The 144,179-nt window shown below is 48.6% G+C and overlaps 3 protein-coding genes across 8 annotated transcripts in view; 1 reads left to right on the top strand and 2 right to left on the bottom strand.

Moving 5' to 3' along the window:
- Positions 1-14,656, bottom strand: part of LOC134983134 (zinc finger protein 271-like) — a 260,373-nt gene extending 245,717 nt beyond the window's left edge. The window contains exon 1 of the mRNA XM_063948866.1: positions 14,580-14,656. The gene's annotated coding sequence lies outside the window, so the exon portion shown is untranslated. The remainder of the gene's footprint in view (positions 1-14,579) is intronic.
- Positions 14,657-74,385: 59,729 nt separating this feature from the next.
- Positions 74,386-91,754, bottom strand: LOC134983095 (gastrula zinc finger protein XlCGF17.1-like). 3 transcript variants are annotated; one of them, XM_063948793.1, is made up of 7 exons: positions 91,711-91,754; positions 90,625-90,727; positions 88,372-88,541; positions 87,305-87,426; positions 87,098-87,195; positions 81,255-81,363; positions 74,386-77,440 (listed from the first exon to the last, which is right to left on the bottom strand). In XM_063948793.1, exons 4-7 carry the CDS (start codon positions 87,336-87,338, stop codon positions 76,614-76,616), a joined length of 1,068 nt encoding a protein of 355 aa, XP_063804863.1. In that variant the 5' UTR covers positions 87,339-87,426; positions 88,372-88,541; positions 90,625-90,727; positions 91,711-91,754; the 3' UTR covers positions 74,386-76,613. The 3 variants fall into 3 exon arrangements, with proteins under 3 accessions (XP_063804863.1, XP_063804865.1, XP_063804864.1); XM_063948795.1 differs by having other exon boundaries at positions 74,386-77,437; XM_063948794.1 differs by lacking the exon at positions 91,711-91,754 and adding an exon at positions 91,571-91,673.
- A 104-nt stretch (positions 91,755-91,858) lies between these two features.
- Positions 91,859-143,792, top strand: LOC134983089 (oocyte zinc finger protein XlCOF6-like). Of its 4 annotated transcripts, none has more exons than XM_063948785.1 (7): positions 91,859-91,947; positions 128,936-129,056; positions 129,960-130,142; positions 130,354-130,477; positions 130,593-130,690; positions 130,808-130,916; positions 140,802-143,792. In XM_063948785.1, exons 2-7 carry the CDS (start codon positions 128,979-128,981, stop codon positions 142,301-142,303), a joined length of 2,094 nt encoding a protein of 697 aa, XP_063804855.1. In that variant the 5' UTR covers positions 91,859-91,947; positions 128,936-128,978; the 3' UTR covers positions 142,304-143,792. The 4 variants fall into 4 exon arrangements, with proteins under 4 accessions (XP_063804855.1, XP_063804856.1, XP_063804854.1 ...); XM_063948786.1 differs by having other exon boundaries at positions 91,861-91,989; positions 140,805-143,792; XM_063948784.1 differs by having other exon boundaries at positions 91,862-91,983.
- Positions 143,793-144,179: the final 387 nt, after the last annotated feature.

Here is a 144,179-nt window from a genome sequence, read left to right as displayed (position 1 = left end):
AAAGCCGAGACCCCTCGGGCAGCCGCCCAAGATGAGCCCACCTTCCTTGTGGAGTGGGCATTTACAGATTTTTGGCTGTGGCAGGCCTGCCACAGAATGTGCAAGCTGAATTGTACTACAAATCCAACGAGCAATAGTCTGCTTAGAAGCAGGAGCACCCAGCTTGTTGGGTGCATACAGGATAAACAGCGAGTCAGATTTTCTGACTCCAGCCGTCCTGGAAACATATATTTTCAGGGCCCTGACAACGTCTAGCAACTTGGAGTCCTCCAAGTCCCTAGTAGCCGCAGGCACCACAATAGGTTGGTTCAGGTGAAACGCTGAAACCACCTTAGGGAGAAACTGAGGACGAGTCCTCAATTCCGCCCTATCCGAATGAAAATCAGATAAGGGCTTTTACAGGATAAAGCCGCCAATTCTGACACGCGCCTGGCCCAGGCCAGGGCCAACAGCATGACCACTTTCCATGTGAGATATTTTAACTCCACAGATTTAAGTGGTTCAAACCAATGTGACTTTTGGAACCCAAAAACTACATTGAGATCCCAAGGTGCCACTGGAGGCACAAAAGGAGGCTGTATATACAGTGCCCCTTTTACAAACGTCTGAACTTCAGGGACTGAAGCTAGTTCTTTTTGGAAGAAAATTGACAGGGCCAAAATTTGAACCTTAATGGACCCCAATTTCAGGCCCATAGACACTCCTGTTTGCAGGAAATGTAGGAATCGACCCAGTTGAAATTCCTCCGTCGGGCCTTACTGGCCTCGCACCACGCAACATATTTTCGCCAAATGCGGTGATAATGTTTTGCGGTTACATCCTTCCTGGCTTTGATCAGGATAGGGATGACTTCATCCGGAATGCCTTTTTCCTTCAGGATCCGGCGTTCAACCGCCATGCCGTCAAACGCAGCCGCGGTAAGTCTTGGAACAGACAGGGTCCTTGCTGGAGCAGGTCCCTTCTTAGAGGTAGAGGCCACGGATCCTCCGTGAGCATCTCTTGAAGTTCCGGTTACCAAGTCCTTCTTGGCCAATCCGGAGCCACGAATATAGTGCTTACTCCTCTCCATCTTATAATTCTCAGTACCTTGGGTATGAGAGGCAGAGGATGGAACACATACACTGACCGGTACACCCGCGGTGTTACCAGAGCGTCTACAGCTATTGCCTGAGGGTCCCTTGACCTGGCGCAATACCTGTCGAGTTTTTCCCAACGGTTTATAATCATGTGGAAGACTTCTGGGTGAAGTCCCCACTCTCCCGGGTGGAGGTCGTGTCTGCTGAGGAAGTCTGCTTCCCAGTTGTCCACTCCCGGAATGAATACTGCTGACAGTGCTATCACATGATTTTCCGCCCAGCGAAGAATCCTTGCAGCTTCTGCCATTGCCCTCCTGCTTCTTGTGCCACCCTGTCTGTTTACGTGGGTGACTGCCGTGATGTTGTCCGACTGGATCAACACCGGCTGACCTTGAAGCAGAGGTCTTGCTAAGCTTAGAGCATTGTAAATGGCCCTTAGCTTCAGGATATTTATGTGAAGTGATGTCTCCAGGCTTGACCATAAGCCCTAGAAATTCCTTCCCTGTGTGACTGCTCCCCAGCCTCGCAGGCTGGCATCCGTGGTCACCAGGACCCAGTCCTGAATGCCGAATCTGCGGCCCTCTAGAAGATGAGCACTCTGCAACCACCACAGGAGGGACACCCTTGTCCTTGGTGACAGGGTTACCCGCTGATGCATCTGAAGATGCGACCCGGACCATTTGTCCAGCAGGTCCCACTGGAAAGTTCTTGCGTGGAATCTGCCGAATGGGATTGCTTCGTAGGAAGCCACCATTTTTCCCAGAACCCTTGTGCATTGATGCACTGAGACTTGGCTCGGTTTTAGGAGGTTCCTGACTAGCTCGGATAACTCCCTGGCTTTCTCCTCCGGGAGAAACACCTTTTTCTGGACTGTGTCCAGGATCATCCCTAGGAACAGAAGACGAGTCGTCGGAACCAGCTGCGATTTTGGAATATTGAGAATCCAACCGTGCTGCCGCAACACTACCTGAGATAGTGCTACACCGACCTCCAACTGTTCTCTGGATCTTACCCTTATCAGGAGATCGTCCAAGTAAGGGATAACTACAACTCCCTTCCTTCGAAGGAATATCATCATTTCGGCCATTACCTTGGTAAAGACCCGGGGTGCCGTGGACCATCCAAACGGCAGCGTCTGAAACTGATAGTGACAGTTCTGTACCACAAACCTGAGGTACCCTTGGTGAGAAGGGTAAATTGGGACATGAAGGTAAGCATCCTTGATGTCCAGAGACACCATGTAGTCCACTTCTTCCAGGTTCGCAATCACTGCTCTGAGTGACTCCATCTTGAATTTGAACTTCTGTATGTAAGTGTTCAAAGATTTTAGATTTAAAATCGGTCTCACCGAGCCGTCCGGCTTCGGTACCACAACAGTGTGGAATAATACCCCTTTCCCTGTTGCAGGAGGGGTACCTTGATTATCACCTGAAGGATCCAGGGGTCTACTTGCGAGTGAGCCCACTGCGCGCTGAAATTCTTGAGACGGGCCCCCACCGTGCCTGAGTCCGATTGTAAAGCCCCAGCGTCATGCTGAGGGCTTGGCAGAGGCGGGAGAGGGCTTCTGTTCCTGGGAACTGGCTGATTTCTGCAGCCTTTTTCCTCTTCCTCTGTCACGGGGCAGAAATGAGGAACCTTTTGCCCGCTTGCCCTTATGGAAACGAAAGGACTGCGCCTGATAATACGGCGTCTTCTTATGTTGAGAGGCGACCTGGCGTAAAAACGTGGATTTCCCAGCTGTTGCCGTGGCCACCAGGTCTGAAAGACCGACCCCAAATAACTCCTCCCCTTTATAAGGCAATATTTCCATATGCCGTTTGGAATCCGCATCACCTGACCACTGTCGTGTCGATAACTCTCTTCTGGCAGAAATGGACAACGCACTTACTCTTGATGCCAGTCGGCAAATATTCCGCTGTGCATCACGCATATATAGAAATTTTCAACAGTACATCCACTCAGGTGTCGACCCCCTAGGTGGTGACATCACTGTTACAGACACTCTGCTCCGCCTCCACATCATTTTCCTCCTCATACATGTCGACACAAACGTACCGACACACAGCACACACACAGGGAATGCTCTGATAGAGGACAGGACCCCACTAGCCCTTTGGGGAGACAGAGGGAGAGTTTGCCAGCACACACCAGAACGCTATATATATACAGGGATAACCTTATATAAGTGTTTTTCCCCTTATAGCTGCTGTATTGTTAATACTGCGCCTAATTAGTGCCCCCCTCTCTTTTTTAACCCTTTCTGTAGTGTAGTGACTGCAGGGGAGAGCCAGGGAGCTTCCCTCCAACGGAGCTGTGAGGGAAAATGGCGCCAATGTGCTGAGGAGATAGGCTCCGCCCCTTTTTCGCGGACTTTTCTCCTGCTTTTTTATGGATTCTGGCAGGGGTTAAAATTCATCCATATAGCCCTGGGGGCTATATGTGATGTATTTTCGCCAGCCAAGGTGTTTTTATTGCTGCTCAGGGCGCCCCCCCCCTAGCGCCCTGCACCCTCAGTGACCGAAGTGTGAAGTGTGCTGAGGAGCAATGGCGCACAGCTGCAGTGCTGTGCGCTACCTTGGTGAAGACAGGATGTCTTCTGCCGCCGATTTTCCGGACCTCTTCTTGCTTCTGGCTCTGTAAGGGGGCCGGCGGCGCGGCTCTGGGACCGGACTCCATGGCTGGGCCTGTGTTCGATCCCTCTGGAGCTAATGGTGTCCAGTAGCCTAAGAAGCCCAATCCACTCTGCACGCAGGTGAGTTCGCTTCTTCTCCCCTTAGTCCCTCGATGCAGTGAGCCTGTTGCCAGCAGGTCTCACTGAAAATAAAAAACCTAAAACTAAACTTTTCACTAAGCAGCTCAGGAGAGCCACCTAGTGTGCACCCTTCTCGTTCGGGCACAAAAATCTAACTGAGGCTTGGAGGAGGGTCATAGGGGGAGGAGCCAGTGCACACCAGGTAGTCCTAAAGCTTTACTTTTGTGCCCAGTCTCCTGCGGAGCCGCTATTCCCCATGGTCCTTACGGAGTCCCCAGCATCCACTAGGACGTCAGAGAAAAACTATTAACACTTCTATTTTTGAAAGCATTCTTACTTTGCAGCATTTTTTCCACACCTTCCAAAAAAGTTTGCACAGTATTGTATATCTATAGTAATACAGTGACGTGACTGGGGAGGTGAGGGGATCTGGGATTGTCACAGTGATCTCACTTATATCTATAGTAATAACACAGGGACATGACTGGGGAGGTGAGGGGGCAGTCAGCTGACATGCAGGGGGCAACAAGAGACAGGCTGCAGCAGATGAGGGGTGGCAGTCAGGAGACAGAGGCAGCAGGCGAGGGGACAGGCAGGGGGCAGCAGGCGAGGGGACAGGCATGAGACAAGCAGGGGGCGGCAGATGAGGGGGCAGTCAGGAGACAGGCATGGGGCAGCAGGTGAGAGGGGCAGTCAGGAGACAGTAAGGGGCAGTCAGGTAGCAGCAGGTGAGAGGGGCAGTCAGGAGACAGACAGGGGCCAGCAGGTGAGGGGGTAGTTAGGAGACAGGCAGATGGCAGCAGGTGAGGGGGCAGTCAGGAGACAGGCAGGGGCCAGCAGGTGAGGGGGGCAGTTAGGAGACAGGCAGGTGGCAGCAGGTGAGGGGGGCAGTCAGGAGACAGGCAGGGGGGCAGTCAGAAGACAGGCAGAGGGAAGCAGGGCAGGGGGCAGTCAGGAGACAGGCAGGTGGGGGGGGTGGCGGCAGTCAGGAGACAGGCAGGGGGCAGTCAGATGACAGGCAGGGGGCAATCAGATGACAGGCAGGGGGCAGTCAGATGACAGGCAGGGGGCAGTCAGATGACAGGCAGGGGGCAGTCAGATGACAGGCAGGGGGCAGTCAGATGACAGGCAGGGGGCAGTCAGATGACAGGCAGGGGGCAGTCAGACATGCAGGGGGCAGTCAGACAGGCAGGGGGGAGACAGGCAGGGGGCAGGGTGGAGACAGGCAGGGGGGAGACAGGCAGGGGGCAGTCAGATGACAGGCGGGGGGCAGTCAGGAGACAGGCGGGGGGCAGCAGGTGAGGGGGCAGTCAGGAGACAGGCAGGGGGCAGCCAGGAGACAGGCAGGGGGCAGTCAGGAGACAGGCAGGGGGCAGTCAGGAGACAGGCAGGGGGCAGTCAGGAGACAGGCAGGGGGGCAGTCAGGAGACAGGCAGGGGGGCAGTCAGGAGACAGGCAGGGGGGCAGTCAGGAGACAGGCAGGGGGGCAGTCAGGAGACAGGCAGGGGGGCAGTCAGGAGACAGGCAGGGGGGCAGTCAGGAGAAGCAGGTGAGGGGGCAGTCAGGAGACAGGCAGGGGAAGCAGGTGAGGGGGGCAGTCTGGAGACAGGCAGGGGCAACAGGTGAGGGGGCAGTCAGGAGAGAGACGTGGGGCAGTCAGGTAAGAGGCAGGTGGCAGCAGGTGAGGGGGGCAGTCTGGAGACAGGCAGGGGAAGCAGGTGAGGGGTGCAGTCAGGAGAGAGACGTGGGGCAGTCAGGTAAGAGGCAGGTGGCAGCAGGTGAGGGGGGGCAGTCAGAAGACAGGCAGGGGGAAGCAGGTGAGGGGGGCAGTCAGCAGACAGGCAGAGGGAAGCAGGTCAGGGGAGCAGTCAGCAGACAGGCAGAGGGAAGCAGGTCAGGGGAGCAGTCAGGAGACAGGCAGAGGGAAGCAGGTCAGGGGGGCGGTCAGGAGACAGGCAGGGGACAGTCAGGAGACAGGCAGGGGACAGTCAGGAGACAGGCAGGGGACAGTCAGGAGACAGGCAGGGGACAGTCAGGAGACAGGCAGGGGACAGTCAGGAGACAGGCAGGGGACAGTCAGGAGACAGGCAGGGGACAGTCAGGAGACAGGCAGGGGACAGTCAGGAGACAGGCAGGGGACAGTCAGGAGACAGGCAGGGGACAGTCAGGAGACAGGCAGGGGACAGTCAGGAGACAGGCAGGGGACAGTCAGGAGACAGGCAGGGGACAGTCAGGAGACAGGCAGGGGACAGTCAGGAGACAGGCAGGGGACAGTCAGGAGACAGGCAGGGGACAGTCAGGAGACAGGCAGGGGACAGTCAGGAGACAGGCAGGGGACAGTCAGGAGACAGGCAGGGGACAGTCAGGAGACAGGCAGGGGACAGTCAGGAGACAGGCAGGGGACAGTCAGGAGACAGGCAGGGGACAGTCAGGAGACAGGCAGGGGACAGTCAGGAGACAGGCAGGGGACAGTCAGGAGACAGGCAGGGGACAGTCAGGAGACAGGCAGGGGACAGTCAGGAGACAGGCAGGGGACAGTCAGGAGACAGGCAGGGGACAGTCAGGAGACAGGCAGGGGACAGTCAGGAGACAGGCAGGGGACAGTCAGGAGACAGGCAGGGGACAGTCAGGAGACAGGCAGGGGACAGTCAGGAGACAGGCAGGGGACAGTCAGGGGACAGGCAGGGGACAGTCAGGGGACAGGCAGGGGACAGTCAGGGGACAGGCAGGGGACAGGCCGGGGACAGGCAGGGGACAGGCCGGGGACAGGCCGGGGACAGGCCGGGGACAGGCCGGGGACAGGCCGGGGACAGGCAGGGGACAGGCCGGGGACAGTCCGGTGACAGGCAGGGGACAGTCCGGTGACAGGCAGGGGACAGTCCGGTGACAGGCAGGGGACAGTCCGGTGACAGGCAGGGGACAGTCCGGTGACAGGCAGGGGGCAGTCCGGTGACAGGCAGGGGGCAGTCCGGTGACAGGCAGGGGGCAGTCCGGTGACAGGCAGGGGGCAGTCCGGTGACAGGCAGGGGGCAGTCCGGTGACAGGCAGGGGGCAGTCCGGTGACAGGCAGGGGGCAGTCCGGTGACAGGCAGGGGGCAGTCCGGTGACAGGCAGGGGGCAGTCCGGTGACAGGCAGGGGGCAGTCCGGTGACAGGCAGGGGGCAGTCCGGTGACAGGCAGGGGGCAGTCCGGTGACAGGCAGGGGGCAGTCCGGGGACAGGCAGGGGGCAGTCCGGGGACAGGCAGGGGGCAGTCCGGGGACAGTCCGGTGACAGGCAGGGGACAGTCCGGTGACAGGCAGGGGACAGTCCGGTGACAGGCAGGGGACAGTCCGGTGACAGGCAGGGGACAGTCCGGTGACAGGCAGGGGACAGTCCGGTGACAGGCAGGGGACAGTCCGGTGACAGGCAGGGGACAGTCCGGTGACAGGCAGGGGACAGTCCGGTGACAGGCAGGGGACAGTCCGGTGACAGGCAGGGGACAGTCCGGTGACAGGCAGGGGACAGTCCGGTGACAGGCAGGGGACAGTCCGGTGACAGGCAGGGGACAGTCCGGTGACAGGCAGGGGCAGTGGGTGTGTGGTGCTGCAGGAGAGAGGCAGTCAGGTGAAAGGCAGGGTGCAGCAGGTGAGGGGGCAGTCAGGAGACTGGCAGGGGCAGAAGGTGAGGGGGGCAGTCAGGTGACAGGCAGTGGCCAGCAGGTGCGGGACAGTCAGGAGCCATGAAGGTGGCAGCAGGTGAGGGGGGCAGTCAGGAGACAGGCAGGGGCCAGCAGGTGAGGAGGGTAGTCAGGAGACAGGAAGGGACAGGCAGGTGGCAGCAGGTGAGGGGGGCAGTCAGGACACAGGCAGGGGGGGCAGTCAGAAGACAGGCAGGGGGGGCAGTCAGGAGACAGGCAGGGGAAGCAGATGAGGGGTGCAGTCAGGTAAGAGGCAGGGGGCAGTCAGAAGACAGGCAGAGGGAAGCAGGTCAGGGGGCAGTCAGAAGACAGGCAGGGGGAAGCAGGTGAGGGGGGCAGTCAGCAGACAGGCTGATGGAAGCAGGTCAGGGGAGCAGTCAGGAGACAGGCAGAGGGAAGCAGGTCAGGGGGGCGGTCAGGAGCCAGGCAGGGGGCAGTCAGGAGCCAGGCAGGGGGGGGGAGCAGTCAGGTGAGAGGCAGGTGGTAGCAGGTGAGGGGGGCAGTTTGGAGACAGGCAGGGGCAACAGGTGAGGGGGCAGTCAGGAGAGAGACGTGGGGCAGTCAGGTAAGAGGCAGGTGGCAGCAGGTGAGGGGGGCAGTCTGGAGACAGGCAGGGGAAGCAGGTGAGGGTTGCAGTCAGGAGAGACGTGGGGCAGTCAGGTAAGAGGCAGGGGGCAGCAGGTTAGGGGGGCAGTCAGAAGACAGGCAGGGGGAAGCAGGTGATGGGGCAGTCAGCAGACAAGCTGGGGGAAGCAGGTCAGGGGAGCAGTCAGGAGACAGGCAGAGGGAAGCATGTCAGGGGAGCAATCAGGAGACAGGTAGAAGGAAGGTCAGGGGGGCAGTCAGGAGACAGGCAGGGGGCAGCAGGTGAGGGGGTTAGTCAGGAGACAGGCAGGGGCAGGTGTGTGGTGCTGCAGGAGAGAGGCAGTCAGGTGAAAGGCAGGGTGCAGCAGGTGAGGGGGGCAGTCAGGAGACAGGAAGGGACAGGCAGGTGGCAGCAGGTGAGGGGGGAAGTCAGGAGACAGGCAGGGGCCAGCAGGTGAGGGGGGTAGTCAGGAGACAGGAAGGGACAGGCAGGTGGCAGCAGGTGAGGGGGGCAGTCAGGAGACAGGCAGGGGGGCAGTCAGAAGACAGGCAGGGGAAGCAGATGAGGGGTGCAGTCAGGTAAGAGGCAGGGGGCAGTCAGAAGACAGGCAGAGGGAAGCAGGTCAGGAGACAGGCAGGTGGCAGCAGGTGAGGGGGGTAGTCAGGAGACAGGAAGGGACAGGCAGGTGGCAGCAGGTGAGGGGGGCAGTCAGGAGACAGGCGGGGGGGCAGTCAGGAGACAGGCGGGGGGGCAGTCAGGAGACAGGCGGGGGGGCAGTCAGGAGACAGGCGGGGGACAGTCAGGTGAGGGGGTTAGTCAGGAGACAGGCAGGGGCAGTAGGTGTGTGGTGCTGCAGGAGAGAGGCAGTCAGGTGAAAGGCAGGGTGCAGCAGGTGAGGGGGGTAGTCAGGAGACAGGAAGGGGCAGGCAGGTGACAGCAGGTGAGGGGGGCAGTCAGGAGACAGGCAGGGGCCAGCAGGTGAGGGGGGTAGTCAGGAGACAGGAAGGGACAGGCAGGTGGCAGCTGGTGAGGGGGGCAGTCAGAAGACAGGCAGGGGGGCAGTCAGAAGACAGGCAGGGGGGCAGTCAGAAGACAGGCAGGGGAAGCAGATGAGGGGTGCAGTCAGGTAAGAGGCAGGGGGCAGTCAGAAAACAGGCAGAGGGAAGCAGGTCAGGGGGCAGTCAGGAGACAGGCAGGTGGCAGCAGGTGGGGGGGGTGGCGGCAGTCAGGAGACTGGCAGGGGGCAGTCAGATGACAGGCGGGGGGGGCAGTCAGGAGACAGGCGGGGGGGGGGGGGCAGTCAGGAGACAGGCGGGGGGGCAGTCAGGAGACAGGCGGGGGGGCAGTCAGGAGACAGGCGGGGGGGCAGTCAGGAGACAGGCGGGGGGGCAGTCAGGAGACAGGCAGGGGACAGTCAGGTGAGGGGGTTAGTCAGGAGACAGCCAGGGGCAGGTGTGTGGTGCTGCAGGAGAGAGGCAGTCAGGTGAAAGGCAGGGTGCAGCAGGTGAGGGGGGTAGTCAGGAGACAGGAAGGGACAGGCAGGTGGCAGCAGGTGAGGAGGGCAGTCAGAAGACAGGCGAGGGGGCAGTCAGAAGACAGGCGGGGGGGCAGTCAGAAGACAGGCGGGGGGGGCAGTCAGAAGACAGGCGGGGGGGGGCAGTCAGAAGACAGGCGGGGGGGGGCAGTCAGAAGACAGGCGGGGGGGGGCAGTCAGAAGACAGGCGGGGGGGGCAGTCAGAAGACAGGCGGGGGGGGGCAGTCAGAAGACAGGCGGGGGGGGCAGTCAGAAGACAGGCGGGGGGGGCAGTCAGAAGACAGGCAGGGGGGCAGTCAGAAGACAGGCAGGGGGGCAGTCAGAAGACAGGCAGGGGGCAGTCAGAAGACAGGCAGGGGGGCAGTCAGAAGACAGGCAGGGGAAGCAGATGAGGGGTGCAGTCAGGTAAGAGGCAGAAAACAGGCAGAGGGAAGCAGGTCAGGGGGCAGTCAGGAGACAGGCAGGGGCAGCAGGTGAGGGGGCAGTCAGGAGACAGGCAGGGGAAGCAGGTGAGGGGTGCAGTCAGGAGAGAGACGTGGGGCAGTCAGGTAAGAGGCAGGTGGCAGCAGGTGAGGGGGGCAGTCAGAAGACAGGCAGGGGGAAGCAGGTGAGGGGGCAGTCAGCAGACAGGCTGAGGGAAGCAGGTCAGGGGAGCAGTCAGGAGACAGTCAGAGGGAAGCAGGTCAGGGGGGCGGTCAGGAGACAGGCAGGGGGCAATCAGGAGACAGGCAGGGGACAGTCAGGTGAGGGGGTTAGTCAGGAGACAGGCAGGGGCAGTAGGTGTGTGGTGCTGCAGGAGAGAGGCAGTCAGGTGAAAGGCAGGGTGCAGCAGGTGAGGGGGCAGTCAGGAGACTGGCAGGGGCAGCAGGTGAGGGGGCAGTCAGGTGACAGGCAGTGGCCAGCAAGTGCGGGACAGTCAGGAGCCATGAAGGTGGCAGCAGGTGAGGGGGGCAGTCAGGAGACAGGCAGGGGCCAGCAGGCGAGGGGGGTAGTCAGGAGACAGGCAGGTGGGAGCAGGTGAGGGGGGCAGTCAGGAGACAGGCAGGGGGGCAGTCAGGAGACAGGCAGGGGGGCAGTCAGGAGACAGGCAGGGGGGCGGGCAGAAGACAGGCAGGGGGGCGGGCAGAAGACAGGCAGGGGGGCAGTCAGAAGACAGGCAGGGGAAGCAGATGAGGGGTGCAGTCAGGTAAGAGGCAGGGGGCAGTCAGAAGACAGGCAGAGGGAAGCAGGTCAGGGGGCAGTCAGGAGACAGGCAGGTGGCAGCAGGTGGGGGGGTGGCGGCAGTCAGGAGACTGGCAGGGGGCAGTCAGATGACAGGCGGGGGGGCAGTCAGATGACAGGCGGGGGGGCAGTCAGATGACAGGCGGGGGGGCAGTCAGATGACAGGCGGGGGGGCAGTCAGATGACAGGCGGGGGGGCAGTCAGATGACAGGCAGGGGGGCAGTCAGATGACAGGCAGGGGGGCAGTCAGGAGACAGGCAGGGGCAGCAGGTGAGGGGGCAGTCAGGAGACAGGCAGGGGAAGCAGGTGAGGGGTGCAGTCAGGAAAGAGACGTGGGGCAGTCAGGTAAGAGGCAGGTGGCAGCAGGTGAGGGGGGCAATCAGAACACAGGCAGGGGGAAGCAGGTGAGGGGGGCAGTCAGCAGACAGGCTGAGGGAAGCAGGTCAGGGGAGCAGTCAGGAGACAGGCAGAGGGAAGCAGGTCAGGGGGGCGGTCAGGAGACAGGCAGGGGGCAGTCACGTGACAGGCAGGGGACAGTCAGGTGAGGGGGTTAGTCAGGAGACAGGCAGGGGCAGTAGGTGTGTGGTGCTGCAGGAGAGAGGCAGTCAGGTGAAAGGCAGGGTTCAGCAGGTGAGGGGGCAGTCAGGAGACTGGCAGGGGCAGCAGGTGAGGGGGCAGTCAGGTGACAGGCAGTGGCCAGCAGGTGCGGGACAGTCAGGAGCCATGAAGGTGGCAGTAGGTGAGGGGGCAGTCAGGAGACAGGCAGGCGCCAGCAGGTGAGGGGGGTAGTCAGGAGACAGGAAGGGACAGGCAGGTGGCAGCAGGTGAGGGGGGCAGTCAGAAGACAGGCAGGGGGGCAGTCAGAAGACAGGCAGGGGGCAGTCAGAAGACAGGCAGGGGAAGCAGATGAGGGGTGCAGTCAGGTAAGAGGCAGGGGGCAGTCAGAAGACAGGCAGAGGGAAGCAGGTCAGGAGACAGGCAGGTGGCAGCAGGTGGGGGGGGGTGGCGGCAGTCAAGAGACTGGCAGGGGGCAGTCAGATGAGAGGCGGGGGGGCAGTCAGATGACAGGCGGTGGGGGCAGTCAGGAGACAGGCGGGGGGGGCAGTCAGGAGACAGGCGGGGGGGGCAGTCAGGAGACAGGCGGGGGGGCAGTCAGGAGACAGGCGGGGGGGGGCAGTCAGGAGACAGGCGGGGGGGGCAGTCAGGAGACAGGCGGGGGGGGGCAGTCAGGAGACAGGCGGGGGGGGCAGTCAGGAGACAGGCGGGGGGGGGCAGTCAGGAGACAGGCGGGGGGGCAGTCAGGAGACAGGCGGGGGGGCAGTCAGGAGACAGGCGGGGGGCAGTCAGGAGACAGGCGGGGGGGCAGTCAGGAGACAGGCGGGGGGGCAGTCAGGAGACAGGCGGGGGGCAGTCAGGAGACAGGCAGGGGGCAGTCAGGAGACAGGCAGGGGGCAGTCAGGAGACAGGCAGGGGGCAGTCAGGAGACAGGCAGGGGCAGCAGGTGGGGGGGCAGTCAGGAGACAGGCAGGGGAAGCAGGTGAGGGGTGCAGTCAGGAGAGAGACGTGGGGCAGTCAGGTAAGAGGCAGGTGGCAGCAGGTGAGGGGGGCAGTCAGAAGACAGGCAGGGGGAAGCAGGTGAGGGGGGCAGTCAGCAGACAGGCTGAGGGAAGCAGGTCAGGGGAGCAGTCAGGAGACAGGCAGAGGGAAGCAGGTCAGGGGGCAGTAAGGAGACAGGCAGGTGGAAGCAGGTGGGGGGGTGGCGGCAGTCAGGAGACTGGCAGGGGGCAGTCAGATGACAGGCGGCAGTCAGGAGACAATCAGGAGACAGGCAGGGGACAGTCAGGTGAGGGGGTTAGTCAGGAGACAGGCAGGGGCAGTAGGTGTGTGGTGCTGCAGGAGAGAGGCAGTCAGGTGAAAGGCAGGGTGCAGCAGGTGAGGGGGCAGTCAGGAGACTGGCAGGGGCAGCAGGTGAGGGGGCAGTCAGGTGACAGGCAGTGGCCAGCAAGTGCGGGACAGTCAGGAGCCATGAAGGTGGCAGCAGGTGAGGGGGGCAGTCAGGAGACAGGCAGGGGCCAGCAGGTGAGGGGGGTAGTCAGGAGACAGGAAGGGACAGGCAGGTGGCAGCAGGTGAGGGGGGCAGTCAGGAGACTGGCAGGGGGCAGTCAGATGACAGGCGGGGGGCAGTCAGATGACAGGGGGGGGCAGTCAGGAGACAGGCAGGGGGGCAGTCAGGAGACAGGCAGGGGGGCAGTCAGGAGACAGGCAGGGGGGCAGTCAGGAGACAGGCAGGGGCAGCAGGTGAGGGGGCAGTCAGGAGACAGGCAGGGGAAGCAGGTGAGGGGTGCAGTCAGGAGAGAGACGTGGGGCAGTCAGGTAAGAGGCAGGTGGCAGCAGGTGAGGGGGGCAATCAGAACACAGGCAGGGGGAAGCAGGTGAGGGGGGCAGTCAGCAGACAGGCTGAGGGAAGCAGGTCAGGGGAGCAGTCAGGAGACAGGCAGAGGGAAGCAGGTCAGGGGGGCGGTCAGGAGACAGGCAGGGGACAGTCAGGTGAGGGGGTTAGTCAGGAGACAGGCAGGGGCAGTAGGTGTGTGGTGCTGCAGGAGAGAGGCAGTCAGGTGAAAGGCAGGGTTCAGCAGGTGAGGGGGCAGTCAGGAGACTTGCAGGGGCAGCAGGTGAGGGGGCAGTCAGGTGACAGGCAGTGGCCAGCAGGTGCGGGACAGTCAGGAGCCATGAAGGTGGCAGCAGGTGAGGGGGGCAGTCAGGAGACAGGCAGGGGCCAGCAGGTGAGGGGGGTAGTCAGGAGACAGGAAGGGACAGGCAGGTGGCAGCAGGTGAGGGGGGCAGTCAGGAGACAGGCAGGGGGGCAGTCAGAAGACAGGCAGGGGGGCAGTCAGAAGACAGGCAGGGGAAGCAGATGAGGGGTGCAGTCAGGTAAGAGGCAGGGGGCAGTCAGAAGACAGGCAGAGGGGAGCAGGTCAGGGGGCAGTCAGGAGACAGGCAGGTGGCAGCAGGTGGGGGGGTGGCGGCAGTCAAGAGACTGGCAGGGGGCAGTCAGATGACAGGCGGGGGGGCAGTCAGATGACAGGCGGGGGGCAGTCAGATAACAGGCGGGGGGCAGTCAGGAGACAGGCAGGGGGCAGTCAGGAGACAGGCAGGGGGCAGTCAGGAGACAGGAAGGGGCAGCAGGTGAGGGGGCAGTCAGGAGACAGGCAGGGGAAGCAGGTGAGGGGTGCAGTCAGGAGAGAGACGTGGGGCAGTCAGGTAAGAGGCAGGTGGCAGCAGGTGAGGGGGGCAGTCAGAAGACAGGCAGGGGGAAGCAGGTGAGGGGGGCAGTCAGCAGACAGGCTGAGGGAAGCAGGTCAGGGGAGCAGTCAGGAGACAGGCAGAGGGAAGCAGGTCAGGAGGCAGTAAGGAGACAGGCAGGTGGCAGCAGGTGGGGGGGTGGCGGCAGTCAGGAGACTGGCAGGGGGCAGTCAGATGACAGGCGGCAGTCAGGAGACAGTCAGGGGGCAATCAGGAGACAGGCAGGGGACAGTCAGGTGAGGGGGTTAGTCAGGAGACAGGCAGGGGCAGTAGGTGTGTGGTGCTGCAAGAGAGAGGCAGTCAGGTGAAAGGCAGGGTGCAGCAGGTGAGGGGGGTAGTCAGGAGACAGGAAGGGGCAGGCAGGTGGCAGCAGGTGAGGGCAGTCAGAAAACAGGCAGGGGCAGCAGGTGGCAGGCAGGGAAGCATTACCTCGAGGAAGAGGCGGCAGTTGCACACACACAGGACGTAGGACTGTGTACAGGAAGGGGGCGGGACAGCATATTACATTGCGCATGGGATTATGGGTAGGGACTGCCGCAATCTCTCAGCGGCTCCAAGCAACGCTATATCCCGCCTGTAGCCCACAGCATCCCGTTACTCAGCAACTCTAGCCCCGCCTTTTAATCCACCTATAGGCTGCGGCGTTCCGTCATTCCCACTCTAAGTCACGCCCACTCACGCTTCAATAGGCCGCAACGTTCCGTCACTCAGAACCCCGATCCCCAGTCCCGTCCTCTCTCCCCTCCGGTCACTGCCTCTACATCATTATCTGCAGCTCACAGAGACTAAAACAACATGGCGCCTGCCGTGTGTCTCTATTCTGTCATTCAGCAGCCCCAGCTCTGTGGCCTACCATACTACAGCCACCTCCTGTATATTCCCGGGTGTAAGCGTAGGGTCTGTCACTCATAGTATGGTTTGTTCTAAATCCAATTTGGGTAAGGGACCTCTACCGTCACCAGGGGAAAAGCTACGTCACCAGGGGGAGGAGCCATATCCGAACAGGGTACCCAAAACGTACGGTAGATGCTAGAATCAAGTAGGCTAAGGGACCTTTTCCATAAGGGGGAGGGGTCAGGACACAAGGGGGAGGAGTCAGGACACAAGGGGGAGGAGCTAGGCCAGCGGGATAGTTCCGCTACTGTCCACGCCACCAACTATTACCTTTAGTAATCAGGTGGAGAGCGGAGCTTTCGGGTTTGCTTCGTTCGCCGTGCTTCGCTCACTTTCGGGTTACACTGGCCTAGCTCCTCCCCCTGTTGACATGGCTCCTCCTCCGTTGTCATAGGTCCTTTAGGCCACTTGATTCTAGCATCTACCCTCTCAGTACTGCCAGATGGACGCAAGTTTTTAGTGTTTCCTTAGTGGAAGCCTTCCCAGGAAAGATGGACCTTCCCGGAGGGGGGGAGGAGGAAAGTACCCCCGGAGTGTGCCCTGATCCAGGTCCTGACATCTCCAGGCTTAGGGCATCCATAGAGTACCCAGCCCCAAAGAGGAGGTGGACCAGGAGGATGACTCACCTGGAGGAAATGGAAACAGATTTGCAGCCGCAGAGTATTATGGTGGCAAATGCAAGCAACTGTGACCAGCCCTGTGGAACGGTGGACAGTACTGCGGCCAATGTCCCTGTGCAGGAACGTGGTCATCCTCAGGAGAATGTCTCCCACTGGATGCTCCCATGACTAGCAGCAGAGTACATAGGATCTGCGGAACAAAGCAAAGAAGGAAAAGAAACTCCTGCCGCACTAGGAACGCTCACCTGCCTATATGCCCCTCACTGCCCGCTGTGGATGGCCATCGCTGCGTTACCTGTGTAAAGCCCCGCGCCCTGTCTCCCCCCTCTCACCTGCTTATATGCCCCTGACTGACTGCTAGGGATGGCCATCAGTGTGGTTGCCATTGATGGTTACCATCGATGGTGATATGGAAAGTAACCATCAATGGCTGCCAACTATGCAGTGGTTAACCATCGATGGTTCCCACTATCGATCCCTGGTTTTTCACTGACTGGCCCATGGGCTCTTCAGAATACAGGGGTCGGGCTTCACGTGTCGGGAGTAGGAGCAAGGGAACATGGTTTTGCCCCAACTGTTAAAAAATGGCCTGCTGCGATCAACTTGGAATTACCCCCAATGTTCCTTGTTCCGGCGCCACATTAAAAAAAAAATAACATTTGGTTATACCTTTCCATCAATGGAGGGAATCCATCTGGTTCTCCCTCATCAATGGCAAAAGTATTCTACATCAGCCATAAACTAGGGATCGTCATCGCTGCATTACCTACATAATGCCCCTCAGAGAGAAGTGCGTGGATAGAGCCAGAGGAGAAGAGTGGGTAGAACAATGCCAGCACACGCGTTACACAGACTCCAATTCTCGGGGACCCTGACAGTGCACATATTACATAGACTCCAGTCCTCGGGGACCCTGACAGTGCACATATTACATAGACTCCAGTCCTCGGGGACCCTGACAGTGCACATATTACATAGACTCCAGTCCTCGGGGACCCTGACAGTGCACATATTACATAGACTCCAGTCCTCAGGGACCCTGACAGTGCACATATTACATAGACCCCAGTCCTCGGGGACCCTGACAGTGCACATATTACATAGACTCCAGTCCTCGGGGACCCTGACAGTGCACATATTACATAGACTCCAGTCCTCGGGGACCCTGACAGTGCACATATTACATAGACTCCAGTCCTCGGGGACCCTGACAGTGCACATATTACATAGACTCCAGTCCTCGGGGACCCTGACAGTGCACATATTACATAGACTCCAGTCCTCGGGGACCCTGACAGTGCACATATTACATAGACCCCAGTCCTCGGGGACCCTGACAGTGCACATATTACATAGACTCCAGTCCTCGGGGACCCTGACAGTGCACATATTACATAGACCCCAGTCCTCGGGGACCCTGACAGTGCACATATTACATAGACTCCAGTCCTCGGGGTCCTGACAGTGCACATATTACATAGACTCCAGTCCTCAGGGACCCTGACAGTGCACATATTACATAGACCCCAGTCCTCGGGGACCCTGACAGTGCACATATTACATAGACTCCAGTCCTCGGGGACCCTGACAGTGCACATATTACATAGACCCCAGTCCTCGGGGACCCTGACAGTGCACATATTACATAGACTCCAGTCCTCGGGGACCCTGACAGTGCACATATTACATAGACCCCAGTCCTCGGGGACCCTGACAGTGCACATATTACATAGACTCCAGTCCTCGGGGACCCTGACAGTGCACATATTACATAGACTCCAGTCCTCGGGGACCCTGACAGTGCACATATTACATAGACTCCAGTCCTCAGGGACCCTGACAGTGCACATATTACATAGACCCCAGTCCTCGGGGACCCTGACAGTGCACATATTACATAGACTCCAGTCCTCGGGGACCCTGACAGCGCACGTGTTACACAGACTCCAGTCCTCGGGGTCCTGACAGTGCACGCATCACACAGACTCCAGTCCTCGGGGACCCTGACAGTGCACGCATCACACAGACTCCAGTCCTCGGGGACCCTGACAATGCACGCGTCACACAGACTCCAGTCCTCGGGGTCCTGACAGTGCACGCGTCACACAGACTCCAGTCCTCGGGGACCCTGACAGTGCACGTGTCACACAGACTCCAGTCCTCGGGGACCCTGACAGTGCACGTGTCACACAGACTCCAGTCCTCGGGGACCCTGACAGTGCACATATTACACAGACTCCAGTCCTCGGGGACCCTGACAGTGCACGCGTCACACAGACTCCAGTCCTCGGGGTCCTGACAGTGCACGTGTCACACAGACTCCAGTCCTCGGGGTCCTGACAGTGCACGCGTCACACAGACTCCAGTCCTCGGGGACCCTGACAGTGCACATATTACACAGACTCCAGTCCTCGGGGACCCTGACAGTGCACGCGTTACACAGACTCCAGTCCTCGGGGACCCTGACAGTGCACGTGTCACACAGACTCCAGTCCTCGGGGACCCTGACAGCACACGCCTCACACAGACTCCAGTCCTCGGGGTCCTGACAGTGCATGCGTTACACAGACTCCAGTCCTCGGGGACCCTGACAGTGCATGCGTTATACTTACCTCCTTGTTTCTACTCAGATGTTTCAATTACTGACTGTAAAAGATGCAAAGCTGAAGATAAGTATTTACATTGTGATACTGAGGAGATCTGGAAAACATGCACTGTTAGGGTCCCTGAGGACTGGAGTAAGATAACCAGAATTGTAGACAAGTTGGTTAGATGAGGCATATTATGCCTCATACAACCAGCCTCAATACACTATGCAGCGTGAGATGCATTATACATCCAGCCTCAGTACACCATGCAGCGCGAGATGCCTCATACATCCAGCCTCAATACGCTATGCAGTGTGAGATGCCTCATACATCCAGCCTCAGTATGTCATGCAGCGTGAGATGCCTCATACATCTAGCCTCAGTACACCATGCAGCAGGAGATGCCTCATACATCCTGCCTCAATACGCCATGCAGCAGGAGATGCCTCATACATCCAGCCTTAATATGCTATGCAGCATGAGATGCCTCATACAGCCAGCCTCAGTACACCATGTAGTGGGAGGTGCCTCATACATCCAGCCTCAGTACGCCATGCAGCACAAGGTGCCTCATACATCCAGCCTCAGTATGCCATGCAGCGCGAGATGCCTCATACATCCAGCCTCAATACGCTATGCAGCGTGAGATGCCTCATACATCCAGCCTCAGTACGCCATGCAGCGTGAGATGCCTCATACATACATACATCCAGCAGGAGATGCCTCATACATCCAGCCTAAATACTGCAGTTGGTCCCAGACACTTCTCAGTTCTCCTGGATAAAGGACCCATTTCCAGTACACACTAAATGCATGTAGTGGGTCCTCCTGTTGCTCATACACCCATGGAATAAGGGTGCGGTGTGAGCGGCCTTCGGTGGGGGTGCTGTGTCGTAGCTTCCATTCTGCACTTAAGTCCTCTAGACTCATTCTTTGTGTCTGATCATCTGTAACTTTCTCTCCTCATAGCCAGATTAAGAGGGGGATGCAGGGTATACTGTACCCCAAGCCCCGTCTGTCAGGGGGTCCCCCGGCCAGAGCACTCTGATATCACTAGCTTTCCCTCTTATGCAGCAGCAGAACCAGATAGCCAGAATGCGAGCACGACAGTATAGTCAGAGACACAGGAGTTTCAGATTTCATGAACTATCAATGGCGTTTCCCAACCAGAGGAGAGATAGAAGGGTAAGATGGGATCACCACACCTTACAGCTCTCTCCACACCTCGGTGTCTGAGTCCTGTGGGTCTAGAGAGAGACAGAAACACACACAAAGTCCTCCTGAGTCCTGTCCCAGTGTGTAAGTAGTACAGAGGCTGCTGCTATTTTTGTATGTGACAAGATAAACTATATATATGTTATTTTTCTATGTGCATTTCTCATAGGTCCTAGAGGATGCTGGGGTCCACTTCAGTACCATGGGGTATAGACGGTTCCGCAGGAGCCTTGGGCACTTTAAGACTTTTTCAGAGTGTGAACTGGCTCCTCCCTCTATGCCCCTCCTCCAGACCTCAGTTTAGAAAATGTGCCCAGGCAGACTAGTTGCACTCTAGTGGAGCTCTACTGAGTTTCACTAAAAGTACTTTATTTAGGTTTTTTATTTTCAGGGAGACTGCTGGCAACAGTCTCCCTGCTTCGTGGGACTTAAGGGGAAGAAGTAGGAACCAACTTCCTAAATAGTTTCATGGCTCTGCTTCTGCTGACAGGACACCATTAGCTCCTGAAGAGTACTGAACACTAGCTGCAGCTATGCGCTCACTTCCAAAGCATGCCGTCACCCCCCTAACAGAGCCAGAAGTCAGAAGACTGGTGAGTAATGTTACCAGAGATCTACAGAGAGGGACCTGCGGTCATCGTGACGGCTTAAGGTTCCGCGCAGCGAGCGGGAATGCTGCGTGAGCATGCTATCCATAACACAGGACCCAGCAGGGTACAGGGCGGGGGCGCACCCTAGGCAGCATGAAACCTACTCTCACTGGCAAAAGTAGCATATGATGTTGTGGCATAGTACTACACTCCCGCCAGTATAAATATCTATTCTAAAAGCGGAGGAAAAACGCACCATTACATGGGGCGTGGCTTCTTCCTCAGGCAGCCAGCACACTGTTCAGCGCCATTTTCTCCCAGCAGTTGCAGGGCAAGAAACGCTGATCCTCCTCTCCACTTCTGAATCAAGTATCAGGGTGCAAAAAAAAAAGGGGGGGGGGGGTGAGTGTAATATCATTCGTAATATAAAGCGCTTGAAAGTCTCTGTGTACAAAGTACACGACACAGGGATTTTTTCTTTGGGCGCTGAGTTGGGGACTGGCGATTCCTTTCTGTGTCCCTAAGACAGATTTTACTGTGGGTCTGTCCCCTATGAGCCCCGGAGTGTCTGTGGTGTGATTGTGCACGTGTGTGACATGTCTGAGGCAGGGAGCTCTTCCCCTGAGGGAGCCATTTTAGGGACACAGAGTTGTAATGTGGTGGCGCTGCCGTCGCACCACGAGCCTGAATGGGTGAAAGAATTACGCGATAGTGTGAATCATATCAGTAAGAGATTGGATAAGTCTGAGTCTCATGCAGAAAACTGGAGAAAATCCGTGGAAGATGTGATTTTTCATAGTTCTGCCTTTTCATCCACAGGAGACAACTCTGGGTCACATAAGAGACCATTTGCACAAATAATACAAACTGACACCGACACGGACTCCGATTCCTGTGTCAACACTAGTGATTCCAGGGGAATAGATCCTAAATTGGCAAAAAGCATTCAATACATGATTGTTGCTATAAAGGAGGTGTTAGAAGTTACAGAGCCCCCTCCTTTACCACAGGAGAAGACTTACTTTAATAAAGAAAAGAAAATTAATGTAACTTTCTCTCCATCTCATGGGCTGAATAGTCTCTTTGAGGGAGTCTGGACAACCCCTGAAAATAAATTTCAGATTCCAAAATGAATTCAGGCAGCTTACCCTTTTCCCTGCAGAGGACAGGAAAAGGTGGGAGTCACCCCCCTCCCATTCTAGACAGTGCCCTGTCACGGTTAACAAAAAAAGGTGATTCTCCCTGCGCCTGGAACGGCTGCACTAAAGGAGTCGGCAGACCGCAAGTTAGAGACTACGTTGAAATCTATCTATGTGGCCAATGGGACACTACTCAGGCCTACCATTGCCTGTGCTTGGGTAAGTAGTGCTATTGAAAAGTGGTCAGAAAACTTGTTATCAGACATTGACACGATAGATAAAGACGAGATACTCCTAACGCTAGGTCATATCAAAGACGCTGCAGCGTACATGCTTGAAGCCATGAAAAATATTGGTCTCTTGGGATCAAGAGCCGCTACCATGGCGATCTCAGTACGTAGGGCGTTGTGGATTCGCCAATGGAATGGTGACGCAGATTCCAAAAGAAATATGGAGGCTCTCCCGTATAAAGGAGAGGCCTTGTTTGGAGATGGGCTGGATGCCTTAGTTTCTGCGGCTACCACAGGTAAATCGACATTTTCGCCTAATGCTCCTGCGCCGGCTAAAAAGACACATCACTGTCAGATGCAGTCCTTTCGGCCCAATAAATACAAGAAGGGCAAAGGTTCCCCTTTCTTTATGGGTAAAGGAAGAGGAAAAGGAAATACAGTCCACAGTGTCTCCAGAACACAGGAGCAGAAATCAACCTCTGCTTCTGCCAAATCTTCAGCATGACGCCGGGACTCCCTTGCGGGAGTCCGCTCAGGTGGGGGCACGTCTGAAGCTCTTCAGTCAGATTCGGGTTCATTCTGGCCTGGGTTTTACAAATTGTGTCCCACGGATACAAGTTGGAGTTTCAAGACATTCCCCCATGCCGATTTTTCAAATCGCCCTTACCAGCTTCTATCCCAGACAGGGTAGTGGTATCAGCAGCAATACAAAAATTGTGTCAGGATCAAGTGATTGTCCTGGTTCCCTTGTCACAACAAGGAGAAGGGTTTTATTCAAGCCTTTTCGTAGTTCCGAAACCGGACGGCTCGGTCAGACCGATTCTAAATCTGAAAACACTGAATCTCTACCTGCAAAGGTTCAAGTTCATTATGGAATCTGTGAGGGCAGCGATTTCCAGTCTGGAAGAAAGGGACTTCATGGTGTTGGTAGACATAAAGGATGCTTATCTATCCTCCACATCAAGCTTATCTGAGATTTGGGGTGCAGGATTGTCATTACCAATTTCAGACGTTGCCGTTCGGACTCTCCACGGCACAGAGGGTGTTCACCAAGGTTATGGCAGAGATGATGGTCCTCCTTCGACAGCAAGTAGTCAATATAATTCCTTACCTGGACGATCTCCTGATAAAAGCGAGGTCCAGGGAAAAATTGGTGCAGAACATTGCACTCTTCCTGACGGTACTTCAACAACATGGTTGGATCATACATTTTTCAAAGTCACAGTTGGAACTGACGACAAGGTTGTCCTTTCTGGGGATGATACTGGGCACAGAAGTACAGAGGGTATTTCTTCCAGTAGAAAAGGCTCTGGAAATCCAGAGAATGTTCAAACAAATTCTGAAACCAACAAGGGTGTTGATTCATCAATGCATTCTGTTGTTGGGGAAGATGGTAGCGGCCTACGAGGCCATACAGTTTGGCCGATTCCATGCCAGAGTATTCCAGTGGGACCTATTGGACAAGTGGTCCGGATCCCATCTACACATGCATCAGAGGATAATCCTGTCATCCAAAGCCAGAATTTCGCTCCTGTGGTGGCTACACAGTTCTCACCTCCTAGAGGGACGCAGGTTCGGGATTCAGGCCTGGGTCCTAGTGACCACGGATGCAAGTCTCCGAGGCTGGGGATCAGTCACACAGGGGGAAAGCTTCCAAGGAAAATGGTCAAGTCAAGAGACTTCTCCTCGCATAAACGTTCTGGAGTTGAGAGCCATTTACAACGGCCTTCTACAAGCAGTGTATCTTCTTCAAGATCAACCCATACAGATCCAGTCGGACAATGTAACAGCAGTCGCGTACATAAATAGTCAGGGCGGAACGAAAAACAGAGCGGCTATCGCAGAGGTGTCAAAGATCCTCCTCTGGGCAGAAAGACATGCAAGAGCTCTGTCGGCAATTTTCATTCCGGGAGTGGACAACTGGGAAGCAGACTTCCTCAGCAGACACGATCTCCATCCAGGAGAATGGGGCCTCCACCAAGAAGTCTTAGCAGAGGTGACAGGTCTTTGGGGAGTTCCTCAAGTAGACATGATGGCATCTCGTCTCAACAAGAAGCTTCAGAGATATTGTTCCAGGTCGAGAGACCCTCAAGCAATAGCAGTGGATGCACTAGTGACCCAGTGGGTATTTCTCTGACGTCCTAGTGGATGCTGGGAACTCCGTAAGGACCATGGGGAATAGCGGCTCCGCAGGAGACTGGGCACAAAAGTAAAAGCTTTAGGACTACCTGGTGTGCACTGGCTCCTCCCCCTATGACCCTCCTCCAAGCCTCAGTTAGATTTTTGTGCGCCCGAACGAGAAGGGTGCATACTAGGTGGCTCTCCTGAGCTGCTTAGAGTAAAAGTTTACATTAGGTTTTTTATTTTCAGTGAGTCCTGCTGGCAACAGGCTCACTGCACCGAGGGACTAAGGGGAGAAGAAGCGAACTCACCTGCGTGCAGAGTGGATTGGGCTTCTTAGGCTACTGGACATTAGCTCCAGAGGGACGATCACAGGCCCAGCCATGGATGGGTCCCAGAGCCGCGCCACCGGCCCCCTTACAGAGCCAGAAGACTGAAGAGGTCCGGAAAATCGGCGGCAGAAGACGTCCTGTCTTCAATAAGGTAGCGCACAGCACCGCAGCTGTGCGCCATTGCTCTCAGCACACTTCACACTCCGGTCACTGAGGGTGCAGGGCGCTGGGGGGGGCGCCCTGAGACGCAATAAAAACACTTTAGATGGCTAAAAATACATCACATATAGCTCCTGGGCTATATGGATGCATTTAAAGCCGAGAAGGGGGCGGAGCCTATCTCCTCAGCACACAAGCGCCATTTTGCCTCACAGCTCCGCTGGAAGGACGTCTCCCTGACTCTCCCCTGCAGTCCTGCACTACAGAAACAGGGTAAAACAAGCGAGGGGGGGCACTAATTTGGCAGATAAATCAATACAGCAGCTATATAAGGGAAAAACACTTATATAAGGTTATCCCTGTATATATATATAGCGCTCTGGTGTGTGCTGGCAAACTCTCCCTCTGTCTCCCCAAAGGGCTAGTGGGGTCCTGTCCTCTATCAGAGCATTCCCTGTGTGTGTGCTGTGTGTCGGTACGTTGTGTCGACATGTATGAGGAGGAAAATGGTATGGAGGCGGAGCAATTGCCTGTAATAGTGATGTCACCCCCTAGGGAGTCGACACCTGACTGGATGGTCTTATGGAAAGAATTACGTGATAGCGTCAGCACTTTACAAAAGACTGTTGACGACATGAGACAGCCGGCAAATCAGTTAATACCTGTACAGGCGTCTCAAACACCGTCAGGGGCTCTAAAGCGCCCGTTACCTCAGATGGTCGACACAGACCCAGACACGGACACTGACTCCAGTGTCGACGGTGAGGAAACAAACGTGTTTTCCAGTAGGGCCACACGTTACATGATCACGGCAATGAAGGAGGTTTTGAACATTTCTGATACTACAAGTACCACAAAAAAGGGTATTATGTGGGGTGTGAAAAAACTACCCGTAGTTTTTCCTGAATCAGATGAATTAAATGAGGTGTGTGATGAAGCGTGGGTTTCCCCCGATAAAAAACTGCTAATTTCTAAAAAATTATTGGCATTATACCCTTTCCCGCCAGAGGTTAGGGCGCGTTGGGAAACACCCCCTAGGGTAGATAAGGCGCTCACACGCTTATCAAAACAAGTGGCGTTACCGTCTCCGGATACGGCCGCCCTCAAGGAGCCAGCTGATAGAAAGCTGGAAAATATCCTAAAAAGTATATACACACATACTGGTGTTATACTGAGACCAGCAATCGCCTCAGCCTGGATGTGCAGTGCTGGGGTGGCTTGGTCGGATTCCCTGACTGAAAATATTGATACCCTGGACAGGGACAGTATATTATTGACTATAGAGCATTTAAAGGATGCATTTCTATATATGCGAGATGCACAGAGGGATATTTGCACTCTGGCATCAAGAGTAAGTGCGCTGTCCATTTCTGCCAGAAGAGGGTTATGGACGCGACAGTGGTCAGGTGATGCGGATTCCAAACGGCATATGGAAGTATTGCCGTATAAAGGGGAGGAGTTATTTGGGGTCGGTCTATCGGACCTGGTGGCCACGGCAACGGCTGGAAAATCCACCTTTTTACCCCAGGTCACCTCTCAGCAGAAAAAGACACCGTCTTTTCAGGCTCAGTCCTTTCGTCCCCATAAGGGCAAGCGGGCAAAAGGCCACTCAAATCTGCCCCGGGGCAGAGGAAGGGGAAAAAGACTGCAGCAGGCAGCCTCTACCCAGGAACAGAAGCCCTCCCCCGCTTCTGCCAAGTCCTCAGCATGACGCTGGGGCCTTACAAACGGACTCAGGTACGGTGGGGGGTCGTCTCAAGAATTTCAGCGCGCAGTGGGCTCACTCACAAGAGGACCCCTGGATCATGCAGGTAGTATCTCAGGGGTACAAATTGGAATTCGAGACGTCTCCCCCTCGCCGGTTCCTGAAGTCTGCTTTACCAACGTCTCCCTCCGACAGGGAGGCGGTATTGGAAGCCATTCACAAGCTGTATTCCCAGCAGGTGATAATCAAGGTACCCCTCCTACAACAGGGAAAGGGGTATTATTCCACACTGTTTGTGGTACCGAAGCCGGACGGCTCGGTGAGACCTATTTTAAATCTGAAATCCTTGAACACTTACATACAAAGGTTCAAATTCAAGATGGAGTCACTCAGAGCAGTGATAGCGAACCTGGAAGAAGGGGACTATATGGTGTCTCTGGACATCAAGGATGCTTACCTCCATGTCCCAATTTGCCCTTCTCACCAAGGGTACCTTAGGTTTGTGGTACAGAACTGTCACTATCAGTTTCAGACGCTGCCGTTTGGATTGTCCACGGCACCCCGGGTCTTTACCAAGGTAATGGCCGAAATGATGATTCTTCTTCGAAGAAAAGGCGTCTTAATTATCCCTTACTTGGACGATCTCCTCATAAGGGCAAGGTCCAGGGAACAGTTAGAGGTCGGAGTAGCACTATCTCAAGTAGTACTACGACAGCACGGGTGGATTCTAAATATTCCAAAATCGCAGCTGATTCCGACGACACGTCTGCTGTTCCTAGGGATGATTCTGGACACAGTCCAGAAAAAGGTGTTTCTCCCGGAGGAGAAAGCCAGGGAGTTATCCGAGCTAGTCAGGAACCTCCTAAAACCAGGCCAAGTGTCAGTGCATCAGTGCACAAGGGTCCTGGGAAAAATGGTGGCTTCTTACGAAGCGATTCCATTCGGCAGATTCCACGCAAGAACTTTTCAGTGGGATCTGCTGGACAAATGGTCCGGATCGCATCTTCAGATGCATCAGCGGATAACCCTGTCTCCAAGGACAAGGGTGTCTCTCCTGTGGTGGTTGCAGAGTGCTCATCTTCTAGAGGGCCGCAGATTCGGCATTCAGGACTGGGTCCTGGTGACCACGGATGCCAGCCTGAGAGGCTGGGGAGCAGTCACACAGGGAAGAAATTTCCAGGGCTTGTGGTCAAGCATGGAAACGTCATTTCACATAAATATCCTGGAACTAAGGGCCATTTACAATGCCCTAAGTCAAGCAAGGCCTCTGCTTCAGGGTCAGCCGGTGTTGATCCAGTCGGACAACATCACGGCAGTCGCCCACGTAAACAGACAGGGCGGCACAAGAAGCAGGAGGGCAATGGCAGAAGTTGCAAGGATTCTTCGCTGGGCGGAAAATCATGTGATAGCACTGTCAGCAGTGTTCATTCCGGGAGTGGACAACTGGAAAGCAGACTTCCTCAGCAGACACGACCTCCACCCGGGGGAGTGGGGACTTCACCCAGAAGTCTTCCACATGATTGTGAACCGTTGGGAAAAACCAAAGGTGGACATGATGGCGTCCCGCCTCAACAAAAAACTAGATAGATATTGCGCCAGGTCAAGGGACCCTCAGGCAATAGCTGTGGACGCTCTGGTAACACCGTGGGTGTACCAGTCAGTGTATGTGTTCCCTCCTCTGCCTCTCATACCCAAGGTACTGAGAATCATAAGAAGGAGAGGAGTAAGGACTATACTCGTGGCTCCGGATTGGCCAAGAAGGACTTGGTACCCAGAACTTCAAGAGATGCTCACGGAGGACCCGTGGCCTCTACCTCTAAGAAAGGACCTGCTCCAGCAGGGACCCTGTCTGTTCCAAGACTTACCGCGGCTGCGTTTGACGGCATGGCGGTTGAACGCCGGATCCTGAAGGAAAAAGGCATTCCGGATGAAGTCATCCCTACCCTGATCAAAGCCAGGAAGGATGTAACCGTGCAACATTATCACCGTATTTGGCGTGAATATGTTGCGTGGTGTGAGGCCAGGAAGGCCCCTACAGAGGAATTTCAACTGGGTCGTTTTCTGCATTTCCTGCAAACAGGACTGTCTATGGGCCTAAAATTAGGGTCCATTAAGGTTCAAATTTCGGCCCTGTCGATTTTCTTCCAGAAAGAACTGGCTTCAGTTCCTGAAGTTCAGACGTTTGTCAAGGGGGTACTGCATATACAGCCTCCTTTTGTGCCTCCAGTGGCACCTTGGGATCTCAATGTAGTTTTGGGGTTCCTAAAATCACATTGGTTTGAACCACTCACCACTGTGGACTTAAAATATCTCACATGGAAAGTGGTAATGCTGTTAGCCCTGGCTTCAGCCAGGCGTGTCTCAGAATTGGCGGCTTTATCCTATAAAAGCCCTTACCTAATTTTTCATACGGACAGGGCAGAATTGAGGACTCGTCCTCAATTTCTCCCTAAGGTGGTTTCAGCGTTTCACTTGAACCAGCCTATTGTGGTACCTGCGGCTACTAGGGACTTGGAGGACTCCAAGTTGCTGGACGTAGTCAGGGCCCTGAAAATATATGTTTCCAGGACGGCTGGAGTCAGAAAATCTGACTCGCTGTTTATCCTGTATGCACCCAACAAGCTGGGTGCTCCTGCTTCTAAGCAGACTATTGCTCGTTGGATTTGTAGTACAATTCAGCTTGCACATTCTGTGGCAGGCCTGCCACAGCCAAAATCTGTAAAAGCCCATTCCACAAGGAAAGTGGGCTCATCTTGGGCGGCTGCCCGAGGGGTCTCGGCTTTACAACTTTGCCGAGCAGCTACTTGGTCAGGGGCAAACACGTTTGCTAAATTCTACAAATTTGATACCCTGGCTGAGGAGGACCTGGAGTTCTCTCATTCGGTGCTGCAGAGTCATCCGCACTCTCCCGCCCGTTTGGGAGCTTTGGTATAATCCCCATGGTCCTTACGGAGTTCCCAGCATCCACTAGGACGTCAGAGAAAATAAGAATTTACTTACCGATAATTCTATTTCTCGTAGTCCGTAGTGGATGCTGGGCGCCCATCCCAAGTGCGGATTGTCTGCAATACTTGTACATAGTTATTGTTACAAAAATCGGGTTATTATTGTTGTGAGCCATCTTTTCAGAGGCTCCTCTGTTATCATGCTGTTAACTGGGTTCAGATCACAGGTTGTACGGTGTGATTGGTGTGGCTGGTATGAGTCTTACCCGGGATTCAAAATCCTTCCTTATTGTGTACGCTCGTCCGGGCACAGTATCCTAACTGAGGCTTGGAGGAGGGTTATAGGGGGAGGAGCCAGTGCACACCAGGTAGTCCTAAAGCTTTTACTTTTGTGCCCAGTCTCCTGCGGAGCCGCTATTCCCCATGGTCCTTACGGAGTTCCCAGCATCCACTACGGACTACGAGAAATAGAATTATCGGTAAGTAAATTCTTATTTTCGGTCGGTGTATGTCTTCCCTGCACTTCCTCTGATACCAAAAGTTCTCAAAATCATAAGAAGAACAGGGGTTCGAGTGATCCTCATTGTCCCGGACTGGCCAAGGAGGGCTTGGTATCCAGATATTCAGGAGTGGCTCATAGAAGATCCTCGGCCTCTTCCTCTTCGCGAGGACCTGCTGCAGCAGGGGCCATGCGTGTATCAAGACTTACCGCGGCTACGTTTGACGGCATGGCTGTTGAGCGCCGGATCCTAGCCTGAAAGGGTATTCCCAAAGAAGTCATTCCCACTCTTATTCAGGCCAGGAAGGGAGTAACGTCTAGACATTACCACCGTATTTGGAGAAAATATATGTCTTGGTGTGAAACCAAGAAGGCTCCATCGGGAGAGTTTCGGTTAGGACGTTTTCTCCATTTTCTTCAGGCGGCTGTGGATGCTGGCCTACGATTGGGTTCAATCAAGGTTCAGATTTCGGCCTTGTCCGTTTTCTTTCAGAAACAATTGGCCTCCCTTCCAGAAGTTCAGACGTTCGTGAAAGGGGTTCTGCACATCCAACCTCCATTTGTGCCTCCTGCGGCACCGTGGGATCTTAATGTGGTGTTGCAGTTCCTTCAATCAGATTGGTTTGAACCTCTCCAGGAGGTAGAGTTAAAGTTTCTCACTTGGAAAGTGGTCATGCTGTTTGGCTTGGCATCCGCAAGGAGGGTATCTGAGTTAGGGGCCTTGTCTCACAAGAGCCCTTACTTGATCTTCCATGAAGATAGGGCTGAGTTAAGAACTCGTCAGCAATTTCTTCCAAAGGTGGTTTCTTCTTTCCATATAAACCAACCTATTGTGGTGCCAGTGGCTACTGACACTTTTGCTGGTTCGAAGTCTCTGGATGTGGTCAGAGCTTTGAGAATTTATGTCGCAAGAACAGCTCGGATACGGAAAACAGAGGCTGTTTGTCCTGTATGCTCCCAACAAGATTGGGTGTCCTGCTTCTAAGCAGACGATTGTGCGTTGGGTCAGAGGTACAATTCAGAACGCTCATTCCACGGCAGGATTGCCGATGCCGAATTCGGTGAATACCCATTGTACAAGAAAGGTGGGCTCATCCTGGGCGGCTGCCCGGGGGGTCTCAGCATTACAACTTTGCAGAGCAGCTACTTGGTCAGGGACAAACACGTTTGCTAAGTTTTACAAGTTTTACACCTTGGCTGTTGATGACCTGAAATTTGGTCAATCGGTGCTGCAGGAACATCTGCACTCTCCCGCCCGTACTGGAGCTTTGGTATAACCCCATGGTACTGAAGTGGACCCCAGCATCCTCTAGGACGTATAAGAAAACAGGATTTTAATACCTACCGGTAAATCCTTTTCTCCTAGTCCGTAGAGGATGCTGGGCACCCAGCCCAGTGCGTACTTTACCTGCAGTTGTTAATTTGTTAAAATTGTTTCAGCACGTTTGCTGTAATGTTCATGCTCGTTGGCATGTGTTTTGTTGAATGCCATGTTGTGCGGCATAGTTGAAGTGTGAGCTGGTATGAATCTCACCATTAACTTAAAAGTAAATCCTTTTCTCAAATTGTCCGTCTCCCTGGGCACAGTTCCTATACTGAGGTCTTTAGGAGGGGCATAGAGGGAGGAGCCAGTTCACACTCTGAAAAGGTCTTAAAGTGCCCAAGGCTCCTGCGGAACCGTCTATACCCCATGGTGCTGAAGTGGACCCTTGCACCCTCTACGGACTAGGAGAAAAGGATTTACCGGTAGGTATTAAAATCCTGTTTTTAAGGTTATTTAAGATGTCTTTGTTCCACTACAAGCACATTTTATAAATCATTGTCTTTCAATTAGGTGGAGCTATAAACAGGCATTATTAAACTATTAGTTAAAATCTAATATACACAATTGGGCTAAATTTAATATACACAATCAATATCTCCCAACATGACCCATTCCAGGAGGGACAAAATGCTCTCTACCTGGACTTCCTTCTTAAATTAAGATTGCAATCACCTGTGTTGAAACACCTTTCTTATCAATTAAAAAGTTCAACACAGGTGATGCCTATCATATATTAAGAGGGAAGTCCATGTAAAGAGCATTTTATCTCTCCTGGAATGGGTTATGTTAGGAGGTATGCACAATCTCATATACAGCCCCTCCCCCCCCCCTCCCCATTGGGACCCCCCCTGTCTAAAGTTCCCCGGACTCCCCCAAGGCTTAATCCAGCCCTGCCTTTACTTACCCCCTACACCTCTCACTCCCTGTGCCTTACTCCCCCATCTCACCCCCTGCACCTCTCGCCCCCTTCCCCATCTCACCCGCTGTTCCTCTCACTCCCCCCATCTCACCCTGGCACCTCTCACTCCCCCATCTCACCCTCTGTTCCTCTCACTCCCCCATCTCAACCTCTGTTCCTCTCACCCCCCCCCCCATCTCAACCTGGCGCCTCTTACTCATCCCTTGCTCCTCTAACCCCCTCCCCATCTCACCCCCTGTTCCTCTCACTCCCCCATCTCAACCTCTGTTCCTCTCACCCCGCCACATCTCAACCTGGCGCCTCTTACTCATCCCTTGCTCCTCTAACCCCCTGTTCCTCTCACTCCACCATCTCACCCTGGCGCTTCTCACTCCCCCATAGCACCCTCTGCACCTCTCACTCACTCCCCAATCTCACCCCCTGCTCCTCACTCCCCATATCACCCCCTGCTCCTCGCACTGCATCTCACCCTCTGCTCCTCTCACCCCCTGCTCCTCTCACTCCATCTCAACCTCTGCACATCTCATCACCTGCTTCTCTCACCCCCTGCTCCTCCCACTCCATCTCACCCCCTGCTTCTTTTACAACCCCCCTCCCCCCCATCTCACCCCTTGCATCCTGGAGCATCGGGTCACGGCTGCAGCGTAGTTAAGCTGGCAGCGAGCGCCAGACAGGACTCGCGGACTGGCTGCTATTTAAAAGAAGGGGCCGTCCAGCCGCACTTTGAAACTGGTGCCGACTGTGCACAAATCACGGTTCGCGAGCCGCCAACCAATGAGAAGCTGACACTTGCCAGCTTTGCATTAGGTGGTGGTTCGCAAGCCGTGATTGGCTTGCGTCACATTTTGAAATAGCTCTGCCTTCTTTTCTCTGGCAATGCAGCTTGGAAACTAGATAAAGGGAAGGGAAAGGTGGGGGAAGGAGAAGGAAACCAGAGCACAGGTCCAATAAGCAAAGTTTATGGTTAAAATAACCAGCAAATAAACGTACCACTATAATGTAACGTGAATATCCCGATGGTGGATAGGCAATTATCTCATGTGGAGGTGCACCCCTGAGAGTTGATAAACATTTGGAAGCAAAAGAAAAAAAAGAACTCATTTTTTGGGGGGCACTCATTGAACAATATCATTTAAAATATTACTTTTAATTCATCTTTAAAATATGATGCCACTGTTAGGGTATGTTAACCTATTCAGATCTGGTCTATAAACTCTCTGCAGTCATCAGTCAGAATTCTGATTTTCCTTAGCAACCGGTTGGAGGTCAATGAATGATAAGATGACACAAATTCATATGTAACCGAAGCAAATCATAAGTGACCCGCTCGGGGGCCTTCATGGCTTTATTATTTATAGCTTTAAGACAAAGGAACCATGTTTGCCAATACATTTAGCCAATCAGAATACACCATGTATGTCTGTCTCAGAACTTGAAATACATCAATTGTCATACAATGTTCCAAGTGGCAACTAGAACAGCCTTGAAAATGGTTATTGTTTCGTTTATCAGTCTTTCGGACATAAACTCAAAAGATTTCTTTCTTTATTCTTCTCAATTAGCCTTGGATATATCTGGTGTTGCTTTGTCCATCTTGGATACATTTCATACAATGTTGCATTTGTCTTGTACAAGTCATGCCTTAAAACAAGATTATTCAGCAAATATAGTATTCTGACCAACTCAGCAATATTTTTCTTAAGGACACATGAATTCATTTTGTGATTAACAGTAAATATCTTAATACATGCGAAAAAGCGTGAATCAATATATATTTGCTATACTGCGGAAGCTCCTACACTATCATTTCCCCTCTTTTTGATTCCACTTTTTCTCCCTATTCTACCTACATTACACTACCTAGGCCTGAACTATTCCCTTTCAGTAAACCAGTCCCCTGGACTTATAGTCCAAACCTTGGGGATTACCCCTAACAACAAGCAAAGGATAAGCAACTTCATTCTTCTGGTTGGAGAGTCACTGTCAACTTCTTCGAGTGGGATGCATGTAATCAGGTATCACGACTTTTCACCTTAATTTAAGGTAGACATGGTTAGCAGCACTTGATATGGACCATCATATCTTGGTTCAAAGGTCTTTCTCACATGTCTCTTTAAATAGACCCAATCTCCTGGATTTAGCTTATGCGTAGCTGATCCTTCTGGGTCTGGAATGGAAGAAAACACTCGGCAATGGAGGTTAGTCAATGTTTTACAGACCTCCTGTACATAACCTGTTAAATCACCATGATTATGTTGTAATTGTTGTGGATAATAACAACCTGTTCTTAGAGCTGACCCAAACAATATTTCATATGGAGTCAGTTTACTAGGTTTCATGGGTGTGGTCCTAATATTAAACAAGACTATAGGTAGGCATTCTGGCCAAGTTCTTTTGGTTTCTGTCATTTTCTGTAGTTTTAGCTTAAGGTCAAAGTTCAGATGTCCCCCCTCCCACTCGCCTGGGGGCGGTAAGGCACGTGGAAGGCCTGCTGTACCCCCAAATCTTTCATTATATGCTGCATGACTTCTCCTGTGAAATGTGTACCTCTATCTGATTCTATAACCTCAGGTATCCCAAATCTACATACTACTTCTGCTATCAGTTTCTTTGCAGTGGTTTTTGCTGTGGCTTTGCTTACTGGCCAGGCTTCGGCCCAGTGCCTAAACATGTCCGTTGTTACTAGTACATATTCATATGGACCGCTTCGTGGCAACTGTATATAGTTGATTTTGTAGTCTTTGAAATGGGTAAGAGGCTTTGGGTATAGTTCCTAGAGGTGTCTTGGTTCTTTGTCCTGGATTGCTGATTCCACAGATCCAGCCTCCTGCTACAAAGTGTGGCAGCTTTATTGAAGCCAGGAGCTATCCAATGCTCTTGTACTCTATTCACCATGGCTTCCTTTGAATGATATACTTGTCCATGAGCTACTTGTAACATAGGTGGAAATAGAGCTGCTGGTAGACAGTACTTTAATTCTCTTGTCTTCCAAAGTCCATGTTCATCTTCTTCTGCCCCCAATCATCTCCATTTCTCCTTTTCTCCTTGTGATGCTTGTTGTTGAATGTTGATCAGCTCCTCTTCACATCTTGAGCTACTAAGACTTGCTCAAGTTCTTTTAATTGTAAGGCAATTCTCTTGGCTTCTGCATCTGCAAATGCATTTCCTTTAGCTTCCATGGTTTGGCTCTTAGTATGTGCTTGTACCTTGATTATGCCAATCCTTTTAGGTAGTTCCAATGCTCTGAAGAGTTCCATAATCAAACTGGCATGTTTGATAGGTTTTCCATTTGCACCTTTGAAGTCCCTACTTTTCCAAATAACAGCGTAATCCTGGGACTAGATATTAGCTGTCATGTTTTCAGCATGTATGCAGGCTCTGGTCATTGCTATGAGTTCTGCTTCTTGTGCTGTCATTCTTGGTAGCAATGGTCCAGAGTCTATGACTTCAGTTTCAGTTGTTACTGCATTATCATAATATCTTGATATCTTGATCCATCGACGAACAGGTTCATGTCTGGATTGTCCAGTGTGTAGCTGGGTTTAGTTCAGTGCATCTTGTGATGGTGACATGGAAGGCGCTTAATATTGCTACTTCATATTTGGCAAGTATGGCTGCAGAAAGATGCTTGCTTTTTTCTTGACTTAGTATTTCTGTTACAGCGTGCGGTACTTGTATACACAGTGGATGATCAAGCACAATGTCTGTCACCTTTTCCTTCAGTATCGCTGCTGCTGCCACTGCTCGGACACAGGATGCTGCTTCCTCTGATAATCGGATCCAGCTGGGCTGAACAGTATGCCACTGGTCTTTGTTTTGGTCTGTATTTCTGGGTGAGCACCCCTAAAGAATGCCCTCTGTTTTCATGGCAGAATAGGTTAAAAGGCTTTTTGTAATCAGGCAATCCCAATGCTGGGGCTGTTATTATGGCTTGCTTTAGTTTTCTTACTGCTTCTTCAATGGTGTCCCTGTTTTCTGATGGACGCCTCCTTTTTTGTTAATTCATATAGGGGATGCATCAGTGAGGCTGAGGGTATCCATTCTCTGCAATAACCAATAAGGCCCAGAAAAGCTCTGATTTCATTTAATGTTCTTGGGGTTTTTGCTTGAGTTATTGCTTTTGTTCTTTCATCAGTAAGATGCCTTGTTCCTTGGGATATGCAGTGTCCTAAAAAGATAACTCTTTCCTGTACTAGCTATAGTTTGGCTTTTGACACTCTGCAATCTTCTTCTGCCAAAAAGATGAGTAGTGATGCTGTTTCCTTATTTTCACTTCTCTTCTGTCTGTGCAGCAATAAGCAGATCATTGACATATTGAACTAACTGGGTGTCTGTAAAGTGCGGTCTCCATTTCTACAGGATTAATGCCATTGCCTCTGAGAAATCTGATGGACTGGTTGCTCCCCCTTGGGGTAATTGTGTCCAACAATATTGTTTACCTTCGTGAGTGAATGTTAGAAACTTCTGGCTTTCCCATTCATCAGTAGATAATCTGTTTTTCCCTCCTTTTGAATCTTGAGATTCAACACCTTTATTGATTAATGTTGGAAAAGGGTTGCTGCGTTGAGGGTAATACATCTTCTGATGGTTACTTGTCGCACTTTGGCAGTGCTACTTCATACATGGTCAGCCTTGCCACTGACAGGTGTTTGGTTCTTGTTTGTTGAAGCTTCTCTGTACCTGCATGTGGACCCTGGATGATAAGTTCATGATTCAGCACTATGCCTGTGCTCTTGTCCTCTTCTAGGACTTCTGATTCATCACTGTGTCTGTGCTCTTATACTCTTCTAGGACTGTTGCTGCTATCACTGCTCTGATGCCGGTAGGTGCTCTTTGATTACCGCTGTCAAGTTTGCTTAAGTTGTAGGCCACTGGTTTTCACCTCAGTCCATGATTTTGCATAAGGACTTCTATGTATGGCCTCCTTCTTTAATAGTCAGGTAGTTCTAGGGCTTGAGATGAGGCAACTGCTGTTTCCAATTGTTCAATAGCTGAATTCATCTGTTGCTGTATGTAGGATGCGGACCCTCCTCCCTTTCAGTGTTGTCATACAATGCTTGCATGTAGACTGGTGCTAGAGGTATCCGTGTTCTGTAGTGTCCTACTAGGCCCAGGAATGATCATCTGACTTGCTTGACACTAGTTGGCATCTTAGCTTGCAGTCTGAATCTTTTCCTTCTCACTTTTGTCAGATGTCTGGTACCTTGAGTGTCCTAGGAAGATTAACTCTTGCTTGACTAGCTGCAATTTCTCCTTCTGAGGCTCTGCAGTCTTGGTCTTCCAGAAACTTCACTAAGGACACTGCCCCTTCTTGGTACTTCTTTTAGTGGTGGTGGCAATCAACAGTTCATTCACATCCTGTATTTAGCTGTGTGTTTTGTGGATAAATCACTTAGTGATATAGCCCCTCCACAGGGCTATCCTGGTCCAGTAGTATTGCTTCCTTTCTTCTACAACTGGTACTGCGGGAATGAGCCAATACTGAACTTCTGTTTTAACTTGCTTCTAAATGGCTTTTTGTTCTTTCCTTTGATAAGTTACTGGAAAGTTAAACTTCTGCTGGTGTGTACTGTATTCTCCTTGGATAAGCTTTAGTACATTGTGCTTCAGCAAAGTCACTGGACATGTACTCCAAGGTCAAGAACTGGGCTGGTATTGGTGACTGTATTTCTTTCATCTCCTGTCCTTTTAAGAATTTCTGATATCATCAGTTCTTGTGGTATCTCCCTCTGCTGTCTTCTGCGTGTGCTGGCTCCAGTATTCATTAGGCACAAACGTATTTCTCCAGTGGGCAAGGTGACTGTAATCATACCTTCTGCTGTTTCTTCTGGAGACATTATGTTCACTGGGGAGTACCTGAAGAAGCTTGTACTTCATATTGGCAGAAGAAGCATCATTCATTTGTCTTCTGGAACTTTTTCTGTCTTGTTCCTTATTATTTGCTTTAAACCCCGGAGCTTCTGTTGCTTTAAATCATGGCATTATCTCTGTAATCTTGCCATGTAGTACTGACCACTTGTCAGATGTCTTTCTTTGTCCTTCTTAAAGCAGACTTCCTTTAGTCTCCAAACTTTCATGCGACCTTCATATTGTTTCTCAACTTTTCTTTTTCCAGTCACCTCTCTTTATGATTCATTCATTATTCTTCATACTTTGTCCTTTCTTCACTTGCATATTCTTTCTCACTGCTGCTGGCATGTCATCTTCTTAGTCCAAGTCCACCCAGGCTGCTGTTCAACATAATGATGTTCATGCTGGGAGTTGTTGTTCCTCTTTGTCTTACTTTTACTGTGAGAGATAGACTTGTATAGCAGCTTGTATTTCAGGTTACATCTTTGCTTTCTTGCGGGGGTAGGGCTTAACCTCCCAATCCAGTCGTTGCAATGGCCTGATCTGTAAGTAAATGTAGAGGAATCTGGTTGTGCATAAAAACAGCTCTTGAAACCCTTGTGTCTCCTGTGGGTAAAGTCACTTTGATCGAACTGCCAGTGGTGACTGAGTACACTGTTGTCGACACGGGAGTTGCACACCCTCATATTCTATCATCTTGTGTGTCGTATAGTGACTTTATCATAGTAAGTTCTGATGGACTCAGTCTTCTCCTGTTTCAAGTCTGGGGCTGCTGGTGCCCTGAGTGTCTGTGCATGACACCATCTCTTAAGTCTTGTCATGTACATCTTTCCACTTTCAAACGTTGTTCTATTTTCCTGTTCTTCTCTTTTCAATTTCACTGTTAGTGAGCTTGCAGATGATTCAATTCTGTTCATACTAGGGGTACCTTGGTGTGCATGCATGTCTGGGTATAGGGGTGGGGTATAGTGTGGAGGTGCTGTTGCTGAAATTACAGGCAGTGAGTTTAACGCTGGTTGTGGTGCTATTGGGTACTCTGGTACAATGGGGAAATCATTCTCCTTATCTCTTCTTCTATTCTCTGCTCCTAATTCTTGTGCTACAGTGATCCAGATGGATACTTGATCTCTATAATTATGCTTAATTATCCAACTCTTGTTACAGGAGGCAAATTTTTCCCATTTCTCTAAGTCTAGTGTCCCTTCTGACGGAAAACCTGCTCTTTTGAAAATTTTACTTATTCCTTTCAGAGTTTCCTGCCCTCCCTGTTACTAACAATATCCACGGGTTTGTCGGGCCCTGACATCTTTACAGACCGCGCTCCCATGCCTGGGTGAACGTGCGCGGAACCCCTCCTGATGTGGTATTTTAGTAACTCCTTTTGAGGGACTTAAAGTCTCCTTTTAAAGCTTTTCTTACCCTCCCTGTTACTAACAATATCCACGGGTTTGAACCCATCCTGATGTGGTATTTTAGCAACCCCTTATGAGGGAATTAAAATCTCCTTGTGAGACGCTGACTCTGAAGAATCTCTTCTATCCTTGTACCTAAAAAGCTCCTTAAATCCGTCTGTGGACAAATGACTGGGGTTGTAGTGTTGCCCCTTCCTCCCTGTGTTGGTGGAAAATCTGTTAGTACTGCTCCCCAAGTGAGACCTGCATAATAGATTATTTCTTCTGGATCACTGAGATGCGTCCCTAATATTATTGTTAAGTTACTCCAAGGGTCTATCCCCCTGCCTATATAGACTCCTGCTTGTACCTTGTGTTCTTGGTAAACTCCCCACTATTCTTGGAATACGTTCACCTTGTGTCTCTTTCAGACAGTAGCTGTTCTTTATTACTGACCCAATTCTACCCCTTAACTGTCTTGCATAGGGACATACAATATATACAGTACAATGTGTGCAGGAGAATCTAGTTACACTGGTTTCATTATTCAGCAGACAACCCGACTCCCCCCCACCTTTTCAAAAGCATATTGACAGAGTACATACAACAGTGCAAGGATACAAAAACAAGGATGACAGTAAATGCTATATCTGTTATCTGTGTGCACGGCAGCTGTTTGAGGCTGCACGGGCACATGGGTCTTAGACCTGGGATTATGTGGTTCCCAGGCCAATAGGTTATGATGTTAGACCAATCATTTTCAATGTAATGTTCCAACAATTCTCTTTTCAAATGGCACCCTATTGTACAATAAAATTCATCATCATTTTCCACATAACCAAATGAGACTTCAGTGCCTGTAATTGCCAGCAATCTTGGTGCTACGAACCCTTTGTATTTTCTTAACACAACAACACAGGTACAAGATTTGCATACACCTCTTTGGTTATTTATCAATTCAAACTGGTTATCAGCATTAGAACATATCTTGGCCATGCGCCACCTTTATAAAACGGCTCTATTTTCTTAATAAACATGTATTAGTACTTTCACAATTTAAAAGTTTTCTGCATATTTGATTAATTCCCCCTGTGCACTTGTGGCAAATTATCTGAAATTATTTACCCACAATTCAACAATATAACATACAATGTATGGTACCTTAAATTTTTTTTCTTCTGACTGACACTGGGTTCTTTAAGATATTCTCTGACCTTCCCGACTGGACTTCCCCAGATTTCAAGAAACGCTGAGTTCAAGTGAGCAGGTAGAAATCTACACATTAAATCTCACTTACCGGTTTTTGTTATCAGCGGTTCCTGAAAGATCAGAGGATTTGTTGCCAGTGGGGGAGATGCTGGAAGATCTCCGGACGAGGTCCCAAAATGTTAGGGTATGTTAACCTATTCAGATCTGGTCTATAAACTCTCTGCAGTCATCAGTCAGAATTCTGTTTTTCCTTAGCAACCGGTTGGAGGTCAATGAATGATAAGATGACACAAATTCATGTGTAACCGAAGCAAATCATAAGTGACCCGCTCGGGGGCCTTCATGGCTTTATTATTTATAGCTTTAAGACAAAGGAACCATGTTTGCCAATACATTTAGCCAATCAGAATACACCATGTATGTCTGTCTCAGAACTTGAAATACATCAATTGTCATACAATGTTCCAAGTGGCAACTAGAACAGCCTTGAACATGGTTATTGTTTCGTTTATCAGTCTTTCGGACATAAACTCAAAAGATTTCTTTCTTTATTCTTCTCAATTAGCCTTGGATATATCTCGTGTTGCTTTGTCCATCTTGGATACATTTCATACAATGTTGCATTTGTCTTGTACAAGTCATGCCTTAAAACAAGATTATTCAGCAAATATAGTATTCTGACCAACTCAGCAATATTTTTCTTAAGGACACATGAATTCATTTTGTGATTAACAGTAAATATCTTAATACATGCGAAAAAGCGTGAATCAATATATATTTGCTATACTGCGGAAGCTCCTACACTATCACCACAAAACAAACAAAACACAAACATGAACATATATTTTCAAAACCAATTCACAACAATATTTCCGTGTGAAAAGTATTATGATCACGTGTGAAAGGCGAGTGCAGTGGGATGAATATCTCCTATGCCTGATAATGTCGGCATGTGAGGTAGATTATATAATAGACAGAATTAGTTCCTAAACCATACTCCTAATTCCATATAGCGTGTTTGGATGGCACCACATAAATGTAGAAATTGAATAGCAGCAACAAGATGGTACAGATTCAAAGATGTCAAATAATTATGTATGTTGCAACCAAAATATGTCCAAAACCACAACCTATGTTGTGCATAGATTTGAGGATGAAATAGCCTATTATATAGCTGACTAGGGGGTATATTTACTAAAATTCGTGTTTATGTCGATTTGGTGGGAGATGAATCACGATTTGCATCGAATGTGTGAATTTGCAACTTTTTGGGTTTTTTTACGCCTCATTTACTAAGCTGTCGTATTTTGATTATTTTCATTTTCCGATGTCAATGTCATTCGTGTTTTTCAAAGGTAAAATGCGGCCGGTTTTGTGTTTTTGCGGCCGAGTTGGGGGGGTTTACGAATTCGTAATTTGAATGTTACGGCAGTGTTTCTCCATTCCCGGCAGCGATTTTTGTTCTAACTTTCGTTTTTGTCACTCGTCCGTGATTGGTTTGTTTCCTGATGGAGGAGTGTCTGTGCTCATTACTATAAAACCGCCCCAAACCGACCGAACCTCGTGGGTTTAGCTAGTGGAGAGGTGAGAGGAAGTGGTGTTTGGTGTTGGTGAGTAGTTTGGAGTATTTGGTGGTTTGGAGGTGTGTTTTTTCAATTGCTGAGTGCTGTACTGTGTGTGTAAGTAGTCTTGTCATACTTGTGTAGTTATTTAAAAGTCTGTTTTTTTTGTCTTTGTTAAAAAAAAATTCACTCTATTGTCATTGTTTGTGTGTGTGTGTGTGTGTGTGTGTGTGTGTGTGTGTGTGTGTGTGTGTGTGTGTGGTGTGTTGTGGTAGTGGAGGAGTGTATTTTGTGTTTGTTTTTTTATCAGTGTTTTTTGTTGTTTGTCCTGAATATGTCCCAGTCAGAGGTGAGTGAGGTGGAGGAGGTGAGTGAGGTGGAGGAGGTAAGTAGGAGGGAGGAGGTGAGTAGGAAGGAGGAGGTGAGTGAGGTAGAGGTTAGTGAGGTGGAGGAGGGGGAGGTTGGTGCCGCAGACTCGAGTGAGAGTGACAGTGATGGTGCTGTGGCTCCGCAGCCACGCACCACTACAAAGACGGGCCGCAATGTCAAATTCAGCTATGCAGAGAATGTTGCATTGGTGCGGGAGCTGATGAGGCATCATCGTCAGCTGATTGGGCCTGATGCTGCCAAGGTTCGGCCCTCATTCCGAGTTGTTCGCTCGCTAGCCGCATTTAGCAGATTTACTCACGCTAAGCCGCCGCCTACTGGGAGTAAATCTTAGCTTCTTAAAATTGCGACCAACGTATTCGCAATATTGCGATTACACCTCTCTTAGCAGTTTCTGAGTAGCTCCAGACTTACTCGGCATCTGCGATCAGTTCAGTCAGTTTCGTTCCTGGTTTGACGTCACAAAAACACCCAGCGTTCGCCCAGACACTCCCCCGTTTCTTCAGCCACTACCACGTTTTTCCCAGAAACGGTAGCGTTTTTCCGCACACACCCATAAAACGGCCAGTTTCCGCGCAGTAACACCCACTTCCTGTCAATCACATTACGATCAACAGAACGAAGAAAAAGCCGTGAGTAAAATTCCTAACTGCATAGCAAATTTACTTGGCGCAGTCGCAGTGCGGACATTGCGCATTAAGCGGAAAATCGCTGCGATGCGATAAAAAATACCGAGCGAACAACTCGGAATGAGGGCCAAGGTTCCTTCACGCAAGAAGAGTGTTCTGTGGGGGAAGGTAGTAGCGGCAGTTAATAGCGAGGGTGTGGTGAGGAGGACTGAGGACACTTGTCGTAAGCGTTTCTACGAAATAAAGCGCCGTGTCAAGGCTAAGATGGCGAAGGAGGCTAAGTCAGCCAGACAAACGGGGTGGCCATCCCTTCAGTGTCATATCGGGATTGGGAGGAGCCTGTGTGGTCCCTTATCCCGCCAGAAGTGGTTGGTGCGACTTATGTCCGCAATTCGGATCGTCCAAGGCAGGATGGTGAGTTTGTGGTACAATATTTATATTATTTTAACATATGTGCTTTGTCCTTAGTTGTCTGAAATGTATTCTAGCTAATTGTGTTTGTAAGTTGTTCATTTTTTCAAATGTGTTGGTGATGTAGTTTTGTGCATAAATAGTTATGTTATTTCCCTTTGTATTGTAAAGTTAGCCGTTGTCCCGTCCCTTTTGCTGCATCTAATTTTTTTTTTTTTAAGTTTTGGGTGTGCCTTTAAATGAAGTGTGACTCATGTGTTTTCATGAATGTTTAATCCCTTTTTTTAAATGTATTTATAGTTAATGTATGTTGTTGTGGATAGGCCTTTGTGTGTAAGATGTGATTATTGCCGCAGATTTTTTTTTCTTAATTTTTCTTGAAATAATATATTTGGTTGTTGTGAGTTATTTTTGTCACAAAGATTTTTTTATTCTAACAGACTCATTTTATTGTTGTGTTAAACATCCTCGTTTGGTTTTGTAGTTGTATAATATTTTTAATTCTGCACCTTAGGGTATGTATTGGTTGTTGTAATTGGTTCATGATTAAAGTATAGACACCCAATGAAGTCAGCCAGAAAAGCATAAGCAAAGTTTAGTTTAATTTTCATAATGTTCTTCATATGTCCACATCACAATAAGGTTTTTGAGTCAATATCTATTCACAATATAATGATCATAAGTTATAAATTCATATTTCAACAGTTACGAAAGAGAGCCAGCACAGCCAGGACACAAACCACACTGGCAAGAGATGCGGATGCTGGCGATGCAGGTAATATTTTTGTGGGTACACATATTCTGAAAACACACAGGGGTCTATTCATGATGCAGTGAAAAGCATGGAGAAGTGAGTCTGTGGAGAAGTTGCCCACGGCAACCAATCAGCTGCTTCGTACAATTTCATAGTATGCACATTATAAATGTTACAGTAATGCTGATTGGTTGCCATGGGCAACTTCTCCACTGGCTCACTTCTCCATGAATAGACCACATAGAAAGACAGAATTTTAATGTTTATATTATCCCATAGGAACTTCATTATTGCACCGCACTCCACTAAGACGACATTCGCAGGGGTCTGCCAGTCTACAGAAGATGGGTAGTAAGAGACGCCGTCTTGAGGCGGTAACTACACCCACATCCTCACCACCACAACGGCGCATCTCCGCTGTGTTGGCTCAGCCACCAGATGCCATTTTGGCCAGTCCAGAAAGCGAAGAACCACAATCCCCTCAGCTGTCTGGTGAGTAAACGTTAATTAAAAAAAAAAAAAATACATTTTACACAGTGTTTTTGCACACACACACACAAAAAACAAACAAACTCATCCTTGTACTAATCCACACCACCAAACACATGTGGGTAACGTTACTAAGATGGGACTTATATTTAAGATGTGATGTTGGCCATAGCAACCAATCCTATTCTCCGTAACATTAATACAGCACCTTCTCGAATATAATCCCTGCAATGTTATTGGTTGCTATGGACAACATCCCATCTTAAAAACAAATTCAATCTTAGTAATTTTACCCCATGGTAAGCATTATTTCGTGGTACACATCTCAAATTAACAATATGCGCAAAGTAGGTGTGGCCACTTCTGCCAACCATATTTTCTCTAACGTCCTAGTGGATGCTGGGACTCCGTCAGGACCATGGGGAATAGCGGGCTCCGCAGGAGACAGGGCACATCTAAAAAAGCTTTTAGGTCACATGGTGCGTACTGGCTCCTCCCCCTATGACCCTCCTCCAAGCCTCAGTTAGGTTTTTGTGCCCGTCCGAGAGGGTGCAATCTAGGTGGCTCTCCTAAAGAGCTGTTTAGAAAAGTTTTTTTTTAGGTTTCAATCTCAGTGATTCCTGCTGGCAACAGGATCACTGCATCGAGGGACTTAGGGGAGAGATTTCCAACTCACCTGCGTGCAGGATGGATTGGAGTCTTAGGCTACTGGACACTTAGCTCCAGAGGGAGTCGGAACACAGGTCAGCCTGGGGTTCGTCCCGGAGCCGCGCCGCCGATCCCCCTTACAGACGCTGAAGAGACGGCAGAACGGAGGTCCGGAAAGCAGGCGGCAGAAGACTCCTCAGTCTTCTTGAAGGTAGCGCACAGCACGGCAGCTGTGCGCCATTGTTGTCACACGGCTCACTGACTCAGTCACGGAGGGTGCAGGGCGCTGCTGGGGGCGCCCTGGGCAGCAATATAATTACCTTTAGTGGCAAAATAAATACATCACATATAGCCATTAAGGCTATATGTATGTATTTTAACCCAGGCCAGTTTCTTAAAAACCGGGGAAAAGCCCGCCGAAAAAGGGGCGGAGCTTATTCTCCTCAGCACTCAGCGCCATTTTCCTGCTCAGCTCCGCTGGTGAGGAAGGCTCCCAGGTCTCTCCCCTGCACTGCACTACAGAAACAGGGTAACAAAGAGAAGGGGGGCATAAATTGGCGATATTTATATATTAAGAGCGCATATATAGTAAACAACACCTTCTAGGGTTGTTTATATACATTTATAGCGCTTTTGGTGTGTGCTGGCAAACTCTCCCTCTGTCTCCCCAAAGGGCTAGGGGGTCCTGTCTTCGATTAGAGCATTCCCTGTGTGGCTGCTGTGTGTCGGTACGTGTGTGTCGACATGTATGAGGACGATGTTGGTGTGGAGGCAGAGCAATTGCCGATGATGGTAATGTCACCCCCTAGGGAGTCGACACCGGAATGGATGGCTTTAGTTATGGAATTACGTGATAATGTCAGCACATTACAAAAGTCAGTTGACGAAATAAGACGCCCGGCAAACCAGTTAGTACCGGTTCAGGCGTCTCAGACACCGTCAGGGGCTGTAAAACGTCCTTTACCTCAGTCAGTCGACACGGGTACCGACACAGATGAATCTAGTGTCGACGGTGAAGAAACAAACGTATTTTCCAATAGGGCCACACGTTATATGATCACGGCAATGAAGGAGGCTTTGCAGATCTCTGATACTGCTGGTACCTCAAAAAGGGGTATTATGTGGGGGGTGAAAAAACTACCTGTATTTTTTCCAGAATCAGAGGAATTGAATGACGTGTGTGATGAAGCGTGGGTTAACCCCGATAGAAAACTGCTAATTTCCAAGAAGTTATTGGCATTATACCCTTTCCCACCAGAGGTTAGGGCGCGCTGGGAAACACCCCCTAGGGTGGATAAGGCGCTCACACGTTTATCAAAGCAAGTGGCGTTGCCGTCTCCTGATACGGCCGCCCTCAAGGATCCAGCAGATAGGAGGCTGGAAACTACACTGAAGAGTATATACACACATACTGGTGTTATACTGTGACCGGCAATAGCCTCAGCCTGGATGTGCAGTGCTGGGGTAGTGTGGTTGGATTCTCTGACTGAAAATATTGATACCCTGGATAGGGACAGTATTTTATTGACTCTAGAGCAATTAAAGGATGCTTTCCTTTATATGCGAGATGCTCAGAGGGATGTTTGTACTCTAGCATCAAGAGTAAGCGCGATGTCCATATCTGCCAGAAGAAGTTTATGGACGCGACAGTGGTCAGGTGATGCGGATTCCAAGAGGCATATGGAAGTATTGCCATATAAAGGAGAGGAATTGTTTGGGGTCGGTCTTTCGGACCTGGTGGCCACGGCAACTGCCGGCAAATCCACTTTTTTACCTCAGACCCCCTCCCAACAGAAAAAGACACCGTCTTTTCAGCCGCAGTCCTTTCGCTCCTATAAAAAGCGACCAAAAGGACAGTCTTATCTGCCGCGAGGCAGAGGAAAGGGTAAGAAAGGGCAGCAAGCAGCCCCTGCCCAGGAACAGAAGCCCGCCCCGGCTTCTACAAAGCCATCAGCATGACGCTGGGGCTTTACAAGCGGACTCAGGAACGGTGGGGGGTCGACTCAAGATTTTCAGCAATCAATGGGTTCACTCACAAGTGGACCCGTGGGTCCTGCAGATAGTATCTCAGGGTTACATGCTGGAGTTCGAAAGGTCTCCCCCTCGCCGGTTCCTAAAGTCTGCTTTACCAACGTCTCCCTCAGAAAGGACGTCGGTTTTGGAAGCCATTCACAAGCTGTATTCTCAGCAGGTGATAGTCAAGGTACCCCTCCTACAACAGGGAAAGGGGTATTATTCCACACTATTTGTGGTACCGAAACCGGACGGTTCGGTAAGGCCTATTCTAAATCTGAAATCCTTGAACCTGTACATAAAGAAATTCAAGTTCAAGATGGAGTCACTCAGAGCAGTGATAGCGAATCTGGAAGAAGGAGACTTCATGGTGTCCTTGGACATAAAAGATGCTTATCTACATGTCCCGATTTACCCCTCACACCAAGGGTATCTCAGGTTCGTGATACAAGACTGTCATTATCAGTTTCAAACGCTGCCGTTTGGGTTGTCCACGGCCCCTCGGGTCTTTACCAAGGTAATGACCGAAATGATGGTTCTTCTACGAAGAAAAGGCGTATTAATTATCCCTTACTTGGACGATCTCCTGATAAGGGCAAAGTCCAGAGAACAGCTGGAAGTCGGTGTAGCGCTAACACAAGTAGTGCTTCAGCAACACGGGTGGATTCTAAATCTTCCAAAATCTCAATTGACCCCGACAACACATCTGCTGTTCCTGGGCATGATTCTGGACACGGTTCAGAAAAAGGTATTTCTCCCGGAAGAGAAAGCAAGGGAGTTATCCGAACTTGTCAAGAACCTCCTAAAACCAGGAACTGTGTCAGTACATCAATGCACAAGAGTCCTGGGAAAGATGGTGGCTTCGTACGAAGCGATTCCATTCGGCAGATTCCATGCACGAACATTTCAGTGGGATCTGCTGGACAAATGGTCCGGATCGCATCTGCACATGCATCAGCGGATAACACTGTCACCGAGAACAAGGTTGTCTCTCCTGTGGTGGTTGCAGACTGCCCATCTGTTAGTGGGCCGCAGATTCAGCATACAGGACTGGGTCCTGGTGACTACGGATGCCAGCCTACGAGGTTGGGGAGCAGTCACAAAGGGAAGAAACTTCCAGGGCGTGTGGTCAAACCTGGAGACGTCTCTTCACATAAATATACTGGAGCTAAGAGCGATCTACAATGCTCTAAGCCTGGCAAAATCGCTGCTTCAGGGTCAGCCGGTGTTGATCCAGTCCGACAACATCACGGCAGTCGCCCACGTAAACCGACAAGGCGGCACGAGAAGCAGGAGTGCAATGGCAGAAGCTGCAAGGATTCTGCGCTGGGCGGAGAATCATGTCGTAGCACTGTCAGCAGTGTTCATCCCGGGAGTGGACAACTGGGAAGCAGATTTCCTCAGCAGACACGACCTTCACCCGGGAGAGTGGGGACTTCATCCAGAAGTTTTCCACATGATTGTGAACCGTTGGGAAAAACCAAAGGTGGACATGATGGCGTCTCGCCTCAACAAAAAATTGGACAGGTATTGCGCCAGGTCAAGAGACCCTCAGGCAATAGCTGTGGATGCTCTGGTAACACCGTGGGTGTACCAGTCAGTGTATGTGTTCCCTCCTCTGCCTCTCATACCAAAGGTACTGAGAATTATACGGAAAAGAGGAGTAAGAACAATACTGGTAGCTCCGGACTGGCCAAGAAGAACTTGGTATCCGGAACTTCAAGAGATGCTCACGGAGGATCCGTGGCCTCTACCTCTAAGAAGGGATCTGCTTCAGCAGGGACCTTGTATGTTCCAAGACTTACCGCGGCTGCGTTTGACGGCATGGCGGTTGAACGCCGGATTCTAAAAGAGAAGGGCATTCCTGAGGAAGTTATTCCTACTTTAATTAAAGCCAGGAAAGAAGTGACCGCACAACATTATCACCGCATTTGGAGAAAATATGTTGCGTGGTGTGAGGCCAAGAAGGCTCCAACGGAAGAATTTCAATTGGGTCGATTCTTACATTTCCTGCAAGCAGGATTGTCTATGGGCCTCAAATTGGGGTCCATTAAAGTTCAAATTTCGGCCTTATCAATTTTCTTCCAGAAGGAATTGGCGTCAGTGCCTGAAGTACAAACTTTTGTCAAAGGTGTACTACATATACAACCCCCAATAGTGCCTCCAGTGGCACCGTGGGATTTGAACGTGGTTCTAAATTTTCTCAAATCTCATTGGTTTGAGCCTTTAAAATCGGTAGATTTAAAATACCTTACATGGAAGGTAACCATGCTGTTGGCCCTGGCTTCAGCCAGGAGAGTTTCGGAGTTGGCAGCTTTGTCATACAAAAGCCCATATCTGATATTCCATTCGGACAGGGCAGAATTGAGGACACGTCCTCAATTTCTCCCTAAGGTGGTTTCGGCATTTCACTTGAACCAGCCTATTGTGGTGCCTGCGGCTACTAGCGACTTGGAGGACTCCAAGTTACTGGACGTTGTCAGAGCATTAAAAATATATATTTCAAGGACAGCTGGAGTCAGAAAATCTGACTCGTTGTTTACATTGTATGCACCCAACAAGTTGGGTGCTCCTGCGTCTAAACAGACGATTGCACGTTGGATATGTAGTACAATCCAACTTGCACATTCTGTGGCAGGCCTGCCACAGCCTAAATCTGTAAAGGCCCATTCCACAAGGAAAGTGGGCTCATCCTGGGCGGCTGCCCGAGGAGTCTCGGCATTACAACTTTGCCGAGCAGCTACGTGGTCAGGGGAGAACACGTTTGTAAAATTTTACAAATTTGATACTCTGGCTAAAGAGGACCTGGAGTTCTCTCATTCGGTGCTGCAGAGTCATCCGCACTCTCCCGCCCGTTTGGGAGCTTTGGTATAATCCCCATGGTCCTGACGGAGTCCCAGCATCCACTAGGACGTTAGAGAAAATAAGAATTTACTTACCGATAATTCTATTTCTCATAGTCCGTAGTGGATGCCGGGCGCCCATCCCAAGTGCGGATTGTCTGCAATGCTTGTACATAGTTATTGTTACAAAAATCGGGTTATTACTGTTGTTGTGAGCCATCTGTTCAGAGGCTACTTCGTTTGTGTTATCATACTGTTAACTGGGTTCAGATCACAAGTTGTACGGTGTGATTGGTGTGGCTGGTATGAGTCTTACCCGGGATTCAAGATCCTTCCTTATTGTGTACGCTCGTCCGGGCACAGTACCTAACTGAGGCTTGGAGGAGGGTCATAGGGGGAGGAGCCAGTACGCACCATGTGACCTAAAAGCTTTTTTAGATGTGCCCTGTCTCCTGCGGAGCCCGCTATTCCCCATGGTCCTGACGGAGTCCCAGCATCCACTACGGACTATGAGAAATAGAATTATCGGTAAGTAAATTCTTATTTTTAAGCATATGTTTTGTCACTATAATTGAAAATGTTTACTGGGAAAGACTGACATCCTTTAACAATGTATGAGTGTATTGTTGTGCACATTTAATGTATTCTGTTTGTTTAGCAAAAGGAACCTTTAAACATAATATGTCAAGGGTGGAATGTTGCATTTTTACAGTTCTACGTGTTTGGCCATTAAGTAAAGCTCATAGTCCAACATTTACCTTAAAGATTGTTGTAATGAGTAGGGAACCAAAGAAGCCACATTTTTTTACTATAAGGTCCAATATAATTATAAGTTCACTCTATTTGTAATTTAATACATGCATATTAAGAAGTAATGCATGTTGACGTAAAGCACAATCAAACCAGAAGCCCAACAGTAACTAAATTGTGGCTGTCTTCATCCCCATACAGATCGAGGCATCATGCCCCAGGATACCCAGCAGGAAACTGACTTGCAGCAAACTTTCACACTACACCTGCAAGCAGTTGATCCGAACCAGCCAACCACACCGGCTGAAATTAGTCCACCACCCCAAACAACCCCCACCCAACAATTGAGCCCAACACCACCCCAGCCAGAAATGGGACAAGACTTTTGGTCCAGTTGGACCACACAACAGGCCCAACACTATGCCTGTCTGCAAAACCACAGCCAATATCTTGCCAGTCTGCCACATCACCTACCTAGACTGAGTAGAAACTCAGGCAGAATGATTGTGCAACTTGGCAGAGTGGTCAATACCATGGAGCAAATGAGGGCAGACAACAGCCAACTGATAGGAAGCTTTCAACGCATCATGGACGAACAAAACCGCCATCAACAAGCCCTCATACAACTAATCCAGAGCAATCAGCTCATCACAGAAAGCCTATCCAGAATAATCGCCAATAACACAGCCGCAACAACACAACTGAGAGCAAGCCTCAGCAACCTGAGCCAAAACATAAATTTGTTGGCAGCCCAGCAACAAGGCTCAAGCTCAGGGACAACCACACCTAGCCAGACCCCAGTTACCTCCCCAGTTAGATGATCAAGCAGAACACGGCCCAATGTGCCAACAGAATCCTCTGCAGCCACCAAAAAAACAACCAGGAAATGAGCAAGCTATCCAAAAAACAGAGTATTGTAAAATAAAAATAACGTTTATAAGATTGTGGGCAACAAAATTATAGTGTTTAAGATAATAAATTACTAAAATGCTATATGTGTAATGTTTAATTTGTTATTGACTGACAGTGTGATATGAAAATGTTATTCACTAATTGTAAACAACATGCCTAACCCGCAAAAACACTCATAAGTTTTAGATTTGCAACACAAACCACCTGGACATTAGTTGAGTGGGCCAGATGTCTATTGGTATAAATGTATTGCCTGCCCCTAGGTGGTCTCAGCTCAACGTGTGTGCAATCTATGGCACCCAGCACATTGGGCATGCCAGCAAGCTCATAGAAAGATACCCTGACTGCATGCCACTGCGACTCCTAGGTAGGGAAGCAGATAGAGGCATCTGTGTGGATACAAAGCATCCAAAACCTGAGTGGACATTACAAAATATAAGGTGAGTATCATGACCTGTTAAAAATACAATACGGTGTTATATTACATAACAGAAGCACAACTTAGACATAGAGGAGTATGTATGTGTTAACTTACCAGATTTTATACTTTCAAAAAGGTGGGCTGTGAGATAGCAATTACATCGCCAGTCACAACGTGAAAGCTGCCAGTAGCCATAAAGTGAAACACAGCCAGGAGTTTGTCCAGGCCTGAGACAGAGCGAGAGCGTGCTGTCTCAGGGTCTAGGTCCAGTTTGACAAGGTCATACAGACGGAAAATTATGTTTGTATGTAGCCAGAACATCTGTATGAGCTGGGCATCGGCCAATGCGTTTAAGTTTAAACGCCTTCCAAAAAAACGAGGCCTTCGCAGCCTCCGTGGAACCTGGACAACCTGCTGACCATGTTCAGTTTCCTGGCCCTGGTTTATTGTAGCCTGATGGAGCACTCTCAGGTATCCCACAGCCAAAAAAAAAAAAAAAAACAGTACTACACATGGCAGCAGCCATTTCAGAGTGAGAGATGTTAAAAATAAGAATTTACTTACCGATAATTCTATTTCTCGTAGTCCGTAGTGGATGCTGGGGACTCCGTAAGGACCATGGGGAATAGCGGCTCCGCAGGAGACTGGGCACAAAAGTAAAGCTTTAGGACTACCTGGTGTGCACTGGCTCCTCCCACTATGACCCTCCTCCAAGCCTCAGTTAGGATACTGTGCCCGGACGAGCGTACACAATAAGGAAGGATTTTGAATCCCGGGTAAGACTCATACCAGCCACACCAATCACACCGTACAACTTGTGATCTGAACCCAGTTAACAGCATGATAACAGAGGAGCCTCTAGAAAAGATGGCTCACTACAGCAATAACCCGATTTTTGGTAACAATAACTATGTACCAGTATTGCAGACAATCCGCACTTGGGATGGGCGCCCAGCATCCACTACGGACTACGAGAAATAGAATTATCGGTAAGTAAATTCTTATTTTCTCTGACGTCCTAGTGGATGCTGGGGACTCCGTAAGGACCATGGGGATTATACCAAAGCTCCCAAACGGGCGGGAGAGTGCGGATGCCTCTGCAGCACCAAATGAGAGAACTCCAGGTCCTCCTCAGCCAGGGTATCAAATTTGTAGAATTTTACAAACGTATTTGCTCCTGACCAAGTAGCTGCTCGGCAAAGTTGTAAAGCCGAGACCCCTCGGGCAGCCGCCCAAGATGAGCCCACCTTCCTTGTGGAGTGGGCATTTACAGATTTTTGGCTGTGGCAGGCCTGCCACAGAATGTGCAAGCTGAATTGTACTACAAATCCAACGAGCAATAGTCTGCTTAGAAGCAGGAGCACCCAGCTTGTTGGGTGCATACAGGATAAACAGCGAGTTAGATTTTCTGACTCCAGCCGTCCTGGAAACATATATTTTCAGGGCCCTGACAACGTCTAGCAACTTGGAGTCCTCCAAGTCCCTAGTAGCCGCAGGCACCACAATAGGTTGGTTCAGGTGAAACGCTGAAACCACCTTAGGGAGAAACTGAGGACGAGTCCTCAATTCCGCCCTGTCCGAATGGAAAATCAGATAAGGGCTTTTACAGGATAAAGCCGCCAATTCTGACACGCGCCTGGCCCAGGCCAGGGCCAACAGCATGACCACTTTCCATGTGAGATATTTTAACTCCACAGATTTAAGTGGTTCAAACCAATGTGACTTTTGGAACCCAAAAACTACATTGAGATCCCAAGGTGCCACTGGAGGCACAAAAGGAGGCTGTATATACAGTACCCCTTTTACAAACGTCAACTTCAGGGACTGAAGCTAGTTCTTTTTGGAAGAAAATTGACAGGGCTGAAATTTGAACCTTAATGGACCCCAATTTCAGGCCCATAGACACTCCTGTTTGCAGGAAATGTAGGAATCAACCCAGTTGAAATTCCTCCGTCGGGCCTTACTGGCCTCGCACCATGCAACATATTTTCGCCAAATGCGGTGATAATGTTTTGCGGTTACATCCTTCCTGGCTTTGATCAGGATAGGGATGACTTCATCCGGAATGCCTTTTTCCTTCATGATCCGGCGTTCAACCACCATGCCGTCAAACGCAGCCGCGGTAAGTCTTGGAACAGACAGGGTCCTTGCTGGAGCAGGTCCCTTCTTAGAGGTAGAGGCCACGGATCCTCCGTGAGCATCTCTTGAAGTTCCGGTTACCAAGTCCTTCTTGGCCAATCCGGAGCCACGAATATAGTGCTTACTCCTCTCCATCTTATAATTCTCAGTACCTTGGGTATGAGAGGCAGAGGATGGAACACATACACTGACCGGTACACCCACGGTGTTACCAGAGCGTGTACAGCTATTGCCTGAGGGTCCCTTGACCTGGCGCAATACCTGTCGAGTTTTTCCCAACGGTTTATAATCATGTGGAAGACTTCTGGGTGAAGTCCCCACTCTCCCGGGTGGAGGTCGTGTCTGCTGAGGAAGTCTGCTTCCCAGTTGTCCACTCCCGGAATGAATACTGCTGACAGTGCTATCACATGATTTTCCGCCCAGCGAAGAATCCTTGCAGCTTCTGCCATTGCCCTCCTGCTTCTTGTGCCACCCTGTCTGTTTATGTGGGTGACTGCCGTGATGTTGTCCGACTGGATCAACACCGGCTGACCTTGAAGCAGAGGTCTTGCTAAGCTTAGAGCATTGTAAATGGCCCTTAGCTTCAGGATATTTATGTGAAGTGATGTCTCCAGGCTTGACCATAAGCCCTGGAAATTCCTTCCCTGTGTGACTGCTCCCCAGCCTCGCAGGCTGGCATCCGTGGTCACCAGGACCCAGTCCTGAATGCCGAATCTGCGGCCCTCTAGAAGATGAGCACTCTGCAACCACCACAGGAGGGACACCCTTGTCCTTGGTGACAGGGTTATCCGTTGATGCATCTGAAGATGCGACCCGGACCATTTGTCCAGCAGGTCCCACTGGAAAGTTCTTGCGTGGAATCTGCCGAATGGGATTGCTTCGTAGGAAGCCACCATTTTTCCCAGAACCCTTGTGCATTGATGTACTGAGACTTGGCTCGGTTTTAGGAGGTTCCTGACTAGCTCGGATAACTCCCTGGCTTTCTCCTCCGGGAGAAACACCTATTTCTGGACTGTGTCCAGGATCATCCCTAGGAACAGAAGACGAGTCGTCGGAACCAGCTGTGATTTTGGAATATTGAGAATCCAACCTGAGATAGTGCTACACCGACCTCCAACTGTTCTCTGGATCTTACCCTTATCAGGAGATCGTCCAAGTAAGGGATAACTAAAACTCCCTTCCTTCGAAGGAGTATCATCATTTCGGCCATTACCTTGGTAAAGACCCGGGGTGCCGTGGACCATCCAAACGGCAACGTCTGAAACGGATAGTGACAGTTCTGTACCACAAACCTGAGGTACCCTTGGTGAGAAGGGTAAATTGGGACATGAAGGTAAGCATCCTTGATGTCCAGAGACACCATGTAGTCCCCTTCTTCCAGGTTCGCAATCACTGCTCTGAGTGACTCCATCTTGAATTTGAACTTCTGTATGTAAGTGTTCAAAGATTTTAGATTTAAAATCGGTCTCACCGAGCCGTCCGGCTTCGGTACCACAACATTGTGGAATAATACCCCTTTCCCTGTTGCAGGAGGGGTACCTTGATTATCACCTGCTGGGAATACAGCTTGTGAATGGCTTCCAAAACTGCCTCCCTGTCGGAGGGAGACGTCGGTAAAGCCGACTTTAGGAAACGGCGAGGGGGAGACGTCTCGAATTCCAATTTGTACCCCTGAGATACCACCTGAAGGATCCAGGGGTCTACTTGCGAGTGAGCCCACTGCGCGCTGAAATTCTTGAGACGGGCCCCCACCGTGCCTGAGTCCGCTTGTAAAGCCCCAGCGTCATGCTCAGGGCTTGGCAGAGGCGGGAGAGGGCTTCTGTTCCTGGGAACTGGCTGATTTCTGCAGCCTTTTTCCTCTTCCTCTGTCACGGGGCAGAAATGAGGAACCTTTTGCCCGCTTGCCCTTATGGGAATGAAAGGACTGCGCCTGATAATACGGCGTCTTCTTATGTTGAGAGGCGACCTGGGGTAAAAACGTGGATTTCCCAGCTGTTGCCGTGGCCACCAGGTCTGAAAGACCGACCCCAAATAACTCCTCCCCTTTATAAGGCAATACTTCCATATGCCGTTTGGAATCCGCATCACCTGACCACTGTCGTGTCCATAACCCTCTTCTGGCAGAAATAGACAACGCACTTACTCTTGATGCCAGTCGGCAAATATTCCGCTGTGCATCACGCATATATAGAAATGCATCTTTTAAATGCTCTATAGGCAATAATATACTGTCCCTATCTAGGGTATCAATATTCTCAGTCAGGGAATCCGACCACGCCAACCCAGCACTGCACATCCAGGCTGAGGCGATTGCTGGTCGCAGTATAACACCAGTATGTGTGTAAATACATTTTAGGATACCCTCCTGCTTTCTATCAGCAGGATCCTTAAGGGCGGCCATCTCAGGAGAGGGTAGAGCCCTTGTTTTTACAAGCGTGTGAGCGCTTTATCCACCCTAGGGGGTGTTTCCCAACGCACCCTAACCTCTGGCAGGAAAGGATATAATGCCAATAACTTTTTAGAAATTATCAGTTTTTATCGGGGGAAACCCACGCTTCATCACACACCTCATTTAATTTCTCAGATTCAGGAAAACTACAGGTAGTTTTTCCTCACCGAACATAATACCCCTTTTGGTGGTACTCGTATTATCAGAAATGTGTAAAACATTTTTCATTTTTCATTGCCTCAATCATGTAACGTGTGGCCCTACTGGAAGTCACATTTATCTCTTCACCGTCGACACTGGAGTCAGTATCCGTGTCGGCGTCTGTATCTGCCATCTGAGGTAACGGGCGCTTTAGAGCCCCTGACGGCCTATGAGACGTCTGGACAGGCACAAGCTGAGTAGCCGGCTGTCTCATGTCAACCACTATCTTTTGTAAAGAGCTGACACTGTTAATTCCTTCCAACAGTTCACCCACTCAGGTGTCGACCCCCTAGGGGGTGACATCCCTATTACAGGCAATTTGCTCCGCCTCCACATCATTTTCCTCCTCATACATGTCGACACAAACGTACCGACACACAGCACACACACAGGGAATGCTCTGATAGAGGACAGGACCCCACTAGCCCTTTGGGGAGACAGAGGGAGAGTTTGCCAGCACACACCAGAGCGCTATATATATACAGGGATAACCTTATATAAGTGTTTTTCCCTTATAGCTGCTGTATTGTTAATACTGCGCCTAATTAGTGCCCCCCTCTCTTTTTTAACCCTTTCTGTAGTGTAGTGACTGCAGGGGAGAGCCAGGGAGCTTCCCTCCAACGGAGCTGTGAGGGAAAATGGCGCCAATGTGCTGAGGAGATAGGCTCCGCCCCTTTTTCGCGGACTTTTCTCCTGCTTTTTTATGGATTCTGGCAGGGGTTAAAATTCATCCATATAGCCCTGGGGGCTATATGTGATGTATTTTCGCCAGCCAAGGTGTTTTTATTGCTGCTCAGCCCCCCTAGCGCCCTGCACCCTCAGTGACCGAAGTGTGAAGTGTGCTGAGGAGCAATGGCGCACAGCTGCAGTGCTGTGCGCTACCTTGGTGAAGACAGGATGTCTTCTGCCGCCGATTTTCCGGACCTCTTCTTGCTTCTGGCTCTGTAAGGGGGCCAGCGGCGCGGCTCTGGGACCGGACTCCATGGCTGGGCCTGTGATCGTCCCTCTGGAGCTAATGTCCAGTAGCCTAAGAAGCCCAATCCACTCTGCACGCAGGTGAGTTCGCTTCTTCTCCCCTTAGTCCCTAGATGCAGTGAGCCTGTTGCCAGCAGGTCTCACTGAAAATAAAAAACCTAAAACTAAACTTTTCACTAAGCAGCTCAGGAGAGCCACCTAGTGTGCATCCTTCTCGTTCGGGCACAAAAATCTAACTGAGGCTTGGAGGAGGGTCATAGGGGGAGGAGCCAGTGCACACCAGGTAGTCCTAAAGCTTTACTTTTGTGCCCAGTCTCATGCGGAGCCGCTATTCCCCATGGTCCTTACGGAGTCCCCAGCATCCACTAGGACGTCAGAGAAAATGTGCTTGGTTCCCTTTTAAAGGACCAAAAATGCAGGTGTGTATTAATGTAGAATTGGAAACACATGTAAACACGCTTCTCAAATGCAGGTCTATTTTTTTCCAGCCTTTTTTTACGATTCACTTTTTCTTACGGCTGCCAATGCACTTTCACGGTAGAGATTTCAAATACGAATGCATAGTAAATTACCGAGTTGTATACCTTAACAGCCGCGTTTGACCGATGGAGTATGCATTCATATTTTTTTTCTTTAACTTCCCAAAAAAATAGGATTTTGGTACTTACCAGATAAATCCTTTTCTTTGAATCCATAGGGGGCACTGGAGTACTCTTGGGATATGGACGGTTCCACTGGAACTAGGCACTGAACAGTTAAACTTTGACTATATCTCCCCTCCATATCCCAGAGTACCTCAGTATTTTTTTACTGAGCCGAACTGGAGCTATAGAGGTTGACAATGGAGACATACATATAACAAAAAAAAAAAAATGGACAACAATAAAGTTGACACAAACAAAAAATGACAACTAACAGTTGACACCAACCCGACAAAATTTCTAATTTGAAACAGTCGGTAAGAGTGTGTTACCATAATATTCCCTGCACTTACCATAACCAGGTAACAACTGCTCTGGGTGGGCGTCCAGTGCCCCCTATGGATTCAAAGAAAAGGATTTATCTGTTAAGTACCAAAATCCTATTTTTTTTTTTCATCCACTAGGGGTCACTGGCGTACTCTTGGGACGTACCAAAGTTTCCCCCCGTGGGCGGGAGAGCTATTTGGCACCTGTAACACTAAACGGCCAAAGCTAGATGCTGATGCCGCAAAATCAAACTTATAAAAGCGCACAAACGTGTGCACTGACGACCATGTAGCCGCCCGGCAAAGCTGTGTCGTAGAAGCTCCCCGACCAGCTGCCCATGAAGTTCCCACAGAACGTGTGGAATAAGCTGTTACCGAAGTAGGCGGCTGTAACCTAGCCTGAAGATAAGCCTGACGTATTTTATCCATCTGGATAAGGTCTGTTTAGAGGCTGGCAAACCCCTCTTGGCAGCATCATAGAGAACAAATAACGTATCCGTTTTACGAACTGTAGACGTTCGAGACACATAAACGCGTAAAGCGCGTACCACATCCAGAGTTTCAGAATGTCCTGATAACACAGGAACTACTATTGGTTGGTTGATGTGAAAAGATGACACTACCTTTGGTAAGAAAGCGGGATTTGTCCGAAGTTCCGCTCTGTCATCATGAAACACCAAATATGGTGGCTTGCATGACAAGGCACCCAAATCTGAAACCCGCCTTGCCAAAGCCAAGGCTAGAAGAAACATTTTTTCCAAGTGAGAAATTTAATATCCACTTGTTGTAAGGGTTCAAAATGAAAAGACTGTAAGAAATCTAAAACCAGATTCAAGTCCCATGGCGCTGTAGGTGGAATGAATGGAGGCTGTACTCTGAGGACACCCTGCATAAAGGTGTGTACTGATGGCAAAGGAGCCAATCGTCTTTGAAAGTAGATTGACAAAGCAGATATCTGCACTTTTAGTGTGGATAGACGTAGACCTCCATCTAACCCCATCTGTAGAAATAACAAAAGACGGGATAACTTGAAAGAAGATGTCGGAAATTTGCGAGCTTTACACCAACCTATATAGGCACGCCAAATTCTGTAATAATGAGCTGCCGTAACCGGCTTTCTAGCTCGTAACATGGTTGGAATGACTGATTCTGGAATGCCCTCTCTTCTTAAGAGGGCGGTCTCAACAGCCACCCCGTCAAACGCAGCCGCGCTAAATCGGGGTAAAGAAACGGACCCTGTTGTAACAGGTCCGGACGTAGTGGGAGCGGCCAAGGATCGTCTGTGAGTAATCCGCAAAGATCCGAGAACCAAGCTCTCCGTCGCCAATGAGGCGCCACTAGTATGACTGTGACGAACTCTCTTTTGATCCGTTTTAGCAATAGCGGGAGCAGCGGAAACGGTGGAAACAGATACACTAGACTGTATGGCCACCGGACTGTGAGAGCATCCACCGCCACTGCCTCTGGATCTCTCGTTCTGGATACATACTGGGGCATTTGATGATTGTGGCGAGATGCCATCAAGTCCACCTAAGGGTAACCCCACCTCTGGACCAGCATGAGAAATACTTCTGGATTTAATGCCCATTCTCCTGGATGAAAATCCCGACGACTGAGATAATCCGCCTCCCAGTTGTCCACTCCCGGAATGAATACTGCCGACAATATGACCTGGTGGTATTCTGCCCAATTGAGGATTCGAGCTACTTACCGCATTGCCGTGCGGCTTCTCGTTCCGCCTTGTTTGTTGATGTATGCGACCGCCGTCGCATTGTCTGATTGCACCTGAACGGCCTGCGCCTGCAGGATGTGCACTGCCTGTCGCAATGCATTGCAAATTGCCTGGAGTTCCAGGACATTTATGGACAGCAATCTTTCGTGATCCACCCAGAGACCCTGGAGCTGAAGATTCTGAACTACAGCTCCCCAACCTCTGAGACTTGCATCTGCCGTGAGAATTATCCAATTCCAGGTGCCGCACTGTTTTCCTGCGGTTAGATTCTGTACCCTGAGCCACCAGAGTAGAGACACTCTGGTCCTTGGATACAACCTTACCTTGTGGTGAATCTGTAAGTGTGAGCCCGACCACTGTGCGAGCACATCCAGTTGAAAAGGACGTGAGTGAAATCTCCCGAACTGAAGTGCTTCGAAAGCCGCCACCATTGTGCCTAAGAGGCGAATGCACAAATGAACCGAGACTGTGCGTGGCTTGAGCACTTATTGTACCAGATGACGAATGACCCGTACTTTCTGTTCGGGTAGGTAAATCCTTTGGTCTACCGTATCGAGAATCATACCTAGGAATTGAAGTCGTTAGGATGGAACTAGATGTGATTTCTTGAAGTTGACAATCCAACCGTGGTGAACCAGAACATTGTATGTCAGCAATGCCTGTTGAAGGAGTATTTGTTGAGACGGAGCTTTGATGAGCAGATCGTCCAAGTATGGAACTATTATCACTCCTAGAGATCTGAGATGAGCTATCAACACAGACATCACCTTGGTGAATACCCGAGGTGCTGACGAGAGGCCAAACGGTAGAGCCTGAAACTGATAATGGTTCTGTCGTATTGCAAAGCGCAAAAACCTTTGATGAGGAGGCCAAATCGGAATGTGCAAGTACGCATCCTTGAGATCCAGCGCAATCATAAACTCCTGTGGCTCTAGACCTGCAATTACTGATCATAGAGATTCCATCTTGAATCTGTAGTAAGTGACGTACTGGTTGAGGCCCTTTAAGTTCAATATTGGCCTGACCGAGCCATCCAGCTTCGGTACTACAAACAGACTGGAATAATAACCCTGACCCTGTTGGTGCACAGTGACCGGAACCAAAACTGCTGCGTCCAGCAAAGACTGAATGGCAGTCTGCAGAATCGCCCTCTTGTCATCCGACCGAGGCAGTCCTGTCCTGAAAAACCGCATTGGCTGGAGACAGTCGAACTCTATTTTGTAACCTGTTAAAACTAGATTGCGGATCCACCCATCTGTGGACGTCTGAAGCCACGCCAACTGGAATGACTGAAGACGTGCTCCTACAATAGGAGATCCGAGATGGGCTGGGAGCACGTCATGCCACTGGCTTACCAGTGACTTTAGTATCCTGACGAGTGGAATTGGCTCGTTGGAAACTACGTCCCCGACCTCGTCTACCTGGTGTGGCCGTTCCCCTGCCACGCCCGCAAAAGGACTGAGGTGTAAAAGATTTGAACGCCGGTCCAGAATATCTTTTTCTAGGCACTGTTGGAGGAAATGGTAAGAAAACCAACTTTCCTCCCGTGGCCTCAGAAATCCATTTGTCCAATTCAGGACCGAATAACCTCTCGCCCTCATAAGGTAATGCTTCTATTCCTTTTTTGACCTCTGCCTCAGCTCAAGAGCGTAGCCAGAGCGCACGTCGTGCTGTGACTAGTGATGAAGAAAGGCGAGAAGTAAGCTAACAGACGTCAGTAGAAGCTGTACATAAATAGTCAGCCGCTTCCCAGATTTGATCAGCGAGAAGTATAAGATGATCATCAGTTAAGGCAGATCTGAGTTCTGTTATCCATACCATTAGTGCTTTAGTTACCCAAATGCCACTCAACCCAGGTCTAAGCAGCACTCCTGCCGCTGTATACATGGACTTCAGCATAACCTCTATTTTAAGGTCCGAAGGGTCCTTGAGTGTAGTTGCAGCTGGTACTGGTATGGTCAATTTCTTTGTAAGTTTAGACACAGATGAATCCACCAACGGCGGATTCTCCCATGTAGCTGTCATAGACTCTGGAAACGGATAGCTAGACCTAAATCTGTGAGGTACAGAAAACCGTTTATACGGATTCTTCCTTGTTTCTAGTAACATTTTATTAAGAGATTCTGACACAGGAAAACAAACTGGAGATCTTGGTCGTTTAGTAAAAACGACCTCATCATTTGTCAGAGGCTCCTCAGTTTCTGTAAAATTCAGAGACTGACGCTCTGCTCTGATGAGATTATCAATACCTGGCCTGTCCAAATCGTCACCCTCTGACTGCTGGTCTACTTCGCCCTCCTCACCCATATCTTTTACAGTGTGGTCTGGCGAAGAATCATCAGACATTAACATAGCAGCCGGTAGCTTATAGGAAAAATGAAACTTATCCCCTTTAGTCAAAGAAGATCTGGACTTTTGGTAAGACTGAGACCCCTCAGGAAGTTCTAGCGGTCTCACCCTAGATTCAGATCTTGCCGCCTCTCGCTCCTGCCGCGAGGCGGCCAACTCTGATTGCAATCCAGCTAAAACATCTGCTAATATAGCCCATGGCGGGTCCGGGGTTGAAATGGGATTTGAAACCGGAGCAGGAATTGTATTTGTTTCAGGATTTACAACACATACATTACATGTGGTAAATCCATCAGGTAATAGTCCCTTACAGACATTGCAGTAAACCTGCTTCTTGGACTTTGCTGGTGTCTTACTCATTATGCAAAAAAAATAAAAAATACAAATACAAAGAACCTGTGCGACTCAGTAAATAGCACTAAGGTGTCTCTATATCTCTGGCCAAATGTGCCAGTAATATGTCTGATCCCAAAATCACCCTAACACCCCAGCGCCTTCAATGGTGGAGAGATGGGGTGTAGTACGGGTGACCGGCGGTCTCCTGACCGCCGGTCACCTTACCGACGCCGGGATCCTGGCAGCATACCGACGCCGGGATCCCGGCGGGGAGGGGCGGGTGCAGCAAGCCCCTTGCGGGCTCACTGCGCTCGCCACGCTGCGGGCTCGGTGGCGACCTGCGGTCGCCACAGGTTCTATTCCCACTCTATGGGTGTCGTGGACACCCACGAGTGGAAATAGTCCCTGTTGGTCGGCATGCCGACCATCGGGATAGTGAGCCGTCGGGCTCACCGAGGAGGTCATGTGACTGTCGGTCAGCTGACCGGCGGTCACATGAAGACCACCCGGAGAGATGTATACAGGAAATTCTGAAAAGAAACAGGAAAAAAACAGGACGCATGGTTTAGTATGTCCCCATGCTCACAGAATATCACAAAGTGCCAACATTAATCTATGTAGCAGATTATACTTAAATGCATATATGCCATTCCTGTTATTTATCTATACAGCGCTGCTGGCTCTGTGTTAGGTCATACATACTTTTAAAGAAGTGTGCCTCGCCCTCTCCCCCGTGCTCCGTGTACCACTACTCTGTACACGGAGACCGGGCTTGTGCGCCCTCCGGAAGTGCATCGGAGCAGACGATATGCCGCGTGGAGCGGCCTCCAAAGACCAGCGTGGCTCTGCGCAGCAGAAGAGACATTTACACAGCGGCGCTGGAAGCGGCGGCGGGCGGCTGCGGGCAGCGGCGCGGCACAAATACACACACAGTAATCCCACACAGCGGGGCGGCAGCATGAGCTGACCCCCCCAAACAACATACCTGGACCCTGTGGTGAGGGCAATGACGGGGCTTCTCTGTCAGCCTTTTACTGCAGGTGTCCTGCACGTGGAAGTGAGGGAGCTCTTCTAGAGAGGTCCGACACCCACAGCTGCAACAGCAGCTTTCACTATCCCAAACCCTCGCCTTCTTGGAAGGGGGAAAGGGATGTTTTCAAAAAATAATCAAAGAAAAAATCAATAATTGTGGATCCACTTCCACAAGCCTAGTTGCTCTGTGAGCACCGAAAAAACACTGAGGTACTCTGGGATATGGAGGGGAGATATAGTCAAAGTTTAACTGTTCAGTGCCTAGTTCCAGTGGAACCGTCCATATCTCAAGAGTACTCCAGTGACCCCTAGTGGATGAAAAAGAAATACGAATGCTCTCATCACTGCCGAGATTTGAGTTTAGTAAATTCCCGAGATGACACTTTGAAGAAAAAACACCAAATCGGTCAAAATCGGGAGCTTAGTAAATATACCCCTAAGTGTAAACAAGTTTTGCATGCGCTGGCTGGCAGTCCGCACCACATAGAATATGAATGTGATAGACACGCTAGATAGCAGCCGCCATCCCCCGGTCCGCATACACAGAGGGGCTGATTAGGTCTCAATTACTAATGTAGTTGTAACAACCACACCAATTGAAAAACTCCCTATACCACACGTGATCTTATCATCTCATTCAAATATCATGAGTATATGGGGGGTAATTCCAAGTTGATCGCAGCAGGAAATTTTTTAGCAATTGGGCAAAACCATGTGCACTGCAGGGGAGGCAGATATAACATGTGCAGAGAGAGATAGATTTGGGTGGGGTGTGTTCAATCTGCAATCTAAATTGCAGTGTAAAAATAAAGCAGCCAGTATTGACCCTGCACAGAAATAAAATAACCCACCCAAATCTAACTCTCTCTGCAAATGTTATATCTGCCCCCTCCTGCAGTGCACATGGTTTTGCCCAATTGCTAACTTTCTTGCTACTGCGATCAACTCAGAATTACCCCCATAGTACAAACGGAATTTATGTCAAAGTTGTCTCAGTGCAAATACTGTAAATCCAGTGCAGTATAGAAAACCATTCATTAATAGCACAATAGCTTTCTAGTGAGTCTATCAATTACAAGAAGCTCACTATTCCACATCAGTTGTGTAAACAAAATAGGATGCTTGGTATTTATCTTTATCTATAATCACAAGCCGAATTGTCTCCATTAATTTGTTACATACACATATAGTTTGACAGGGAGAGATCTAAAAACCAAATTGTATCAATAGATTTGTTACATAAATAAACTGGTAAGAGAAATAGCAGAGAATTGCAGGGAAGAGACAAAGAGGCACTCTGCTTATGCTACTTTCACATCGCAAATCCTGCTTTTGAAACGGTTCTTTAAAACGGGTCTGAGCAGTTAAACTCCCTTCACATCGCATGTTGTAACCAGTATATTACCATTTCATTACCGTTTTGGTACCTTTCACACTGAACCCGTTTCACCCATACAAAACAGTGGTTGTCATTTTAAATGTTTATTTCCTGCTTCTGCCTGGTGAGATCACACATGGAGACAGCCTATCACCTTCTGGGGCTTGCAAATACCGTTTCAGACCCTTTCACACTGCACAATTAAACGGGTCTGAAACGGGTAGGACCCTGCTTTTTTACCGTTTCAAAATACCGGCATTTTGTAAACGGTAAATAGAAGGTGACCCTTTCACATCGCAGCTCGAACCGTTTACGAAGCCAGTAAAAACGGCAAATTACCGGGTACAAGCTGCAGTGTGAAAGGGGTAGACAGCCCTGGAAACCCTGATATATCAGCGCAGGGAATCCTATGGGCTGTAATTAACAATGAGAGAGCAAGGAATGATAAGAGAAAAGAGGGTGGGGAGGGGGGAGGTTGTGGTGGAGGGTAAAGGGGGGTACACACGGAGAGATCCGTGCTTAAAATCTAAGCAATCTTGCTAGATTGCTTAGATTTTAAGCACGGATCTGCCGTGTGTATGCCCTCCAGCGATAGCGATGCGCGGCCCCGCACATCGCTATCGCCGATGCTAGATTGAGCCTGCATGCAGGCTCAATCTAGCGAGTCGCTCACTTCACCGTTGTGTGAAGTGAGCGGCCCCCCGTCGGCTTTCCCCCTCGCTCAGCACATCGCGCTGTGCTGAGCGGGGTGAGAGATGTGTGCTGAGCGGTCTGTGTTAAGATCGCTCAGCACACATCTCTCCCGTGAGTACCCCCCTTAAATAGTAGCAATATGTAGTTACTGAGTGTATGCTGCTGCACTGCATTGTGAAACATTGATGCAGTGTGAGCATTATACTCCCATGTGCCCTATAGTGCTTGAAAAAAGATAGCCAGGTGACAAAATTGGGACCCTAATGATGGTAATAATCCTGATACCAAATGGCATTGCAGGACTAGAACACTTGTCATGCGGTCCCGCAATAAGTCACTCGAAAAGGAGCTGAGATACCTATCAATAACCGGTGTGGAAATGTGTGGTCCTGGTACTGCACTGAAAATGCGGGATCTGTCTGTCAAAACGGATAGAAGTCCGCTTGATGCCCCAGACAGTTGTTTCGCATGTGCTTCTTCAGTGAGACATGCAGCTTGGAATTAAGGTGTCTAAAGAAAGTATCCAGAAGGTCTCACGTTTTAGAAGTACCTGTTCCCTGTCACCCCCGTTTTTATCCACTGGTACATGTTCTATCCCAATAAATCTCAAAGATTCCCGATCAGCACCATGATGTTCACTAAATGACACCTTAATTCCAAGAGGTCTCAATGAAAATTATGAAATTATCCCGTTCATGAGAGGTAAAGTCATCTCAATTGGGTGTATCACTTTAAATGATTTTAGTACAGGTGATGGGACCGGGTCCTATTCCATCTAAAATGTAATATTTCTGTCCCTGTGTTTCAGGCAAAATGTGTCTTTTAGTGAAGATTTAACAAAGTAATATTTTGACAAGGTTATATACAAGAGATGTGTGGCGGGCACTTTTCATGTTTTGGTTTTGGTTCTAATTCCCCGCTCGTGTTTTCGGTTGGTTTTGCAAAAACCACCCTTTCGTGTTTTGGTTTTGGATCTACATGATTTTTGAAAAATAAATAAAAAAACAGCTAAAATCACAGAATTTGGGGGTAATTTTGATCCTACGGTATTATTACCCTTGGTAACATTCATTTCCACTCATTTCCAGTCTATTCTGAATGCCTCACACCTCACAATATTGTTTTTAGGCCAAAAGGTTGCACCGAGGTAGCTGGATGACTAAGCTAAGCGACACAAGTGGCCGACACAAACACCTGGCCCATCTAGGAGCGGCACTGCAGTGGCAGACAGTATGGCACTTAAAAAAACTAGTCCCCAAACAGCACATGATGCAAAGAAAAAAAAGAGGTGCAAGATGGAATTGTCCTTGGGCCCTCCCACCCACCCTTATGTTGTATAAACAGGACATGCACACTTTAACAAACCCATCATTTCAGTGAAAGGGTCTGCCGCACGACTGTGGCTGAAATGACTGGTTGGTTTGGGCCCCCACCAAAAAAGAAGCAATCAATCTCTCCTTGCACAAACTGGCTCTACAGAGGCAAGATGTCCACCTCCTCCTCATCGTCCGATTCCTCACCCATTTCATTGTGTATATCCCCAACACACACAGCCACTCACACTGCAGTCCATATTCACACCAAGAAACTGCACCTGCATAAAGCTCATACACGTTTTTGATGGTGTGTTTGATAGCGAGTCAAAAGACACACTGAGACGGAAATAGACCATCACAAAATGCTGCAAGTGGGAATCTCAGTATTTAGAAAATCATCCGCAGCATTAGCATGATACAGACGTGGCTGCAGCAAAAGGCTCACCTGAGTCCGATTCAGAATCAGTTCCACAGTGCACACTATGTCCCACATTCTGAATCTATTCTGTGTATAGTGTTCAGTGTATATCAGGGGTGATGATTTTGTCTTGTCCAACTAAGGGGTAAATTTACTAAGATGGGCGTTCTATTTAAGATGGGATGTTGCCCATAGCAACCAATCAGATTCTACTTCTCATTTATCTAGCACCTTCTAGAAGATAATACCTGGAATCTGATTGGTTGCTATGGGCAACATCCCATCTTAAATAGAACTCCCATCTTAGTAAATTTACCCCTAAGTGTTCACCAATGACAATTTTTTTGTCTCCTACAACCATGTTCTCTCTCATAGGCCACTCTCTCCTCACCCAATCATCTAGTTTGGCTCTGCTGTCCCAGAGGCACAAAAAACAAGGATATTTTGTGAAGCCACTTTGCTGACCGCGATGTGCCACAGCTTGGGCATGCGCAAAAAGTATAACCGATAGAGAAAAACGTTTTTCGTATTTGGAATTAGCACGCCCAATATAACCAAAATCAATACTAACATTCCAGGCACCAAACAGAAAATGTTTTTTTGTTGGGCAGTGTACATAGGAATTTAATACCTACCGGCAATTCCTTTTCTCGTAGTCCGTAGTGGATACTGGGAAATAGTATATTACCATGGGGTATAGATCGTGTCCATTGGAGCCTGGCACTTCAAGAAATCAATAGTGTGTGCTGGCTCCTTCCCTCTATGCTCCTCCTGCAGACTCAGTCTAGGAAACTGTGCCAGAGGAGACGGACATACTTTGAGAGGATATAACACACAAAGCGGTGAGGTAACGAACCAACACACAACAGCAACAACAACAACAACAACAACAAGATAGCACAGCTAACCATATAGAAGAAAGCCATGCTAAATACAACAAGGATAGCAACGCTAACCAAACATAGAACAGGGAAAGCAACAGCAGACCCAACCAAGAACACTTACAACCAGGTAAGCAGGAAACGAAGCACTGAGGCGGGCGCCCAGTATCCATTACGGACTACGAGAAAAGGAATTACCATTAGGTATTAAACTCCTATTTTCTCTAACGTACTAGTGGATACTGGGGAATAGTATATTACCATGTGGATGTCCCAAAGCTCCCAGAATGGGTGGGAGAGTGCTGAGACCCCTGCAAAACCGCCTGACCAGACTGAATGTCATTGTTGGCCAAGGTGTCTAACCTGTAGAATTCAACAAATGTGTTCGAACCAGACCAAGTAGCTGCCTGGCACAACTGTAAGGCCGAGACACCCTGGGCAGCCGCCCAAGAAGAGCCCACCGACCTTGTGGAGTGGGCCTGAACAGAACTCAGCAGCGGTAGAGCTGAAGAAGTATAGTCTTGTTGAATAGTCAACCTGAGCCACCTGGCAATGGACTGCTTAGAGGCAGGGTGACCAATTTTAGTAGCAACATAAAGGACAAAAAGTGAATCAGACTTCCTGGGATGAGCAGTCCTTTTGATGTAGACCATCAAAGCCCTAACCAGATCTAGGGACTTTGGAGCAACGGAAGAGTTGGATAACATGGGAACCACAATTGGTTGATTCACATGAAAAGCCTACACAACCTAGTGCAGGCGAGTTCTGAGCCCTGCCCTATCCTCATAAAATATCAAGTATGGGCTCTTATATGATAAGGCCCCCAATTCCGACACACATCTTGCAGAGGCCAAGGCCAGCAACATGACTGTCTTCCACTTTAGATATTTCAAGTCTACCATATGCAAGGGTTCAAACCAGTCCAACTGGAGAAATGTCAAGACCACATTAAGATCCCACAGAGCTGTGGGAGGGACAAAGGGAGGTTGAATGTGCATAACCCCCTTTATAAAAGGTGTGTACTTCAGGAAGAACCACCAGTTGTTTCTGGAAGATAGAAAGACGAAATATGAGCTTTGATAGAGCCCAATTGTAGGCCCTTATCCACGCCAGCCTGCAGGAACAGTAGAAAATGGCTCAGACAAAATTCCACAGGGGAATATTTTCTTCCTTCGCACCAAAAAAACAGATTTCTTCCAAATACGGTGGTAGTGTTTGGACGTAACCACCTTACGGGCCTGGATCATAGTTGTAACAACCTGGGATGGAAGTCCCTTTCTGGTTAGAATATCCCTCTCAACTTCCAAGCAGTCAAACGTAGCCACTGTAAGTCTGAATAGACGAACAGTCCTTGTTGAAGAAGGTCCTTGAGAAGCAGCAGGGGCCAGGGCTCCTCCAGAGACAAGGTCAGGAGGTCTGCATACCAGGCCCGTCGAGGCCAATCCGAGGCAATGAGAATTGCATGAACTCTTTCCATTTTGAGCCTTATTAGAACTATTGGAATGAGAGGAATTGGAGGAAACAGATAAACGAACTGTAAGTCCACTGCGTCGGCAAAGCGTCTACCGCTATTGCCTGCAGATCCCTCATCCTGGAACAGTGACGACGGTGCTTCTTGTTAAGACAAGATGCCATCAGGTCTACTTGTGGACAACCCCACCGGTGAATAAGTTGTTGCAACACCTGAGGGTGAAGGCCCCATTCGAATGGAGGTTGTGCCTGCTTAGGAAGTCCGCTTCCCAGTTGTCCACTCCTGGAATGTGAATGGCTGAGATGGCCCTTGCGTTGGCTTCTGCCCAGAGGAGTATTATTGACACCTCTCACATTGCGGCCCTGCGTCTTGTTCCTCCCTGTCGTTGATGTACACCACTGCCGTGGTGTTGTCCGACTGTACCTGGATGGCCTGATTCCGAAGGAGGTATGAGGCCTGTCTGAGAGCATTGTAAATTGCTCTTAGTTCCAGGATGTTGATCGGAAGAGCTGATTCCTGACAGGACCAGGTCCCCTGGAACTGCGCCCCCTGGTTCACAGAACCCCAACCCCCGGAGGTTGGCATCTGTTGTTAGAAGAGTCCATGACTGGGTATTTTAACTCCGACCCTCCACAAGGTGGGAGACTTCAAGACACCAAAGCAGGGAGATCCATGCTTTCGGTGACGGGGTTAAATGCTGATGCATGTGCAGGTGAGATCCCAACCATGTGTCCAACAGATCCAGTTGAAATGGTCGTGCATGGAACCTACCGTATTGTATTGCCTCTTAAGAGGCCACCATTTTGTCCAGCAAGCAAATGCAAAGGTGAATTGAGATCCTGCGCTGCTTTAATACCGAACGGACCATAGTCTGAATAGTCAAGGCATTGTCCATTAGAAGGTAAACCTTCTGAGACACCATATCCATGATCATTCCAAGGAACTGAATTCTCCAAGACGGTTCCAGGTGGGATTTATGGAAATTGAGGATCCATCCCTGGTTTGCAAGCAGAAGAGAAGTCATGCCGATGCTGTGCAGCGGCTGTTCCTGGGACACCGCCTTTATCAGGAGATTGTCCAGGTACGGGATGTGGACACCCATGATGCGCAACTGTCGCATAATTTCCACCATGACTTTTGTGAACACCCTTGGGGCTGTGGATAGACCAAAGGGTAAGGCCTAAAACTGGAAGTGTTGGTCCAGTACAGCGAACCAAAGGAACGCTTGGTGAGGGGGCCATATCGGGACATGCAGGTATGCATCCTTGATATCCAGGGATACCAGAAACTCCCCCTCCTCCAGACTTGCTATCACTGCTCTCAGTGATTCCATCTTGAATTTGAACACTCGAAGATAAGGGTTCAGGGCCACACAGAGCCGTCCGGCTTCGGAACCACAAAGAGGCTTGAGTAAAACCCCTTTGTATGCAGCGGAGGAGGTACTGGAACAGAAACCGCTGAAGAAAGCAGTTTTCGTACTGCCTCCTGCAAAGAAACTTCATGAAGCTGGTAAGCCTGACCTGCGGAATCTGAGAGGAGAGAGTCCTTGAAATTCCAGTCGGTATTCTTGGGATATGAGATCCCTCTCCCAAGGATCCCAGCGGGACTGTGCCCATATGTGAGCGAAGTGTTGAAGGCGAGCACCTGCCTGGAAGTCGCCTTGCTGCTGGGGCCAACCGTCATGCGGAGGGCTTCGTGGAAGAAAATCCGGAGGCTTGGTCCGAAGTTCTAGCAGCCGCTGGTTTACGGGACTTACCGCGAGTTCCTCTAGCAGCATTGGAGGCATCTCTGGCTTTGCCTCTGAATCTTGCCACCCCAAACTGCAGAGAGGGCCCACGATAGGGACGTCTAGCAGGTGGCGTAGCAGATGGCAGATATGTGGATTTACCTGCAGTTGCTTGAGATAGCCACTTGTTCAGTTCTTCCCCAAACAAGGCATCACCTGTAAGAGGAAGATTCTCCACCCCTTTTTTTTAGAATCAGCATCTGCAGACCACTGTCACAGCCACATGGCTCTACGAGTTCATACAGCCATACCAGTGGTACGGCTATTAATGATAGTAAGTTCCTTAACGGCCTCACTCATAAAGTTTGTAGCATCTTGGATATGTTGTAGTAATGTACCTATCTCATCCTGAGGAAGTGTATATCATCAGATCATTTTACCATGGCTCTAGAAATACAGCCGCATACTATGGTAGGGCGTTGGGCTACTTCTGCTGCAGTGTAAATTGATTTAAGAGTGGTTCAATTTTGCCATCAGCTGGGTCTTTGAGAGAAATGGCCCCAGGTACAGGTAGTACAATTTTACGAGACAGCCTGGACACAGAGGTATCCACTGTCGGCGGGTTTTCACAGATTTTCCTATCTTCTGTAGGGAAAGAAAATTAATTTAGTACCCGTTTAGGGGTAACTATTTTTTTTTGTCAGGATTTATCCATGCTGCCTTAGCCAAGGAATCTAATTCCTTAGGGCAGGCCTGGCCAACCTGTGGCTCTCCAGCTGTTGTAAAACTACAAGTCATATCATGCTTTGCCACAGTTTTGCCATTAGGGAATGCTAAAACTTTGGCAGGGCATGCTGGGATGTGTAGTTTCACAACATCTGGAGAGCCACAGGTTGGCCAGGCCTGCCTTAGGGACCGGGAAGGTTGCTGAGGAGTTAGGTTTCACATTAAAATACAACTCCTCTGCTGGTTCTGCTTCCCTATCTGGGATATTGAGTACGTCTCTAATATCATAAATGAGGGCCTCAACTCCTGGGGACAGGGAATTATTCTCGTCCATCTCAGCGTCCCTCTCGTCCAACTCTGGTAGTTCAGAATAAGAGTCAGACTGAATATCTGAGGGAGAGTGTTTATGAGAGACCAACAGGGGGGCGCTGAGGAGCCTACCCGAGGTCGGCAGCAGTTAGCATGAAGGTGTCTATAGAATGTTTCAGGGTGTGCCTTTCTTGCATAGCCGTAGCATATTACTACCCTGCGAAGGTAGTGAACATTGGAAGTCATTCCAAGTTGATCGCAGCAGGAAAATTTTTAGCAGTTGGGCAAAACCATGTGCACTGCAGGTGTAGCAGATATAACATTTGCAGAGAGAGTTAGATTTGGGTGGGTTATTTTATTTCTGTGCAGGGTAAATATTGGCTGCTTTATTTTTACACTGCAAATTAGATTGCAGATTGAACACACCACACCCAAATCTAACTCTCTCTGCACATGTTATATCTGCCTCCCCTGCAGTGCACATGGTTTTGCCCAATTGCTAACAGAATTCCTGCTGCGATCAACTTGGAATTACCCCTATTGGGTACACATTAGGGACCCCCGTGAGGAAGGTGTAAACCTAGCCTTGCATGAAGTACACACAGACTTATTTGCAGACATTCTTCAGCAGAAAACACAGAGTTAAGTAAGAAACACAGTGCAGTATTAGTGAGACAGCACACTTATTCCACACAACCCTGAATGGAGTGACACTCAGAGGAGTTGGACCAACACACCACCGACAGAGCACCGCCCCGCTGGGTGTTTTTTTTATGTGCAATTAGCCTCCCAGCAGTACAACCGCTGGTTATGTGCTCCCCCCTCACTATAACCCACTGGCACCAGTACTATTGGTGGTTCTGTGGAGGAGCAGCCTCCGTGTGTAGCCTGTTACACAGTCACAACAGCAGCAGGAAATGGCGCCTTTCAGCCTCTGGTCCTGCTCTCCAGGAAGCCCCGCCCCTGTAATGGCGTGCAGTCCTTCTAATATTATTTATACTGACTTCTCCATTACATTGCTAAAAGAGAGCGTGTCACCCCCTTTTGCACCTTTGCCAGTGTGGGTATACAGCGGGCACCGCGTCCCGTAGCTGGGTGAACGCTGTCCCTTTATGCCGCCATTTGCACCGCTAACTGGGACCCTGGCGTATCACTTGTCGAAGTCAAATTGCATATTTCAATATTTAGAATACGCTATGGCATTTGTTAATGGATGCATCTATTATGCATTCGTTGATACGGTAGGGCGCGAATGACCGTAATGGCAAGTTACTGTGCGCATTACGGTAGAAGATGCATTTGTTAATAAATGTCATACTGTGACGCAAATAATTCTCACATACACTCAAATGTAGTATCTCCAGGAATACAAATCAAATAGTGTCTTAAACATATCAGATTGCTTAAACAGCCATTGTGAACATACACTGTAGTTTTCTGTACTCATAGGCTTTCCGTTGTTGGGAATGTAAATTGCGAACAATTGAAAGTTGTGTGTTGAGTCAATAGATACTGGACTGTCATTGTTACACTAGAGGTCAGAACAAACAAGAACACAATATAACATACACAAACACAATCAAGAACCTTATTTGCTTAAAACCTTTAAATGATTTAAACAAGACCACCAAAAGGTGACATTCAATATAGTACAGACGAGACATTGATGTATGATATATCAAATGTATAACATTTATATTCTCCTACAAATAATTTTAAACACCTCTAACCCACGGTTTATATATATTTCATAACGTAATTGTAATAGCAGGAAACTATATATCACAAGGATGGGATTGCATAAATATATCATGTGTGGGATCAAACTATTCAGGGTCACGTAAGCAGTAATTTGGTGGTTGCGAGGATATTGTCACATATTGCGGCAACAAGTTATTAGCTATACCGGATTCCTGTATATTACTGTATGATAATGTGCTGGGTTTGACTGGTCTTGGGGCGGGAACTCAAATGTAAATAACAGTAATCACATCTCAGGACTTAGACATCGCCAACCGTTTGAGCCGACCAATGATCCCCAGTGTACTGGATATGTCCCACCCCTGGACTAATAGCAGAAGACCCAGCCCCAGACATGTACCTTCTCCAATACACAGTATATAAGTATTTTCCCTTACCCAGGAAGCTCAATTGTTGCTGATTCTAAATGGAGATGACTGTCCACTGATTTAAGGGTGATGTATGCTGGCTGTAACTGTTTCCCATGAAACTGTAACTCTGTACCACTTACTTAGGCTTATTATGAAGGATCTTGGCAATGAATGTTCTGGGCTGCACACTAGGAGGAAGAGGATGGGTGGGCACTCTGTGGACCCGTTCAACAGCAAATTGTAAATGACTCCTTGCCAAAGGTAGATAATAACCAGTTATCCAGAAAGTGCTCAGGCTGTAAACCCTCTGCTTTTTCAGGAAGGCCCACAAAATGGCCGGAGGAGCCCCTCAATATCAGTTCAATTGAGTTTACATGCTGACATCTGTGATTCTAGGGAGGTTAGTCGGCCAGGAATGGGGGTATAGGAAACTTCTAGGGTAGAAATGCAGTTCTCCGGCTCTCCAACCATGCCCGAGTTTTTGCATATCTTGGCGAATAGAAGAAATATCGGTGTGCACCTCCGCAACTTTATCAGCAAGATGTTTCTCAGAGACAGTAATAGCCTGCAAAAGTTGGGACATAGTAACTTCAGAGGACTCTGCCATGTTGGGGGAGGGAGAAGAGGAGGCAGTATGAGATGGAGATGAAGATAAAAATCAAGATGGGGTCCGATCTCCATGTGCAAATTTCGCCAAATGGGCCGCAGTAGGAGTACGGTGTCATCGGACCATCAAGCAGTACAGCAGTACTAAATAAGCTAAATTTATAAATCTCCCAGAAGGCAGAGAAACAGAACCCATATGTGACAGTACAGCTCCAGAAGGGCTATATAATTATATTCCAGGGGAGAGAGGCCACCCAGAGTCCGCACAGCCACCCCTTTTAACAGAATCACAGTGCCCAGAACCCTGGAACACAGGCAGGCATCCAGAATTACAAGAGGGGGAGGACTATCACTCACCGCTCTACACCTCTCAGACATCTCCAGCAGCCAGGCCCAGGCAGGAGATACAGGAGTCTGGCTGGGGTCCGAAGTCCGACTCCAAGATGGCGACTAGCGTCAGTAGGATGGCGGGGTATTCTCCGCAGTCAACCCGGTGCAGCAAACTCCTGATGCTTGCAGGACAGCGCTGAGGGTCACTGCAGCCCTGGATCCAGCACTGGCAGCTTAGATGGGATAACAAAGGAAGATGAAGGCAGAAGCAAGGCCGCACTCACTGCCAAATTCAATATGGTGACCGGCATTCACAGGCTGTGGGAGTGGTCCCCGCCGTCAGCTATCCCGCACCGAGGGACACCAGGAGCCATGGAGACAAAGCAGAGCTTGTCTCAGACTTGACTCCAGAGACACATGCGAGGGGGGCCAGTCAGAGAAGGTGAGCAGGACTGAGATTGCCAGATCCACCAGACCCTAAGATGGTGCCGGACACACACGGGCCGCACCCAGGCTGGAGCAACATGCTATCGTGAGGCACAAAGGGTAGAGGCACAGGAGTGTTTTCAAATACAGCTCAAACTAGGCAGTGACCATTAAGACACCTTAATAGGCCTTGTTGGGCTTTCTCAAAGGACTGCAGTAGGAATTGCAGGAGTATGAGGTCGGGGAACTAGGAAACCCAAGTCCTACTCCATGCCCAGTTAGGCCACGCCCCCATATTTTACAATATTTCGATTTTTGATGCAAACCTATTTTGTCTATCACCTCATGGTAATGGATTTTTTCCTGTGTGAATCTTCTGATGTACAACAAGGCTTGTTTTTTGTGTAAAACATTTCCCACACTCAAAGCATGAAAACGGCTTCTCACCTGTGTGAGTTCTCTGATGTCTAGCAAGATCTACTTTCCGTGTAAAAGATTTCCCACACTCAGAACACGAAAATGGTTTCTCATCCGTATGACTTCTCTGATGTATAACAAGACTAGATTTCCGTGTAAAACATTTCGCGCATTCAGAACACGAAAATATTTTGTCATCCATGTGACTTCTCTTATGAATAACAAGATCTGAGTTATGCGCAAAACATTCTCCACAGTCAGAACAGAAAAATGGTTTCTCACCGGTGTGATTTCTCTGATGTGCAATCAGCTTTGGTTTCTCAGCAAAACATTTCCCACACTCAGAACAAGGGAACGGTTTCTCACCTGTGTGAACTCTAAGATGTACTGCAAGATGTGACTTCCGTGTGTAACATTTCCCACACTCAGAGCATGGAAATGGTTTCTCACCTGTGTGACTTCTCTGATGTCTGACAAAGACTGAACGATGTAAGAAACATTTACCACACTCAGAACAGGGGAACGTTTTAGTACCTGTAGGACTTGTTCTATGTGTAACACCATCTAATGTATCAGAACTTTCTTTAATATTAGAGTGATCAGATGACGTATCTCCCCTGTCCAACACTGGATGTATATTCAGAGTTATGGGGTTTTGTCCTGGAGAATCTTGTACGATGTTATCTTCTTTTTTAATATATGAAGACAAAAGGAGACGTCCCTCCGAGGTATTCCTGCTTCTGCATCCATCTGCTGGAAATAAAATACATCTTTGTAAATAGATGTTTTCTTTTTGCATTGAGAAAAACCTAACTGAATGGAGGAAATGCGCTTAGCTTCTGTGGCCTCATAGAAATCTCTTGAGCTGTGGGCGTCACTCTAACTGGCAAATACAGTAGAGCCACATTTGCCGATTCCTGGTCACAGGAAGAGATCAGAGTAATCACCCTGAAAGAAAATCCCTGTCAGAGGCACAGCATTACGCCCCCAGCATCATAGGACAATCAGCCTTATTAACATGTGACATTGTACAGCCGCAGCTGCAACCCATATCCTGACCTCAGACACATACTGGAGCAGCACTATTCTCAGTTCTCAAGGTGGATAGGTAGGTAGCAAAATAAAACCATGCAGTTGCTTCTATATGTCCCTCAGGTAGCATAATCACATGGCCATAGGTGTAAGATGTGATATAAACCAGCAGTGACACGGGGAGGGGAGCAGCAGGACAGGTGACAGCAGAATGAAGACATATAATAAGGTCTGATGGCTCCTTATGTATGAGATACACCAGAGAGTGTGGGGAGGAGACTGGTCAGATCTCTGGGCTGGTAACACACAGTGACATGATGTGAGGGACAGACCAGGAGTATCATAGGGGCTGATGGCTCATGAGATACACCAGAGAGTGTGGGAGGAGACTGGTCAGATCTCTGGGCTGGTAACACACAGTGACATGATGTGAGAGGGAGAGCAGGAGTATAATATGGTCTGATGGCTCCTGATGTATGAGATACACCAGAGAGTGTGGGAGGAGACTGGTCAGATCTATGGGCTGGTAACACACAGTGACATGATGTGAGGGGGAGAGCAGGAGTATAATAGGGGCTGATGGCTCCTGATGTATGAGATACACCAGGGAGTGTGGGGAGGAGACTGGTCAGATCTCTGGGCTGGTAACACACAGTGACATGATGTGAGAGGGAGAGCAGGAGTATAATATGGTCTGATGGCTCCTGATGTATGAGATACACCAGAGAGTGTGGGAGGAGACTGGTCAGATCTATGGGCTGGTAACACACAGTGACATGATGTGAGGGGGAGAGCAGAAGTATAATAGGGGCTGATGGCTCCTGATGTATGAGATACACCAGAGAGTGTGGGTAGGAGACTGGTCAGATCTTTGGGCTGGTAACACTTAGTGACATGATGTGAGGGGGAGAGCAGGAGTATAATAGAGGCTGATGGCTCCTGATGTATGAGATACACCAGGGAGTGTGGGGGGGAGACTGGTCAGATCTCTGGGCTGGTAACACACAATGACATGATGTGAGGGGGAGAGCAGGAGTATAATAGGGGCTGATGGCTCCTGATGTATGAGATACACCAGAGAGTGTGGGGAGGAGACTGGTCAGATCTCTGGGCTGGTAACACACAATGACATGATGTGAGGGGGAGAGCAGGAGTATAATAGGGGCTGATGGCTCCTGATGTATGAGATACACCAGAGAGTGTGGGGAGGAGACTGGTCAGATCTCTGGGCTGGTAACACACAGTGACATGATGTGAGGGGGAGAGCAGGAGTGTAATAGGGGCTGATAGCTCCTTATGTATGAGATACACCATAGAGTGTGGGGAGGAGACTGGTAAGAACTCTGAGGTAGTAACACACAGTGACATGATGCGAGGTGGAGAGCAGGAGTATAATAGGGGCTGATGGCTCCTGATGTATGAGATACACCAGAGAGTGTGGGGAGGAGACTGGTCAGATCTCTGGGCTGGTAACACACAGTGACATGATGTGAGGGGGAGAGGAGGAGTATAATAGGGGCTGATGGCTCCTGGTGTGGGGGGGAAGACTGGTCAGATCTCTGTGCTGGTAACACACAGTGACATGATGTGAGAGGGAGAGCAGGAGTATAATAGGGACTGATGGCTCCTGATGTATGAGATACACCAGAGAGTGTGGGGGGGAGACTGGTCAGATCTCTGGGCTGGTAACACACAGTGACATGATGTGAGGGGGAGAGCAGGAATATAATAGGGGCTGATGGCTCCTGATGTATGAGATACACCAGAGAGTGTGAGGGGGAGACTGGTCAGATCTCTGGGCTGGTAACACACAGTGACATGATGTGAGGGGGAGAGGAGGAGTATAATAGGGGCTGATGGCTACTGACTCCCCCACTGAGCAGATACATGTCCCTCATTAATGTGTACTGATAGAGGAGGGTGTAGAGTAAGGGATTTTTGCAGTCACTGAACAATGAGGGTATGTGACTCTGTTTTGTATTTAGTGTTTATCACTCAAACAAAATGAAAATAGTATAATGCGCTTGATGTGCTCTATAAAATATATATTTTTAATGTTAGTACGTGTCTGCTTTTACTCAGAATTAGCACACATAGAACTTGCTTTCAAATTAAAAAATTCTTATGCTTTACTTAATACCACAATAATACCACACGTAAAATATAGCATAGTATTCAAGGAATGAATTATACCCCTTTTCCGCTAGCTTTTTTAAACACGGGCAAATGCGCAGGAGCGCGCATTTACCAGTGTTTTTCCCTAGTGGAAACGGGTCCCCCGGCAAATTCCCGGATCAAGTGATCCGGGAATCCTACCCTGGTAGCTAGCCGGGTGTTCAACCCGGCTAGCTGTCTAGTGTGAATGGGAGCCGTGCTGAGGCGACCCGGCTCCCGTTCACAGCGCATAGGGAGGGCGGCGCTGGGAGATCATGTGATCTCCCAGCGCCGCCCCTGCCGCGTCACTAGTGCGTCACCAACCCGGCAATTGCCGGGTTGGTGAGCGCTGTCTCCAGGGGGCTGTAGCACGGGTTGCAGCCGTGTCAGGCGACACGGCTGCGACCCGTGCTACACTAGTGGAAAAGGGGTATTAGTATACTCCAAACACACTGATAAAAAACACACTGAATGTCCTTTTATGCTGTAGAATGAATAGCAACAATGTATCTTTTATAATGCTAAACAGACCAGTCTGATCTGTTACATAAAGTGCATCAAACTGCAACAATTGCTGATTGCCTGTAGGGAATTATATACAAAGTTCCTCCGATCCTCCTGCAACTGGCGTCCCAGTGCAGAGGAATATTGCTGTATTTATAATTGCCCGAACCAGCGGGAATGTCCAGTAGGCGCCTACACCTGCCCGCCAGGACAGAGACAGAAATCTGCACCAAGAATAGTGCCGGCGGTAGACGCTGTGGCTGAACACCACGAGAATATTTCTCAGAGCATCCGTGCTGTACTACTGGACATCCCCGCTGGTTCGGGTAAATATAAATACAGCAATATTCCTCTGCACTGGGACGCCAGTAGCAGGAGGATCGGAGGAACTTTGTATATATTTCCCTACAGGCAATCAGCAATTGTTGCAGTTTGATGCACTTTATGTAACAGATCAGATGGGTCCGTTTAGCATTATAAAAGATACATTGTTGCTATTCATTCTACAGCATAAAAGGACATTCAGTGTGTTTTTTATCAGTGTGTTTGGAGTATACTAATCCATTCCTTGAATCCTATGCTATATTTTACGTGTGGTATTATTGTGGTATTAAATAAAAGCATAATAATTTTTTAATTTGAAAGCAAGTTCTGTGTGCAAATTCTGAGTAAAAGCAGACACGTATTTACATAAAAATATATATTTTATAGAGCACATCAAGCGCATTATACTATTTTCTTTTTGTTTTTGTGTCCTTTGGGGATCTTGCTAATCCTGTAGTGCTGATGTTCAATTAAGTATTTACTCTTTGATCTGCGCCGGGAGTTGGGGTGATATTCACCTCCAAAAATCCTTTATTCAGTGTTTATCACTCACCTGTGCTGATATCTGTAGGGATTTCCTCCTCCTTAGTCACATGGAGCTCATCCTCCTCCTTTTTTATCTCTTCTATAACAACAATATGAAAATCTCTGAGGTTTTCTTCCTAAATAGAAAAAGATAAAAATATAATTTCCTTAAAATAGTCTGTGGTAGCCATAACGTAGGTAATAACTCCTTAGTCATCCGAGTACAGACAGGAAAAAGAACTCCATCAGAATGTATATAGCGGGACTCTGCCTTCCCTTGGGGTGTCTGAGAATCTTTTTAAGCTGCCTAGAAAACAGACAACACGAGTCGCAATATTGGGCTACCATGGAGTACAGTATGTCAAGGAAATAAAACTGTAATTATTCTCTCATTTCCTTTACAACCTCCATGGCAGCCCATAACGTATGAGATGTGCTCAAGCAACATATGAATGATGCAGTGTGGGTTAAATATAATAAACAAGGAATGTAGTTGCAATGTAGACAGTCTCTCGATATTGGAGAACCCTGGCAGAAGGTAGAACCCAAGCCACCGTTATCCTAGTTGTGTAGAAAGGTTACGCTAACACATGAGAGGCCCAGGCTAAGTCTTGGCTCTGCAATGAGGAAATTAGAAACGCCACTTTCGCCTATTTGAAAAAAAAAATTCCAGGTAATAGCTCAACATGGAAAGAGCACAGGATGAAGAAGTCCTGCAAGCGTTGGGACTTCACTGCTCGTGGTCTACAGGTCTGGGCCTTATGGACTGCTCCTGTTAGGATTTGGGTTCATTTTTGTTCTGAGTTTGTGTCAGTATCTAAGGTGTGTACACAACTGCAAGGTATGTGGAAAAAAATGGAAATCTGAGCAAGTTCCACATCATGTAAGCGGTATTTATTGAACACTGGAGTACTACAGAAGACAACAACAGCTACACACTACCAGCTACTATGGGCCAGCGAATATAACTCTTAGGTGATTTTGACGTTTCCTGAATTAAAATGAGTAAACTCCTAGGGTTAAGGGGCAGTCAGTGGTATAGCAGTAGAACCTAGAATCTGTATTGCAGGCTGATGATGATACTGAGACCATAGGAGTGTATGGAGAATTGCCACACTACACAAGAGTAGCAGATGACTGTGGGTGCACAATGTCTTCAAGGTATACACAGGAGTAGCAGGTGACTGTAGGTGCAGGATCTCTTGTAGGTGCACACAGGAGTAGCAGATGACTGTAGGTGCAGAATGTCTTCTAGGTATACACAGGAGTAGCAGGTGACTGTAGGTGCAGGATCTCTTGTAGGTGCACACAGGAGTAGCAGATGACTGTGGGTGCAGAATGTCTTCTAGGTATACACAGGAGTAGCAGGTGACTGTAGGTGCAGGATCTCTTGTAGGTGCACACAGGAGTAGCAGATGACTGTGGGTGCAGAATGTCTTCTAGGTATACACAGGAGTAGCAGATAACTGTGGGTGCAGGATCTCTTGTAGGTGCACACAGGAGTAGCAGATGACTGTGGGTGCAGAATGTCTTCTAGGTATACACAGGAGTAGCAGATGACTGTGGGTGCAGAATGTCTTCTAGGTATACACAGGAGTAGCAGATGACTGTGGGTGCAGAATGTCTTCTAGGTATACACAGGAGTAGCAGATAACTGTGGGTGCAGGATCTCTTGTAGGTGCACACAGGAGTAGCAGATGACTGTGGGTGCAGAATGTCTTCTAGGTATACACAGGAGTAGCAGATAACTGTGGGTGCAGGATCTCTTGTAGGTGCACACAGGAGTAGCAGATGACTGTGATTGCAGAATGTCTTCTATGTGCACACAGGAGTAGCAGATGATTGTAGGTGCAGGATCTCTTCTAGGTACACACAGGAGTAGCAGATGACTGTAGGTGTAGAATTTGCTGTAGCTGCACACAGGAGTAGCAGATGACTGAGCGCAGGATGACTTGTAGCTGCACACAGGAGTAGCACATGACTGTGGGTGCAAGATGCCTTGTAGACTGAGGTGTACACAGAAGAACAACATGCTGTAATGAGGAAGTTACTGGCAGCGATAAACTAGAACAGCTGAGGCTGGTTAGTAAGTAGCAGAATAGAAGCAGAAAGATAAGCTTAATGCTTGAGGAGTGCTTGAACACTTTAAACAGAAGCAGCAGGACGTGCTGCAACGGGGAAGTTACTGGCAGCAAACTGGAACAGCTGAAATGGCTGAAGCTGATAAGTAACTCTCAAGGCTTTACAGAAAATCAGCAGGACTTGCTAAATGGATTTTACACAGTAGCAACAGAGGATACTGTGGAGCCAACATTCTGAGTGATACAGTCAGGACAGACAAACAGGAAACACAGAAGTTGGTACTGGATGATGCACTTTAAGGGATTTTTATAGGGTGTCATGGATGCGGATTGGCTACAGAGGTCATGTGTAGCCAGACTGGTCGGCTTGCGATCACCTGATTTAAGACAAGATGGCGGTGCCCATGTACCAGTGGCACCGACAACAACGCTTAGTGACAACCTGTCGTGCAGAGACAGGCGAGTAATGATCTGCAAGAAAGCTGCATTCTTGCAAAGTCGGATAAAGTGATCTAGAGAAGCTGAACAACTGACGAGAAGATACAGCGGCAAGTCTATAGTGGGTGAAAATAATCCTAGGAGATGGCGAAAAGCCCTAATTGGCAGTATTCACAGACATTATGAGCCATGGGCAGTGAGGGACTCAGCTTTCCACGCAGCTGTGCGTGCTGCAGCCAATAAACACATACAGAGTATTACCCGCCGCCAGCCAGCTACTGTCCTGGGCTGCGGAGCTGGTGTCTCACTTCTGTCATCATGGTGGCAGTATCCCTGGAGCAGGGCAGGCAACAGGGAGCTGCTGCTTTGCCACGTTGACCATGCTGACCTTGCTACCCGGGATGTATAGAGTGACCCAGGCAGAAAGCATGGTGAGGGATGTCACTTCTAGCAGCTGGTCAGTGGTCTTGGTAGGAAAGTGGATGTTCACATTGTGAGTATAAAGTCCGCTGCACATAATGATATTTACTCGAACCAGTGATCGCACTTACGCGTTATAGTGCGTCTTTTACAGGTTCCGGACCTGGTCATGCTACTGCACTACAGGCAGGCTGCACGTGTGCGGGCAGTCAGTGCTGGTGAGGGATCCTCTGGATCCTTCTTCCGGTGAATGATGTGAAGGTTAACCCATGGCCTACAATGGTGAATGCTATCTGAAGATGGTGTTAGCTACCGATCCCCAGCTCCAAAATGAATTTCAGCATTTCATGGGGGTTGCTTCTGAGATAGAAAATTGGGGACTGCAGCAGATCTCTCCAAAATCTGCTGAGTTTCAGTGTGGGGGTATAAGATGGGCAATATAGGGGTATGTGGGGAGGTCTGAGGGGTATATCGGGAGCTCTGATGCATAAATTATGATGGGACTCAGATGCACAGCTGCGATGATGAGACTTGCATGTGACCATACAGAAAAATGTCTTGAACCACACTTTTGCTGCTGAAAGTAACAACCAGCGGCCCCGAAAGAGCCACCCGGATGCACTCTGGAAGGTGCATCACAAGGACAATCATCTCTCTCAGGGAGCGGGTAAGCCACCTTAAATACAAATAACAAAAACACTACAGTCACATACATACAAAGCCTTCCTCATCTTTGTTCCACTCTGGAACTTCATCATGTGACATACCTTTCTGTCTGTCCTGCAGGGCAGGTATTCCTGTTGCACTTGTGTTGAGGAGCCAATCCATGGACATCACCAGGTTGGATCTGGTCAGCTGACCACATCTCCTCCAGTCAGACTGCTCCTTGCATCAGCTGACTCTAGCAGCCAATCTGTGATCTGCAGCTCCTATGTAACTCCTTGCAGTGCTCCAAATTACTGCCAGAGCAATGTAACATTGTTAATCCCTGGCGAGTCTTCGTAATAAGTCTTTAGATCCTAGTTAACTACAGAGCATCTGTATTGCTGGTTTCCTTCCTGCAAGCTTTCAAAGCTACAGATTCTCCAGAGTTCCCTGTGTATCGCATAAGCAAAGGCTAAGGGGGTATCCAATTAGAGGTGAAAATACATTGGGTATTTTTCCCGACGTTTCACCCGTCATTTTTTTTTTATTATTTTTTTTTTTACAGGTGATCCAATTTGGTCGCCTGTAAAAAAATAAATAAATAAAAAATACATTATCTCCCAAAAACACACAGGTTCAGTGAAACCTGTGTGTTTTTGGCAGAAACAGACCGGTTTTCGGGTGAAAATGGGTCTGTTTCCGGGTATTTGGTTTCACCTGCCTGAGGCAGGTGAAACAAAATCTCAGATAGACCAGCGCGAGCTGCTGCTTTACAGGGCTAATTGGATAGCCTCCGGTGGGACAATTAGCTGTGGTAATTTACTGCGGCTACTTGGAAACCTCGCTAAGTATTTCCAAGCTACAAACTTACCTGTTTGTCAGCTCAGTGCTGGGTCCAGGTGCATCTTGCTGATTACTGACCTCTTCAGTCTATTCAAGTTTCCAGTCTGCTGAAATCTGCTCCAAAAATGTATATCCTTGTTATAGTCTACATCCTAGTGCTGCTGTGGCTCTCTCCTGGTTGCACTATCACCTGTGAGTCTCATCTATCCAGTATCAGTGTGTTTGCCTGAATTTTCAAAGTTCTACTGAGTTTAGCTGCTGTTATTATATTGGGGGTCATTCCGAGTTGTTCGCTCGCTAGCTGCTTTTTGCATCCGTGCACACCGGGAGTGTATTTTAGCTTAGCAGAAGTGCGAACGAAAGGATCGCACAGCGGCTACAAAAATTTTTTTGTGCAGTTTCAGAGTAGCTTCAGACCTACTCAGCACTTGCGATCACTGCAGACTGTTCAGTTCCTTTTTTGACGTCACGAACACGCCCTGCGTTCGCACAGCCACGCCTGCGTTTTTCCTGGCACGCCTGCGTTTTTTTCCGAACACTCCCTGAAAACGGTCAGTTGACACCCAGACATGCCCACTTCCTGTCAATCACTCTGCGGCCAGCAGTGCGACTGAAAAGCTTTGCTAGACCTTGTGTAAAACTACATCGGCCGTTGTGAAAGTACGTCGTACGTGCGCATTGAGCCGCATACGCATGCGCAGAAGTGCCGATTTTTTGCATCATTGCTGCGCAGCGAACATTTTCAGATAGCGATCAACTCGGAATGACCCCCATTGTTCCCAGATACGTCCAGCAAGCTTATATTACTGTGTGTGTATTCCTTCAGCTTCTTACCTCAGTACAAGCAGTACATAATTAGTCGCAGTCTTCAAGTATCCTGAGATCCTGGTCCATCAGTAATCCAAGCTTGGATCACATCTATACTGATCCAAGCCCAATGTCCAGAGTAACCAGTCCTAGTCCTTTATCCTGAGTAGTCTGTTCCAGGCCAACATCCAGTCCATCAATTGGTACCAGTCCATCATCTAGTTAGGTCTGGTCTCCAGTGTTTAACAGAACCCATACCTGGAAACCCAGTCAGAGGGCCGCGAACTGCATGTCGGGTGCAGTGAAGCCCAAACCTCCTTGCGGGGGGTCCCTGGCGAACACCACCGGCACATTAGGCTGTTGACCTCTAAACTGGGTCTAGTCAACTCCAAGTACGGGTAAAAGTCCATCAATCCATTCTAGAACCATGATAGAATTAAATGTGTCAATCAAAAATAACATGCGTTCAACTTTGCAGTAATAGAAAATGAATTGCCTATAGGACATATAGTTTACACTGTACTGCTGACTTAACATGTTCAGTGCAGGAAGAGCCATGTAAGGTCTCTGAACACATCTGAGGACCGGGAGTACCTGTCTTTGTTGTGGTGCATTTGCAATGTTCTGTGTTATTTACCTGATCCTCCTGTGGGACGCTGTGTTTCTCCTCTGTATCATCCTGAGAATAAAGAGGACGGGGACATCTCTCTGCCATATTCCTGCTACCGGCTCCATCTGTAGGAGACACACAGTGACTGAGTACATTGTATATATGTGATTATCAGATGATGTGTATCTAATTGGCCCCATAGCTCCATTACACTAAATGACAGTCTCCTCTTACCCAGTGATGTGAGGAGTCGGTGATTTTCCATCATCACGTCCTTGTACAGACCCGTGTTCCTCTATATACTCCCACTCCTCCATGGAGAAATAGACAGTGACATCCTCACACCTTATAGGAACCTGACACACACAATGATACAGTCATCACCCAGACACATTCCCTGGTGTTACTGTATAATGTCCCATTCCCAGCAGTCACCTCTCCAGTCATCACCCAGACACATCCCCTGGTGTTACTGTATAATGTCCCATTCCCAGCAGTCACCTCTCCAGTCATCACCCAGACACATCCCCCGGTGTTACTGTATAATGCCCCATTCCCAGCAGTCACCTCTCCAGTCATCACCCAGACACATTCCCTGGTGTTACTGTATAATGTCCCATTCCCAGCAGTCACCTCTCCAGTCATCACCCAGACACATCCCCTGGTGTTACTGTATAATGTCCCATTCCCAGCAGTCACCTCTCCAGTCATCACCCAGACACATCCCCTGGTGTTACTGTATAATGTCCCATTCCCAGCAGTCACCTCTCCAGTCATCACCCAGACACATCCCCTGGTGTTACTGTATAATGTCCCATTCCCAGCAGTCACCTCTCCAGTCATCACCCAGACACACCCCCTGGTGTTACTGTATAATTCCCCATTCCCAGCAGTCACCTCTCCCTCCAGTCATCACCCAGACACATCCCCCGGTGTTACTGTATAATGTCCCATTCCCAGCAGTCACCTATCCAGTCATCACCCAGACACATCCCCTGGTGTTACTGTATAATGCCCCATTCCCAGCAGTCACCTCTCCAGTCATCACCCAGACACATCCCCTGGTGTTACTGTATAATTCCCCTTTCCCAGCAGTCACCTCTCCCTCCAGTCATCACCCAGACACATCCCCCGGTGTTACTGTATAATGTCCCATTCCCAGCAGTCACCTCTCCAGTCATCACCCAGACACATCCCCTGGTGTTACTGTATAATGCCCCATTCCCAGCAGTCACCTCTCCAGTCATCACCCAGACACATCCCCTGGTGTTACTGTATAATGCCCCATTCCCAGCAGTCACCTCTCCAGTCAGCAGCTGAATGATCTTGTTGGTGAGTTCCAGGATCTTCAGGTCATTGTGCCTCTCATGTATCAGTGAGTGAGGTAGAGACACCGCGATGGGGCTCTGGGTACTGCTTAGCCCTCCTGACACATGGGTACGGCTGATGTCTTCTTCACTGCTGTGTAATCCTGTGTATTAAGAATAAGCTAAATATCAAGATGGATAGACTGGACTTCATAGACTAGACCTTGAATTTGTGTGAATGTAGAAAAAAAATGAGGCATGTCACGTGACACTGTCAACATCCATACGCTTCCTAGTCAGGTTCCTGTGTGAAGCTGAATTATTTTACAACCAGTTTTACACTCCTGATATTATAGTAGTTAAAGAATATATCCTAGTATTATCAAAATATCAGGTCACTGTGTTAGTAATAATGATAAGAGTGATGTCACTGTGCCCCCACCCCCAGATCCCCTCACCTCCCCAGTCAGTTCCCCTTGTGTTAGTAACAGAGATAAGAACAACGTCAATGTGATGATCCGAGACTCCCTCACCTCCCCAGTCAAGTTCCTATGTTAGGAACAGAGATAAGAGAGATGTCACTTTGACACTCCCAGGCTCCCTCACCTCCCTAATCAGGTCCCTGTGTTAGTAAGAGATAAGAGTGATGTCATTGTGACCCCCCACCCCCAACCTCCTCACCTCCCCAGTCAGGTCCCTGTGTTAGTAATAGAGACAAGAGTGGTGTCACTGTGACACTCCCAGACTCCCTCACCTCCCCAGTCAGTAGGTAGATGAATTCCAGGGTAAGATCCAATATCCTGTCAGACATGTGACTCCTGGCCTTTTCCATCCACATTTAAGACAAAAAGATGAATTAAGCGGAAGTGTAAGCACCCTTACAGTAAAGGACCCTTTTCCTAGTCTTATGATGAAATGTTTTCCTTCTAACTGAAGGTTTGTTAGACAAGTCTATGGACTGACCTCACATACATTCATGCATACTAGGACGCTTTTTGTTTATTAGACTCTAAAACTTCCCAAGATCTCCGGAATTGTTTTTTTTTTTGGAGACCGGTCTTCAGAATTGGACAGTATATTCAAGATGTAGTCTAGCTGGAGACTTATTCAATAGTCATGCTATGTTTCATCACCTGTGTTTATCATCATTCTTATGCATTTCTGTATTATTTGGCTTTGCAGCTGCTGCCTGACACAGACTTATTCAGGTTGGATTGTAATTGCAAAGCTGCTCTTAGCAGTTTTGCATTACGATCCTTAGCAATGCAATGTCTATCAGGCAGAGGAGATCACAGATCTGAAATGTCATCGCAGGACCTATCTGCACATACGTAGAACGGGTCCTGAACATTCATAGTTTCTCAAACAACAGGAAACTGTGTGTTGGCTCGCACACAGGAAGTGGGGATGAGTGGTCAGGTTGACGTGTTTCCGGGGGAAAGGTTAGGATTAGGCAGCAGGTAGGGAGGGATAGGGAGGTAGGGGACAACGCCTCTTACTCACCCCTGTCAGCTTCTTTGCAATCGGGATCCAGACGTCTGTATTTCTTAGCCATATCAACCAGTTTCTAGCTATTGTCTTCTAGGAGGTGATAGATAAATGCTAAGCAGAATCTGATTGGCTGCTACGGGAAACATCCCAACTTCTAAACACCCGCATCTTAGTAAATGTACCCCTAGGTTTCCAGATGAGCAGCTCACTCACATCTTGCACAGTTATTAAGTCTCAATGGCTATTACAGAAATATACACAAGATGAACACTGGGTGTCATTACCAATCCCGGGACACCTGCAAACCGCCGTTTAATTAAGTTATATACCGGCGTTGGGTATCACTGATCTAGAATGAATGGATTAAATGCAAAGTACTCCAGAGCAGTAACAGTCCCTTGTCTGGTCTCTTGGGATGTCCTGAATTTTAGGAGCTCTCCCGGACATTAGCAGGGTAGGCCCCCTCCTGAATCCCAACTCAGTGGGGCATGGCATTGATGACGGCGAATCAAAATGTGCGACCATGTCACCGCCCACTGCTGTGCAATGACACGGATATGGAATCACACACACGTCCTTTGGAATTCCGAGGTTCAACCAATAGAGAACTATGCCAGATAATGGTTGCAGTACACATGATCTACTTACACCTACAGAGTCAGATTATACGAGAAAACCAATAACAGTACAGAAAAGAAATCACAAGCTGATAGAGAAACAAAAAAAGAGGAAGAAATGTGTACATTGGTTTCCTACCTGGATGGGACCTCGCCAGGATAACGTGTCACCCCAGACAGCTCACCAGTCTGGCTGGCTTGTTCTTTATGGGCTGCACTGGTCAGTAACATGACACATCTGGCTAGGAGATATACAGCCCTTTAGTAAGCAATTATCATACGGCCTAATTGCTTAGCAACCTTGATCATGTATAATACTGAACAACACGCAATGTTTTGTATTAAATCAAATGAGAGAACTTTTCCATTTAAGGTTAATAAGCTTGGATAGTAACCCATGTAATAATCGTTAGGTACAATTCAATGCTGATCATCACTTATTAGTGTGCACTGGACCCTGTCAGTTATAAAATCGCAATTAAATGGCAACACCACAGAATTCCAAAGACCCCCTAATACAGAGGTTTCCAAACGCGGTCCTCATGGCACCCAAACAGTCCAAGTATTAGGGGTATTCCTGCTTGTGCACGCATAGTATGATCAAATTGACAGAGGTATTAATTAAGCCTTCTGTTACTAAGCAGGGATATCCTTAAAAACTAGACTCTTGCGGTGACTTTAGGACCGCGTATGAGAACCACTGCCCTGATGTAATATGTATGACTGAATGGGGTGCACCGTATCATGCTGTAGCCACACACAAATAATATGTATTTGGAACAGTGAACAATTACTGGGCAGGACACGTCCTCTGGCAGCGCAACTGGTGTCATACCCCGACCAATGCTTCCTCAGGTTACCCCAGTTACCCCCTGCAGTAATTGGGGGACGTGTACATGTGTGCTTAGTGGAAACAGTGACCAATCATTTGAAAAGCTAAAATATGCATATGCTATATCTCATATTATATTACAGGGGGGAACAGGGGTGGGGGAGTGCACAGGAGACCAGAAGAGATACAGACATAGGGAGAGGGGAACAGGGCGCACAGGGGTGGGAGGGGAGAGCACATAGTACAAACTTACAATAGTACACCACATTCTACTCCACCTGTAGTATAGTAATACCCCCCACACCCTGCTCTAACGTTATAATAACATAAAATATCTGTATATCCTCCTCCTCCCCAGCAGCGCAGTGACAGTAAGAAGAGGAACATCATTACCTGCTACCAGACACAGCAACGTCCTCCTTCAGCCTGCTGGCCCAGCCCACTTTGCGCTGACAGCCAATGGCTCGCCACTTCCTGTCTGTGGAACGCAGGGGGCGGGGCTCTGGAAAGCGGAGATAGAGGGAAGGCACGGTGGCGGAGAGAGGGGGCGTGGCGCGGCTGGAACGCACGAGGCCGGAAGTTTGGGGTCACACAACTGCCTCCCAGAGTCGGGTGTCTAACATCTGGCGGGTGAGAGGACCGGGAAGCAGTCGCCGCTGGCAGAGGGTATCAGTATGTAATGGGCCAGTCATTGCTATATAGCTGCTTACAGCACGCAGGGGCCCACACATAGCTATACACATACATAGCGGCTATAGCTGCCTATATACCTCCTGTATACACTCATATATAGAGGCACAGGCGTCTCTATACATATACAAATACATAGAGGCTATAGCTGCCTATATACCCTCCTGTATACACTCATATATAGAGCCACAGGCGTTACTGTACATATACACATACATAGAGGGTACAGCTGCCTATATACCCTCCTGTATACACTCATATATAGAGGCACAGGCGTCACTATACATATACACATACATAGCGGCTATAGCTGCCTATATACCCTCCTGTATACACTCCTATATAGAGGCACAGGCGTCTCTATACATGTACGCATACATAGAGGCTACAGCTGCCTATATACCCTCCTGTATACACTCATATATAGAGGCACAGGCGTCCCTATGCATATACACATACATAGAGGCTATAGCTGCCTATATACCCTCCTGTATACACTCATATATAGAGGCACAGGCGTCACTATGCATATACACATACATAGAGGCTATAGCTGCCTATATACCCTCCTGTATACACTCATATATAGAGGCACAGGCGTCACTATACATATACACATACATAGAAGCTACAGCTGCCTATATACCTCCTGTATACACTCATATATAGAGGCACAGGCGTCTCTATACATATACAAATACATAGAGGCTATAGCTGCCTATATACCCTCCTGTATACACTAATATATAGAGCCACAGGCGTTACTGTACATATACACATACATAGAGGGTACAGCTGCCTATATACCCTCCTGTATACACTCATATATAGAGGCACAGGCGTCACTATACATATACACATACATAGCGGCTATAGCTGCCTATATACCCTCCTGTATACACTCATATATAGAGGCACAGGCAGCTGTATACATATACACATACATAGCGGCTATAGCTGCCTATATACCCTCCTGTATACACTTATATATAAAGGCACAGGCGGCGCTATACACATACATAGAGGCTATAGCTGCTGATATACCTCCTGTATACACTCATATATAGAGGCACAGGCGTCTCTATACATATACACATACATAGAGGCTATAGCTGCCTATATACCCTCCTGTATACACTCATATATAGAGGCACAGGCGTCTCTATACATATACACATACATAGCGGCTATAGCTGCCTATATACCCTCCTGTATACACTCCTATATAGAGGCACAGGTGTCACTATACATATACACATACATAGAGGCTATAGCTGCCTATATACCTTCCTGTATACACTCATATATAGAGGCACAGGCGTCTCTATACATATACACATACATAGCGGCTATAGCTGCCTATATACCCTCCTGTATACACTCCTATATAGAGGCACAGGTGTCACTATACATATACACATACATAGAGGTTATAGCTGCCTATATACCCTCTGTATACACTCATATATAGAGACACAGGCGTCACTATACATATACACATACATAGCGGCTATAGCTGCCTATATACCCTCCTGTATACACATATATAGACGCACAGGCGACTCTACATATAGACATACATAGAGGCTATAGCTGCCTATATACCCACCTGTATACACTCATATATAGAGGCACAGACGGTTCTATATATATATATACACATACATAGAAGCTCTAGCTGCCTATATACAGTGCATTTGGAAAGTATTCACAACACTTCACTTTTTCCACATTTTATGTTACAGCCTTATTCCTAAATGGAATAAATTCATTTTTAACCTCAAAATTCTACGCAGAATACCCCATAATGACATCGTGAAAAATGTTTGTTTTATTTGTGATTTTTGCAAATGTATTAAAAATAAAAAAAATAAGAAATCACATGTACATCAATATTCACAGCCTTTGCCATGAAGCTCAAAATTGAGCTCAGGTGCATCCTGTTTCCACTGATCATCCTTGCGATGTTCCTACAGTTTAATTGGAGTCCACCTGTGGTAAATTCAGTTGATTGGACATGATTTGGAAAGGCACACACCTGTCTTTATAAGGTCCCACACTTGACAGTGCATGTCTGAGCACAAACCAAGCATGAAGTCAAAGGAATTGTCTCTAGACCTCCGAGACAGGATTGTCTCGAGGCACAAATCTGGGGAAGGGTACAGAAAAATATCTGCTGCTTTGAAGGTCCGAATGAGCACAGTGGCCCCTGTCATCCGTAAATGGAAGAAGTTCGGAACCACCAGGGCTCTTCCTATAGTTGACAGTCTAACGATCGGGGGAGAAGTGCGCTAGTCAGGGAGATGACCAAGAACCCGATGGTCACTCTGTCAGAGCTATAGCATTCCTCTGTGGAGAGAGAAGAACCTTCCAGAAGGACAACCATCTCCGCAGCAATCCACCAATCAGGCCTGTGTGGTAGAGTGGCCAGACGGAAGCCACTCCTTAGTAAAAAGCACATGGCAGCCCACTTGGAGTTTGCCAAAGTGCACCTGAAGGACTCAGACCATGAGAAACAAAATTCTATGGTCTGATGAGACAAAGATTGAACTCTTTGGCGTGAATGCCAGGCGTCATGTTTGGAGGAAACCAGGCACCGCTCATCACCAGGCCAATACCATCCCTACAGTGAAGCATGATGGTGGCAGCATCATGCTGTGGGGATGTTTTTCAGTGGCAGGAACTGGGAGACAAGTCAGGATAGAGGGAAAGATGAATGCAGCAATGTACAGAGACAAGATAAATAAAACAAGTGAGCGCTAGTAAAATTGGCTATGAGACAAATATACTTTACATTGACTGCAGCTTCTCAATTTGAGGTGCTGAACCTCAAAAAATCATAGACAATGGTAAAAAACACAAAGAAGCGCTGTCATTGAAAGTATTAAACAATTTATTAAAAAAATATATATATAATAATCACAAGTTAGTGACTAAAACCTGGTATCCTGTAATTTGATAACACAACATATATGATAATCAGTAGCAGCAATTGATGGACATATTAACACATTCCCCTAAAACGATATAACCACCTGTGCTTCAGATGGTAATGTAGCACTTTGTAATTATAAAGGCTCCTTGCTGGGAGCTCCACATGTGGGTTAATTAGTCGTATAGGCTCATAAAATGATTTTATGGATTTGAAAGTCCATCCGTGGTGTGGATATGAACAGTTCACATTTGTTTTGTCCACTTTATAATAACTGCTCCCAATACTTATTCCATATTTTGGAAAAGGCTTTTAGCAGGTAGTTTTAATTAGCACAATTCCGTGCACAGCACAATGACATTTAAGCATGGAACGCTATTTAGACAGTCTCGTATTGTGCTTACCCCAGCTTCTGCTAATTGCAGTTTGTTCGGTAATTCCTTTGAAATGGTGGGCGCCGGCTGCCCACACCGCTTGCTGCGGCACCGAAGGGGTAGAAATGAAGCCGAATGTATTGGTGAACTGAACACTTGCAGTGATATAGCGGGAGCCGTCAGAGACGCGTCTGTAGCTGGAGCCGTTCACAGACGTGCTTGTAGTCTCTGGTGGTGGAAAAAAGCAGGATACCAGACAGGATACTCGGAGGAATGCTTGACGTGTTTCTCATCCTCAATCCTGGGGCTGTTTCATCAGAAGACTGCTTTTTTCCACCACCAGAGACTACAAGCACGTCTGTGAACGGCTCCAGCTACAGACGCGTCTCTGACGGCTCCCGCTATATCACTGCAAGTGTTCAGTTCACCAATACATTCGGCTTCATTTCTACCCCTTCGGTGCCGCAGCAAGCGGTGTGGGCAGCCGGCGCCCACCATTTCAAAGGAATTACCGAACAAACTGCAATTAGCAGAAGCTGGGGTAAGCACAATACGAGACTGTCTAAATAGCGTTCCATGCTTAAATGTCATTGTGCTGTGCACGGAATTGTGCTAATTAAAACTACCTGCTAAAAGCCTTTTCCAAAATATGGAATAAGTATTGGGAGCAGTTATTATAAAGTGGACAAAACAAATGTGAACTGTTCATATCCACACCACGGATGGACTTTCAAATCCATAAAATCATTTTATGAGCCTATACGACTAATTAACCCACATGTGGAGCTCCCAGCAAGGAGCCTTTATAATTACAAAGTGCTACATTACCATCTGAAGCACAGGTGGTTATATCGTTTTAGGGGAATGTGTTAATATGTCCATCAATTGCTGCTACTGATTATCATATATGTTGTGTTATCAAATTACAGGATACCAGGTTTTAGTCACTAACTTGTGATTATTATATATATATTTTTAATAAATTGTTTAATACTTTCAATGACAGCGCTTCTTTGTGTTTTTTACCATGTACAGAGACATCCTGGATGAAAACCTGCTCCAGAGCGCTGTTGATCTCAGACTGGGGTGACGGTTCATCGTTCAGCAGGACGACGACCCTAACCACACAGCCAAGATATCAAAGGAGTGGCTTCAGGACAACTCTGTGAATGTCCTTGAGTGGCCTAGCCAGAGCCCAGACTTGAATCCGGTTAAACATCTCTGGAGAGATCTGAAAATGGTTGTGCACTGACGCTTCCCATACAACCTGATGGAGCTTGAGAGGTGCTGCAAAGAGGAATTGTCGAAACTGGCCAAAGATAGGTGTGCCAAGCTTGTGGCATCATATTCAAAAAGATTTGAGGCTGTAATTGCTGCCAAAGGTGCATCAACAAAGTATTGAGCAAAGGCTGTGAATACTTATGTACATGTGCCTTCTTAGTTTTTTGTTTTTTAAATAAACTTTTAAAAATCTTACTTATTTTCACATTGTCATTATGGGGTTATTGTGTGTAGAATTTTGAGGGGAAAAATGTATTCCATTTTTTAATAAGGCTGTAACATAACAAAATGGAAAAAATGAAGCGCTGTGAATACTTTCCGGATGCAGTGTACCCTCCTCTATACACTCATATATAGAGGCACAGTACATATAAACACAGAGGAAGAGATATCTATATAGAGTAATAAATAGGTGTGTGTATGTATGTATGTATATGTACATAGGTCTATAGACATAAACATACATACATATATAAAGGCTCACATTCATATATAGAGGCATATATAGCTTTATAGATTTAAAGAGACCTATACAGACTCATGGAGGTGCAGATAGTATCCAGTCTATAGATTGACAATTAATAGGTCGACCACTAATCGTCGGCATGCATTAAATCGACATGTACAAGATCAGCGTACTTATGGTCAACATACCAATGTCGACACAACTTTTTTAAGGTTTTTTTTGTTGTTGCATTTTTTAAATATGTTTCATACCTTACCATCCATGTGGATTACAATTGTGAATCCAATTGTGAATAGTAACCAGTGCGGAGCGTAGCAAGGGACCTTGCCCGCAGCATGGTGAGTGAGGCGGGCCATACAAGGGGATGCGGTGCACTATTTGGGGTTCCCTGTGCTTTGACGGTGAAAAACGACATAAAAAAACAATGTTGTGTCGACCATTTTGTGGCCTCTATGGAACACATTACAAGTTTACAAAACAATTTGATGACTAACTTCCATAGCATATGGTCCCCTTGGTATCTCTTTCCTTCTTCCCCTCTCCTGCTAATGATCCCTTATAAACTGCTCAAAAAAATAAAGGGAACACTAAAATAACACATCCTAGATCTGAATGAATGAAATATTCTTATTAAATACTTTGTTCTTTACATAGTTGAATGTGCTGACAACAAAATCACACACAAATTATCAATGGAAATCAAATTTATTAACCCATGGAGGTCTGGATTTGGAGTCACACTCAAAATTAAAGTGGAAAAACACACTACAGGCTGATCCAACTTTGATGTAATGTCCTTAAAACAAGTCAAAATGAGGCTCAGTAGTGTGTGTGGCCTCCATGTGCCTGTATGACCTCCCTACAACGCCTGGGCATGCTCCTGATGAGGTGGTGGATGGTCTCCTGAGGGATCTCCTCCCAGACTTGGACTAAAGCATCCGCCAACTCCTGGACAGTCTGTGGTGCAACGTGGCGTTGGGGGATGGAGCGAGACATGATGTCCCAGATGTGCTCAATTGGATTCAGTTCTGGGGAACGGGCGGGCCAGTCCAAGCATCAATGCCTGCGTCTTGCAGGAACTGCTGACACACTCCAGCCACATGAGGTCTAGCATTGTCTTGCATTAGGAGGAACCCAGGGCCACCCGCACCAGCATATGGTCTCACAAGGGGTCTGATGATCTCATCTCTGTACCTAATGGCAGTCAGGCTACCTCTGGCGAGCACATGGAGGGCTGTGCGGCCCCCCAAAGAAATGCCACCCCACACCATTACTGACCTACTGCCAAACCGGTCATGCTGGAGAATGTTGCAGGCAGCAGAACGTTCTCCTTGGCGTCTCCAGACTCTGTCACATGTGCTCTTTGAGAACCTGCTTTCATCTGTGAAGGGCGCCAGCGACAAATTTGCCAATCTTGGTGTTCTCTGGCAAATGCCAAACGTCCTGCACGGTGTTGGGCTGTAAGCACAACCCTCACCTGTGGACGTGGGGCCGCCATACCACCCTCATGGAGTTTGTTTCTGATTGTTTGAGTAGACACATGCACATTTGTGGCTTGATGGAGGTCATTTTGCAGGGCTCTGGCAGTGCTTCTGTTCCTCCTTGCACAAAGGCGGAGGTAGCAGCGGTCCTGCTGCTGGGTTGTTGGCCTCCACCACGTCTCCTGATGTACTGGCCTGTCTCCTGGTAGCGGCTCTATGCTCTGGACACTACGCTGACAGACACAGCAAACCTTCTTGCCACAGCTCGCATTGATGTGCCATCCTGGATGAGCTGCACTACCTGAGCCACTTGTGTGGGTTGTAGACTCCGTCTCATGCTACCATTAGAGTGAAAGCACCGCCAGCTTTCAAAAGTGACCAAAACATCAGCCAGAAAGCATAGGAGCTGAGAAGTGGTCTGTGGTCACAACCTGCAACAACTCCTTTATTGGGGGTGTCTTACTAATTGCCTATAATTTCCACCCGTTGTCTATTCCATTTGCACAACAGCATGTGAAATCGATTGTCAATCAGTGTTGGTTCCTAAGTGGACAGTTTGATTTCACAGAAGTGTGATTGACTTGGAGTTACATTGTGTTGTTTAAGTGTTCCCTTTATTTTTTTGAGCAGTGTATCTTTTCCTTATGTTTTTGAATTTTTTTACCTTGCTGTTGCAAATAATTTTTTCCCAGCGGTTCCCCTGTTCAGGGGTTCGGTGACTGGATTCTAGATTGTTTTTATTCACTTTTCGGTGTCAGTATTTGTTTTTATATTGTATTTTATTTGTCTTTGTTGTTAGCCTTTCTGTGGCATTTTGTTAAAAATTTACTATGTACTACCATGTACTTTTGTATCAAAATTTTAATTCAATTCTAAAAATAAAAATTAATATTTAAAAAAAAAAAATGTAGGGGGGTTTTCCTATGGGTGTGCTATGGAAGATCGATAGTAACTAGGTCGACAGGGTCTCTAGGTCGACAGGTCAAAAGGTCAATGTGAGTTTTTTTTTTTGGGGGGGGGGTTTGTGTCATTTTCTCCGTACAGTGACCAGGAGCCTCAGTTAGTGCGCCTTGTCCCCTTGCTTCGGGCAAGGTGCCTCACTCCGCTGCGCTCTGCAAAGGTTACTATTCCCAATCGTAGTCTTTGTGGATCGTTAAGTATGAAAAAGTACAAAGAAAAAAAAAATTGGTGAAAAACTCATGTCGACCTAGAACATGTTGACTAAGAGACCCTGTCGACCTAGTTACTGTCGGCCTAGAGACCGGATCCCATTTCTGTATACCAGGAAAACCCCTATCCAATTGTCTGAAAATGCAGTACTTAACCAAGTAACACCGCAGTACTTAACGAAGTAACAAATGCAGGAATACGAAGCACTGGGTGGGCACCCAGCATCCTCTACGGACTATGAGAAAAGGATTTACTGGTAGGTAATTAAAATCCTATTTTCTCTTACGTCCTAGAGGATGCCGGGGTCCACATTAGTACCATGGGGATGTACCAAAGCTCCCAGTACGGGATGGAGAGCGCGAAGACTCCTGCAGAACCAATAGACCAAATTTAAGGTCCTCAGAGGCCAAAGTATCAAACTTGTAAGACTTAACAAACGTGTTCGACCCTGACCAAGTAGCCGCTCAACAAAGCTATAAAGCCGATACACCCCGGGCAGCAACCCAGGAAGAACCCACCTTACGAGTGGAGTGGGCCTTAACAGATTTTGGACACAGCAAACCTGCCGTAGAATAAGCATGCTGGATAGTGAACCTGATCCAGCGAGAAATCGTCTACTTAGAAGCAGGACACCCAATCTTGTTGGGATCATACAGGTCAAAGAGAGAGTCCGACTTTCTATGACAAGAAGTTCTCTTCACATAAATCTTCAAAGCCCTCACAACTTACAAGGACTTTGAGGTGACTGAGGAGTCAGTAGCCACTGGCACCACGATAGGTTGGTTGATATGAAAAGCCGACACAACCTTTGGAAGAAAATGCTGACGCGTCCTGAGCTTAGCTCTATCTTCATGTAAAATTAAGTAGGGGCTTTTGCAGGACAAAGCACCCAATTCAGACACACGTCTAGCAGATGCTAATGCCAACAGTGTGACCGCCTTCCAAGTGAGAAACTTGACCTCAACCTCCTGTAAGGCTCGAACCAATCCGATTGCAGGAACAGCAACACCACGTTAAGATCCCAAGGTGCCGTAGGAGGCACAAAGGGAGGCTGGATGTGCAGGACCCCTTTCAAAAATGTCTGAACCTCAGGGAGGGAAGCCAGTTGTTTCTGGAAGAAAATGGATAAGGCCGAAATCTGGACCTTTATGGAGCCCAAACGTAGGCCCACTTCCACACCTGCTTGCGGGAAGAGAAGAAACCGCCCAAGTTGAAACTCCACCATAGAAACTTCTTGGGGGGCGTGGCCTAGCGGGACTTAGGAGCAGATGTGTGGTGCCTGAGCTCCTGCTAAAAAGCTCCTACCAACAGCTTTCCAGGTGCCTACCTGCCCTTTAATTTGCCCCCTGTGCACCCATAAGATCCCCACAGTGTAAGGTGGTGAGTTGCAGAGCCGGAGTGTAGGTTAATCCTGCACTTGCGGGTTGCGGCCTCCACCCGGGGTGAAGCCTGGACCTAAATTTTGGTGACAGCCGAGCGGGTTCCTGTGTGCTCTGGGTGCTGTGTGCCATCACACAGCTGGCACCATTGATGTACCCCCCGTCTGGGAAGCCTTACCGGGAGCTGCAGTGGTGAAATTGAGCCCCAGGAACTACGGGCTAGCTGCCGAGACGAGCTGCGGCCCTGCTCGGGAGGACCCGGTGGTGGCGGCCATCTTGGGAGAGGCGGGCGAAGGACTCCGGGCGCTGCGCTCACACGGACGGCCCCCGTTAGCGGCAGCCATCCCGCCGTTGGCGCCTGGCCGTGGGTTGCGGAGGCGGCATATAGTCCCCACACAGGCTGACGGACCACGAACAGCGGTAGACGGAGGTGAGGCCCGTTGGAACTGGAGGGCGGCGGCCATCTTGGAGGGGGCAAGGTCAGCACTCACTATAGGGATCCTGCAGTTTACCACCAGTCATATATAATCACAGCCTGGGATACTCTATACCAGGCATTCCCAACCACGGTCCTCAAGGCACACCAACAGTGCAGGTTTTAGTGATATCCAGGCTTCAGCACAGGTGACTTAACTAGTAGCTCAGTTATTTTGATTTAACCATCTGTGCTGCAGCCTGGATATCACTAAAACCTGCACTGTTGGTGTGCCTTGAGGACCGTGGTTGGGAATGCCTGCTCTATACTGTATATTTACTGGGCGCAGGCTCATATGGTGCATTCAACATCCTGTACCTTTCACGGCTACCCAGTATTTCACAAGCATTGCCTGGACCTCACCCACTGCATTGTGTGCCAGAGCCCCCTGCTGGTAGTCCATATATTGCATCTCCCTCACCTAATACTGTTAGGATCTCCTGCTCTGTGCTGCCACGTCGCCATGGCAACCGGGAGGCAAGTGTTAGCGAAGTAACCTGAGCGCAGCTGATACTCCGGTCCGGGTTTTTACTGTGCAGTGGTTACAGGCTCTGTGCACGGCAGGGAATCCGGCGCTGGTTTTGTGCTCACAGTCTGTGAGGTCTGAGTGGGGCGTGGACAGCACCTGCTATATAAACCATCCTCTCAGGCTAGGCAAATGCTGCTGAATCTTTGTTTGTTAGTCAGTTCCAGAGAGTTAGCTAGTACTGTGTGACTTTGTATTTACTTGTTGCTTACTGCAAATAGGCCTTGGGATTCGGTACTTCATTCTGCCAATCCGGACCTAGCAGTAAGACTGGAGTCAGTTGTTTAACCTGCTGGGGTTCTTTTGCTATTCTGTGAACCCAGCAGGTTTGCGGCTGTACTCTCAGACCTGCCTGCTTAATCCTGTCTCACTGTGCAGGGCGTCCAGGTGTCAGTTTAGTGGCAGTAGGCTGAACCTGTACCATGCAAGTGGGGGTTAGGATTGTGGATACTCTCCTTGTGTCTATATTTCTATCTCTGACCAAGGAGTTTATTCCCACACCCGTTGGTAACTCTTTGGGGTTTTTTCTGTTGCTCTTAGCAACATCATTTCGGGTGCTCCACGTGTTAAATCACTACATCTCGCTTCATTGTCTGCTCTATTCCATCTGAGCATTCCTGACACTAGGGAGACACCCAGTTCCTGAGCCTTTGAGCTTCTCCGTTCACTTTGTGTTTATTAGTTATTCCATCACCTTCTGTGTATGTTATGTTATACTGTCTGTGAGTTCGTTTGCTTCGCATCCCTCTCTGTTCTTACACCGGTATACTCCTGTTAGCACTGGTGTGCGTAACATATTCAGCAGCCATACTCCTGTTGAAATTTTGTGGGAATATGGAGCATACCCCTCAAAATACTTTGCAACAGGTGGTCGATCAGGTGCAGGTCCTGACTCGACAATTTAATGAGATGTCCATTAAAATTAACACCCCGCAGGTCGCTAGCGGAGCTCCCGCAGCAGCAGCGGCAAGTTCAGGGGTTAAGGAGCCGAAAGTAAATCTCCCGGATCGTTTTTCAGGAGATCGCTCGCAGTTCTTTTGTTTCAAGGAGAGCTGTAAGCTATATTTCAGGCTTAGGCCCCAGTCTTCTGGGTCGGAGATTCAGCGGGTGGGTATGGTGATTTCCTTGCTACAAGGAGACCCACAGGTCTGGGCATATGGGTTGCAGCCTGACTGCCCGTCGCTTAAAAGTGTTGATGCTTTTTTTACGGCACTGGGCATTTTGTATGATGACCCTGACAAGATGGCTTCAGCCGAGGCTCAGATTACGGTCCTTAAGCAAGGGCGACGGCCAGCTGAGGTTTATAGTACGGAGTTTGGAGGTTGGCTCATGATACCCAGTGGAATGACCCAGCCCTGAGAAACCAGTACCGAAGGGGCCTTTCTGACCAGATAAAGGACCAACTGGTACAATATCCCTCGCCTGATAGCTTAGATCAGCTCATGCAGTTATCCATCAGGGTGGATAGACGGCTGAGAGAGTGTAGGCTTGAAAGGGAGACCGCAGTTTCCTTTTTTCCCAAGGGAACCTCAGACTCTGAGGAATATTCTGAGGAGCCTATGCAGATTGGGGCTACCCGCCTCTCCTCGCGTGAGAAGACGCGGAGGAGACAGCAGGGTTTGTGTTTGTACTGTGGGAATAAAGGTCATGTTGTAGTATCATGCCCAGAAAAGCCGGAAAACTTCAGGGCCTGAGGGTGATGGGAAATATCCTGTCAGGCCAGAAGTCAGAATTTCCCAAAAATACTTTTCTCATTCCGGTGAGTTTGGAGATCCTCAGCCAAACTGTCAAGACTGAGGCCTTTGTTGACAGTGGGGCCGATGGGGTTTTCATGGACCGTCAATTCACCCTGGAACACTCTGTTCCCTCAGTACCTTTGGCATCAGAGATTGAGATCTGTGGGTTAAACGGGGAACCATTGTCCCAGGGTAAAATTACCTCCTGCACCAGCCAAATTCCTTTGTTTATTGGAGCCACACACTCTGAAAAATTGTCTTTCTATGTGACTGTCTGTTCTTTTGCCCCATTGGTTTTGGGGTTACCCTGTTTAAGGGCCCATAACTCTCAATTTGACTGGGTCTCTGGGGAGATTCTTAGTTGGGGTAGTGATTGTTTCAGGAGTTGCTTGAGCCTTCCAGTCAGGCTCTCGCAGCTAAGTTTGCCAGGATTGCCAGGATGTTATGCAGATTTTGCGGATGTGTTCTCCAAAAAAGTTGCGGAGGTACTACCTCCCCATCGCCCCCATGACTGTGCCATTGATTTGTTGCCGGATGCTAAGCTTCCCAAGAGCAGGTTGTACTCCCTGTCACGTCCTGAGACTCCGGCTATGGCAAAGTACATTCAGGAGAACTTGGCTAAGGGATTTATCAGACCCTCACAGTCCCCAGTTGGGTCGGGGTTCTTCTTCGTCTGTAAAAAGGATGGTTCGTTGCGACCCTGTATCGACTTCAGGGAATTAAATCGTATCACGATTAAAAACTCGTACCCACTGCCTCTCATTTCGGTTTTGTTTGACCAGCTTCGTACTGCCACCATTTTTTCTAAGATTGACCTACGCGGTGCGTACAATCTAATCCGAATAAGAGAGGGGAATGAATGGAAGACTGCCTTTAATACCCACTCAGGGCATTATGAATATTTGGTGATGCCTTTTGGGCTCTCTAATGCCCCAGCAGTCTTCCAGGAATTCATGAACGATGTGCTCGGGGAATATTTGGATAGATTCTTAGTTATTTATCTAGATGACATCCTAATCTTCTCCCATTCCCTGGAGGAACATCGGAAGCATGTATGCTTAGTCCTCCAGAAACTCAGAGACCACCAGCTTGGGGCGAAGCTGGAGAAGTGCGAATTTGAAGTCCAGCAAATCGCATTTCTAGGGTATATTATCTCCTCAAAAGGTTTCCAAATGGAGGGTTCTAAGGTACAGGCAGTCTTGGATTGGGTGCAGCCCACTAGTTTGAAGGCGCTTCAGCGTTTTCTGGGCTTTGCTAATTTTTATAGACGATTTATCGCTGGATTTTCGTCTATAGTGGCCACCTTGGTGGCACTCGCTAAGAAAGGGGCGGATGTTGCTCACTGGTCTTGTGAGGCCAAAGCGGCCTTTGCCCGTCTCAAAAGGGCATTTGTCTCGGCCAAGGTGCTGCGACACCCAGATCCAGAGCGTCCTTTTGTGGTGGAAGTGGATGCCTCTGAGATAGGTATTGGGGCAGTGCTCTCTCAGATGGGGGTGTCTGATAATCACCTTCATCCCTGTGCTTACTTTTCCCGTAAATTTTCGTCTGCCGAGATGAATTATGACGTGGGTAACCGGGAATTGTTGGCTATTAAGGATGCACTCGGGGAGTGGAGACACTGGCTTGAGGGGGCTAAGTTTGTGGTCTCAATTCTCACCGACCATAAGAATCTGGCATATTTAGAGTCAGCGAAGCGGCTCAATGCCAGGCAGGCACGATGGGCTTTGTTTTTTGCTCGCTTTAATTTTTTGATAACATATCGCCCTGGGTCAAAAAACATCAAGGCTGATGCGCTCTCGCAGAGTTTTGCTCCAGTCCAAGAGACCACCGAGGAGCCATTGCCCATTGTGTCCCCATCATGTATTAAAGTGGGCATTACCCAGGACCTCTTGTCATTAGTCCTTAGAGCACAGGAGCAGGCTCCTCCAGACCTTCCGGTAGGTCTCTTGTTTGTGCCTCCTAGGTTAAGACAGCGAGTGTTCCTGGAATTCCATGCCAAGAGGTCGGCAGGGCATCCGGGTATTGCCAGAACTCGGGAGTTGCTGTCTAGGGCAGTGTGGTGGCCCTCGGATGCTAGGGATGTGGATCAGTGGGTTCGGGCATGTGACGTTTGTGCCCGAAATAAAACTCCTAGAGGGGTTCCTGTCGGCCCATTACATCCACTCTCTATTCCATCTAAGCCATGGACCCACATTTCCATGGATTTTGTGGTGGACTTGCCCAAATCCTCGGGGATGACAGCCATTTGGGTTGTCGTTGACAGGTTTTCGAAGATAGCGCATTTCGTTCCACTGGTTGGGTTGCCATCGGCCAGACGCCTGTCTGAGTTATTTATGCAGCATGTTGTGCGCCTCCACGGGTTGCCACTTGATGTGGTCTCTGATTGTGGATCCCAGTTTGTGGCCAAATTCTGGGGGGCATTTTGTTCTGATCTCCAGATTTCTGTGAGCTTGTCGTCAGGCTACCATCCACAGTCTAATGGGCAGACTGAGAGGGTGAACCAGTCCTTGGAGCAGTTCCTCAGGTGTTATGTCTCCAAGTGTCATACTGACTGGGTTGCTCATCTGTCCATGGCGGAGTTTGCCTATAACAACGCGGCTCACTCTGCTACAGGGATCTCTCCCTTCCTTTGTGTGTATGGGCATCATCCTAAGGTCAATTCTTTTGACCCCCTGGATTCCACGCCTGGTGGTTCCTCTGTGGTTTTGGCCCTTAGGGGTATTTGGAGGAAAGTGAAGAAAGCCCTTGTGTCTGTGTCATTAGTGACCAAAAGGGTTTTTGATAAGCGGAGAAGACCATGCAGCTTCAAATTAGGATACTTCGTCTGGTTGTCCACCAAGAATTTGAAGTTGAGACAGCCATCTCATAAGTTAGGCTCCCGGTTCATCGGCCTTTATAAGATCACCAGGGTTATCAATCCGGTGGCATTTCAGTTAGATCTGCCCCGTTCATTGGGTATCAATAAAACATTTAATTGTTCCCTTTTAAAACTGGCGGTTAGTAATCCTTCTTCCAGTGGAAGACCTTCTCCTCTTCTGATACGGGGTCAGAGGGAGTTTGTGGTTGAAAGGGTTCTTGACTCCAAGATGGTTCGGGGTCGGCTGTAATTTTTGGTTCACTGGAAGGGGTATGGCCCGGAGGAGCGGTCGTGGGCGTGCAGTTGTGATCTTCATGCCCCCAGACTGATACGCTCTTTCTTCTCGCAGTTCCCCGATAAACCCGGTGGTAGGGGTTCTTTGACCCCTCGTCAGAGGGGGGGTACTGTTAGGATCTCCTGCTCTTTGCTGCCACGTCGCCATGGCAACCGGGAGGCAAGTGTTAGCGAAGTAACCTGAGCGCAGCTGATACTCCGGTCCGGGTTTTTACTGTGCAGTGGTTACAGGCTCTGTGCACGGCAGGGAATCCGGCGCTGGTTTTGTGCTCACAGTCTGTGAGGTCTGAGTGGGGCGTGGACAGCACCTGCTATATAAACCATCCTCTCAGGCTAGGCAAATGCTGCTGAATCTTTGTTTGTTAGTTCCAGAGAGTTAGCTAGTACTGTGTGACTTTATATTTACTTGTTGCTTACTGCAAATAGGCCTTGGGATTCGGTACTTCATTTTGCCAATCCGGACCTAGCAGTAAGACTGGAGTCAGTTGTTTAACCTGCTGGGGTTCTTTTGCTATTCTGTGAACCCAGCAGGTTTGCGGCTGTACTCTCAGACCTGCCTGCTTAATCCTGTCTCGCTGTGCAGGGCGTCCAGGTGTCAGTTTAGTGGCAGTAGGCTGAACCTGTGCCCTGCAAGTGGGGGTTAGGATTGTGGATACTCTCCTTGTGTCTATATTTCTAACTCTGACCAAGGAGTTTATTCCCACACCCGTTGGTAACCCTTTGGGGGTTTTTCTGTTGCTCTTAGCAACATCATTTCGGGTGCTCCACATGTTAAATCACTACATCTCGCTTCATTGTCCGCTCTATTCCATCTGAGCATTCCTGACACTAGGGAGACACCCAGTTCCTGAGCCTTTGGGCTTCTCCGTTCACTTTGTGTTTATTAGTTATTCCATCACCTTCTGTGTATGTTATGTTATACTGTCTGTGAGTTCGTTTGCTACGCATCCCTCTCTGTTCATACACCGGTATACTCCTGTTAGCACTGGTGTGCGTAACAAATACACAGGGGTACTATCTGATGAGAAAGTGACAACATTGGTTCCCTGTAGTAGTGCACGCTACGGCACATATAGGATGTAGTCACCTCTTCAATGTATCCTCCTCGTAACTCCCCGCAATCATTTTAGCTAATGCAATCACGCACGTGGCATAAGAAGATATCTGCCGTCCTGGGCCTTTGACGGAATTCTCCTTTCTACTGGGGTTCTCCCATTCCCTCAAAGTGATACACGATGCCTCCAAAAAAGCATAAAGCCTCCAAATCAATCTCTCAAGTTGCCTTTTTCAAGCCTTCCCCCTATCGTATTAAGTCTCAGGGGACTGGGTCTTCAGCCACCGGATTGGATCCCCCGCCTACAACTTCCTCGCCCATGATGGCTCTATCTTCATCCCAAGATCCCCCCCCCCCCTCTCCTCACCTGGAAGACAGCGAAGCCTTAACGGTGGGCGCCATGAAGCTTTTGTTACACCAGTTTAAAGATGAGGTGGCGTCTGAATTTCGTACTATGTTGCAATCTTGCCAGCGCTCCGTTGAGGATATGGGTGAGAGGACCTGACACTTGGAAACAAAGATGGGTGAGGTAGTAGGCTCTCATAATACTCTTATCGATTCCCATGATACCCTTGAGGGGGAGGTGGCGGCTTTACGGGATAAAGTAGCAGACTTGGAGGACCACTCACGCAGAAATAATCTCAAGCTCAGAGGGGTACCGGAATCCGTATCTAATAGCAGCCTACATGACTATACAATCGAAATATTCAAGAAGCTGCTACCCTCCACTACATCTGCGGACTTGATATTGGACCGTATTCATAGGGTCCCGAAGGCCCGCAGTGCTCCCGAAGGGGCGTCGAGGGATGTTTTGATGAGAGTCCATTTTTTTTTCATATTAAGGAATCCCTGCTTAAAGCGGCTAGACCTACCTCGGACACGGCGAAAGCTTTGGGCCCGCATCTACTTTTTGGAGACCTATCACACTACACCCTCACCAGGAGATGTTCCTTTCAGCCTGTCACCACGGCCCTTAGGAAAGCTGGAATCGTATATAGATGGGGTTTCCCCACGCGTCTATTGATTTCTAGAGAAGGTTCAACTATAGTGGTGTCTTCGGTTGAGGACGGTATGAGACTTCTTCACAAATGGAATATAGCTGGAGATCAGGGGTCCAGCTCTCCTGACCGCCGTCTTCAGCCGGACTGGTCGACGGTTGGGAAGTAGGCCCTTCCCACTGCTGTATTTTCCCTGCCATGAATGTCCATTTATAGGACTAGCGTTGTCTCCATATGATTGTACTAATTTCAGGGTTTATCACATTCAAATGCCTTGTTATTCCATGTTTAACACCCTTTAGACTATTGTATGGCAGGTTTTGTTTTTGTTTTTCTCTTTAACGGTTGTTGTGGTTTCACGGGCTCCTGGACTGGCTTGTATGCTCCTCTCTGAGCCCCTTTATTGCTGTAATTACAGTATTGCTCTTGGCCGGTTCCGGGATCCTGTGACTCATTACAAATTAGCCTATCATTCCATTCTTACGACATTCCTTTGATATGCCATATGCGATCGAATATAAAGTTTACAAATATTTGATTACTTGATTGTGGGGAGGTTGGCCACTAACCTCCCAACTTTGTTTGGTGAGGCGCTGTATGTTTTGGTGCCTTACTATGGCTTCGTCTCTGCACGGAGTCGACTTTCCTTGTTTTGTGTACTGTGTTTTTCTCTCTTCTTTCTTTGTCCTCCTCAGTGTGTCTCCTTTTGTGTCTCGTCCCCCCCATGCTTTTTTTCTTCTTTCACAATGGGTTCAGGGTATTGTACCTTTTAACTGCATTTCTTGGTTTCAGCGAATGCTCCGTCTCCTGGTTAGTTTATTATGGTTAACTTGGTATCATTGAATGTTAAGGGATTGAATTCCCCACAGAAGCGTAGACTGGCCTTATCTTCCTTCTATAAAATGAAGGCGAATGTGGTCGCTATCCAGGAAACCCATTTTAGGAAATTAGACCCCCCCTAGACTTTATGATAATCACTTCCCTACCTGCTACATGGCCAATGGTCCCGTAAAAAAGGCCGGAGTGGCTATACTAATTTCTCGTGACTGCCAATTCACTCTAGAATCCCAAATCGTAGACCCCGAAGGAAGTATTTAGTATTAATCGGAAAGCTTGAAGATACTACTGTCACCTTGGCTTCCTGCTATGCACCCAACTCTGGTCAACTCTCCTTCTGTAGGAATCTATTCTCCCTGATACAGAAGCACGCTAAAGGTGCAGTCCTGCTATTGGGGGACTTCAACTTAGTTGTAGACCCCTCTGTTGATAGATCTCTCCCCACTAGAAGTCCCTTAGCTAAATCCAGAACTTCCCCTACCAATACCCTTGGGCTTCGCCAATTGCTAGGAGAGTACGAACTCTACGATGCGTGGAGAACTAAACATCCTACGGTTAGAGATTACTCCTTTTATTAGCATGTCCACTCATATTCTAGAATTGATCTCGAATTGACTGACAGTGTGTCACTACCGGCCATTATGAAAAGTAACATACTACCGATGACATGGTCTGACCATTCTCCGCTGAATGTCGTGTGGAAGCTCGGGCCCCGTAAAGTATCTCCGGGCCCTTGGAGGCTAGGAAATTTCTTGTTATGCCATCAAGAGGCTTCACTTGCCATACATCAAACCTTAAAGGTATATTTAGAAACTAACAAACCCGAAGATACTTCAGTCTTTAATAATTGGTGCTCTTGTAAGGCTGTAATGCGGGGGGCTGCCATTCAGGCCGCTTCACGGCTGAAATGTTCTCAAAATGCTGAACGTATTGTAGCCGAGAGCGAAGTTACAAAATTAGAACTAGCACATAAGGCTGACCCGCGTAATAGAACTGCCTTTAAGCTTTTGCTGGCCGCAAGGGAAAGGGTGAACACTTTTTCTCTTCAGGAAGTACAACGCAACCTCGCTCGATTAAATCAGAGATTCTATGTATTTGGAAATAAGACAGGGCGTCTCTTGTCGCGGAAACTGCACGGTAGGCGAGCCAAGGCCAGAATCCACTTTGTTTATTCTCCCACGGGTTCAAGAGTCTCTGACCCCTATAAGTATAGCAGATACTTTCGCAGAGTATTACTCCCCAGTGATCGCAAAAACGCGCTATAGCGCGTATTTTACCCGCTTCTGCTGTCCGGGGACTCGCTTATCTAAAATGGGAGGGTCCCTGAGGACGCGCTCCGCAGCAGCAGATCAGTGAGCCTGTGCTTTTAAATAGAGGAGGTGGAGCCTTACCGCTCCTCTCCTGGTTGCGTACAGTGCCTTCACAGGGTCCCGGCATGATGGCGCGGCTCCCTGGAACAGTGTCACGAAGTCTCTGCTATGGCCGTATTTCAGGGGGATCCAGCGGCTGGCAGGTGCGTGTGTGAGCGCCGGTGCCTGTATGTGGTTGCTGTGTATGTGCTGCGGGGATGGGGGGAGGTGAGTGCCGGTGACTGTGTGCGCGGTGCAGGGGGAGAGGTGTGAGCTGGTTGCTGTGTATGTGCTGCGGGGATGGGGGGAGGTGAGTGCCGGTGACTGTGTGCGCGGTGCAGGGGGAGAGGTGTGAGCTGGTTGCTGTGTATGTGCTGCGGGGGTGGGGGGTTATTAGAGGTGAGCAGCCACCTACATGTTTCACACTGGGCTCAGACGCACTGACCCTGGTCCGGCCCCCCTGTACCCTGGCCGGCTATGAATCCCGGCAGCACAGGAGGGACTTTGTCCCGGAGATGGAGACTGCCTCCGTCTCTACAGTAAGCCCCGCCCCTCGTGGATATAATGCCGAGATTCGCGGGTGCATGGGGAAGGGGGCGGAGTTTAACATCATGAAGTGCCTTACACATATCAGTGACCTACTCCTGCTGCAGCCCAACAGGTATTGTTTATCCACCTTTATTCATCTCTCTCCCCTCACTGACACTCTCTCTGCCCCTCCTCCCCCACTAGGATCCCCTCCCCCTGTCTTCCTGACTCTCCCTCTCTCCCCTCTCTATCTTCCTGCCTCTCTCTCTCTCTCTCTCTCTCTCTCTCTCTCTCTCTCTCTACCTCACTGACACCCTCTGTCTCTCGCTTGGTCGCCCCCCCCCCCTCTGTCTTCCAGGCTCTCTCTCTCTCCCTCCCTGACATCCTCTTTTCCTCGCTTGTTTCCCCCTCTCGCTCTGTCTACCTCCCTGACTCTCTCCTGCTCGCACCCCCTCCCTATTTCTGTCTTCCTGACTCTCTCCCTCTCTCTTGCTCCCTCTTCTCTATCTCACTCTCTCCCTCTCTGACACCCTTTATCTCTCTCCCTCACTCGCTTGTACCTCTCTGTCTTTCTCTCTCTGACACCGTCTTAATCGCTCGCCCTCTCCCTCTCTCATGATAGCAACAGTGTGCACAGTCAGTCTTTGGTGGGGGCCTTTGTTGCCTGGAACCCCCACTAGCCTTAATACGTCAGTCGTTGTCTCTCCTCCCCTTGGCACCCCCACTGACATAAACGATGACTGTGGGCACCCCCTTCCCTCGCTGACACTCACGATCACTGTGTATAAGTGCTCTACCTGGCACAGTGTGAGTGATGTACTGCAAATTGGTACTATTATGTGGCCACACCCCCTCCCCCACGAAGTCACACTCCTAAATTTTTGCAGCACGCCTTCGGCGCGCACAGTCTATTCTTTGTTTGTGGTAGGGGGGCACCAAAATGTCTAGTTACAGCTTTGGTGCAAGTGTCATGTATACTACACAGCCCAGCAACATAGTCACCCCTTTCCAACACTTTAGTAGTGTCCACATCAAGTCCTTGTTTTTATATTTGAATAATTAATACGAATATTCATTCCGGTGGGACCCAGAAAAGGACAGGTAGGACCCCAATTTTTAAAAGTATGGTGTCCCTGGGACCCACTTTTTTTTTTTGCTCAGCGCGATCACTGCTCCCGACTCTACAACTTACAGTCAGATCCTGATACTCCTCAACCCATTGAGGCTGAAATCCAGTCATTTTTAAAAAACCTATCCCTACCGACACTGAACTCCGAGATAAAGCATCGGGCCCAGACGGCTTTCCATCTAATTTCTATAAAACCTATAAAGCAGACTTGGCTCCAGTGTTATTGGCTGTCTTTAACGAGGCGTCGGAGGTTGGGAGGTTCCCGAAAGAGATGCTTGAAGCGCGGATAGTGGCTATCCCTAAGCCGGGTAAATCTCCCACATCCGTTCAAAATTACCGACCGATAGCTTTGTTGAATACAGACTTAAAGCTTTTTGCTAAGATAATCGCTAACCGTCTTTGCCCCTTATTGCCTTCCCTTATAGCTGCTGACCAGGTTGGCTTCGTCCCGGGCAGGCAGGCCCCGGACAACACTCGGAGAGTCTATAATGTCATTGAGTATTGTAATACTAATAGAGCGCCCCTCCTCGTCCTATCGTTGGATGCTGAGAAGGCGTTTGATAGGTTACACTGGGGGTATCTAAGATCAGTTCTGGGTAAGTTTGGATTTCAGGGTAGGTTTCTGGATTCCATCTTTGCATTATATTCTGCCCCCTCCGCCAAGGTGTATGTTAATGGGTGTCTGTCCAGGGGTTTCGAAATTCTAAACGGCACCAGACAGGGGTGCCCTTTGTCTCCCCTAATTTTTGCTCTGGCTATTGAACCCCTGGCTGAGACTATTAGGTCTGACACGGAGGTCTCGGGACCCGAGATAGGGGGACTGAGTCATAAAGTCAACCTCTTCGCAGATGATATTTCTCTAACGTCCTAGTGGATGCTGGGAACTCCGTAAGGACCATGGGGATAGCAGGCTCCGAAGGAGGCTGGGCACTCTAGAAAGATCTTAGACTACCTGGTGTGCACTGGCTCCTCCCACTATGACCCTCCTCCAAGCCTCAGTTAGATTTCGTGCCCGGCCGAGGTTGGATGCACACTAGGGGCTCTCCTGAGCTCTTAGAAAGTTATAGTCTTAGAATTTGTTATTTTCAGTGAGATCTGCTGGCAACAGGCTCACTGCAGCGAGGGACTAAGGGGAGAAGAAGCAAACTCGCCTGCTTGCAGCCGGATTGGGCTTCTTAGGCTACTGGACACCATTAGCTCCAGAGGGATCGACCGCAGGCCCAGCCTTGATGTTCGGTCCCGGAGCCGCGCCGCCGTCCCCCTTACAGAGCCAGAAGCAAGAAGATGGTCCGGAAAATCGGCGGCATGAAGACTCTGTCTTCACCAAGGTAGCGCACAGCACTGCAGCTGTGCGCCATTGCTCCTCTCACACACTTCACACTCCGGTCACTGAGGGTGCAGGGCGCTGGGGGGGGCGCCCTGAGGCAGCAATAAAAACACCTTGGCTGGCTAAAATACCTCAATATATGGCCCCAGGGGCTATATATGAGGTAAATACCCCTGCCAGAATTCCATAAAAAACGGGAGAATAGGCCGCGAAAAAGGGGCGGAGCCTATCTCCTCAGCACACTGGCGCCATTTTTCCCTCACAGCTCGGCTGGAGGGAAGCTCCCTGGCTCTTCCCTGCACAGTAAGAGGGAAAAGAGAGGGGGGGCATTAAAATTGGCACTGTATACAGTATATTATATAAAAGCTATTAGGGACATAACTCAGTTAGTCCCTGTATATATATAGCGCTCTGGTGTGTGCTGGCATACTCTTACTCTGTCCCCCCAAAGGGCTTTTGTGGGTCCTGTCCTCGTTTAGAGCATTCCCTGTGTGTCTGCGGTGTGTCTGTACGGCTGTGTCGACATGTTGAATGAGGAGGCTTATATGGTGACAGAACAGAGGCCGATATATGTGATGTCGCCCCCTGTGGGGCCGACACCAGAGTGGATGGATAGGTGAAAGGTATTAACCGACAGTGTCAACTCCTTACATAAAAGGGTGGATGACGTAACAGCTGTGGGACAGCCGGCTTCGCAGCCCGCGCCTGCCCAGGCGTCTCAAAGGCCATCAGGGGCTCAAAAACGCCCGCTCTCTCAGATGGCAGACACAGATGTCGACACGGAGTCTGACTCCAGTGTCGACAAGGTGGAGACATATACACAATCCACTAGGAACATCCGTGACTTGATCCCGGCAATAAAAAATGTGTTATACATTTCTGACTTTAACCCAAGCACCTCTAAAAATGGGTTTTAGGTTTGGGGAGAAAAAACAGGCAGTGTTTTGTTCCCCCATCAGATGAATAAATGAAGTGTGTGAAAGCGTGGGTTCCCCCGTTAAGAAACTGGTAATTTATAAAAAGTTACTGATGGCGTACCCTTTCCCGCCAGGTGGATAAGTTACGCTGGGAGATATCCCCTAGGGTGGATAAGGCGCTCACACGTTTGTCAAAAAAGGTGGCACTGCCGTCTTAGGATACGGCCACTTTAATAGGTACCTGTTGATAAAAAACAGGAGGCTATCCTGAAGTCTGTATTTACACACTCAGGTACTAGACTGAGACCTGCAGATAGTGCTGCTGCAGCGTGGTCGGTGACCCTGTCAAACAGGGATACTAGTTGGCAAACATAAAAACATATTAAAGACGTCGTCTTATATATGGGGGATGCACAGAGGGATATTTTGCCGGCTGGCATCCAAAATAAATGTAATGTCCATTCTGTCAGGAGGGTATTAGAGACCTGTCACTGGACAGGTGATGCTGACTTAAAAAGCGCATAGAGAGCCTTATAAGGGTGAGGAATTATTTGGGGATGGTCTCTGGGACCTCGTATCCACAGCAACTGCTGGGAAGAAATAATTTTACCTCAGGTTTCCTCGCAGACAAAGGTACAGTCCTTTCGGCTTCAGAAAAGCAAGCGGGTCAAATGGCGCTTCCTTTCTGTACAGAGACAAGGGTAGAGGGAAAAAAGCTGCACCAGTCAGCCTGTTCCCAGAATCAAGATTCTTCCCCCGCCTCCTGTGAGGCCACACCATGACGCGGGTGCTCCACAGGTGTAGCCAGGTACGGTGGGGGGCCGTCTCAAAAATTTCAGCAATTAGTGGGCTCGCTCACAGGTGGATCCCTGTTTCTTTCAAGTAGTATTTCAGGGGTACAAGCTGGAATTCGAGATGTCTCCCCCCAGCCGTTTCCTAAAATATGCCTTGCTGACAACTCCCTCAGGCAGGGAGGCTGTGCTAGAGGCAATTAATAAGCAGTATTCCCAGCAGGTAATACTCAAGGTGCCCCTACTTCAACAAGGACGGGGTTACTATTCCACACGGGTTGGGGTACCGAAACCGCATGGTTCGGTGTGACCCATTTTATATTTAAAATCCTTGAACACAAAAATTCAAGTTCAAGATGGAATCGCTCAGGGCGGTTATTCCAAGCCTGGACGAGGGGGATTACATGGTATCCTGGGACATCAAGGATGCTTACCTGCATGTCCCCATTTACCATCCTCGCCAGGAGTACCTCAGATTTGTGGTACAGGATTACCATTACCAAGTCCAGACACTGCCGTTTGGACTGTACATGGCACCGAGGGTGTTTTATCAAGGTAATGGCCGAAATGTTGATACTCCTTCAAAAAAAGGGAGTTGTAATTATCCCGTACTTGGACAATCTCGTTATAAGGGCGAAGTCCAAGGAGCAGTTGGTAGTCGGGGTAGCACTATTTTGGAAAGTGCTACAACAGCATGGTTGGATTCTAAACAGTCCAAAGTCACAGCTGGTTCCTATGACACGTCTACTGTTCCTGGGGATGGTTCTGGACATAAACCAGAAATAGTGTTTCTCCCGGAGGAGAAAGCCAAGGAGTTGTCATCTCTAGTCAGAGACCTCCTGAAGCCAAAATAGGTAGTGGTGCATCATTGCACGCGAGTCCTGGGAAAAATGGTAGCTTCCTACGAAGCAATCCCATTAGGCAGGTTCCATACAAGAACTTTTCAGAGGGACCTGTTGGACAAGTGGTCCGGATCGCATCTTCCGATGCATAGGCTGATAACCCTGTCTCCAAGGACCAGGGTATCTCTACTGTGGTGGCTGCAGAGTGCCCATCTTCAAGAGGGCCGCAGGTTCGGCATACAGGACTAGGTCCTAGTGACCATGGATTCCAGCCTTTGAGGCTGGGAGGCAGTCACACAGGGAAGAAATTTCCAGGGACTTTGGTCAAGTCAGGTTATTTCCCTACACATAAATATTCTGGACCTGAGGGCCATTTACAATGCCCTGAGGCCGGCAAGGCCTCTGCTTCAAAACCAGCCGGTACTGATCCAATCAGACAACATCACGGCAGTCGCCCATGTAAACCAACAGGGCGGCACAAGAAGCAGGATGGCGATGGCAGAAGCCACAAGGATTCTCCGATAGGCGGAAAATCATGTGTTAGCACTGTCAGCAGTGTTCATTCCCGGAGTGGACAACTGGGAAGCAGATCTTCTCAACAGACACGACCTCCACCCGGGAGAATGGGGACTTCCTCCAGAAGTCTTCCAATAGGATTGTACACCATTGGGAAAGGCCACAGGTGGACATGATGGCGTCCCGCCTCAACAAAAAGCTATAAAAGATATTGCACCGGGTCAAGGGACCCTCAGGCGATAGCTATGGACGCTCTGGTAACACCGTGGGTGTACCAGTCGGTTTATGTGTTCTCCCCTCTGCCTCTCATACCAAAGGTACTGAGAATAATAAGAAGGCGAGGAGTAAGAACGATACTCGTGGATGGCCAAGAAGAGCTTGGTACCCAGAACTTCAAGAATTTATATCAGAGGACCCATGGCCTCTGCCACTCAGACAGGACCTGCGGCAGCAGGGGCCCTGTCTGTTCCAAGACTTACCGCAGCTGCGTTTGTCGGCATGGCGGTTGAACGCCGGATCCTGAAGGAAAAGGGCATTCCGGAGGAAGTCATTCCTACGCTTACTAAAGCCAGGAAAGAGGTTACAGCAACTCATTATCACCGCATATGGCGAAAATATGTTGCATGGTGTGAGGCCGAAAGGGCCCCAACAGAGGAATTTCAACTAGGTCGATTTCTGCATTTCCTGCAAGCAGGAGTGACTATGGGCCTTAAATTGGGTTCCATTAAGGTACAGATCTCGGCTCTGTCGATTTTCTTTCAAAAAGAACTAGCTTCAGTACCTTAAGTTCAGACATTTATAAAAGGAGTGCTGCAGAGTCAGCCCCCGTTTGTGCCTCCTGTGGCACCTTGGGATCTCAACGTGGTGTTGAGTTTCTTAAAATCACATTGGTTTGAACCACTAAAAACCGTGGATCTGAAATATCTCACGTGGAAGGTGGTTATGTTATTGGCCTTGGCTTCTGCCAGGCGAGTATCAAAGTTGGCGGCTTTGTCTTGTAAAAGCCCTTATTTGATTTTCCATATGGATAGGGCAGAATTGAGGACTCGTCCCCAGTTTCTCCCAAAGGTGGTGTCAGCGTTTCACCTGAACCAGCCTATTGTGGTGCCTAGGCTACTAGGGACTTGGAGGACTCCAAGTTGCTAGACGTTGTCAGGGCACTGAAAATATATGTTTCCAGAACGGCTAGAGTCAGAAAATCTGACTCGCTGTTTATCCTATATGCACCTAACAAGCTGGGTGCTCCTGCTTCTAAGCAGACTATTGCTCGTTGGATTTGTAGTACAATTCAGCTTGCACATACTGTGGCAGGCCTGCCACAGCCAAAATCTGTCAATGCCCATTCCACAAGGAAGGTGGGCTCATCTTGGGCGGCTGCCTGAGAGGTCTCGGCTTTACAACTTTGCCGAGCAGCTACTTGGTCAGGGGCAAACACGTTTGCAAAAATTCTAAAAATTTGATACCCTGGCTGAGGAGGACCTGGAGTTCTCTCATTCAGTGCTGCAGAGTCATCCGCACTCTCCCGCCCGTTTGGGAGCTTTGGTATAATCCCCATGGTCCTTACGGAGTTCCCAGCATCCACTAGGACGTTAGAGAAAATAAGAATTTACTCACCGGTAATTCTATTTCTCGTAGTCCGTAGTGGATGCTGGGCGCCCATCCCAAGTGCGGTTTATCTGCAATACTTGTACATAGTTATGGTTAACTAAATCGGGTTATTGTTGAGCCATCTGTTGAGAGGCTCTATTGTTTCATACTGTTAACTGTGTTTCATATCACGAGTTGTACGGTGTGATTGGTGTGGCTGGTATGAGTCTTACCCGGGATTCAAAATCCTTCCTTATTGTGTACGCTCGTCCGGGCACAGTACCTAACTGAGGCTTGGAGGAGGGTCATAGTGGGAGGAGCCAGTGCACACCAGGTAGTCTAAGATCTTTCTAGAGTGCCCAGCCTCCTTCGGAGCCCACTATCCCCATGGTCCTTACGGAGTTCCCAGCATCCACTACGGACTACGAGAAATAGAATTACCGGTGAGTAAATTCTTATTTTTACTATGCTTGACAAACCCTGATTCCTCCCTTGTCGGTCTCCATGCCATATTAGATAGGTACTCCAGATTGTCATTCTATAAATTGAATACTTCCAAAACGGAAGCTCTACCGCTCCATATCCCGCCACATATCCTGGCCTTACTTAAGGATAGATACAGATATGCTCGGCATGCGAGATCTATTAAATATTTAGGTATACATCTATCGCTTGATAAAGACCTTTATGATTGTAACTACACATCTTTATTTAGCGCCTTCGACAAATTGATTAAAGAGTGGTCTTTACATGAAATCTCTTGGCTGGGGCGTGTCTCTGCAACAAAGATTGTACTGTTGCCGAAACTCCTCTACCTGTTCCGGGCCATCCCCCACCATTTCCCTAAGGCTCTTAGTGTTAAGGCTAATAAAATTTTATCACACTTTATCTGGAAGGGATCGAAACTGCGTATCTCTAGGCAGATTCTGTCATTGCCCAAGGGCTTTGGTGGGGTTGCTTACCCAAACTTAGACGCATATCACTCCGCCTGCCTACTCTGCCAGGCCCGCGACTGGTTTGTCGCTCATTCCCCCAAACCATGGGTAGTTATTGAAAAAGCCTTCTTAGGGCCGATTAATATTACAGATCTATTTCTATTACCTATACATAGCGTTCCAAAATGGATAGGTCCTGGGGACGCGATTAGATGTACTCTGAAGCTATGGCACTCAGTGGTTGAGTCTGACCCAACTATAACATTACCTGCAGCGGACCTCTCTATCAGAACGGTTGCTTGTAATATCCCTGATCTTATATTAGACGCCTGGATTGTCGCTGGAGTTGTGAGACTGAAAGATCTTTTTTTGAATAATAGCTTGATCCCGTTCTCTCAGCTTCAGTCTCAATTTGGGATTCCAAAGCATGACTTCTTCCAAGTACTTACGTACGATTACGCCATTGGCTCCAATCGTATGTTGACGGGTCTAGAAGTCCCCTCCCTCTACCTGCTATTATGCTCTCTAGATTGTCGTCCACTGGTCATAGGGGTGGGATATCCAGATGGTACCAGTATATTGTTCTTCTGAATAAAAATGGTAAACTACCTGCGCAGTTTAAGTGGGAGAAGGATCTTTCTATTGTTATTCAAGAGGAAGAGTGGGATACAATTTCATCACTGTGCTTTAAAATCTCTAAATGTCTCCAGCACTCAGAAATGTTCTATAAATTATGCAATAGGGCGTACTTCACCCCGCGGCGGCTTCACCATATCTGGCCCTCGATTTCCCAGCTATGCTGGAGAAAATGTGGTGGCAAGGGCTCCATTCTACATATTTTTTGTGACTGCCCAGTTTTGAGGCCTCTGTGGACGGAAGTATTCTCTCTTTTGGGGGAACTAGTGGGAACGACAGTGCCACTGGATCCACTGTTTGCCCTATTCCACTACCCTTCTCACACTCTACTCAGCTGCGACAGGTATATTGTAGGTCACAACTTAATATCAGCTAAGGCAGCGATAGGCCAACTGTGGAAATCACAGTATATACCTCACATTCAGACGGTTATTAATAATACCTTTAAGCATTTTCTGTTTGAAACAGCGGTATGTGTGTATTCTTCATCCCCTTCTTCTATCTACATGAGATGGTTTAAATGGAGTGAATTCCGGGAGAGACAGGATCACTCCGTAATTTTTAGTGATCCCGTTGACACGGCAATTCTGCATTCTCCACAACCTGACAACACCCAATTGTGCAGATGCCCCCCTAACTAACTAGCTATTTATCTCTATGTTACAATATTTGAGTAAGATACTCCCCTGACACACACTTTCTCCTCTCTTTGTCTATATTTTTTGCCTTCATGTGTCTCTGTCTTGTTATGTCTTCCCCTCTCTACTGTGCTTTCTATTTTGTTACTCTTAGGAATCTATCTATGATTGATAGTTAAGAGAATCTGTGTACACTGTTAGTAAACTGAGCTGTTAGATCCAGAGTTGCTATATATGATTGGGCCTAATGTATTACCTCAATGTTGTACTCATTATATGACCTCTGTTCATGTACATTTATTTGGTTTTTCTTCTCTATATTTGAAAATTAATAAAAAAAATCATTATTGGAAAAAAAGAAAAAAAAAACACTGTGAGATTTGGTGCAAGAAGTCTTTTAAACACCACTGATTTCTTGAAGGATATTAAGACAGCGTGTAATTGCCTTTTCATATCTAACTTACCTTGAATGAGAAAAGATTTTTTTTTCCTGATTGCCAAAATGTGTGACTTCATGAATTGTAGATTCCTTGCAGAGAGACTCTTGACAGCAAATGGGTTAAGAGGACATGGAAAAAAATGAAAGAATAAATTAACATTAAAATAGGAGAAGAGACAAAAGGGCTCAGATACAAAATAAAAGTATATTATGATGATAAAAAAAACTTCTTGGATTCACACCAAGACACATGTGATGGTAATGTTTTTAGATGTTACTCCTTTCCTAGCCTGGATCAGGGTAGGAATAACCTTGTTCGGAATGCCTTTCCGAGCTAAGATCTGGCGTTCAACCTCCATGCCGTCAAACGTAGCCGTGGTAAGTCTTGATAAGCAAACGGCCCCTGTTGCAGAAGGTCCTCGCGAAGAGAAAGAGGCTTCGGATCTTCCAGAAGATCCACGTACCAAGCTTTTCTTGGCTAGTCCGGAGCAATGAGGATCGCCTGAACTCTTGTACTTTTTATAAGTTTGAGAATCCTTGGAATGAGTGGAAGTGGAGGGAACACATACACCGACTTGAAGAACCACGGAGTCACCAGTGCGTCCACCGCCACTGCCCGTGGGTCTCTCGACCTGGAACAGTACTTGCAAAGCTTCTTGTTGAGGCTGGTGGCCGTCTGCGAACACCTCTGGGTAGAGACCCCACTCTCCTGGATGGAGATCGTGTCTGCTGAGGAAGTCCGCTTCCCAGTTGTCCACACCCGGAATGAAGATTGCCGATAGCGCCATTACGTGCCTTTCTGGCCAGAGGAGGATCTTTGTTACCTTTGACATTGCAGCTCTGCTCTTCGTTCCGCCTTATTGGTTTATGTAGGCCACCATCGTCACATTGTCCGACTGCACCTGAATGGCCTGATGTAGAAGATGTGCTGCCTGCCGAAGGCTGTTGTACACGGCCTTTAGTTCCAGAATGTTTATCGGAAGGATGGATTCCAGACTTGACCACCTTCCCTGGAAGTTTTCCCCTTGGGTGACCGCGCCCAAACCTCTGAGACTTGCATCCGTGGTTAGAAGGATACAGTTCTGAATCCTGAACCTGCGGCTCTCGAGAAGGTGAGTCATTTGTAGCCACCATAGGAGTGAAATCCTGGCTTTTGGTGCATGTGTAGGTGAGATCCCGACCACTTTTCTAGGAGAACCAGTTGGAAGGACCGTGCATGAAATCTTCTGTACTGTAAAGCCTTGTAGGAGGCAACCATCTTCCCCAGAAGGCGAATGCAGTGATGAACCGATACCCGGGCAGGCTTCAAGACATCCCGGACCATTGATTGTAGCACCAGCGCTTTTTCCATCGATAGAAACCGCCTCTGCACTTCTGTGTCGAGGATCATCCCTAGGAAAGACAATCTCCTTGTCGGCTCCAAATGTGACTTTGGAAGATTCAGGATCCACGCGTGATCCCGGAGTAGTCGAGTTGTGAGAGCAATGTTCTGCAACAACTTCTCCCTGGAAGATGGTTTTATCAGCAGATCGTCCAGATATGGAATTATGTTCACTTCCTACTTGCGTAGGAGCAGCATCATCTCTGCCATTACCTTGGTGAACACCCTCGGTGCCGTGGATAGGTCAAATGGCAGTGGCTGGAACTGATAGTGACAGTCCAACAGTGCACATATGAAATAAGCCTAGTGAGGCGGCCAAATCGGAATGTGGAGGTACGTAACCTTGATATCCAGGGATACCAGAAATTCCCCCTCCTCCAAACCTGAGATCACCGCTCTCTGAGACTCCATCTTGACCTTGAATTCCCTCAAGTAGGGGTTTAAAGATTTCAGTTTCAATATCGGTCTGACCGAACTGTCCGGTTTCGGAACCACAAAGAGGTTTGAGTAGTAACCCTTGTTTTCCAGATGAGGTGGAACTGGGACAATGATACTTGCCTCTTCCAATTTTTTAATGGCTTCCTGTAGGGATAGCCCTTTCTGTCAGCAAAGCTGGTAAGCCTGATTTGAAAAATCTGTGAGGTGGGAGTTCTTGAAACTCCAGTCTGTATCCCTGGGACACAATATCTTGTACCCAGGGGTCCAGGCCTGATGACGCCCAGACCTGACGAAAAATTCTTAGACGTGCTCCCACCTGCCCGATCTCCAGGCTGGGAGGTCCACCGTCATGTTGAGGATTTTGAGGAAACAGAACCAGGCTTCTGGTCCTGCAAACCTGATGGTACACGTTTTCTGGATTTTCCCCGACCACCTCTGAAGAAAGTGGAAAGGGGCTTGGACTTTTTAACCTTTGCGGTCCGAAAGGACTGCATAGTAGACATAGGATAAGATTTCCTCGTCGGCGGACTGGCTGAGGGAATAAAGGTTGACTTACCCGCGGTTGTCGTGGAAATCCACGTATCCAACGCTTCCCCAAACAAAGCCTGACCTGTCAAGGGTAGGTTCTCCACACTCTTCTTGGATTCCGCATCCGCAGACCATTGGCGCAGCTACAGTCCCCTGCCCTCCGAGACAGCCATGGAAGATGTCCGTGCATTCAGATGACCAAGGTCCTTCATGGCCTCCACCATGAAACCTACAGAATCCTGTATGTGACGCAAAAACATTTCAGTGTCCTTTCTTTCTCCTTACGTCCTAGAGGATTCTGGGGACACTTCAAGACCATGGGGTATAGACGGGATCCACAAGAGACATGGGCACTTTAAAAGGGGTGTGAACTGGCTCCTCCCTCTATGCCCCTCCTCCAGACTCCAGTTAGATTATGTGCCCAGTGAGACTGGATGCACACTGAGGAGCTCTCCTGAGTTTCTCTAAAAAAATACTTTTTTGTTAGGTTTATTATTTTCAGGGAGACCTGCTGGCAACAGGCTCCCTGCATCGTGGGACTGAGGGGAGAGAAGCAGACCTACTTCTGTGAGTTTCAAGGCTCTGCTTCTTAGGCTACAGGACACCATTAGCTCCTGAGGGTCTGATCGCTAGGTACGCCTAGATCCTCGTTCCCGGAGCCCGCCGTCACCCCCCTTACAGAGCCAGAAGTCAGAAGACGGGTGAGTAGAAGAGGCGGCCTACGAGGCCATTCAGTTTGGCAGATTCCATGCCAGAGTGTTTCAGTGGGACCTGTTGGATAAATGGTCCGGATCCCATTTGCACATGCACCGACAGATAATCCTGTCTTCCAAAACCAGAATCTCACTCCTGTGGTGGCTGCACAGCTCTCACCTCCTAGAGGGACGCAGATTCGGGATCCAGGACTGGATCCTGGTGACCACGGATGCCAGTCTCCGAGGCTGGGGTGCAGTCACACAGGGGGAAAATTTCCAGGGAAAATGGTCAAGCCAGGAAGCTTGTCTACACATAAACATTCTGGAGTTAAGGGCTATTTACAATGGCCTTCTACAAGCGGAGCATCTTCTTCGCGATCTGCCCGTCTTGATTCAGTCGGACAACATAACAGCAGTGGCGTACGTAAACCGCCAGGGCAGAACAAAGAGCAGAGCGGCAATGGCAGAAGCCACAAAAAATTTCCGCCAGGCGGAAAGGCATGTAAGCGCTCTGGCAGCGGTCTTTATTAGGGGTGTAGATAACTGGGAAGCAGTCTTCCTCAGCAGACACGATCTCCATCCAGGAGAGTGGGGTCTTCATCAAGAGGTCTTTGCAGAAGTGACAAGTCGTTCGGGAATTCCTCAAATAGACATGATGGCGTCTCGCCTCAACAAGAAACTTCCGAGATATTGTTCCAGGTCGAGGGACCCTCAAGCAATAGCAGTGGACGCCCTAGTGACACCGTGGGTGTTTCAGTCGGTGTAAAGATCATAAGAAGAACAAGGGTTCAGGCAATCCTCATTGTTCCAGACTTGAAAGCTTGGAGGTTTAGCGCAGGATCCTAGCCCGAAAGGGTATTCCCGGTGAAGTAATTCCCACACTGCTTCAGTCTAGAAAAGAGGTAACGGCGAAACATTATCACCGTATTTGGAGAAAATGTGTGTCTTGGTGTGAATCCAAGAAGGCTCCTATGGAAGAATTTCAGCTGGGCCGTTTTCTCCATTTTCTGCAAGCAGGGGTGGATGCGGGCCTAAAGTTAGGCTCAATTAAAGTACAAATTTAGGCCTTGTCAATTTTCTTTCAAAAAGAATTGGCTTCCCTTCCGGAAGTTCAGACTTTCGTGAAAGGCGTACTGCACATCTAACCTCCCTTTGTGCCCCCGGTGGCACCATGGGATCTTAACGTGGTGTTGCGGTTCCTGCAGTCTCAGTGGTTTGAACCTTTACGTAAGGTAGAGTTGAAATTCGCCACTTGGAAAATAATCATGCTGTTGGCCTTGGCCTCTGCAAGGCGGGTGTCTGAATTGGAGGCTTTGTCTCACAAGAGCCCCTATTTAATCTACCATGAAGATAGAGCGGAGTTGAGAACTCGTGTGCCTAAAGTGGTGTCATCGTTTCACATGAACCAACCTATTGTGGTGCCAGTGGCTACTCTTGAGGAATCGAAGTCTCTAGATGTGGTCAGAGCTTTGAAAATTTATGTAGCCAGAACGGCTAAGATTAGGAAAATGGAGGCTCTGTTTGTCCTGTATGATCTCAACAAGATTGGGGCTCCTGCTTCCAAGCAGACTATTGCACGCTGGATCTGTGATACGATTCGGCAAGCTCATTCTACGGCTTGATTGCCGTTACCGAAATCGGCAAAGGCCCATTCTACCAGAAAGGTGGGCTCGTCCTGGGTGGCTGCCCGGGGGGTCTCGGCATTACAGCTTTGCCGAGCAGCTACTTGGTCGGGTTCAAACACTTTTGTAAAGTTTTACAAGTTTGACACCCTGGCGAAGGAAGACCACTTGTTTGGTCTATCGGTGCTGCAGAGTCATCCGCACTCTCCCGCCCGTTCTTGAGCTTTGGTATAAACCCCATGGTCTTGAAGTGTCCCCAGCATCCTCTAGGACGTAAGGAGAAAATAGGATTTTAATACCTACCGGTAAATCCTTTTCTCTTAGTCCGTAGAGGATGCTGGGCGCCCGTCCCAGTGCGTACTGTATCTGCAGTTATTGGTTATGGTTACACACGTGTTGTGTTGCAGTTATAGTCAGCCTGTTGCTGTCATTATTCATGCAGTTGCATGCGTTGGGTTGAATGCCATGTTGCTCGGCATGTTTGAGGTGTGAGCTGGTATGTATCTCACTTTAGTTTAAATCAAAATAAATAATTTTTCCTCGAAATGTCCGTCTCCCTGGGCACAGTTCCTATAACTGGAGTCTGGAGGAGGGGCATAGATGGAGGAGCCAGTTCACACCCCTTTTAAAGTCTTAAAGTGCCCATGTCTCCTGCGGATCCCGTCTATACCCCATGGTCTTGATGTGTCCCCAGCATCCTCTACGGACTAAGAGAAAAGGATTTACCGGTAGGTATTAAAATCCTATTATCCATAGTATCCAATTCCTCTAGTAACGTACCTGACCACTTTACTATGGCTTTAGAAATCCATGCACAAGCAATAGTGGGCCTTAGCGCCATGCCTGTAGCAGTGTATATGGTTTTGAGCGTAGTGTTGATCTTGCAGTCTGCCGACTCTTTCAAAGCGGTAGACCCAGGGACAGGTAAAACCACCTTTTTAGACAATCTAGATACAGAAGCGTCTACAATAGGGGGGTTTTCCCACTTTTTTCTATCCTCTTCAGGAAAAGGAAAAGAAACTCTTTTTGGGATCTGGAATTTTTTCTCTGGGTTTTCCCAGGATTTTTTAAATAATGCATTTATTCCTTAGATGCAGGGAAGGTAAGGGAGGCTTTTTTATTGTCTGTAAAGTAAGCCTCCTCTTCCTGCTCAGGTACTTTCTCAGTAATGTGTAAAATGTCCCTAATGGCCTCAATCATGAGTTGCACTCCCTTAGCAAGGGATGCCTACCCCCCTATATATCCCCATCACCGTCTTCCGTGTCAGTCGGTCTCCGTGTCAGCTTGCATTATCTGGGCAAGAGCACGCTTTTTTGGGCATATACCAGGGGATTTTGAGGAAGAATTGGGATCAGAATACGACAAAACCTCTTCAGATTTTTTCAAAACCTGTGTTTCTGTCTCATTATGAGCAATCCTAGAAAAAATCTGGGATATATAATTCCTTAATAGAAGTCACCCACTGGGGTTCGGATTCAGAGGGCTGAGACAGTATATTGCAGTCCTGAGTACATGGAATAGATTCTTCTGGAGAAAATACATACGCTACAGCACAAGACAGAGTCCCTGGACATGGTAATGTGAGATATATAACATATACACACACACACAGGAAAATGTCAGACACAGTTTCCCCCAAGTACCTTCAGAGAGACACAGAGTTAAGGAGCCAGCACACACAGCGCCCCAGTAGGCAGTTTTATATAATAAAAGCCTGGCGCTGACTGAGTAACCTCAATAGACTACCCAGTCCTTAATGTGAATAAACACTCTCTTCCACCCCCCACCCCCTCTATAACCCCCCTGGTACCGCACAGGATAGCTGGAGTTATGTGGAGGGTCAGCGCTCCCTGTCAGTGTCTCTGATCTGTGATCTCCAGGGAGAAAATGGCGCTGGTGAGTGCTGGATCCACTCTGAGGAGAAGCTCCGCCCCCTAAAATGGCACATCTTCCCGCACTCGTAAGGATTATACTGGCTTGAGGTATCGCATGCTAGCAGCAGTACAGCATCACTGATAGCTTAGATTACCCATCTGTAGGGTATTGCGCTGGCCCAGGGCGCCCCTCACAGCGCCGCACCACAGTACCGCTGAGCCCTCCGGAGCACAGCATCAACGCTGCGCTCCCATCCTGATGTTGCCATTCAAACCGGCTCCCCGCTTGTCGGGGCGCCGGCATCCAACTCACCACCGACGTCCACTGGCTCTGTTAGGGGGTGGCGGCAGGAGCGAGCGGTCGCTTCAGGGGCTTGCGATCGACACCTTCAGGAGCTCAGTGTTCTGTCAGCGGAGATAGGGGCCATTAACCTCAGAGGGTTGGATCCTACTCCCCCCCCCCCCCCCCCCCCCGGCAGCCTCCCTGTACCTAACTCTTAATAAAAATAAAAAACTCGTAGGAGCTCCCCTAGCTGTGACCGACTCCACGGGGCACATTTTCGAAATTGAGTCTGGTAGGAGGGGCATGGAGGGTGGTACCGGCCCACACTATTAAACTCTTAAAGTGCCCATGGCTCCCAAGGGACCCGTCTATACCCCATGGTATTAATGTGGACCTCAGCATCCTCTAGGGCGTAAGAGAAATACAAACTCCACACAGGACCATGGTGGGAATCAAACCCCTGACCACAATGGTGTGAGACAGTAATGCTAACCATTTCACTATCTGTGCTTCCCGGGTACATGAGAATGTTTATGGGTACCTAATACACAGGCCACATACCTACATAGGAGACTGCAATTTACTCAGTGTATATATTTGTTCTGTTCTACAGGGGATAACTTGGGCCAGCCCCCAGAACCAGAGCATTTCCCACGATGGAAAAGGACAGGAGACACATAACTGAGAACATCTTAAATCTCACCCTGGAGATCATCTACCTGCTGACTGGGAAGGTGAGGGAGTTTGGGAGTGTCACAGTGACGTCACTCTTATTTCTATTACTAACACAGAGACCTGACTGGGGAGGTGAGGGGGTCTGGGAGTGTCAACAGTGACATCACTCTTCTCTCTATTACTAACAGAATCTGACTGGGAAGGTGAGGGAGTCTGAGAGCGTCACAGTGACGTCTCTCTCATCTCTATTACTAACACACGGACCTGACTGGGGAGGTTAGGGAGTCTGGGAGTGTCACAGTGGCACCACTCTTCTCTCTATTACTAACAGAAGCTGACTGGGAAGGCGAGGGAGTCTGGGAGTGTCACTGATATCACTCTTATCTCTATTACTAACACAGGGACCTGACTGGGGAGGTGAGGGAGCCTGGGAGCGTCACAGTGACGTCACTCTTCTCTCTATTACTAACAGAAGCTGACGAGGAAGGTGAGGGAGTCTGAGAGCGTCACAGTGACGTCACTCTCATCTCTATTACTAACACACGGACCTGACTGGGGAGGTGAGGGAGTCTGTGAGTGTCACAGTGGCACCACTCTTCTCTCTATTACTAACAGAAGCTGACTGGGAAGGTGAGGGAGTCTGGGAGTGTCATTGATATCACGCTTATCTCTATTACTAACACAGGGACCTGACTGGGAAGGTGAGGGAGTCTGGGAGAGTCATAGAGACATCACTCTTATATCTATTAATAACAGAGACCTGAATGGGAAGGTGAGGGAGTCTGGGAGTATCACAGTGACATCACTCTTATCCCTATTACTAACACACATTGACCTGACTGGGGAGGTGAGGGAGTCTGGGAGTTTCACAGATCCATCACTACTACTAATACAGCGGCCTAACAGGAATGGTGAGCATTTATTGAAGTATATGCAATGGTAGTGTCTTTCTCAATACACAGACTTACACAATGGTGCATAAAACATCAGGCGAGTGTGTGACACCCAGCGGTCGCCCTCATGTGGCAGAAGTACAGACCAAGCCTCAAAGCCAAATCCTGGTGTCTCCACTGATACATGAGAGACATAATGACCAGAAGATCCTGGAACTCACCAACAAGATCATTCAGCTGCTGACTGGAGAGGTGACTGCTGGGAATGGGACATTATACAGTAACACCAGGGGATGTGTCTGGGTGATGACTGGAGACGTGACTGCTGGGAATGGGACATTATACAGTAACACCAGGGGATGTGTCTGGGTGATGACTGGAGAGGTGACTGCTGGAAATGGGACATTATACAGTAATACCAGGGGATGTGTCTGGGTGATGACTGTATCATTGTGTGTGTCAGGTTCCTCTAAGGTGTGAGGATGTCACTGTCTATTTCTCCATGGAGGAGTGGGAGTATATAGAGGAACACAGGGGTCTGTACAAGGACGTGACGATGGAGAATCACCGGCCCTTCACATCACTGGGTAAGAGGAGACCGTCATTTATTGTACAGGGAGAGCAGGTATGGGGTCACCTAGATACACATCATCTGATAATCACATATATACACTGTACTCAGTCACTGTGTGTCTCCTACAGATGGAGCCAGTAAAAGGAATACCCCAGAGAGGTGTCCCCTTCCACTTTTTCCCCAGGATCATACAGAGGAGAATCACAGGATCCCACAGGAGGGTCAGGTAGGTGGGGTCTCACCAATTATCTAACTAACTCTGGACTAAATGACGTACAGGGAAGTTGTACATGTGTTACACAGATCTTCTCCTTCACTCTCAGTTTGCATTTGGTCTACTTAGGGTGAAGACGTGATTAATATTAAAATAGAAGATATACAGGGAGAAGAGACATACGTGCGGGGTGATCATGGGTGTAAGGAGGAGGAAATCCTTACAGCTATCAGCACAGGTGAGTAGTGCGCACTAAGTACAGACCAGAATCACATATTTTCTTTGTTCAGTCACTACAGCAGTCTCTTATTCTACACCAGGCATGTCCAAACTGCGGCCCTCCAGCTGTTGAGAAACTATACATCCCAGCATGCCCTGATACAACTTTAGCATTCTCTGACAGCAAAACTATGTCAGGGCATGCTGGGATATGTAGTTTTACAACAGCTGGAGGACTGCCTGTTCTACACCCTATTATATCAGTACAGACTGAGCCATCAGCCCCATTATACTCCTGCTGTCCCTCTCACATCATGTCACTGTGTTACAGCCCAGAGATCTGACCAGTCTCTTCCCCACACTCTCTGGTGCATCTCATACATCAGGAGCCATCAGCCCCTATTATACTACTGCTCTTCCCTCACATCATGTCATTGTGTGCTACCAGCCCAGAGATCTGACCAGTCTCCTCCCCACACTCTCTGGTCTGTATCATACATCAGCAGCCATCAGCCCCCATTATACTCCTGCTCTCCTCCTCACATCATGTCACTGTGTGTTACCAGCCCAGAGATCTGACCAGTCTCCTCTCCACACTCTCTGGTGTATCTCATACATCAGGAGACATCAGCCCCTATTATTCTCCTGCTACCCCTCACATCATGTCACTGTGTGTTACCAGCCCAGAGATCTGACCAGTCTCCTCTCCACACTCTCTGGTGCATCTCATACATCAGGAGACATCAGCCCCTATTATTCTCCTGCTACCCCTCACATCATGTCACTGTGTGTTACCAGCCCAGATATCTGACCAGTCTCCTCCCCACACTCTCTGGTGTATCTCATACATCAGCAGCCATCAGCCCCTATAACACTCCTGCTCTCCCCCTCACATCATGTTACTGTGTGTTACCAGCCCACAGATCTGACCAGTCTCCTCCCCACACTCTCTGGTGTATCTCATACATCAGGAGCCATCATCCCCTATTATACTCCTGCTCTCCCCCTCACATCATGTTACTGTGTGTTACCAGCCCACAGATCTGACCAGTCTCCTCCCCACACTCTTTGGTGTATCTCATACATCAGGAGCCATCAGTCCCTATTATATTCCTGTTATGTTACCAGCCCAGAGATCTGACCAGTCTCCTCCCCACACTGTCTGGTGTTTCACATACCAAAAAAGAAGAGGAAAAGACTCTCGTTTTTTTGGGGGGCACTCATTGAAAAATATTGCATAAAATCTAACTTTTATTAATTACCATTAAAAGCTGTTGCCACCAACCTGGTTGGTGGCAACAGCTTTTAATGTTAATTAATAAAAGTTAGATTTTATGCAATATTTTTCAATGAGTGCCCCCCAAAAAACGAGAGTCTTTTCCTCTTCTTTTTTGGTATACTAGTGTTTACTCTCAGGGGTGCACCTCCACATGAGTTACTGCTATAGTATCCTTCAATGAAGGATTAAATTCTAAACTACTGTGGTTTTTTCCAATTCATTCAGTGTCATATCATATTTCACCACCTGTTCTCAAGTTTTCCCTATCCCCTTTCTCCCTCTACATTAAAATTAGTGTTTCACATACATCAGGAGCCATCAGCCCCTATTATACTCCTCTCCTCCTCACATCAGGTCACTGTGTGTTACCAGCCCACAGATCTGACCAGTTTCCTCCCCACACTCTCTGGTGTATCACATACATCAGGAGCCATCAGCCCCTATTATACTCCTGCTCTCCCCTCACATCATGTCACTGTGTGTTACCAGCCCAGAGATCTGACCAGTCTCCTCCCCACACTCTCTGGTGTATCTCATACATCAGGAGCCATCAGTCCCTATTATACTCCTGCTCTCCCCGTCACATCATGTCACTGTGTGTTACCAGCCCAGAGATCTGACCAGTTTCCTCCCCACACTATCTGGTGTTTCACATACATCAGGAGCCATCAGTCCCTATTATACTCCTGCTCTCCCTCTCACATCATGTCACTGTGTGTTACCAGCCCTCAGATCTGACCAGTTTCCTCCCCACTCTCTCTGGTGTATCACATACATCAGGAGCCATCAGCCCCTATTATACTCCTGCTCTCCCCTCACATCATGTCATTGTGTGTTACCAGCCCAGAGATCTGACCAGTCTCCTCCCCACACTCTCTGGTGTATCTCATACATCAGCAGCCATCAGCCCCTATAACACTCCTGCTCTCCCCCTCACATCATGTCACTGTGTGTTACCAGCCGAGAGCTCTGTCCAGTCTCCTCCCCACACTCTCTGGTGTATCTCATACATCAGGAGCCATCAGCCCCTATTATACTCCTCCTCTCCCCCTCACATCATGTCACTGTGTTACCAGCCCAGAGATCTGACCAGTCTCCTCCCCGCACTCTCTGGTGTATCTCATACATCAGGAGCCATCAGCCCCTATTATACTCCTGCTCTCCCCTCACATCATGTCACTGTGTGTTACCAGCCCAGAGATCTGACCAGTCTCCTCCCCGCACTCTCTGGTGTATCTCATACATCAGGAGCCATCAGTCCCTATTATACTCCTGCTCTCCCCCTCACATCATGTCACTGTGTGTTACCAGCCCAGAGACCTGACCAGTCTCCTCCCCACACTCTCTGGTGTATCTCATACATCAGGAGCCATCAGCCCCTATTATACTCTTCCTCTCCCCCTCACATCATGTCACTGTGTGTTACCAGCCCAGAGATCTGACCACTCTCCTCCCCACACTCTCTGGTGTATCTCATACATCAGGAGCCATCAGCCCCTATTATACTCCTGCTCTCCCCCTCACATCATGTCACTGTGTGTTACCAGCCCAGAGATCTGACCAGTCTCCTCCCCACACTCTCTGGTGTATCTCATACATCAGGAGCCATCAGCCCCTATTATACTCCTGCTCTCCCCTCACATCATGTCACTGTGTTACCAGCCCAGAGATCTGACCAGTCTCCTCCCCACACTCTCTGGTGTATCTCATACATCAGGAGCCATCAGCCCCTATTATACTCCTGCTCTCCCCTCACATCATGTCACTGTGTTACCAGCCCAGAGATCTGACCAGTCTCCTCCCCACACTCTCTGGTGTATCTCATACATCAGGAGCCATCAGCTCCTATTATACTCCTGCTCTCCCCCTCACATTATGTCACTGTGTGTTACCAGCCCAGAGATCTGACCAGTCTCCTCCCCACTCTCTCTGGTGTATCTCATACATCAGGAGCCATCAGCCCCTATTATACTCCTGCTCTCCCCTCACATCATGTCACTGTGTTACCAGCCCAGAGATCTGACCAGTCTCCTCCCCACACTCTCTGGTGTATCTCATACATCAGGAGCCATCAGCCCCTATTATACTCCTGCTCTCCCCTCACATCATGTCACTGTGTTACCAGCCCAGAGATCTGACCAGTCTCCTCCCCACACTCTCTGGTGTATCTCATACATCAGGAGCCATCAGCCCCTATTATACTCCTGCTCTCCCCCTCACATCATGCCACTGTGTGTTACCAGCCCAGAGATCTGACCAGTTTCCTCCCCACACTCTCTGGTGTATCTCATACATCAGGAGCCATCAGCCCCTATTATACTCCTGCTCTCCCCCTCACATCATGTCACTGTGTGTTACCAGCCCAGAGATCTGACCAGTTTCCTCCCCACACTCTCTGGTGTATCTCATACATCAGGAGCCATCAGCCCCTATTATACTCCTGCTCTCCCCCTCACATCATGTCACTGTGTTACCAGCCCAGAGATCTGACCAGTCTCCTCCCCACTCTCTCTGGTGTATCTCATACATCAGGAGACATCAGCCCCTATTATACTCCTGCTCTCCCCCTCACATCATGTCACTGTGTGTTACCAGACCAGAGATCTGACCAGTCTCCTCCCCACATTCTCTGGTGTATCTCATACATCAGGAGACATCAGCCCCTATTATACTCCTGCTCTCCCCCTCACATCATGTCACTGTGTGTTACCAGACCAGAGATCTGACCAGTCTCCTCCCCACACTCTCTGGTGTATCTCATACATCAGGAACCATCAGCCCCTATTATACTCCTGCTCTCCCCCTCACATCATGTCACTGTGTGTTACCAGCCCAGAGATCTGACCAGTTTCCTCCCCACACTCTCTGGTGTATCTCATACATCAGGAGCCATCAGCCCCTATTATACTCCTGCTCTCCCCCTCACATCATGTCACTGTGTGTTACCAGCCCAGAGATCTGACCAGTCTCCTCCCCACACTCTCTGGTGTATCTCATACATCAGGAGCCATCAGCCCCTATTATACTTCTGCTCTCCCCCTCACATCATGTCACTGTGTGTTACCAGACCAGAGATCTGACCAGTCTCCTCCCCACATTCTCTGGTGTATCTCATACATCAGGAGACATCAGCCCCTATTATACTCCTGCTCTCCCCCTCACATCATGTCACTGTGTGTTATCAGCCCAGAGATCTGACCAGTCTCCTCCCCACACTCTCTGGTGTATCTCATACATCAGGAGCTATCAGCCCCTATTATACTCCTGCTCTCCTCCTTCACATCATGTCACTGTGTGTTACCAGCCCAGAGATCTGACCAGTCTCCTCTTCACACTCTCTGGTGTATCTCATACATCAGGAGCCATCAGCCCCTATTATACTCCTGCTCTCCCCCTCACATCATGTCACTGTGTGTTACCAGCCCAGAGATCTGACCAGTCTCCTCCCCACACTCTCTGGTGTATCTCATACATCAGGAGCCATCAGCCCCTATTATACTTCTGCTCTCCCCCTCACATCATGTCACTGTGTGTTACCAGACCAGAGATCTGACCAGTCTCCTCCCCACATTCTCTGGTGTATCTCATACATCAGGAGACATCAGCCCCTATTATACTCCTGCTCTCCCCCTCACATCATGTCACTGTGTGTTATCAGCCCAGAGATCTGACCAGTCTCCTCCCCACACTCTCTGGTGTATCTCATACATCAGGAGCTATCAGCCCCTATTATACTCCTGCTCTCCTCCTTCACATCATGTCACTGTGTGTTACCAGCCCAGAGATCTGACCAGTCTCCTCTTCACACTCTCTGGTGTATCTCATACATCAGGAGCCATCAGCCCCTATTATACTCCTGCTCTCCCCCTCACATCATGTCACTGTGTGTTACCAGCCCAGAGATCTGACCAGTCTCCTCCCCACACTCTCTGGTGTATCTCATACATCAGGAGCCATCAGCCCCTATTATACTCCTGCTCTCCTCCTCACATCATGTCACTTTGTGTTACCAGCCCAGAGATCTGACCAGTCTCCTCCCCACACTCTCTGGTGTATCTCATACATCAGGAGCCATCAGCCCCTATTATACTCCTGCTCTCCTCCTCACATCATGTCACTGTGTGTTACCAGCCCAGAGATCTGACCAGTCTCCTCCCCAAGCTCTCTGGTGTATCTCATACATCAGGAGCCATTAGCCCCTATTATACTCCTGCTCTCCCCCTCACATCATGTCACTGTGTGTTACCAGCCCAGATATCTGACCAGTCTCCTCTCCACACTCTCTGGTGTATCTCATACATCAGGAGCCATTAGCCCCTATTATACTCCTGCTCTCCCCCTTACATCATGTCACTGTGTGTTACCAGCCCAGAGATCTGACCAGTCTCCTCCCCACACTCTCTGGTGTATCTCATACATCAGGAGCCATCAGCCCCTATTATACTCCTGCTCTCCTCCTCACATCATGTCACTGTGTGTTACCAGCCCAGAGATCTGACCAGTCTCCTCCCCACACTCTCTGGTGTATCTCATACATCAGGAGCCATCAGCCCCTATTATACTCCTGCTCTCCTCCTCACATCATGTCACTGTGTGTTACCAGCCCAGAGATCTGACCAGTCTCCTCCCCACACTCTCTGGTGTATCTCATACATCAGGAGCCATCAGCCCCTATTATACTCCTGCTCTCCTCCTCACATCATGTCACTGTGTGTTACCAGCCCAGAGATCTGACCAGTCTCCTCCCCACACTCTCTGGTGTATCTCATACATCAGGAGCCATCAGCCCCTATTATACTCCTGCTCTCCTCCTCACATCATGTCACTGTGTGTTACCAGCCCAGAGATCTGACCAGTCTCCTCCCCACACTCTCTGGTGTATCTCATACATCAGGAGCCATCAGCCCCTATTATACGCCTGCTCTCCCTCTCACATCATGTCACTGTGTGTTACCAGCCCAGAGATCTGACCAGTCTCCTCCCCACACTTTCTGGTGTATCTTATACATCAGGAGCCATCAGCCCCTATTATATTCCTGCTCTCCCCCTCACATCATGTCACTGTGTTACCAGCCCTGAGATCTGACCAGTCTCCTCCCACACTCTCTGGTGTATCTCATACATCAGGAGCCATCAGCCCCTATTATACTCCTGCTCTCCCCCTCACATCATGTCACTGTGTGTTACCAGCCCAGAGATCTGACCAGTCTCCTCCCCACACTCTCTGGTGTATCTCATACATCAGGAGCCATCAGCCCCTATTATACTCCTGCTCTCCTCCTCACATCATGTCACTGTGTGTTACCAGCCCAGAGATCTGACCAGTCTCCTCCCCACACTCTCTGGTGTATCTCATACATCAGGAGCCATCAGCCCCTATTATACTCCTGCTCTCCTCCTCACATCATGTCACTGTGTGTTACCAGCCCAGAGATCTGACCAGTCTCCTCCCCACACTCTCTGGTGTATCTCATACATCAGGAGCCATCAGCCCCTATTATACTCCTGCTCTCCTCCTCACATCATGTCACTGTGTGTTACCAGCCCAGAGATCTGACCAGTCTCCTCCCCACACTCTCTGGTGTATCTCATACATCAGGAGCCATCAGCCCCTATTATACTCCTGCTCTCCTCCTCACATCATGTCACTGTGTGTTACCAGCCCAGAGATCTGACCAGTCTCCTCCCCACACTCTCTGGTGTATCTCATACATCAGGAGCCATCAGCCCCTATTATACGCCTGCTCTCCCTCTCACATCATGTCACTGTGTGTTACCAGCCCAGAGATCTGACCAGTCTCCTCCCCACACTCTCTGGTGTATCTCATACATCAGGAGCCATCATTCCCTATTATATTCCTGCTCTCCCCCTCACATCATGTCACTGTGTTACCAGCCCTGAGATCTGACCAGTCTCCTCCCCACACTCTCTCTGATGTCGAGATTCCGTTGTCAGTATTGTGATCGCTGGGATCCCGACTGGCCGTATTTTAACCACTTCCCATGTAATCAGCCATTGATTGGTCAAAGACAATCTGTTTTGGGACAGTCAGGAATATACTTAATAGTACATTTTAATTAATGCAACAGGTCTCTTAATCCACAAAGAAGGTTTCTCTGGGAGATATATGTAACATAACTGGTGTACTCATTGTGATGAACAGGATATTGTAACAATGTCTTATGTGGCATTCGCACCATTGCGAATAACCGCCGTGGAAACTACGGAGCACCACGTGACATTGATTTGAGAGGGGAACGTCTGCTACGAAGGTGCGGGAGGGCCGACAGACACGCTACAGTGGAGCAGCTCACCGTCAAAATGAACCCGGGGGGCTACCAGACGTGTGTCAAACGACAGTTCAGCACAACTAGCTGCTGTCCATGCTGCACACGGTGGTTACTCTGGCTATTAGCTGGTGGTTATAATAATGTGACTCCACCGTGTAGTTTCTGCTTTGTAAATAAATAGCTAATTTAAAAGGAATCAAGTTGGATACATGTAACAAAGCTTGCCACAGCACTGCATATGGATTTACCTGTGACAAAAGAACTAGGTTGTATGATAATCAGGATTATATATTTATAGAGCCAATAGAAGTGCAGAATAGCAATAGACTGGTGTTTGTGAGCCGGCTATTTGAATCTACTTGACTATCTCTGATGAAGCCCACTGGGGTGAAACGCGTTAGTGAAGGTCGGCAATTAGGGTACAGCACTTTTCATTGTCAGCACTGCATTGTCAAGAAATGCTCACCAACATCGGACTAGCAAATACACTGGGAGACAGACTGGGAGAGGAAAGGCTGAAGCCAGAGATCAAGAATCCAGAAGCAGGGAAACGCGAGTCTTGCCGGTAACACTTTGTATAGCAGGACACCACGAGTGCTATCAGAACACTAGCAGAATGGAGCAGTGTGTTATTGCTGGCTCATGAATGAATGGGGCTATATTTCTGTTAGCAGGACACTATGGATAATTACCACCAGCATAGGAGAGGTTTATACACAAGTCTGTGTATGATCTGTACATTCCGCTTAGGAATATCAATCTGCTCACAAACTGTTTGTGCCGTAAGAGACATTTGTTAATTTTTAGGTCTATGGGGGTCATTCTGACCCGTTCGCACACAGCAGTTATCCGCTGCGGTGCGAACGGGTCTGTAATGCGCATGCGTGTCGCCGGGCAACGACGCTGATAGAGAAGAAAGCAGTCGCAGTGACGACCGCAAGAAGTTGGACAGCAAGAGGGCATTCCGGGGCGTCAACTTACCGTTTGCTGTTGTTTTCGTGGGAGTGGTAAGGAAAACGCAGGCGTGTCCAGGCAAACGGAGGGCGGAGGTGTGACGTCAAAGCCGTGCCCATCATCGCTGGATCCGTCGCACAGGGTAAGTATGTCCAGGGCTGGTCTTGTTTTGAGTGAAACGTTTTTAGCATAGCAGGGCTGCACAAGCGATTGCAGCCGTGCTAAGCTAAAATACACTCCCCCATAGGCAGAGATTAGTTGATCGCATCAGCATCAAAAAGTTGCTTGGTGCGCTCAACTCGGAATGACCCCCTATATCCTGCCCGGGCTGTGTCTTTTATACATAACGGAGAGTTTTGATATGTGTGGCCTTTAAAATTAATGCATAGCAGACAGGACATTAGTGATTATATTTAAATTAATTGCCTTACTGTTTATATCAGTTTATTGGAATGTTTGACATGTTTTACTGTTTATATGTTTTTACTGTTATTTTAACTACCTGTATTCATTTGCAACAGTAATATAGTCCGGTTGATATATAGCAGAGGTTCCCAAACGCGGTCCTCAAGGCTCCCCAACGGTCCTGGTTTTAAACGTATCCATGCTTGGCCACAGGTGACTTAATTAGCACCTTAGTCAAATTGATTTAACCATCTGTGCTGAGCCATGGATATACCTGTTGGGGTGCCTTGAGGACCGCGTTTGGGAACCTCTGATATATAGGGTACACATTTATAAAGTAATGCATTTCATTTAACCTATTCAATATTGGAGGTAGTATGGAGCAGTACACTTTTTTACGGGATCTGGTCTTTAGGTCGACAGTAAGTAGGTCGACCACTATTGGTCGACATGACAAAAGGTCGACATGAGTTTTTCACTTTATTATTTTTTATATTTTGTAACTTTTTCATACTTTACGATCCACGTGGACTACAGTTGGGAATGGTCACCTGTCCCGAGCGCGGAGGTAGCGGTGTGAGGCACCTTGCCTGAAGCATGGCGAGTGGACACAGTGCACTAATTGCGGCTCCCGGGCACTGTACGGAGAAAACGACACCAAAAAAAGTAAAAAAAACTCATGTCAACCTTTTCTCATGTCGACCTAGAAACCATGTCGACCTACTTACTGTCGACCAATAGTGGTCAACCTAGACACTGTCGACCTAAATCTAATTTACGTAGCATACCACACCCCTTTTTTTACATATATTTTCTATAAGTGCATGAGGGAGCTCTTTCAAGAAGTGGGCTGCAGGGCCATTCTCCATAGGACAGCGCAGACAAATACTATTGTTACAAATTCTCCCATTTATATAAACTTTTATTTAATGTAGAAAAACAATTCTATTTCCAAAATATGTATTTTATTTCCAGCAGATGGATGCAGAAGCAGGAATACCTCGGAGGGACGTCTCCTTTTGTCTTCAGATTTTAAAATAGAAGATAACATCGTACAAGATTCTCCAGGAGAAAACCCTGTTACACTAAATATACATCCAGCGTTGGACAGGGAAGATACGTCATTTGATCCCTCTAGTCATAAAGATTGTTCTGCTGATAATTTAGATGTTTTTCCACAGGGAACAAGCCCTACAAGTGCTAAAAATTTTCCCTGTTCTGAATGTGGTAAAAGTTTCTCACGGAAATACAGTCTTGTTACACATCAGAGAATTCACACAGGTGAGAAGCTATTTTCATGTTCTGAGTGTGGGAAATGTTTTACACTGAAAACAAAACTTGTAATACATCAGAAAACTCACACAGGTGAGAAGCCGTTTTTATGTTCTGACTGTGGGAAATGTTTTACACATAAATCAGATCTTGTGAGACATCGGAGAAGTCACACACATGATAAACCATTTCCATGTTCTGAGTGTGGGAAATGTTTTACACGGAAATCATATCTTGTCAGACATCAAAAAAATCACACAGGTGAAAAGCCATTTTCATGTTCTGAGTGTGGGAAATGTTTTACAGAGAAAGCAAAACTTGTTAAACATCAGAAAACTCACACAGGTGAGAAGTCATTTCTGTGTCATGACTGTGGGAAATGTTTTACATGGAAATCAAAACTTATACATCAGAGGATTCACACAGGTGAGAAGCTGTTTTCTTGTTCTGACTGTGAGAAATGTTTTACACAGAAATCATCTCTTGTCAAACATCAGAAAAATCACAGCGGTGAGAAGCCATTTTCATGTTCTGAATGTGGAAAATGTTTTACAGAGAAATCAAAGCTTGTTAAACATCAGAAAACTCATACAGGTGAAAAGCCATTTCTGTGTTCTGAGTGTGGGAAATGTTTTACAGCTAAATCAGATGTTGTCAGACATCAGAGAACTCACACAGGTGAGAAGCCGTTTCCATGTTCTGAGTGTGGAAGGTGTTTTATACACAAATCAGATCTTGCAAGACATTGGAGAATTCACACAGGGGAGAAGCCATTTCCGTGTTCTGAGTGTGGGAAATGTTTTATACAGAAATCAATACTACTTCGACATCTAAAGACTCATACAGGTGAGAACTTGTTTCCATGCTCTGACTGTGGGCAATGTTTTACACAGAACTCAATACTTCTTCGACATCAAAGGATTCATACAGGTGAAAAGCTGTTTCCATGCTCTGACTGTGGGAAATATTTTACACAGAAATCAATACTACTTCGACATCAAAGGACTCATACAGGTGAGAAGCTGTTTCAATGCTCTGACTGTGGGAAATGTTTTACACAGAAATCAGATCTTGCCAGACATCAGAGAACTCACACAGGTGAGAGTCCATTTCCATGTTCTGACTGTGGGAAATGTTTTACACTTAAAACAACCCTTGTTGTACATCAGAAAATTCACACAGGAATACAAAAAACATTACCGTGAGGTGATAGACAAAACAGGGCTGGAGTAATGATCTAAATATAATAGATGTTAATGGAAATGGAAAAAACAAACAAACATTGGTGTGAATATATATTTACAGATTGTATTGGCATCACTTATTTCTAGAGGGCATTTTAGGGCTTTACTCACTTAAAAGCTCAACCTGTTATAATTCAGTTACCATCCTCAGGCGTCAGTGAAGTGTGTCATCAACATAAGACTGGTATGTACAGTGGTATATTAGATGGTACACTGATGTTAGGTTCTCATATTCAACATGTTGCATGCAGAAGATATGGTCGGGTTTAAAGATGGGTGACTTTGATAGGGACAGATCTTTATTGCCAGATGACTGGATCAGAACATTTTCCTAAATGGCAAGGTTTGTGGGGTGCTCAAAGCCAGTAGTGTTGAGTACCTACCAACAGTAATCCAAGCAGAAAAAAATCCACCAACTGCTGACAGGGTGTTGGTCAGCAAAGAATTATTGATGCACAAGTTTATGAAGGTCTACCCGGTCTGGTATCAACCAACAGAAGGCCTACTGTGCCGCAAATACCAGAAACGGTTGATGAACATGATGGGAGTGACGGAGCACAACACATAGTTCATGAAACCCTTCTGCAAATGGGGCTGTGTAGCCATCAGCCGGTCAGTGTCCCTTCTATCCTCTGTCCAGCTTTGAAATGCAATGAGCATGCAAGCAATGGAAATGCTCCTTGGATCAATGGAAAAATGTCACCTGATCATATGAATACCACTTTTTGTTGCATCATGTGGATCACTAGGTATGTGTACACCATTTACCGAGGAAAGAGATGGGACAGTATGCATTGTGGATGAAAGTCGATGGAGGGAGTGTGATGCTTTGGGCAATGTTCTGGGAAACCCTCGGTACAGTCATTCATATGCATTTAAATTTGAAGCATACCACCACATCGTTACTGACCAAATACATCCTTCCATGGCAACAGCATTCTCCCATGGATGTGGCCTCTTGCCACAGGATAATGTGTCCTGTCGAACTGCATGGATTGTTCAGTAATGGTTTGAGGAACATGAAGAGTATAAAATGTTCTCCTGGCCTCCAAACTCACCAGCTCTTACTCCACTTGAGCACCTGTGTGACAGCTCTACCTTGAAACCATACAGGTGTTGAAGGATTTGCTGATAATCTCCTGATGCCAGATACTACAGGATACCTCCAGACGTCTTGTAGAGTCCATTGGGTGAATACAAATAGTCGCTTTTGATCCTCTTTGTGATTTTCTGACCGTTTTCTTTTGATTTTGAAACTTGGGTATTTACTAAAGGCAAAATCGAATGTAAAAGAACATTGGACTTAAATAGACCATTGGCCAAACCATCGGTACTTGAACAGACTCCTATACAAATCTCTTATTTACGTTTTGGCCAATAGGAATGCATTTTCTGCGGCAGGGTCCACAGGTTATCCACAGGATAACAATGGGATATGATGGCGCATCAGCAGATTGGCACCAATCGATCAAAGCTTTCTGGCCTCCCAGGATGCAACGGGCCCATCCATATATCCTTGCCTGCTGGCTCAGGCAAATAATTTTTTTGTTTGGTGCGGCAGGAGCTGGACCATGGTCAGAGGGCTGCGGTTTTTTAGCAGCCCTAAGCTTTCTCATTTTATTTTTTTATAGGCTTACTAATTTTTGAGTGATCTTTCTAAACAGCGTCTTATATGCACCTTAGAAAGAGTCGCTCCAACAACTCTCCGCCGGGTCGCGACACCGCTTACCCAAGAATACAGTGCTGTTTCGGCGGGCGTCTGTGTTTGATATACTAGCAGATCCATCAGACGTTACCAGGCTGTGGCCGGAGCACGGGGAGAAGGTAACGCATCGGT

This window comes from Pseudophryne corroboree, assembly GCF_028390025.1.
Source record: "Pseudophryne corroboree isolate aPseCor3 chromosome 3 unlocalized genomic scaffold, aPseCor3.hap2 SUPER_3_unloc_1, whole genome shotgun sequence".
NCBI lineage: Eukaryota > Metazoa > Chordata > Amphibia > Anura > Myobatrachidae > Pseudophryne > Pseudophryne corroboree.
The sequence above is the reverse complement of the archived record's forward strand: the minus strand, read 5'-3'. Positions and strand labels throughout refer to the sequence as shown.

What these genes read in the sequence shown, in the direction of transcription:
- LOC134983095 (XM_063948793.1), bottom strand. Translation starts at nt 87,338, where the DNA reads ATGATGGAAAATCACCGACTCCTCACATCACTGG. An exon ending in GCGTCCCACAGGAGGATCAG is followed by an intron (nt 81,364 to 87,097) that starts GTAAATAACACA and finishes TTTTCTATTTAG; the next exon opens with GAAGAAAACCTCAGAGATTT. An exon ending in CCCTACAGATATCAGCACAG is followed by an intron (nt 77,441 to 81,254) that starts GTGAGTGATAAA and finishes TTTTATTTCCAG; the next exon opens with CAGATGGATGCAGAAGCAGG.
- LOC134983089 (XM_063948785.1), top strand. Translation starts at nt 128,979, where the DNA reads ATGGAAAAGGACAGGAGACACATAACTGAGAACATCTTAAATCTCACC. An exon ending in TCTACCTGCTGACTGGGAAG is followed by an intron (nt 129,057 to 129,959) that starts GTGAGGGAGTTT and finishes CTCAATACACAG; the next exon opens with ACTTACACAATGGTGCATAA. An exon ending in TTCAGCTGCTGACTGGAGAG is followed by an intron (nt 130,143 to 130,353) that starts GTGACTGCTGGG and finishes TGTGTGTGTCAG; the next exon opens with GTTCCTCTAAGGTGTGAGGA.